We start from the raw sequence: 144,179 nt of genomic DNA on the forward strand, positions 1-144,179 counted from the left end.
AGTCATATTTCATCATATGGGTACCGTAATAAAAAGAAGAGAATGATAGAAATAGCAATATCTAAAGTAATTCTAATTTAATTCAATATTTTAATCCACAAAACAATACACAATAACATTTTGGCATCTCAATATAATTATGCATAAAATGCAATGTAATGCCCCGCATTCCCCCAACCTTGGTCTCTACCGACCCTAACTTGGCCTACACCGGCCCTATACTTGGTTTCTACCCACCCAAAACTCACGTTTTTTGAAACCCGCTAACTGGCTTTACTGAGGTGAGATTGATAACTATCCCCGATTCTAAAATTCGGCAATTGTTACGGGCCTAGTATCAACTTTTTCACGCCCTACACTGGGTTACGCTCCCTCTAGGTCAAGTTAGCCCCGAACTAACGAAATTCGATTCATTTTTATAAATAAAAAAATCATTTTTAAACTCTTTTCTCATTCCCACTTCTCACCATATGAATGCAATGAATGAAATGAGCATTCTCTGCACACAAACCACGACACACACATCCATACCATGCATGTGTGATAAATGAACATGGCATTATAATGTCCAAATTTCAGAATCTAAGTATGATTCTACAAATTTAGCAAGCATACAAGTTTGAATAACAATTGTGAACATAATTTCGTACAATTCACATAATTTTCACAATATTTGTACAGTCCTCACAAAATAATTGATAGATAATTCATTTCAAAACTAAATGGGGCAAACCAAAATTCTTTGGAATCTAAACTCAAAAAACAATATCAAAAATTCACTTTCAATAGCTTAAGAATTTTCAATGAAATCAATTTTTACAAGTAAATCAATAGTCCTCAACTCGAAAAAAATCTGGGTAACTTTGAGAGAAAATTTACAGAAAATTCATCCAACACCGGACTGTGGGAAATTAAATTTATTTTGAATGCCAAATCATGAGAATATTAAACTGAAATTTTTTGTAATCGTTTGATATTGGGATGTCGCCCAAATAATTTCATAAACATTTGTTTTCAAACTATGGTAGAAAACTAAGCAGCGACTACCGCCTGATTTTTACAAAAACATAATACATGGTCTAAAATCATAAAAATTGGCAAAAACTTGCTAGACTGGTGTTAAAACTTGGGATAAAAGTTTGAGAATTTTTATACATTAGGAAGTCATCCAAACAACTTTGTCAAAACCTGTTTTCAAACGGTGACGGGAAACTACACAGCAGCTATTCTCCAATTTTTATAAAATCAAGTACACAATTTAAAATCATCAAAAATTACAAAACTATACTAGACTAATGTGGGAACTTGCTATAAAATATTTAGAATTGTTCTATGTGAGAAAATCAGTTAAACTATTTTCTCAGAACTTCATTTTCCAGTAGTGACATGAAACTGAATAGCAGATACTTCCAAATTTTTAGAAAAATATGTTCATGCTCTAAAATCATAAATTTTTTATGATATATACTAGACTCATAGGAGAATTTCCAGTAAAAATTTCATTTCAATTGGAGTAAGACAACATTTAAATCAAAATTCATTCCAAAAGAGGTTGACATATTCATAAGGTAAGATCACATGTCATCAATAAGTGAATTATAGTAACCAAGTTTCAACAAGAATATAGCCTAAATTCATTAACTAAAATCAAGACAACAATGAATTTGACACAGAGGTGGCTGCCTAAAACAAATAACATAATTATCCTACACTTAAGCATGCTTTGACATGAATAACAACTAATTTACTCACACTAATCAAGAAATTGTGGGTTAGACACCCATACCTCTAATTCTAGCAAAACCCTCAAAATTGGTCGAAATGCAAACACCTTCGAATTGAATTCTGAGACAACCGAAGCATAGCCCTCATTGAGCTCGTCAACCTTTCCTTTTTACTCTCCTCCCGAATCTCACTTTAGGTAGGTCAAATCTTAGCTTAAAATATGTAAAATTTATAAACAAATAAGAAAAAGAAAAAAATAGAGAGAGAGAGAGAAAGCTGATGCACTGCTGGGAAAGAAAAAAGATTGTGGCCAAACAAATAACTAAGTGTCATATATATAGTCAATGCCAAAGTGGAGGGTCCCGCTCTCCACTTAAACTTGAAAATTGTCCACAAAAGCCTTGAACACTCAGAAATAATCCAACAAAGTGTAAAATGAGTTTCTAAAAATAAAATAGAGTCAAATAATAATGTCAAAAAATTTTTTGAACACTAAACCCCAAGTGGGGCCCACACGGGACTTCTTGAGTCCAAAAATCCAAAATGCTAGAAATGATCCGAAACGATCCTAAATGTATTTCCAAGAGTTTGAACTCAAAGAAACGTCCCAACTAACTCCTAGGACCATATGGCACACAAAAAATGCGCAAAATAATAAATACGAAAAAGAACAAAATTTACCTAAAACAAAATAAAGAAAAATCTGGAATATTACATGATAAGAAATATATGCATATTCGAGCCTCTAAATACGTATATGTTAAGGCCTGAAGTGATACTTCTATCTATAATTAGACTAATTTATGTTTAATGTGTGTTTGTAGGTACTTTCCTAGAAAAATGGTTAAAACAGGGACTTTATGATGATATCGAAGCTTATAGAGTCGTTGCCAGTCATTCAAAGCGAGCTAAGAACTTAAATGGTGAAGTTTGAAGAAATTCATGCCTTAGAGCTCGAGCCCAAGTGTTAAGGCTCGAGCATCACAACAAAAAGAAGAAGAAAAGTCAACAAGGCCCAAAAGCTCAAGCTTTGTACCTTGGTGCTCAAGCCTTAACAAAGGGTTCTCGAGCCTTAACCCTCAAGCTTGAGCATGAGGTGTCGGAAATAAAAGAGTTGATTTAATTGAAAGGCTATGCTCCCAGGTCTCATGCCTCACCACTAATGATCGAGCACCATCCATTAAGGATCGAGCACAATCCACTGATGCTCGAGCCTTGAAACCCAAATGCTTAAGCATGATTCCTAGTGCTCGAGCCCATGAAGCTTGGATCGAGTAATGTTAAAAGAGTTCAACCCCAAAAATATTCTAAGTGTTGAAGAAAAAGATGCTTCGAAAAATAGTTGAAAAAAATTGGCTAAGTGTCAGAGAAAGGATCAAGCACCAATTCTTGAAACTCGAGCATCAATCCAGAGAAAATTGAGCATTGTTCCTAATGCTAGAGCCTGAACCTTAAAGCTCAAGCCTTTGTTCCTAAAGCTCGAGCCTTCCATGATATGTCAGATTAATATTACGGGATTGTTCTCTTTCTCAGCCGTATCTCATCCCAGTTAGGCTAGAAGACCTAAAAGCCCACCAAATATTTATTTTCTTCTATAAAAGAAAGTGTAAGCCTTGATAGAAGAGGTCCAAAATTTCAATCTCTTTTGACGGTGTTATTCAGAAGGCTGAAGGTGTGGTGGCTTTTAGGGTTCCTACAACCTTAGAAGTGAAGATCCTGAGAAGAGAAGTGCCGTCCGTAACGATGGAGATGAACTCAACACAGATGATATCCATCCTAGTCATGAGTAACTTTCCTCTCTTAGGGCACTGATGTAACCCAACCTAATATTATGGTTTGATTGTTTTAAGTCTGGGTTTATTTTAATGTATGATTATTTTCTTGACTATATGACTATGAGCACTTGAGACAACTCAAGTGGTTTTCATGCCTTAATAGATTATAAACTGGTATTCCCTTGTCTTAGATGTAATAGTTTATTCTCTATTCCCAACCTATCTTGTTGTGTGGTATCTGGCGGAGCCTTGCCAGACACAAGAATAGAGGTCATATAATGGTACTTTCATGTTTTTTACAAAATAATGTTTTCATAATCTATGCTTAGGAAATGTGGTTCATTCGGAAAGTAGTTAAAGTAGGTAGAGTAGGTAGGCGGATAGTCCATACTTACCGTAGATAGGTTATAGTTAGCTAATCTTGTAAAACATCTTTCTTTAAATCCCGAATTGAACGAATGTTATTGAGTTCAATTCCTTTGAAAAATATCATTGTTAAATTCCCAGAGTTAGTATAATTAACCATAATATGATGATTGTGGTGAAGTCAAAGGCCTAAGATTCTCTCTCTCTGAGATCATTTAAATTAGTTTAATTCGCTTAGTTTGTAATAATATAGTTTATTAAATCGTGACAACCAACAAACTTTTCAACCAAGTTACTACAAACCATAAAACGACATTAAAGACTAATGCAAATCTCATCTCCCTATGGGCTCGACACAGAATCGTTCTATTGTGAGTGGTTAATTTATAATTTTAAGATACAACATTACAATCTCCCCAACTTAAAAGGATTTCATCCCTAAAATCAAGCCACCTCACATGCTACGGCCAACCAAGATACTTCAAACAGTACATCTCCAAGTACCCTATACAAACACGCAACACAACAAACCCCAATACTAAGGAACCTCACGTCTTAATCTCATTTGCAACTACACGAATATGACACAACGTATCCTCCAAGGAATGGTGACCACTCGACCACATGACACCTCACAACAAAAAGCACCAAGCTCGAAACAAAGGTGCACACTGCCCAAAACAATAACTCTTCACTGTCACTCATCACAACTAGTCCCAAGATGATACGGCCCCTCAACTATAATCCTTGAAAACTAAGTCATACCGCTACATGACTACACAACTAATCACCAATGACAAGGTCAATCCATCCATTCACCCCTTAACTCTAAGATAACAAAGAAAAATCAATCATTTCTAGAATCACACTCAAGAAGATTATGTACATTCTCAAGGGCACTAACAAGTACTCAAAGCATAAGTCTAAAAAATAAAGTATGCTAATCTATCAGACCATTCACATGAAATCATTCGAATCACAATCCCATAAATCCAAAAACGACTATCAATCAATACCCTATCCTCCAATGATACCTCTTATCAATCCACATAATTACACATATCTCAAAAGGGAACTTATTCAATTTAGGTCCTTACAATACACGACCTCCTACCCTCACAGTCACTACTAACATAAAAAATAAAATAGACCTCTGACCCGACATTCTGTCTGAGTAACTAATTCAAGGAAAGTGGTTGATCAGGCCATTCCCTTTCGTCAATTCGACACCAACAACCATGTCATTCTTGTCATTAGGTCAGAATTCCAAATGTCGTCCTCATAAAATCATTAACGGAAATCTAAACATCGAGAACTGCAAAGTGACCTCAAAGAATCCATCACCACCTAAGTATCACAATAAGGACTTCAACGGGCATATTGTACCTAATCACCAACCAAGAATATCGATAAAATTTCTACCACAAATCGCTCGATAAAATGTAATCATTCCTCAAATAACACTTGTAAGTCTAACCTCGTATCATATCTAATGTACCAATCAAAAACAAGATACCTCAATGGACACATCAAGCATCACCATCAATTCAAAATCTCAAAGAAAAACCTCAAACACCATTATTCCATTGAGAACCTCTACAACACATTAATCATGACATGATGAGCTGATCGAGTTGGAGGAAGAAAAACTCAAGATACCATCATGCTCAGCTCCAATCCCCCTTCAAATCATTCTGTTAAACAATGGTTTCAATCATAATCCATCAAACCATGCCTAGCCACAAGCTAGAACAAGAAACTATACAAATTAATCAAATCTAAATCCGATCCTTTCCAAACCTCCCATACAAGGACATCTATACATATGACACAATGAACAATAAGGAGCAAGATAATGGCATTGCACCTTATCCCATCTAAAGAAGAATCCTCCCAAAATGGCATTGCACCCTATCATATCTAAAGAAGAATCCTCCCAAAATAGCAACTTCTATCTCGTGAAAACGACGTCACATCGTTATTCAATCCCATCTCTAATTTCTAAGGTGACACAACCACACACACAGTGCATATAGCATCCATGACACCTGTCACAATGACCTCATCAGAAGGGCAACACGCCTATGTGGCAACACTGTACTAACCGACCTCAAGAGAAAACGACAATCTACAAATGCCTTATCAAATGCTTAAACCACTTAACAAAATCAAGCCCAAAGTAATAATCAATCTATATTTTCCAACTAAACACTCGGATCACACCCCAAGTCAATATCTTAGTCAGACCCCAAAGGTCTCATATCCCAAACACTTCCATCACTATCCTTCTCCCTACCACCACTAGGGTAAATCCCACTAAAATAGAATGTCCACTCCGATTTCATTTGATTTGGACACATATAGCTCGCCCAGTGTGGTAGCCTACTGGTGCCATCTGCACACACTCATGCACACTCGCCCACTAGGCCGCAAAACAAATAAATCAAATAGAATAGAACCACTAAGCCCACAAGGTCACCCCTCACCTTGGCCTGCCAAAACCTATAACTAACACTCTGTGATCACCTAAGTCCTCTCATCTAATAACTCACCTCCTTAAAGTCCCAAATAATAGGCACAACTCACTTAGCCACAGGTCCCATGCTTCAATACCTAGCACCCAACCACCCATGACATGTAAAGTCCTATAGCCTAACAAGTACAAAGTAAACACATATGACATGCTTCATTATATAGCAAAACAATTTAGAAGTTGGTATATATTCTATAAGCATGCTTTCACAATAAACATCCTAGCATATAAGAACATAGTATACACCAATTAAGTCCTAACTCATTCTAGGTCAACCCTACTCGTCGTCCCTGGGTTTTTGAACTTACAGCTCTGATACCATTCTGTAACGTCCCAAAAATTAATAACACAATAATTACATTAATAATCTCACATAAAATAAATAAATAAACAAATAAATAAATAAAATTCTCCCAGGACCTAATCAATTATATCAAACATCCTCAATATACATAAATCAATACTAAAAATACACGTCCAGAATAAATCTCCAAATAGGCAAAATAGATCCGCAACACAAGTTCCTCCACATTCTTTCCATTCATGAAAATATTAAGGAAGGGTGAACAAAACTTGCCCAGTATAGAGTGGTTAAAACACTTCTCTTATAACCACATGAGCTACACAACAAAGAAGAGAACTAAAGGGGAAGGGATCTTACTTTGAAAGGGAAAATCATTTTTCATCATATAGGTACAGTAATGAAAAGAAGAGGATGATAGAAATAGCAATATCTAAAATAATTTTAATTTAATTCAATAGTTTAATCCATAAATCAATACACAATAACATTTTGGCATGTCAATACAATTATGCATAAAATGAAATGCAATGCCCCGCATTCCCCCAACCTTGGTCTCTATCGATCCCAACTTGGCCTACATCGACCCTAGACTTGGTCTCTACCGATCCAAAACTCATATTTTTCGAAACCCGTTAACTGACTTTACCAAGACGAGATTGATAACTATCCTCGATTCTGTAATGACCAGGTCATTTCCTTCCTTTTCTTTTTCCTCAGAATTTTATGGATGAATTTTTTTCGTTGAAATTTCTTGTCTGAGTTCAGTTTCTCGTCGCTTAGTGTCGTCTCGAGTGCTCGGAAATGGTTTCTGAGATTCTTTCCTTTGGATTGACAACTTCCTTTGAGGACCGAGTCAATTCCATATTTTTTATTTTTCGACACTATTCACTTTTCGTCCTTTTCCATGTTTTGTCATTTTCCCTATTATGTCTTTTCCCCGTTTGTCACTTTGTTGGCGTAACCTCACTCCTTGTGTTTGGAGTTGGTTTTGACTTCACGTGTCTTCATTCTAAGTGGTTTCCACGAAATACGTATCTTTACTTTTGTAAGAAAGTACTCTAGTTGCTCCCGGTGTCCATAGGGGCATGGATGCAAAGTTCTTTGGAATTATTTTATTTTCTTGGGGTGTTTTTCATAAATATCTTTTGAAGATATTTTATATCAGGGGTTTTTAAGAAAATATTTTTGGAAGATATTTTCATTCTGGGGCATTAGTGCAATTAACCCTTTTTGGAGGGGCCATTTTGCAATTAATGAAAGTTATTGTAAAATACTTCGTCTGGAGCCTGGATCCTCTTACGGGATTCATTTTCACTTTTCGTTGACTCGTAAATTCTTGGAATTTCCTTCTGGTCGTTTTTCTTCAATTTTAGGGTTTCTGGCCCCGGTTGTCGCCGAACTTGTTCGAGGCATATCTCTCTGCTCGAAACTCGGTTTTTGGCGCCATTTCTTCCGTTATTCATATTTTCTCATTTTGAATCTTTTTTGTTCACGGAGTTTTGCCGTTTGAGCGCGTTTGCTCAAATTTTACTTTTCCGGACCCGGCAGGACCCGTTCGGGGCACTTTTTAAGACTTTCTATAAATAAGGGGACTTAAAATAAATAAAAAAAGTCATCTTTTCCCCTCTCCCTGCACGACCAGAACCTACTATGACAGCCCAAGGGGGCTGCCACCCTTCTTCTTTCATTTGAACCTTCTTCCCTTTGTTAAAAAGTCGAAGTGCCTTCGCGTTTTGTGTTTGTCTTGACCACGCGCATCTTTCCCCCTTATTAGAACTCCTTTTTGGCCAAATTTTGAGTTCAGGTTTGAAGTCAAGTTGTGATTTTGATGGACCTTTTTAGAGGTTCATGTAAATCGTGTTGTCCCCGACAAAACCTCGCGGTATCGTCAGATTCGGAGCACTTTTTTTTCGGTGGGCTTTTGAGATTTTCATCTCAAATCGAGGTAGGGGATGTTTTAGGGTTATATTAATGTTGTATTGATTGTTATATGAGTATATACAACTTGTGAGCATGCCTTGTTCAAGTTATAGAATTTAATTTAATTATTTTCTTTGTTTAAGATTTAATTCTCATGATGCTAGGCAACTTAGAATTAAATTGTGGCATGCTAGAAATTTAGGCCTTGGTATGGTGGTTGATATATATTAAATTGGGGTTATTTGAATAAGAATTGCAAATTTTATTTAATATTTTTCTTTTGTAAAAGTTTAATTCACCTAGTTATATCAAGTATGGAATCAACTTGTAATGTGATATTAAAGTAGGCCTTGGTGAGTTCTTTAACATAATTTAAATTGAGGACATTTGGTTATGTTTGAAAATCTAGAGAAAAATTAATTAAGGAGCTTAATTAATTTTATTTTAAGTGTGTTGGTCACTTAAATTGATATCGGAGGTAATAGTTTATTAATCCCTTGAAACGTAGTCCGTTTAATCACCTTGTGAGCATATTACAAATTTGATGTAGAATTAGTACTTGAGGCATCTTGAAATGGTAATTGGACTTAACATGATATAGAATATCATTGACTTGCATTGCTTATTTAGATATATCTTGTGTGGGTGTATAACTTGTTAGAATATTACAATTGTTTACCTTGGAAGCTAGTTACTAAATTGAGACTTATTTAGTACTTGTGGCTTAGTGTGGTAATGTGGTTCAATTATTGTAAAATATTCTTTTTTTGGTGTATAAATTGCATATTGGAGGCTTGACATGTCATATGCTATCTAGACTTGAATTCTAGGACATGGTTTGTATGGATTCAACCTTATTTCTGCTTGGAAGATGGCTTTATGCATTAGTGGATTTGGTATAAGTTTAGTCTAACTTATTGATTTTTGTATAAGTTTTGGACTTATTGATTTTGGAAAACTTGTAAGGACATATTTCACGTAATGTCTAGGGTTTGGCTCTAGTACGGAGACAAGAGTCTTCTACGTCATAAGTGCGCACTAGGTAGTACCTTGTGGGTCGTAATTGCCTGGAATAACTTATGCATGTGCGCACTAGGTAGTGCCTTGTGGGTCGTAATTACCTGGAAACACTTGTTTGGTCTAGTGACCACATGTCCTAGTCTTTCTATTTTGATTTCGCATTCAATTTCAAGTTATTAATCATGGATTACTTGTAACTTGAGAATTAATGCTTGCTTTGGATATTTGAATCTTACTTAGCATACTTGAAACTGTATACTTGTTTTGTGCATTTAGATCTCATGTAGTGTACTTAAACTTGTATGCTTGCTCTGTGAGTTTAGATTTCATTTAGTATACTTGTGCCATGTATACTTGTTTTAGGCGTACCTCTTTTAGCTTAGTATACTTGTGTTCGTATACTTGATTTACGAGATTTTCATATAAAATGCATACTTGTGTAAATATGCTTAGACATTGCATGACTTGTCTTAATGTGGTTTAGTATACTTGGAAATGTATGCTTGTATGTTGTATAACGTGTTTAACATTGTTTAGTATACTTGAGCATGTACACTTGTATGCCGTTGTTCACTTTAAATTGCATGAGTAGCTTAGGATGCTCCCTGAGTCTCATTTTGATATAGACGTTAGGTGGCATGAGCCCCTTTGACATGTTTCACCTTAAGGTGATATAATTGTAAAATGCTAAGTCGATGCATGCCCATCTCCTACGAGTAGCTTTATGTTACTCATCCACGTAGTGGGGACATTTTTCAGGTACCGGGATTAAGATTTGGGATTCACATCATGCTTGGATGATTTGTAAACTTGAAGTTCTCATTCCATGTAAATGTTGGCTTGAAATGCCATTTATAGCTTTATATGTCAAAATGTGTAAATTTGATTCTATTTTTGTAATGTGTACATAAGTACACTCTTTACAATGTATTTGACATGTATGAGATGAAGCCATAGGCCAATGACATCTAATTTGTATCCTATGTAACTTTTAACTTCATGAAATATTATGAAAATATTGAAAAACGCCAAGTCATTGTCTCACCATGGTTGCATCGGGTGTGGGAATTCCGTTTTCATTCTTTCATAAGGTCTTATAAATCATGTTTGAAGTGTGGCCAAGGGCCAAACGGTCATTTGACCCCGTTTTGTATTTTTGGATTCCGAGTTTTCATTCCAAGTTCCATTTTTGCCTTTCTGCCCATTGGGGGGGTCGGATTTTGTAGCGGTGGTATTTTTAAGCCATGGACCATTGTAGCACGTCCAAATAGGTAAGTTACGTTTGCGTGCATGGTCGTTTCCGGGCAAACCTTCTTCTTTGGTGAAATGAGCCTCCTATGAACTCATTTTGAAATTTTGTTGCATAATCTGATCTAGGGGCATTCTAGACCTTTCACATCAGTTTTAATTTATTTTTTCAACATGATCGAATAGAAAATGTGATTTTAGGGGGGGTTTCTTCTTTGTGTTTTTCCATAAAATGTCGTCTTGGTACTGGAAATCCCTCGTGAAGTTTCAGTTTCCAGTTTGCATTTTAGCAGCTTTTTGACCTTCATGACCAGATTTCATGGAGTGGTATTTTGGGCATTTTACAGTGAGGTTTTTTTATATTTTCTCACGTGTCACGTAGGAAACTTGATTTTAAGGGGGGTTTCTTCTTCGTGTTTTTCCAGAAAAACTTGTCTTAACCTCCGTTTCAAGCCTCAATTCTGGAAAACCTACTTTGGACCCTTGCTGTCAGCATGGGTGCCAGGCACGCATGGGGCATGTCATGGCCTTCGTCGGGCCGCCGCAACGTCAAAACTTCAAACACTCGTTTCTCCCTCGTCTGGACTCCAAATCGAGTGAACTTTTTTTTTAACTTGATTAATTTTACGCTATCTTTCAAACGATGTGCTCGATTGTACCCGGATCTTCCTAGATAATTACCAGTTTACCCTTTTAGCCTTAAGTGCTCGTTTTTCTTCGTCATACCGTTTCTCTTTCGTTCGGACTCCGAATCATGCGAATCTTGAGTCCATCTTGATTAGTTTTTCATTGTCCTTCCAGCGGTGTGCTCGGTGACACCCGAGTCCATAGTTTTCAGAAATGACTATTTTGCCCCTGAGAGCTTATTTGTCATATTTTTGATCTTTTACTTCCGCATCAGTTCTCATTGAGTTCCACGACCTCATGGAAGGTCACTTTGATTTCTTAGAGTCTTGTTTTCTGTTTTCGCTTCCGCAATTCAGATCTATTATCGGGTCAATCTTCGGTTCATCACAGGATGCACTGGCTTGAAAAATCAGGGACGTCACAGATTCCAAAATTTGGCAACCGTTACATGGCCTAGTATCAACTTTTTCACGCCCTATACCGGAACCGCGCACCCTTTAATTTAACTTAACCCCGGATTCGCGAAATCCGGTTCATTTAAAAAAAAAAATCATTTTAAACCCCTTTTCTCATTCCCACTTCTTACCATGTCACGCATGTGAATGCAATGAATGAAATGAGCATTCTCTGCACACAAACCACGACGCACACAACCATACCATGCATGTGTGATAAATGAACATGGCATTATAATGTCCAAATTTTAGAATTTAAGTATGATTCTACAAATTTAGCAAGCATACCGACATGAACAACAATTGTGAACATAATTTCATGTAATTCACATAATTTCCACAATATCTGTACAGTCCTCACAAAACAATTCATAGATAATTCATTTCAAAATGAAATGGGGCAAACCAAAATTATTTGGAATCTAAATTCAGAAAATAACATGAAAAATTCACTCCCAATAGCTTAAGAATTTTCAATAAAATCAGTTTTTACAAGTAAAGCAATAGTCCTCAACTCGAAGAAAATCTGGGCAACTTTGAGAGAAAATTTATAGAAAATTCATCCAACACCGGAATGTGCAAAATTAAATTTATTTTAAATGCTAAATCATGAGATTATAAAACTAAAATTTTTGGTAATCGTTCGATATCGGGATGTCGCCCAAATAATTTCATAAACATTTATTTTCAAATTGTGGTAAAAAACTGAGTAGCGACTACCGCCTAATTTTTACAAAAACATAATACATGGTCTAAAATCACAAAAATTGGTCGAAACTCACTAGACTAGTGTTAGAACTTGGGATAAATTTTGAGAATTTTTATACATTGGGAAGTCAGCTAAACAACATTATCAAAACCTGTTTTCAAACGGTAACGGGAAACTACACAGTAGCTACTCTCCAATTTTTATAAAACTAAGTACATGGTTTAAAATCATCAAAAATTACAGAACCATACTAGACTGATATAGGAACTTGCTATACAATATTTAGAACTGTTCTATTCGAGAAAATCAGTTAAACTATTTTCTCAAAACTTCATTTTCCAGCAGTGATATGAAACTAGACAACAGATACTTTCGGATTTTTAGAAAAATTTGTACATGCTCTAAAATCATAAATTTTTTATGATATATACTAGACTCATAGGAGAAGTTCTAGTAAAACTTTCATTTCAATTGGAGTAACAAAACATTTAAATCAAAATTCATTCCAAAAAATGTTGACAGATTCACAAGGTAAGACATGTCATCAACAAGAAAATCATAGTAAGCAAGATTCTGTTGGAAATATTTTAATAAAAATATAAATTATATTAAATTATATATTAAGTTACATTATATTAAATACTAGTTAATAGAATGGTTTATTATATTTATTGATGAAATAATTATATTTAAACCCTCTATTTATGTTGCTATAACCGTTACATTCTTTTACACTATAAATATGTTATATGTTTATGAGTGAAGTATGGATACGTATATCTAGTGTGAGTGAGACTCTAAAAGAATAGGTTTCCATCTATCTATTATACTCTTCCATATATGTATATGTGTATGCTGTACTTGAGAGTATTTTACATATTGAGTTTATGAGCAACTAAACTTATATAGACTTGGACCTAGTCTTCATGTGGTCGTGCACATGGAGGAGACGCCGCTGCGAGCTGATTGGGTTGTATCTTGGGGCTAACTAGTTTCACCAATACCCGCATGAAGGAGAAGACTATCAGTTTTAGGTCAATGTATTTATACATGCCTCAACAATCAGGCCAACACTTTCTTACCTATTTTATTATTATCGTTGTATTTCTTAATTTATATTTTTGAACTAATATTAATATTATATTACTGAATTATTTATCTTGTTAATTTCATGTGCATATCTTGTTAATTTCATTGTTTTAATTCACTGTGTTATGAATAAAGTTGATGTAATGATATGTATATTATTTATAAATTATGTGGAATTTCCACAACAGTCTAAAGCTGATACAATGCTATCCTGACTTGAATTGATGTTTCGTATTTTACCTTTGAAATTTTCTAAAATATTAGTCCTATATGTTATTTGTGAATGTTCTTATGGGACTAAGAGGACTAAGAATATGATATTAAAATAATATGATCATCTAAGTATTGGTTATGTAGTTACCTGATTTATTTCAATATATGTGTTGCGTAATTTATTTGTTCTGGTATGTTACCTGATTTAAAATTAATTTAGTTACTTTATTTGAAAATAGTTAGGAAAAATAATTAAGGAAATTATTTTGTGTAAGCTTTCTGTAGCAATTTAAGCTTGCATATATATATACACACACACACATATCCGTGGATTATATAGTAGTATTAAATGTAGACGTTTTGAATGGAATATGTGTAATTGTGTATATTAATCATTCTTTGACTAGCTATTACACAAAGATTTTTGCACAACGGCTAATATGATTTGTGCATATGAAATGTTACTATGGCCATTATGAATATGTTATTAATTTTATTTATTGTATATGTTAATTATAAATTTGTATATTTGGAAAAGGTTACTTGTTTATATTTGGAATGATTCAAATATAAACCGTGAGATAAATATGGAAATTCATTTGCTAGTAATTATTTATTTTAATTTATTTGTGGGAATAATGTAAATTTGTTTATAGAAACTATTTTTTAGAAATTCTTTTTAACTTAAAGGAATTTATTATGTAACGATTTGTTGAATTAAAAATTTTATTAGTGGGTATTTTAACAGAAGGCCATTATTTAACTAACTGTTACTATTTTTCATGATGTTACTTGTTCCTTTAGAATATTGTTTATCCATTACTACAATTGAAAAGGGTCAGTTTTCCAATTAAATTGTCTTTGCCTTATTATTTAAATAATAATAAGTTATATAGCAGTATTAAATAAAAATTTAGTGTGGAAGTTATAAAGAGAAATTAATTGCATCTTTAAAAAAAGAAATTATTGCAACCTTATTTTGAATATATATATATATATATATATATATATTTAACATATATTTTGATTTATATGATTAAATATATTTGTGATGTTACTGTGATGTAATTATTTCTAATAAAGAGAGGTATTATTGCGCCCATATGTTATGTTGTGAATAATGTATGATGTTATATGAAAATTCTAAACGTGGGTCTCCTTAAATGATTAGAAACTGACAAGTGAGTTAATATAAAATCAAAATTACAATGCTGACTCTTTAAAGTTCTGAACAGTTACATTCATTAAGTACTATGACGGTCCATTTCTAAAGTGTATAATGTTTATTAATTTACACTTAAATGCTACTGTATATATATATTATTGAGGCAAATTGTTGTAACGGTTAAACTTACAAAAAGTATGTTTACGTTTTGCATGAGACTATGAAAAAGCGGAGAACGAGGGTGATTTACCAACAAAGGAGAAAGCATGGAAATGAGTCAAAAGATTCAAAGCAAAGCACGACTGATATGACATCTTTTGTGCAAAACCTTCTTCAACAATACAATCATCAATTACATTGAAGAACAAAAGAAGATGCAATCCACTGCAGATGATGCAACAGACCAGCATTGGCATGATCGCAAACTCAAAGGAAATTGTTAATTACATTGAAGAAGACTTGGAGACTATCACTTGATTTTCACCGAAGTGAAGTATTGTAAGGTCGAAGAAGATGACAAGTGGTGGGGTCTCACTTCAATACAATTAAAGTAGAAGGAAGGCAGCATTCCTTATTTCTGAATCAGAGAACAAGCGGACAAGGAGAAAGAATTTTTATTATTTGCGATTTAATAGCTATATATTTAAAGGAAAAATATGTAACCATTACTAGACCTTTGCCATAGCAGGAGTGCTCGAATCGGTAATACTTCATAAAATTAAGGTTTTGTGTGGTGGAGGGGGATCGCACGGGCTTGCCCGGGTTCTCTCTTCCAATATGTGTGAGTGTGTGTGCGCACATGTGCTTATGATGTTTTTCCATTTTGTATTCTCATACCACTTCTAATTGTCATGTTGCAAACAAAACATTTACGTTAATCATTTTCATCCCGATGAAGCAAGAAGCAAACAATGAGGTATTATCAGTTTGTGGAGGAAAAAAGATAATGAAAAAAAAAATGAAAGAGAAAAAGAAGGAAGTCGTGAGGAGAAGAAGAATTGAGTTGTGAAGAGAAGATAAAAAAAAAAAAAAAAAAGACCAAGAGTCTTCTTAGGACATAGTCCTATATATGTCGAGGGGGATGGGCCTAAGCCCCAAGGGAGTCACCTACGGAAGTAACCCAACCTTCTGATTGGTGATTTAATCATATGACGAAAGGTTCAATGAGTAGAAACAATATGCATTGCATGACTCATTGACAACACTCTTTTTAGGAGGTTTCTCGAGGAGATTCTTTCCTACTCATCCCTATGACATCAGTGTTATGATGTGACGTTAAGGAAGGGCTTTGCCCTTAACGAATTCAAGGTGAGCATACTCTCGCATAGTATAGGTTATATATATCATTGGAGGATTCACCTAAATGAAAGTCGTCATGAGGCTGCGACCGTGGGAATTGGGCTATTCCCTAGAGCTTTCATGAGAATCAAGAGGCCAGCGCATGGCCATTAATTACGCTAACCCGCCAAACCAAGTCTATCGTCAATACTATGTGTGTGGTATGTTGAAGTTTGGCTTAAGGGGCCGAATTCAAGACTTAGTTCATTCAGGTTCCTCAAACGGAGACTATCATACTAAGTGTAGGTTCAAGCCCAAAAAGCACCTACGCCGATTGCATAGTATAAAGTTGTTCAATGGTATTTTACTTATTTATTTTTATTAAAATAGGTGGGGATTGTTGGGAATATTTTAATAAAAATATAAATTATTAAGTTACATTATATTAAATACTATTTAATAGAATGGTTTATTATATTTATTGATGAAATAATTATATTTAAACCCTCTATTTATGTTGCTATAACCGTTACATTCTTTTACACTATAAATATGTTATATGTTTATCATTCTAAAGGAGCAAAGTATGGATACGTATATCTAGTGTAAGCGAGACTCTAAAATAATAGGTTTCCATCTATCTATTATACTCTTCCATATATGTATATGTGTATACTGTACTTGAGAATATTTTACATATTGAGTTTATGAGCAACTAGACTTATATAGACGTGGACCTAGTCTTCCTGTGGTCGTACACATGGAGGAGACGCCGTTGCGAGCTAATTAGGTTGTATCTTGGAGCTAACTAGTTTCACCAATACCCGCACAAAGGGGAGGACTATCAGCTTTAGGTTAATGTGTTTACACATGCCTCGATAATCAGACCAACACTTTCTTACCTATTTTATTATTATCGTTGTACTTCTTAATTTATATTTTTGAGCTAATATTAATATTATATTACTGAATTATTTATCTTGTCAATTTCATGTGTACTGTTATATCCATATTGTTCCTTGTTTTAATTCATTGTGTTATGAATAAAGTTGATGTATTGTTATTTATATTATTTATAAATTATGTGAAATTTTCACAACAGATTCAACAAGAATAGAGCATGAATTTATTAACTAAAATCAAGTCAACAATGAATTTGACCATATAGGTGGCTATCCAAAACAAATAACATAATTATCCTACACTTAAGCATGCTTTGACATGAATAATAACTAATTTACTCACAATAATTAAGAAATTGTGGGTTAGACACCCCTACCTCTAATTCTAGCAAAACCCTCAAAATGGATCCAAATGAAAACACGTCTGAATTGAATTCTAAGACAACCAGAGCATAGCCCTCGTCGAGCTTGTTAACCTTTCCTTTTTGCCCTCTATCCGAATCTCACTTTAGGTAGATCAAATCTTAGCCTAAAACATGTAAAATCTATAAACAAAGAAGAAAAATAAAAAAAATAAAGAGAGACAGAAAGCTGATGTATGTGACGACCCTGGTTTTTAGGCCAGTGCGTCCTGTGATGAACCGAACATAGACCTGTTGACGAATATGGAATGAGGAAACAAAAGATAAAACCATGGTCTCTAGAGATGCAATATGTCTCTAGGACACCAATGTGATCCTCAATGAGGTCACAAAACCCAAAGATAACAAATGCAAAAACGACGTTTCAAAAACGGATAAGAATAAACCTGCGGCAAAATGGTCATTTCATAGAGAAATGGATGTTACCAAGCATACCACTGGAAAGAAAATGAAAAATTAATAAAGTTAGACTCAAGAATCACCTGATTAGGAATCCGGACGGAAAAGATATCAAGTCCTGAAGTTAAAGGAAAAGAAACCCTATCCCGGTTCAAACCAAATTCTGACACTACCCTACTAAAACATGAATAACTTGAGTTAGAAATGGAATATGAATCTCTAATTGGTACCATTGGAAAGCTTATTTCAACGCGGTTAGTTTAGACTTAAGAATGGACCAATTCGGAGTTAAAACGAGTGAGATATAGCCCGTTGAAGAAAGGTGTCTGAAGCAGGAACAAGTCCTCGCGGGCGCCCGCCCAAAAGCTACGGGGGCCAGCCAAATGTGGCAAAATCTCGCGGGTGCCCTCCCAAATACTACGGGGGCCACCAAATGCAGTAGTAGCGTAGACTGGAACCTCCAAAATGCAGAAACAGTAGAAAATGCAGAAAAGTATATAACAGTACAGGCGGTTAACGGATGGAATGAGCTTAATTGCTTAAGTAAACTTTAGCAATTTAACGAAATATTATTATAATTATAAATCTTAATTTTTGGTGGCATGTTAGGACCATTTAATTAACAAGTTTGGTCTATGTATAGTTTGGACATTATTGGTTAAGATATTAAATTCTTTTCTGCAATACATGGATGTAAGATTTGAATTACAATTGCTGTAATATTAAGCATTACACTGCAATTATTTGGGTTAAGATTTGGATTTAAATTGCTGAACCAGTACTTAGGCTTTATAAATCTAATTCAATGCTTGGCCTGGAATTAATTGAGGAATTATATTTATATTTTCTGTCAATTAATGGGATAGATGCTAGATTTTAACTTAATAAGTTACTAAACTTTGTCTCGTTTAATTACATGGATGGATTTGTTTTTGGATATTAATTGCTAAACTATTATTAATAGTCTGTAATTGTTACATGATCATGGATTTAATTGCTGAATTATTATATGTTCTGTCAATTACATGGATGTGGAGGATTGTATGAACCGGTATGGGACGGTGTCATACTAGGTTTGGACAGCACCAGTTGCTAAAGTCCTACCTATACTGGAATAAGGGTTTGAATGATTAAAACAGAATCCACCCTAAATACTTAAGTCTGTGCAGTTGAATAATCTGAACAACTTACTGAATTTCTTATGGATGAATGTGAATGGATTTTAAATATATCATTATGTTACCGTGACAAGAGCATTAGTCTTAAAGTCAACGGTTAGGGTGCATGTATCACCTAGAATGGATAGGGGTTTAATTAAAACAATAAATCCTAATTTATGTCGTGTCATGGCAGCGAATCAGTTGAGTGGCACTACATTGGTTTGGATGGAAATTTATATATATAAATTATGGTACCGCGATTTGAGCTTGAGTCTCATAGTCGACGGTTAGGGTGCGTATATGCAGTAGGATGCGTAGCTAGCTATATTGGTTAAGGTATACCCTGTTAGGCTTAGGTAGTCATGCCCACTCAGGTGCATATTGCATGTTACCTTCTATTCAGGTTGAGACCCTCAGCATAGTTGGTGAGAGTCCTGTAGTGTGGATATATATTTATCTATTACGGACTATATAGATATGTTTGAGACGTCTAGGATGTATCTGCGTATCGGGTCTCTGTTTGGATTGTAGTTAGGATAGAACTTGTTCGTGGGCCTGACCCACTATTATTTTTCAGGTAACGGACGGTTCCAGGTCTTAGAGCTTGTTCGTGCCGAGCAGAGATGACTACTCATTCTACCGATGATGTAGGGGGTTCTTCATGGTTTAGCAGTGGACTTCTTTTTAGTTGTTCGCTTTCCAGTATTGGCTTTTGATTAGGGATCCACCAGATGGATTCCCGAGTTGTATTATAATTGGAGAAGTTGGATGTAACAGACTAGTTCTTATTTATAAGATTTATTTTGAAGTTTTCAATAAAGGATTTGCATTTAGTTTCTTTCTAGCGAATTTTATTTACTCATGTTTATCTTAATTATATTCTATGTTCGATTATTGCTAATTGGTTTGATATCCTCGGGTAGTCGGGCATGGGCCTGGCCAACCCGCATCCGGAAATTCGGGGGTATCACAGTTGGTATCAGAGCACTCCAGGTTCTAGTGTCCTTAGGAGTATTTTCGTTATAAGACTTCCGCGTTGCGTCTCTTAAAAACTTAGAGCCATATTAGGATTCATTGTACTTTTGTTACGGTTCGGTAGGAGGAGCTGATGTTAATTATATTCTATGGTTATGGAAGGGTTGACACTAGGAGGAGGATTGGGTTCAGGGCGAAAGCGATACGGACCCAACGGAGTAAAGGAGGATGTTGTCAAGTTCTTTGTCAAAAGTAGAACTTGGGGATTGAAGATGTAGTCCTAAGGTTGGTATTACTTAAGAAGGTATACGCCAATGATGGAATTAAGATGTAGGTGTTAGGTCACCGTATATCGGGACCAATACAACGTCAGATGATCTCAAAAAGGAGACAAGCGAAGAGTAGGATTTTGAAGAGGATCCTAAGGGAGGAGATATGTCAGTGTCTCTAAGAAAGGGGATATTGAAGCTTAAAGATGAAGGATCACACAAGGGTGCTCTCATTCACCCGCTGTATAGTGAAAGAATGTTGCTTTTATGCTATGGTTGCCGATACGTTTCAAGGTTGGATGGTTACCAACGAAACTATGAAATAAACTTTTGTGACATAATTTGGGAACTTGAGTTCAAAGGAGATTTTTCTTCTCTGGAATGGAGGATGTTTTAATTAGGAATTGTATTTTGGTTGTTTTGTTACATTGTGTGTGTCTATATGGTTGATTTTGTTATTTTGTGTTGCATCTTGTTGTTACCTGGTTCATCTTTGATTGCTATGTGTCTTATTTTTTTTAATTTACACCGAGGCAGAGTCCACAATGGAACGGAAATGAATTTTAAAATATAATTCAAATTTTTGTGAATTCCGAGGACGGAATTCCGTTTGTTAGGGGGGTAGAATGTAATACCCCTGATTTTGTAAGGGTTATAATTGGAATTTTAATATTTATTTTATTGTTTTCATTATTTATTTTAATTATTTTTGGTATTTATATGGCTAGGTGCTTAATTGTTTTATTTTTTTGTTTCCATTTGATTTAAATTTAAATTTTGTATTTAATTGTAATGTTAATTAGGGTTTGAGTTTGGTACATCTCACGCCGACTAGAATTAAGTTTTCCATCGTGGATTAGGATTTGGGTTTAGGGTTTCTTGGGGCTTATATATATATATACTGCTATGGTCTTCAAAGGGTGGAAACCTTATACACGTACAATATAATGGAGAGAGAACAGAGAGGGAACAGAGAGAGAAGGTGAGGAAAACAGAGGAGGAGACGAGGGTTTTGGCCAATAATTAAGGCTGAACCAAGGAGAGGAGGAAGGGATGCTGCTCATGAGTTGAACCTAGGGCAACAATGGAGTGGATGATAGTCAAGAGGTCACCGGAAAGTCTGGACAGAGGACGGCAAACTAAAGTTACAGAGGCAAGTTCTATTCTGTCTCTCTCCCTTTGGCTTGTGTTCTGTGCATTCATAGCTGTTCTCTAGGATATTAAACGGATCATGCATGCTTAGTATATGATAAATTAATTATCTATAGGGGTTGAAATTAAACTGAAATCATTTTATTTTTAAGTTTGGTTTCACTATTAAATCTGTACGCATGCTAAATCGGTAGCAAGTTTAATCTCTGTATTTGTTTGCAACCATTGAATATAAAATAGGGGAGTGCTACTGGGGTTATATAAAACTCATGGGGTCAGTTTTATCCTATTTAATTATGTGTTGCAATTTAATCTGTTTCAGTTTGTGCTTATTGAGTTTCAGTGTTAGTCTTTAAGCATATTCTATTTGGTAAATGTTCTAAGATTTTTCAATGATGCCCACTAGTGTAACTAATGTTTAAGATGTTACTGGATACTCCTAGAACCCTTAGAATCAGTTTTATAAATCAACTGAATGGTAGAAATATGCCAGAGATGAAGCAGAAGGTCGGTGCCGGAGCAAAAAGGGGAACGGAGCTCTCAAATGAGGTGAGAGCCGGCTCCAGGAAGTTGGGAGCCGGCTCCCCCTTCATTGAGCCAGCTCCAAGAGTATAGGAGCCGGCTCCAAAGTGTTTTGGAGCCTGCTCAACTTGTCTAGAGCCGGCTCCACTTTTCTTTTACGTTCTGTGGTTAGTTTTAAGGCACTGTTTGATATTGTTGGCACTGTTTGAGTTCAAATTAGACTCTCTGAACTGTGTTGAGTTAGGGAAAGGTTTTTAAAAAATTAATTCATGAAGTTTTTAAGCCTTAGGGTGCATTAATTTAACTATATGCTAATGTTTTAAACCGTAGGAAAATCTAAGGCAAGTCGCAGGCAGTTTACGGATTTAGCGGATCGAAAGGATTTAACTGTGCAAACTGTGTCTAAAAATTAAAAAGAGTTGGAACATGGATTCCAAACATTATACCATGCTATCTTTAATAAATTAAGGTCTTAGTACTCATGAATTTAACCGTAGAAAAGTATATAACAGTACAGGCGGTTAACGGATGGAATGAGCTTAATTGCTTAAGTAAACTTTAGCAATTTAACGAAATATTATTATAATTATAAATCTTAATTTTTGGTGGCATGTTAGGACCATTTAATTAACAAGTTTGGTCTATGTATAGTTTGGACATTATTGGTTAAGATATTAAATTCTTTTCTGCAATACATGGATGTAAGATTTGAATTACAATTGCTGTAATATTAAGCATTACACTGCAATTATTTGGGTTAGGATTTGGATTTAAATTGCTGAACCAGTACTTAGGCTTTATAAATCTAATTCAATGCTTGGCCTAGAATTAATTGAGGAATTATATTTATATTTTCTGTCAACTAACGGGATGGATGCTGGATTTTAACTTAATGAGTTACTAAATTTTGTCTCGTTTAATTACATGGATGGATTTGTTTTTGGATATTAATTGCTGAACTATTATTAATAGTCTGTAATTGTTACATGATCGTGGATTTAATTGCTGAATTATTATATGTTCTGTCAATTACATGGATGTGGAGGATTGTATGAACCGGTATGAGACGGTGTCATACTAGGTTTGGACAGCACCAGTTGCTAAAGTCCTACCTATACTGGAATAAGGGTTCGGATGATTAAAATAGAATCCACCCTAAATACTTAAGTCTGTGCAGTTGAATAATCTGAACAACTTACTGAATTTCTTATGGATGAATGTGAATGGATTTTAAATATATCATTATGTTACCGTGACAAGAGCATTAGTCTTAAAGTCAACGGTTAGGGTGCATGTATCACCTAGAATGGATAGGGGTTTAAGTAAAACAATAAATCCTAATTTATGTCGTGTCATGGCAGCGAATCAGTTGAGCGGCACTACATTGGTTTGGATGGGAATTTATATATATAAATTATGATACCGCGATTTGAGCTTGAGTCTCATAGTCGACGGTTAGGGTGCGTATATGCAGTAGGATGCGTAGCTAGCTATGTTGGTTGAGGTATACCCTATTAGGCTTAGGTAGTCATGCCCACTCAGGTGCATTTTGCATGTTACCTTCTATTCAGGTTGAGACCCTCAGCATAGTTGGTGAGAGTCATGTAGTGTGGATCTATATTTATCTATTAAGGACTATATAGATATGTTTGAGATGTCTAGGATGTATCTGCGTATCGGGTCTCTGTTTGGATTGTAGTTAGGATAGAACTTGTTCGTAGGCCTGACCAACTATTATTTTTCAGGTAACGGACGGTTCCAGGTCTTAGAGCTTGTTCGTGCCGAGCAGAGATGACTACTCATTCTACTGATGATGTAGGGGGTTCTTCATGGTTCAGCAGTGGACTTCTTTTTAGTTGTTCACTTTCCAGTATTGGCTTTTGATTAAGGGTCCACCAGATGGATTCCCAAGTTGTATTATAATTGGAGAAGTTGGATGTAACAGACTAGTTCTTATTTATAAGATTTATTCTGAAGTTTTCAATAAAGGATTTGCATTTAGTTTCTTTCCAGCGAATTTTATTTACTCATGTTTATCGTAATAATAGTCTGTGTTCGATTATTGCTAATTGGTTTGATATCCTCGGGTAATCGGGCGTGGGCCTGGCCAACCCGTATCCGGAAATTCGGGGGTATCACACCCCAACGGCCAAAAAGGCGAAAATGAACTTAAAATGGAAATTTTGAAATCCAAAGTTAACGAATGACATCAAATGACCGTTTGGCCATTGGCCATACCTCATACATGACTAATAAGATCCTATGGAAGAATCAAAATAGAATTACCACACCCGATGTAATCATAGGGAGACAATAACTTAACATTTTTCAACAATTTCATAATATTTCATGAAGTCAAAAATTACATAGGATACAAAATACATGTCATTGGCCTCCGGCCTCATCTCATACATGTCAAGTACATTGTAAAGAGTGTACTCATGTACACACTACATATATGGAATCAAATATACACATTTTGACATATAAGGTTACGAGTGGCATTTCAAGCCAACCTTTACAAGAACTAAAGTCTTCAAGTCTACAATCATCTAAGCAATGATGAACATCACGCACCAAGTCTTCGTACCTGAACAAAACCCCAAGTAACTTCGGGGTGAGTAAACAAATTTACTCGTAGAGAATGAGCATTCATCGACTCGATTTCTTAAAGATTTTTAGACTATCATGAAACAATTCAAAAGGATCATGCCACCTAACGTCTATATCAAGGTTAGACTCAGGGAGCATCCTAAGCTACCTTAGCTCATTTCTAACATAAATCACATCCTTCACGCAATCCAAACAACAGAAAAACATGCTATACAAGCAATAAAATATAGATTCTCAAGGCCATCAACTTGAAATCTAAAATACGAAGACGACAAGAGTAGGTCATGCCACCTAACGTCTATATCCCAAATGAATCTATAGGATCATTCCTAAGTTTCATTTGAACAATATAGCATAGATGTACTTAACAACATCAAAATTTACAATGATTCATTAAATCATAAAGCTTGAATGTACTTAACATCATCAAAATTTACAGTGATTCATTAAAATCATAACGCATAGATATACTTAACAACATCAAAATCGTCAATAACCAAAACCACAAGTCACAATGAAACATGATTGTCAACTTGGAATTGAATACGAAATCAAATAGTGGAAAACTTGGACATCACGTCTCGGATTAAACCAAGATCAAAATAGTTATTCCGGGCATTAACCCGCTGGGAAAACCACTCTAGTGCGCACTATCTCAATTGGGGAGAACTCATACCTCCCGCACTAGAGCCAAACTCTAGCCATATCACTTGTAACAATGTCCTAAGATTCCAAAATAAACTAAATAAGTTCACAACTTATACATAATTTATATAATGCATGAAACCACCTTTCATGCACAAGTAGGTTGAAACCACACAATCCATGCCTTTGAGTTTAAAGTCTAAAATGGCATATATAATGTCAAATAGAAGGTGTGCAATTCATTACACAAGTCAACACATTCTTATGAATATAATTATAACAACAATGTTATCCAATGCTCAAAACACAACCAAGTGAATATACAACAAGTCCAAATCTATGATTTATACATAAAATCAACTTCTACAACATAATTAAATCCATGGAACAATTAGATAGAATTTAATTAAATAAAATAATTAAATTCTCTAGATTTAAAATCAATTCCAATTAGCCTCAAATTAATATATATTAAATAATATATCATGGTCATTACATATATCAAATCAAAAGTGCAAAGTGAGCAAAATACCATCATGTAGAATTTAATTAATTTAAATCAATTAAATATCTAGATTTCAAAAGTTATTCAAATGACCCCAAATTAATATATAGCAAACACTAAGTCATAGTCATACCATATATCAAGTGTAAAATGGAATACAAGCAAAACATAATTAACTATAATTTAAATCAAGTTAAATTTATTAAATCTATAGGTTTGAAAATTTATTTAAATCTTTCAATTTAATATATAACAAAAATCAACTCATGACCATGCCATTTACCAAGTCTAAAATGAGTTATATGCAAGCTCTGATAAATCTCTAATTTCTCAAATTAACAAAAGTCATGCATACAACTTATATTTCATACAAGAGAAAGTAAAATAGTTTGGAAAATAAATTATAACACCCCTTACTTCACTAGAGAAGTGTCTCTCTAGTATCCAAGGCAAATCAACACAAAATGGCTAACGCTTCAAGGTTTATGTAGAGAAGGATGAGGGGAACAAAAAGTATTCCCAAGATTAAGCTTGGAAATCAATGGAAGGCTTTCAAAAATCAAGGTCAAAGCTTAAGACTTTAAGCTTCATCCATGGAGGTTAGGGTTTGTGGTGAGGAAGCTAATGACAAAATGTGAAAAAGTGTGAGTGGAAGAATTAGAAATCCTCCACTCACTAGGTGATCTTACACCACGGTCAACACACGCATCTATGGTCAATTGCACAAAAACCCTCCTTTAAAACCATAATCTCAAAGTGGCCCAAAAATTAATTGCAAGACTTAATTTGGAGCATACACTTGTCACTCATCCAAACATCCATTATAGGCTTAATCCTAGGCCTACATTTCTCAACCGTCCAAGCCAACAAGTGCACTTATCCTAGGTCAACAAGTGGTTAAATCTCCACCCTCCACATGTCCTCATCCAAGGCCTCAAATTGCTTCCACACAATTGTCAACAAGTGGACCAATGAAAGTGTGACACTTGTCACACTTTTTTAGAAATTGCAAAAAGGTCCCTTTTGAAAATATCTTCCAAATTAAATTGCAAAATAGTCCCTAAGACGAAAAATAATTACTTTACATAATTACAATAAAATCTCAAAATCAAGTATATTTACAAGAAAGTATGCATCCATGTCCTTTACAAAAAAGTAAGCAATTCGAATGTATTTTTCTATAATAGTAAAAATACAATATCATGGAATTTAAATATTATGGATGCATGCAAAACTGGAATCAAATCCGAACACGAAAAGTGAGGTTATGCAAACAAAGTGACACACGGGAAAAAGACGAAAAGTGAATAGTGTCACAAAAGTGAAAATGTGAAAATGACTCGGTCCTCAAAGGAAGTCGTCAAACCAAGGAAAAGAGTCTCTGAAACCATCCCCGAGCACTCAAGATGATACCAAGAGATGAAAAAATCGAATTCAGAAAAGAAAAGATCAACGAAAAAAAAAATATCAGTGAAAATCTGAGAAAAAAAAAAAAAGAAGGAAAATGACCGAGTCATTACAACCTTCCCACCTAAAAAGGATTTCGTCCCCAAAATCCAGCCCTAACAAAACAAAAAGCGAAACTAGGATAACTACGGAGTACATCTCCGAGTATCCCACGCAACATGCTACAAAAGCAATCCCCAAAACTGAATGACAACGTAGAAGCCACTGTTATTCGCACCCACGTGCTCACGACATGACAACTCGTAAAAGAAAAGTGACCACACGGCCACACAACAAGTCCAAACTCACATACAGAACCCAAAGTCAGACAAAGGATTGGAAAACAGCAATTGAAAACATCCCTCTTGACGAACCATCATAAGGAACCAAAAACAACCACCAAAAGAACTCCAAAATCACCACATATCGAATCAAGGTACCGAATAAGGACGACGTGGCAGTACGAATAGCCACCAGAACTCACCCACGACGTACTCAAATGTGTGATAGCAAAGACAGAGCACAGCGCCCGCCCACACTTACTCATCAGTAAGGTAGCATTGACGACAACTATCACTCGCCCACAACACACAACTTTGTATGGTAACATGACAGTATAAGGCACTAATTCATAACATGCCCCCCACTAGGTCTACCCATGAAACCTCTCGATACCAATGACATCAATGTCGCAAAACGATCATGGCCAAAAGCAATGTGGGAACTAGACATCTATGAGAGTTGGGATATGGTCCAAAGACGTTCTGGACCATCCCGGCTGATCCCAAACTCTGACAACAATGTCATAGGCACCATTATACTTAAGACCCTAAATCCTCAATACAGCAAAACTAACATCTCGAACGTCTTAAAATATTACTATCAACAATATCAATCATGAATTCAAAGCCTGAAAAGCAAATCGAAACCTCCAAAAATCAAAACGAACCTTACTACAAGATATTTCATCGAATGTCCTTCATATCTTCCTAAAAACATATTAACTACAAGACTACACCGTAATCAAACATCAGATCCAAATCCCTATCGTGGATAACTAAATCCTCAAAATAAAAGTCCACCAAGTGGCGCACACATCGAAATCCTGACAACCAAGGTCACAAAATGAATCTCTCGAAACCGTGCTTGGTATCACCAAGCTGAATCAAAATTCCTCAATTTCCATCAATCCATAAACAACCACTAGAACTAAGATTCCTCAAAACTATGCCTAGTCATAACTAGGACGAGAAAACTCCACAAACAAGCCATATCCAACAGCGATTCTTTAAAACTTATCCTAAGAGTCAACCACATCTAAGTCTCCAAAATTAAAACAAGTCTCCGAAGGACATTCTCAAAAAAGCATCGAGCTCACCTCACAAACCAAACAAATCCTCAATGAAATGGACACAAGTCCCCGTAAAATGATCTTGTACTAATCCACTCACTCTGAGCACCACAACTCTGTCAACAACCACCGCAAAACTCTCCAAAGGAAGACACGAAGGAAATGAACCACCAGTCCTAAGAAGGACAACACCACAACTCTGTCTCTGAAACGAAAGACAATAAGGTCATAGACTTCACCCCTTATATAGAAGTAGTCAACCAAAATCAACCAAATCCTCACCAAGGACTCAAGACAACAATGGTGATCCCCACGGACCAACCAACCCCAAGGTTGTGCACAACGCAACGAAGAGAAGAGACTCACTCCTTGTGAAGTCCCTTACTCAAACCAAGAAAAGATGAGAAACCCTATTCTCCCACAAATGTCAACACGACAAATATGAAAAGGGAGCAAAAAAGGAGAAACTAAACATGAAGGTCGTGCAAATAACAAAGAAATGCAACTACCAAGAAGTTAAATTTACTCACATAGATAAAATCAAGGGTACATGCAGCACGTCTCCATGTAAGCACAAAATTATGTCACTATAGTACAGTAACAACATGGCATCTCTAAGCATATAAAAAAGGCATGCTAATGCCACTCAACAAGAAAGTAATGTGGACACACTTCCACCTACTCATGCATTGCAATATCATGAATCATACTACTAACATGGTAGTAAATGAAACTGCAAAGGATAAAAATGATGCAACAATGAACCCTATGGACATCGTGTCCTGGAGTGTCTAGGTAGAAGGAAAGACCAGTCCTAGCCATAAACTGACTCCAAAAACCAAGGCGACAACAACCTGTCTCAAAACAAACGTGAGCCCTTACCACAATGGTAAAACTCTAACAATCCATTTCTGAACCTAAAGGTGACACTACAAGTGACACTAACAGTGCAATGTTCTTTCTACCCAAAACATCAATCAATTGACTTGATCCCAAAAGCGTCATCACGCAAGGAGAACTCAAAGAAAATGGCAACTATAGTCATACCAACAACAACCAAATCAATCACCACGACTGATCTCCAAAATAACCATCATCATCATCGATCAAAAGGATAATGCCTATCGAAACAAAACCAACATTAATTCCATCCAAACTGCACTTGTAGCTAGCCAGTATGGTAGCATGACAGTACCATGCACTTGCCCACAAACGTACCCGCCCACAAAAATTGCAATCCCAGAGGAATCATCCCAAACAACCAAGGATCCTAAGAGGTCCATAACCTCATCATGGCCCAAAACCAACAAATCCAGCACTACGGCAATGCCAGATGACTCACCTCACGAGGGCCCAAACAAAAGGTGTCTTACCACTTACCCAAAACCAATGCTAGGTCGACAACAACCTACACTACCACAAAACTGTGACTACAATCTCCATCAACCCCAACTCGTGCCTCAATGACCAATCCGGTGTCGTGCCAAATATGCAACACATTTATGCATATACAAATCTAATCTAGCATACATTATATATCATGCTCTTTAAAAAATGATTTAAATCATGCTAAATAAACGGCATACCACATGTAGCACGTAAGCACATAAACATGTTATCAAACCAAAACATATTATCATGGAGAATATAAACACATAGAGCATGGCAACACAACCATGATATGCACCCAAAACCCATCATCCAAGGTATTCAAACCTAGGAGCTCTGATACCACCTGTGACGACCCTAGTTTTTTGGCCAGTACGTCCTGTGATAAACCGAACATAGACCTGTTGACGAATATGGAATACGGAAACAAAAGATAAAACCATGGTCTCTAGAGATGCAACACGTCTCTAGGACACCAATGTGATCCTCAATGAGGTCACGAAACCTAAAGATATTAAATGCGGAAGCGACGTTTCAAAAATGGATAAGAATGAACCTGGGGTAAAATGGTTATTTCATAGAGAAATGGATATTACCAAGCATACCACTGGAAAGACAACAAAAAATTAATGAAGTTAGACTCAAGAATCACCTGATTAGGAGTCCGGAAAGAAAATATATCAAGTCCTGAAGTCGAAGGAAGGGAAACCCTATCCTGGTTCGAACCAAATTCTGACACTACCTTACTAAAATATGAATAACATGAGTTACAAATGGAATCTGAAGCTCTACTTGGTACCATTGGAAATCTTATTTTGACGCGGTTAGTTTAGACTCAAGAATGGACCACTTCAGAGTTAAAATGAGTGAGATATGACCCGTTGAAGAAAGGTGTTTGAAGTAGGAACAAGTCCTGGCGGGCGCCGGCCCAAAAGTTGCGGGGGCCCGCCAAATGTGGCAGAATCTCGCGGGTACCCACCCAAATACTGTAAGGGCCCGCTAAATGCAGCAGTGGCGTGGACTGGAACCTTCAAAATGCAGAAACAGTAGAAAATGCAGAAAAATGAATTTGCAACGCGGTTTTCGAGATCAAGATGACATTTTTCGAAAAAATGTCGTGAAGAAACTCCCCCTAAAATAACATTTTCTATGTGATATAATCGAGAACGGAATTTATTTCGCAAAGGAAATCCCCAAAATTCCCTTGAACAAGAGTTTTCAAGAAAAATGTGAAGTGAGTCCGTAGGAGGCTCATTTCCCCAACAAAAGAGTTTTTCATGAAAATGATCATGCACGCAAACGTAAATAGTGATTTTGAGCGTGCGGGAATGGTCCGCGGCTTCCGGAAATGGGCGAGTCAAAATCCGACCCCCCAAAGGCCAAAAAGGCGAAAATAAACTTGAAATGGAAATTTTGAAATCCAAAATTAACGAATGACATCAAATGACCGTTTGGCCCTTGGTCACACCTCATACATGACTAATGAAATCCTACGGAAGAATCAAAATGGAATTCCCACAACCGATGTAATCATAGGGAGACAATAACTTAACATTTTTCAACAATTTCATAATATTTCATGAAGTCAAAAATTACATAGGATACAAAATACGTGTTATTGGCCTCCGGCCTTATCTCATACATATCAAATACATTGTAAAGAGTGTACTCATGTACACACTACATATATGGAATCAAATATACACATTTTGACATATAAGGCTACGAGTGGCATTTCAAGCCAACCTTTACAAGAACTAAAGTCTTCAAGTCTAGGATCATCCAAGCAATGATGAACATCATGGACCAAGTTTTCGTACCTGAACAAAACCCCCAATAACTTCGAGGTGAGTAAACAAGTTTACTCGTAGAGAATGAGCATGCATCGACTCGATTTCTTAAAGATTTTTAGACTATCATGAAACAATTCAAAAGGATCATGTCATCTAACGTCTATATCAAGGTTAGACTCATGGAGCATCCTAAGCTACCTTAACTCATTTCTAGCATAAATCACATCCTTCATGCAATTCCAAACAACATAAAAACATGCTATACAAGCAACAAGATATAAATTCTCAAGGCCATCAACTTGAAATCTAAAATACGAAGACGACAAGAGTGGGTCATGCCACCTAATGTCTATGTCCCAAATAAATCTATGGGATCATTCCTACGTTGCATTTGAACAATATAGCATAGATGTACTTAACAACATCAAAATTTACAATGATTCATTAAATCATAAAGCTCGAATGTACTTAACAACATCAAAATTTACAACGACTCATTAAAATCATAACGCATAGATGTACTTAATAACATCAAAATCGCTAATAACCAAAACCACAAGTCACAATTAAACTTGATTGTCAACTTGGAATTGAATGCGAAATCAAATAGTGGAAAACTTGGACATCACGTCTCGGACTAAACCAAGATCAAAATAGTTATTCCGGGCATTAACCAGCTGGGAAGACTACCCTAGTGCACACTATCTCAATTAGGGAGAACTCATACCTCCCGCACTAGAGCCAAACTCTAGCCATATCACTTGTAACAATGTCCCAAGACTCCAAAATAAACCAAATAAGTTCACAACTTATACATAATTTATATAATGCACGAAATCACTTTCCATACACAAGTAGGTTGAAACCACACAATCCATGCCTTAGAGTTTAAATTCTAAAATGGCATATATAATGTCAAATAGAAGGTGTGCAATTCATTACACAAGTCAACAATATATTCCATAAAGAAAATACATTCTCATGAATATAATTATAACAACAATATTATCCAATGCTCAAAACACAACCAAGTGAATATACAACAAGTCCAAATCCATGATTTATACATAAAATCACTTCTACAACATAATTAAATCCATGGAACAATTAGATAGAATTTAATTAAATAAAATAATTAAATTCTCTAGATTTAAAATCAATTCCAATTAGCTTCAAATTAATATATGTTAAACAACATATCATGGTCATTACATATATCAAATCAAAAGTGCAAAGTGAGCAAGATACCATCATGTAGAATTTAATTAATTTAAATCAATTAAATCTCTAGATTTCAAAAGTTATTCAAATGACCCCAAATTAATATATAGCAAACACTAAGTCATAGTCATACCATATATCAAGTCTAAAATGGAATACAAATAAAACAAAATTAACTAGAATTTAAATCAAATTAAATTCATTAAATCTCTAAATTTGAAAACTCATTTAAATCTTTCCAATTTAATATATAACAAAGATCAACTCATGGCCATACCATTTATCAAGTCTAAAATGAGTTATATGCAAGCTATGATAAATCTCTAATTTTTCAAATTAACAAAAGTCATGCATACAACTTATATTTCATACAAGAACAAGTAAAACAACTTGGAAAATAAATTATAACACCCCCTACTTCACTAGAGAAGTGTCTCTCTAGTATCCAAGGCAAATCAACACAAAATGGTTAACCCTTCAAGGTTTATGTAGAGAAGGATGAGGGGAACAAAAAGTATTCCTAAGATCAAGCTTGGAAATCAATGGAAGGCTTTCAAAAATCAAGGTCAAAGCTTAAGGCTTTAAGCTTCATCCATGGAGGCTAGGGTTTGTGGTGAGGAAGCTAATGACATAATGTGAAAAAGTGTGAGTGGAGGAATTAGAAATCCTCCACTTACTAGGTGATCCTACACCATGGTCAACACACACATCTATGATCAATTGCACAAAAACCCTTCTTTAAAACCATAATCCCAAAGTGGCCCAAAAATTAATTACAAGACTTAATTTGGAGCATACACTTGTCACTCATCCAAACATCCATTGTAGGCTTAATCCTAAGCCTACACTTCTCAACCGTCCAAGCCAACAAGTGCACTTATCCTAGGTCAACAAGTGGTTAAATCTCCACCCTCCACATGTCCTCATCCAAGGCCTCAAAGTGCTTCCACACAATTGTCAACAAGTGGACCAATGAGAGTGTGACACTTGTCACACTTTTTCAGAAATTGCAAAAAGGTCCCTTTTGAAAATATCTTCCAAATTAAATTACAAAATGGTCCCTAAGACGAAAAATAATTACTTTACATAATTATACTAAAATCTCAAAATCAAGTATATTTACAAGAAAGTATGCATCCATGCCCTTTACAAAAAAGTAAGCAATTAGAATGTATTTTTCTATAATAGTAAAAATACAATATCATGGAATTTAAATATTATGGATGCATGCAAAACTGGAATCAAATCCGAACACGAAAAGTGAGGTTATGCAAACAAAGTGACACACGGGAAAAAGACGAAAAGTGAATAGTGTCACAAAAGTGAAAAGTGAAAATGACTCGGTCCTCAAAGGAAGTCGTCAAACCAAGGAAAAGAGTCTCTGAAACCATCCCCGAGCACTCAAGATGATACCAAGAGACGAAAAAATCGAACTCAGAAAAGAAAAGATCAACGGGAAAAAAATATCCGTGAAAATTTGAGAAAAGAAAAGGAAGAAAAATGACCAGGTCATTACAATGTAGGATTGGGAAAGAAAAGAAATTGTGGCCAAACAAATGACTAAGTGTCATATATAGTGTCAAAGCCAAAGTGGTGGGTCCTGCTTTCTGTTTAAACTTGAAAATGGTCCACAAAAGCCCCGAACACCGTGAAATAATGCAACGAAGTGTAAAATGAGTGTCTAAAAATAAAATAAAGGCAAATAATAATGTCTGAAAAAATTTCGAACACCTAAGTGGGGCCCACACGAGACCTATCGAGTCCAAAAATTCAAAATGCTAAAAATGATTCGAAACGATCCTAAATATATTTCCAAGAGTTTGAACTCAAAGAAACGTCCCAACTAACTCCTAGGACCATGTGGTACGTAAAACAATGCATAAAATAATAAATACGAAAAAGAACAAAATTTACCAAAAAAATAAAAAAAAGAAAAAGAAAAATCCGAAATATTACACAATAACTTGATATGACTGGCACATTCAATATATACTCTTTCATCACGTACAAAGTACTAGTTGTTCGATCACAAACGGGTGTAAAATTAATAATTGAATACAATTCGGTCTGTGTCCAATTTCACCGTAATTAATGAAGAAAATATTAAAGTATATTCACTCACTCTCTTATAATAAATCCGGCCCTTAAGGAGTTGTACCGTGTTGTGTCCGTATCGTTCGACTCTTCAAATATACATGTTCATAACTAAAAATTAAATTTTGTTATTTTGGACGCTTTATTGACTAATATTTCTAAACACTTCGCTAATACTTCTCAAACATTTCGACTTAACACTTATAATACAATTCTACGCAGTGTCTTAAAATATTATGAATACATTCTAAAGTGTTTTAACTTTTTCTTTAAAAAAATATTAACACTATATACATCATTACAAGTAGTGAAATATATAATGACACTTGTTAATTTAAACAAAAACAATATTATAATAAAATAATAAAATAATGGTAAACAAAAACAATATTATGATAAAATAATGAAATAATTGTAAACAAAAATAATATTATGATAAAATATTGAAAGGACTGTATATATGATATAAAAATTATTACAATAATGATATAATTTTATTTTTTAAAAATAATTATTTTAGAGGGACTCTTAATATAAAAATTAGATATAAATTAAAGTTTTATAATATTACTCAACAAATTAATATTATAAAAAATTATATATATATATATATATATATATATATATATATATAAATATTATTTTTCTAATTATTAATTATACACACTTATCTCTTTTGAAATTTGAACTCCATGCAAATATCAATAAAAATTTATATTTATATATATACTCAAGTCCAAGCTTTCCTATTGTAGTATTTTATTTTATTTTTTTAGAATTTGACCATTCTACGTATCCATGGTACTTTACATGTCGTGCTAGATTTATTTATTTGTTATCAACTTCCTCCACAAATGTTTGTGGGTACCAATTCTGATACACTCAGTTGAATTGATTTGGAGTCTTTCTTTCAAGCTCTCTGTGCTTGCTCCTCTTCTTAACTCTCATCAAATTCCTTCACAAATATTTGTGGGTGCCAATTCGCATCCAAGGCATGATACGGTCACAGGGAATCAATGGTCCTTCTTACAGATTCATCCATAGAAACACCAAAGAGATCTTCAGCACGAGGAAGGAAACAATGAGTAGACCCATGAATTTATCACATCACATATCTCCTAGAATCCATCCTCACATTTACACTTGGGTCAACAACACATACGTAAGTACTACTGTGATGATTAATGCATTATTACCTAGCTTATTGAATCTGTATTAAGCACAATATAACCCCACCGTGCGTAGCATTGAAGTAGTCAAGTAGACAGAGAGATTGGAGTTCAAGGTAGTATAGCCGTTCTCCAGAAGAAGTAAGAGGAAGAAGAAAGGGGCCAAATTAACCAATATTCGGTATTAATTTCCATATTTCAATTTTTTTTGTCAATTACTACTTATATATATAAAATACACACATACTTGCAGAGAAGTTGATAAAGTTGGGGAGAATAAATCATAGCCCTTGATAATGATTAATTAATGTGTGACTGTGTGTAATGTGTGTTTGCTGCAATATATATGATGAACTGTGAAAGAAACAGTAAAAAATGGCTAGAGGTCCATTAGGGCAAGAAGGATTTTAAAGGGCCACAATTCAAACCCAATAGACCGACGAGCAGCATTAGGTCCATGGAAAGACTTTTCAAGCCCATGTTCAGACAAGCAAGTTTCCTGCTATATGTTAATTGTGTGTTTGCTACTGCTAAATGTATGTTTATTTTATTTTTGGTTTCTTTAATTTAAGATCTGTTAAATCAGTTTACTTCTGTATAATTTTTTTTTGGCAATTTTTTGGGTTCGGTGTAACACACCATTTGTGATCTTCAGACCTATTTAACCCCCTGTGGGTTTAAAGATAGATTAATATGTCAAATTTACTCATGTTGAATTTCAACCAAATATTATGTGATATTTTATGTAAAAATTGCATATATTTCTTACACAAAATCATCTAAATAACCATAATCAATAAAGTTAAAATAAATTAAAGATAATACCTTGCTTCAAAATAAGAACAATTAATTGGGGATCTATTACACTGGATAATGCCCTTTAAGCACAATATAAAGTGTTCATGAATAATAATGTGCAGTAATGTTATTATGGGGTTTGCTATATAATCTGCCGATAAGCCTCCCACTTGTTGGTTCTACAAGGTTGAGAACTCGGATCCTCTCTTGTGCGGTTTGATTCTGTGCCTTTATATCGCTTATGCAACAATTCACATCGCTTATTATTATTTCATGTTGCTGCACTTTATCATGATGTTGTTGCATTACGATGTAGTGCGTTGCACTAATGATACAAGACGCAGGTACAGGATACCCTCCACAGGAAAGAATCCGGATTCCAAGATTAAAGTTCTTGATCTCTTGGACAATATTGCCAAAAGATGCATGTATGCTCAAGCTACAAGAAAGGTTAAAAAATTTGTTTATTTTATTTATGATTTATTCTTTTCATTTTTATTTAAAGATGCCTGCCTTTGGTTCATGGAATTAATTTGATTTTAATGTGTTTGAAAACTGGAAAGAGTCGGGTTATGAAAACTCATGTGCACATATTGAACAAGTTTCAAACCCATGAGCTCATAATCTATAAATATTGTAAGAAAAGGAAAAGGCCATTATGCTATGTCAGTCTCATCTTTCCGTCGATGACTTGGTGTGGATGAATTGCTGTAAGGGAAAATATCATAGACAAATCTAATTTTTTTCTGTTCTACTTATTTATTATTATTGTTATTATTTTTCATATTCAAATTTTTGTTGCGACTGTTCTAGTTTTTTATTTTTTGGCCAGTGAGTGTAGATGATCATTGATTAGTGCCTTAGTTTTAGAAGTACTTTTGCATTCATGTTCATCTTTTCGTACCTTCTTCACTTCTCCATGCAAGAACCTCTTGTGCAGATAATTCATCTTACATTCCTCCATGGAATTATACAACAGCCAACAAAGTCCTTAATTGCATTTTATCTTCCTCTTCCAATATTCCATGTAAGACAAGCATGTAAGACATTCATACATATAAATTGACTACTTCTACATATTTCTTAGTGACATCCACATCGTTAGTACCTACAATTGTCCCCTTTTAGGACAAGGAATCAATTGTACACCAAACGGTTAAAGTCCAAGAGCTAATGAAATTATTAATGAACACAAGAATACAAATTTTAGACAAAATAAATTAATTACTAATGACATTATCAATATGTACAACAACAATAATTTGCCTTAATCTATTAGAAGCAGGAAAAACTTTGTTTCCAGTTTGTCTTGCTTCCAATTAAATGATTCCTATTGCCTTCCTCACTGACAAAGCAAGAAATACTTAAAGCAGTAATCAATGCCACAGTTCAGTTGATTTGGAGTCTACAGCAATATGGCTGAATTGGGAACCTTAGTATTCTTTTTTTTCAAGCTCTCTGTGCTTGTTCATTTTATTTACTTTCATCAAGTTCTTGCACAAATTTTTGTGGGTGCCACTTCGCATCCAAGGCATAATGCGGTCAAAGGGAATCAATGGTCCTTCTTACAGATTCATCCATGGGAACACCAAAAGAGATCTTCAGTATGAGGAAGGACACAATGAGTAGACCTATGAATTTATCACATCACATATTTCCTAGAATTTATCCCGAAGTTTACTCTTGGGTCAACACATATGGTAACACTATTTAGTTTTATATCTTTTTGAATCCTAAGTAGTTCATCCATACAAATGAACTAATTTAACTAGTTAGTTTGTTTTATTTTACTTTTGGATCAGGTAAGCCCTATCTCAGTTGGTATGGTACCAAAGCTCAGTTAGTTGTCACTGAGTCAGAATTTATTAAAGATATACTGAACAATAGAGACGGAGCTTATAAGAGAATAGACATTGAAGGCTATTTGAAGAAGCTAGTAGGACATGGTATTCTGGTATCAGAAGGTGAAAAATGGACAAAATTACGGAAACTGGCCAATCATGCTTTCCATGCAGATCGGCTCAAGGTAAGTTGTGTGGTTATTATTGTTTTTGTTGTTGTTAAGTCACTGAAACCAACACTACTGAAGCGTTACTATTGATCAAATTCTCTAATGATCTGAGTATATACCAAGTAATATGAAATTCTAGATCTAAGTGTTAAGGGGTAACTACTAATTATATGAAGATTGTTGTGTGTATAGAATATGATTCCGGAAATGACTGCAAGTACAGAGATGATGCTAGAAAGGTGGAAACAGTATGAAGGAAAAGTGGTTGATATGTATGAAGAGTTCAAGGTATTAACATCAGAAGTGATTTCCAGAACAGCTTTTGGGAGCAGTTATTTAGAAGGGAAGGATATATTCGAAATGTTGATGAAGTTGTCGATCATAAATGCCAGAAATGCTTTCAAGATTCGGCTTCCTGGCATCTGGTAAGTTCATCCTTAGTTAAAATCAAGTCTGGTTTCAGATTAATTTGATTTCTGAATAGGAAAGAAGACATTGCATGAGGAAACTTTACATGGGTCCAAATTCTTTTTTTTTTTTTTTTGGTTTTTGACTAAATTGTCTCAAGACTCTCAACTTCAGTCTTATATAGAACTGATATTGATCACATATTTTCCTTCAACTTTAAGAGCTCTACTGTATAAACTGGAATTAGTAATTTTTCTCCCTTGGCTTTGACCATCATAAGTACCATAGGGGATTGAAATGAGGAACTTCCTCTTGGGATATGAATTTTCAATTAAACCAATTCATGCCATGACATGTAGCAGTATCCCTTAGGAACTTATTACGAGGTTATCCTCATTCCTTACTCTTCACATGTTCAAATATTAAAGGACCTTGGAAGAATTGGGAAATAGAACTATGTCCAAACATTATGCAAGCGAAATATGAACTCATATGGCAAGAAACAGTTTTTTTAGTTGGTACTCACACACACACATGCCTCCACCGAGGATCGAACCCTTGACCTCCCTTTGAGAAGTAGGGGTTTGGTACCGCTAAGCCACTGGCCTGTTGGTGGCAAGAATAGATTTGACAGGATGGTCAAATACAAGATTGGAAAGCCCTCAACTTCTTGGCTCAATTCTTACCATATTTATAGGAGCATAGATAAAGGTCACTCCATTATGCTGTATTTTAGCATTAAGTTGTAAAAAGATACAATAACAAGATGGTTTTGTCTTCAAAATCAACATATTTATGAATGACTAAATGATCTATTTTAGCTCTAGTTTTGAGTATTAAAAGAATTCAAGCTTTGAACGATTCCTCCACAAGAAGCCAGATTGGTCAGCATACTCATTTTAATTTTTATTCATCCACCGTTGCATTAAATTCTTAAGAACTGCTGATGATTTAGAATCAGATGAACTTGAACAAGGAATTCGCGATTCCATTATATGGATTATAAATCAAAGAGAGAAGACAATGACTGGAGAAGTAAATAACTTCGGGACTGATTTACTTGGATTACTTGTGAACGCTAATCATCATGCTGACGAGAAATATAGGATAACAGTAGAAGATGTGGTTGAAGAATGCAAGACCTTTTACCTTGCTGGACACGGAACTACTGCGACCTTACTTGCATGGACTGTTCTTCTTCTAGCAATCCATACAGATTGGCAAGAGAAAGCAAGACAGGAGGTGCTCGAGTTATTTGGCCAAGATCACCCAAATTCAGAAGGCATTGGAAGGCTAAAAACGGTAACCAAATTGTTGAAAATTAAATTGAATATTCTTGTTTGCATTACAAAATTAACATTATTTGATTCGGCCTTTAATTCTAATATGTCCTTTTTTTCTCTATGCAGATGAACATGATCATCAATGAATCTCTAAGACTATATCCTCTGGGGGCTCAATTGAGTAGAAAAACTAAACATGAAAGTCAAGTTGGGGAAGTTCATTATTCCAGCCAATGTAGAGCTTTATATGGTAACACTGGCACTTCATCATGACCCTCAAGTATGGGGAGAAGATGCACTGCTTTTCAAACCACAGAGATTTTCTGAAGGGGTTCCTAAAGCTACCAACGACAACCAAGCAGTGTTTCTTCCCTTTGGTCTGGGACCTCGAATTTGTGTAGGAATGAATTTTGCAGCGCCACAGCTTCACCCTCTCCCCAACCTATATTCATTCACCAGTTGCACTTACGACAGTTCCGTCCACAGCATGGGGTTCAGGTAATACTCCATGCTCTGTAGTATGCACCAGAGTTGTTAGTAGAATGTGAAGTGAATGAAATAACCAACAGAGAATGATATCCTGTACTTTGATGTACAATGGGATTTCAGTTAAGAAATTCTGAGTGGTGTAGAGTGTGATATCTTGTATTTTTATGTACAATGAGATTGCAATTAAGAAATTCTGAGTTATGGTTTTACTCTCACATCACATGGTTCCCAATAATTTCTTGGACTAATAATTTTATTGGATTCGGTAAGAAATAGTCAAGGGAGGGTGTACTAAGTCAACATATGCAACTATCATACAACTATGCAAGTTGGCTTTTTTGCTTGCCATTGTTGTAAAAGTTGATGTGGATCCATATATTAAATATTTGGTTTGCAATTATAGGATTTGTGATTTTCACTGTCGACCCTACAGATCGAAGAGAGATGACTTTCATACCCATAACAAAGAAATGAACTATTATCCTTAATTTCTATGAAAGAAGATAAATTATTGTATGGTCAGGGAAGAAGGTAAAAAGTTGATATAAAATTAATGCATTTATTTATGTGTCAATGGGTGATTGATTTGAAATCAATGATTATAGACTGTGTAATAATTTATGAAGAAAGAGAAAATATAAAAGGTCTTGGGTCAACTTTGTGGTTTGCACCACACAATGTCATATTAGAAAATAAATTTAACACTACTGCAATATAAGTGTAGTATTATTAGCAAACATATTAAAAAATATTTTATATAATTGATCACTAAATACCTAATAAGTTTTTTACTCACAACAGATTTTTTTATTATTATTATTTTTTTGACAAAAAAGGCTTTTTCTATTTTAACGGCAATGCCAAACAGGCAGTAAGGGGACCAGGCCCAAAGCTAATTAATGCACACTGGGCTATTAAGAAGGCCCAAGAAGCAGGACCACTGGAGCCCAACTCATCTGTAACAGAGGACCGTTGTAATCAACGGCTCTTTGATTACTCGGTACCATTACACAATTTTCGAATAGGTGACCACCAAGTGGTGTTCAGCTTTGCTCCAATGGAGGAGCAACTGAGAGGGGGAGGTCAGGAGGCCAAGGAGGGGACTGATAAATGAGGCTGGTAGGTCCCAAATGTGCCTAATTCTCCTAGCCGAAGCTGAATCTTTTATTGATGTAGAGAGTAAACACTTGTTCTATTTTAGACTAAAACAATACATCTGGAAACACAACCGGTAGGCCTAAGCCTTTGACAGATGAAGAATGTTATTTATACCTAATAGTCTAATCGAGAAAGCTAGCCAAGGGTTTTCTAAACCGTAAGATATATTGAATAAGATCAAAGTTTTCGTCTTACCCAATGTATCTAGAATAGAAATTCCTTGATTATATTATGTCTAAGAATCATTATCCTAGTTAGATTGATAAGACCATATTTTGAGACGATCTGACTCCTTTTAAGATTATTTTGTTCCTCTCTTCCCATATGTGGTAAACAGATGCTGCAATTCTTGGCCTTACAGTGCTGTCACATCTATAACCAACAAGTTCAGTCCAACTTAATGGGGCAATATGATGCCCACATAGTGTTTGAAAAAATCTCCAAATGAGTTGAACAAAAGAGCAATTAAAGAAAATATGTGATGGAGACTCTGCAGTGGAGATACAAAGGCTACAAAGATTTGAGATTCGAAAATAGGTCAGGGAGTACTAGATAGTTGGTAGCCTAGATTCGTATTTTTTCGCTCTAAAGGATCACAAGCATGTGACCCTCAGGCCATCTTTGAGCCAATTTTGACATATTAATTGTCATCAAATGGGGACACTGGATCAGATTGTACACTTACATTTATGGGAATTAAAGATTCACCCAGAAATAGAAACAAAACAGGTGATAAGACTTGGAGGTGGCACGACAACAGCAAGACGGTGCCAATGCTGAAAAATTAATTATGGAGGACCTGTAGGAACCAGTTGATGAACTGCAAGGTGAGGTCTCTGTGATGATTAATATATTATTACGTAGCTAATTGAATCTGTATTAAGCACAATATAAGTTATGAAGTGGTCAATCCACAAGAAATTTTAAAACCTGCGGACCTATTACACTAGATAATGCCCTTTAAGCACAATATAAAGTGTGCATGAATAATAATGCGCACTACTGTTGTTATGGGGTTTGCTATCTAATCAGCAAATAAGCCTCCCACTTGTTGGTACAACGTTGAGAACTTGGATCTTCTCTTGTGCGGTTTCATTCTGTGCCTTTACATTGCTTACTATTGTTTCATGGTGTTGCACTTCGTCATGATGTTGTTGCATTACGATGTAATGTGTTGCACTAATGATACAGGAAACTGACACAGGATCCCCTCCACAGGAAAGGATCCGGATTCCAAGATTAAAGTTCTTGATCTCTTGGACAATATTGCCAAAAGATGCATGTATGCTCAAGCTACAAGAAAGGTTAAAAAATTTGTTTATTTTATTTATGATTTATTCTTTTCATTTTTATTTAAAGATGCCTGCCTTTGGTTCATGGAATTAATTTGATTTTAATGTGTTTGAAAACTGGAAAGAGTCGGGTTATGAAAACTAATGTGCACATATTGAACAAGTTTTAAACCCATGAGCTCATAATCTATAAATATTGTAAGAAAAGGAAAAGGCCATTATGCTATGTCAGTCTCATCTTTCTGTCGAGGACTTGGTGTGGATGAAGTGCTGTAAGGGAAATATCATAGACAAATCTAATTTTTTTGCTCCACTTATTTATTGTTATTATTATTATTTTTCATATTCGAATTTATGTTGTGACTGTTCTAGTTTTTTATTTTTTGGCCAGTGAGTGTAGATGATCATTGATTAGTGCCTTAGTTTTAGAAGTACTTTTGCTTTCATGTTCATCTTTTCTTAGTGACATCCTATCAACTATATTTGTCTTCTTGTAGAGCAAGGAAGCAATTGTCCACCATACAATTAAATTATTAAATTAACACAAGAAAACAACATTAGACAAAATGAATTAATTGCTAATGACATCATCACTACAACAACAATAATTTGCCTTGATCTATTAGGAGCTGATCCTCTTAAGTTTGTCTTACTTCCAATTAATAAATACGTAAAGCAGTAATGAGTGTCACAGTTCAGTTGATTTGGAGTCTGCAGCAATATGGCTGATTTGGGAACCTTAGTAGTCTATCTTTCAAGCTCTTTGTGCTTGTTCCTTTTCTTAACTCTCATCAAGTTCTTTCACAAATATTTGTGGGTGCCAATTCGCATCCAAGGCTTGATGCGGTCACAGGGAATCAACGGTCCTTCTTACAGATTCATCCATGGGAACACCAAAGAGATCTTCAGCATGAGGAAGGAAACAATGAGTAGACCTATGAAGAATTTATCACATCAAATATTTCCTAGAATTCAGCCTCATATTTACTCGTGGGTCAACGCATATGGTAACACGATTTAGTTTTTTTTTTTTTTTTTACTTCCTGAATCCTAAGTGGTTCATTTATACAAATGAACTAATTTAACTAGTTATTTTGTTTTACTTTACTTTTGGATCAGGTAAGCTCTACCTCAGTTGGTATGGTACCAAAGCTCAGTTAATTGTTACTGAGTCAGAATATGTCAAAGATATACTGAACAATAAGCATCGAGCTTACAGGAAAATAGACATCGAAGGCTATTCAAAGAAGCTATTAGGAGATGGTCTTGTATTTTCAGAAGGTGAAAAATGGACAAAATTACGGAAACTGGCCAATCATGCTTTCCATGCAGATCAGTTGAAGGTAAGCTCTGTAGTTATTATTGTTATTGTATTTTGAGTGTACTAATATTAATTTCTAAATAACTTCCGGGAATAAAATATAATAATAAATTCTAGATGAAAAAGCTAAGGGGTAACTACTAATTATATGAATTTTGTTATCTGTATAGAATATGATTCCGGAAATGATTTCAAGTGCGGAGATGATGCTAGAAAGGTGGAAACAGTATGAAGGAAAAGAGGTGGATATGTATGAAGAGTTCAGGGTATTGACATCAGAAGTGATTTCCAGAACAGCTTTTGGGAGCAGTTATTCAGAAGGGAAAGACATATTCGAAATGTTGATAAAGTTGTCTATCATAAATGTTAGAAACACTTTCAAGATTAGGCTTCCTGGTATCAGGTAAAATCAATTTTTTATTTTTTTTTTGGTTGTTGTTGTTCCGGAGAGTTTAAGCAAATGCGCACACACCCACAATATTTTCCCTTAGCAGAGGGCTCGAACAATCAACCTCCCCTTTGTGGAGAGGAGATCATATCATCTGGGCTAATGCCCATTGGATTCAATTTAAGAAAAAAGCAGGGCATGAGGAAACTTTATTATGTTTTATTTTAGCATTACAAAGATACACTAAGAAGGTGGATTCTTCTTAAAAGTCCACACAGGAGTGTCACTTATGAATTATGAATGAATTAATGATCGACTTCAGCTATTATCTTGAGTATCCGAAGAATTCAAGCTCTGAAAAATTCCTCCACAAGAAGCCGTATTGGTTAATTGTCTTTCTCATCCTTAATTTAATTTGTATTTATCCACTTTTGCAGTAAATTCTTAAGAACTGCTGATGATATAGAATCGGATAAACTTGAACAAGGAATACGAGATTCCATTATAAGGATTATAAAGCAAAGAGAGAAGACAATGACTGGAGAAGTAAATAACTTTGGAACTGATTTGCTTGGATTACTAGTGAAGGCTAATCATGATGTTGATCAGAATTATAGAATATCAGTAGAAGACGTGGTTGATGAATGCAAGACCTTTTACTTTGCTGGACATGAAACTACTACGACCTTACTTGCATGGACTGTTCTTCTTCTAGCAATCCATACAGATTGGCAAGAGAAAGCGAGGCAGGAAGTGGTAGAGTTATTCGGCCAAGAACACCCAAATTCAGAAGGCATTGGAAGGCTAAAAACGGTACCCAAATTGTTGCACATCAAATTGAATATTCTTGTGTGCACAACAAAATTAACACTATTTGATTCAGCATTAAATTTTAATATGCCCTTTTTCTCTACGCAGATGAACATGATCATCAATGAATCTCTAAGACTATATCCTCCAGTGTCTCAATTTAGAAGAAAAACTGAACATGAAGTCAAATTGGGGAAGTTCATTATTCCAGCAAATATAGAGCTGCATATGCCAACACTGACACTTCATCATGACCCTCAAGTTTGGGGAGAAGATGCCCTGCTTTTCAAACCAGAGAGATTTTCTGAAGGGGTTGCTAAAGCTACCAACAACAACCAAGCACTGTTTATTCCCTTCGGTTTGGGACCTCGAAATTGTGTAGGAATGAACTTTGCAATCAACGAAACGAAGATTGCTCTGTCAATGATTCTGCAGCGCTACAGCTTCATCCTCTCCCCAACTTATATTCATTCACCAGCTGTAGTTGCGACAATTCGCCCACAACATGGGGTTACTGTAATTCTCCATGCGCTGTAGTATGCACTAGAGCTGTTAGTAGAATGTGAAAGTGAATGAAATAACCAACACTACTGAAGCATTACTATGAGATTGTATTTTGATGTGATATCTTGTATTTTGATGTACTATGAGATTGCAGTTAAGAAATTCTGAGTGGTGTAGAGTGATATTAAAAAATGTTATTATGCTATGTCATGTCAGTCTCATCTTTCTTTAGGTGCCGGTGTGGGTGTGGTGTTGCTAGGGAACGATCAGAGAAAATCGATTTTTATAGTGCTACTTATTTATTTTTCATATAATGGATGTTCTCATATTCGAATTTATGTTGTGACACTTGTCAACTTATATATAAGTTGGTAACTGAACCTTTTGTTTTTTGGGTAGGGGACAGGACCACAGATTGTGGGTACACCAGAAGCAAGTACACATTCATTTCATTTGTGATTAACCAAGACAAGATTGGAGATTAATCTCAACAGGTACTTTGGATTTTCCTGCAATATTTCCTCCACAATTTGCTGCAGGTGATTAATCTCAACAGGTACATTTATATTTACTGTGATTTGGTAAATGATGAACCAGTTTGCTCAAGTGTATCATCATTCATCGACATCCTCATGAATAAGCATAGTTTGCTCAAGTGTATCATCAACATCCTCATGAATACGCATAGTTTGCTCAAGTGTATCATTAGTTAATCTAAATTCAACTACTTTTACATTTTTCTAGTGACATCCTTAACGACTCCAATTTGTCTTCTTGTAGAACAAGGAATCAATTGTATATGCACCATCCTTAACTACTTCAATTTGTCTTCTTGTAGAGCTAATGAAATTATTAGTAACACAAGAATACAACTTTAGACAAAATAAATTAATTACAACAACAATATCTTGCCTTAATCTACTAGAAGCTTTTACCTTTTAGTTTGTCTTACTTCCAACTAAAAGATTCCTATAGCCTTCATCATGGGCAAAGCAAGAAATACTTAAAGCAGTAATGAATGTCACAGTTCAGTTGACTTGGAGTCTACAGCCATATGGCTGATTTGGGAACCTTAGTAATCTTTCTTTCAAGCTCTCTGTGCTTGTTCCTTATATTTACTCTAATCAAGTTCTTTCACAAATTTGTTACTAACTCAGAATTTGTTAAAAAGATACTGAACGACAGAGATGGAGCTTATAAGAAAATGGACATTGAAGGCTATTTGAAGAAGCTACTAGGAGCTGGTGTTCTGGTAGCAGAAGGTGAAAAATGGACAATAGTACGGAAACTGGCCAATCATGCTTTCCATGCAGATCAACTGAAGGTAGGCTCTGTAGTTATTAACTTATTATTGTCCTTGAATCCCTGAAACCAAGACTACTGAGGCATTTCTGTTGATCAATTTTTCCAATGTTTCGAGTATATATTAAGTAATATTAAATTCTAGATGGAAATATTAAGGGGTAAATACTAATTATATGAAGATTGTTATGTGTATAGAATATGATTCTGGAAATGATTTCAAGTACGGAGATGATGCTAGAAAGGTGGAAACAATATGAAGGAAAAGAGGTGGATGTGTATGAAGAGTTCAAGGTATTAACATCAAGTGATTTCCAGAACAGCTTTTGGGAGCAGTTATTTAGAAGGGAAAGACATATTTGAAATGTTGAGGAAGTTGTATATCATAAATGGCAGAAATGCTTTCAAGATTCGGCTTCCTGGCTTCAGGTAATCAAGTTTGGGTTCAGATTAATTTGATTTCTGAATTGGAAAAAAAAACGGGGCATGAGGAAATTTTACATGGGTCCAAATTCTTGTTTTTTTGTTTTTGACTCTCAACTTCAATCTTTACACTTACTATGAGTTTATCCTCATTCCTTATTCTTCATATGTTCAAATTATTAAAGGACCATGGAAGAATTGGGAAATAGAACTAATTCCAAACATTATGCACGCGAAATACGAACTCATATGGTAAGAAAGGGGCAAGAACAGGCTAGACAGTATAGTTAAATACAAGATTGGAAAGGCCTTAACTTCTTGAGACTCCATTATGCTTTATTTTAGCATTAATTTATAGAAAGATAAACTAACAAGATGGTTTTGTCTTCAAAATCCATATAGCAGTGTTACTTATGAATTATGAATGACTAAATGATCTATTTCAGCTCTAGTTAAAAGAATATTAGCTTTAAACAATTCCTCCACAAGAAGCCAGATTCGTTAATTGCCTTTTTTATCCTCATTTTAATTTTTATTCATCCACCTTTGCAGTAAATTCTTAAGAATTGCTGATGATTTAGAGTCAGATAAACTAGAACAAGGAATAAGAGATTCCATTATAAGGATTATAAAGCAAAGAGAGAAGACAACAACTGGAGAAGTAAATAATTTCGGGACTGATTTACTTGGATTACTTGTGAAGGCAAATCATCATGCTGACGAGAACTATAGGATAACAGTAGAAGATGTGGTCGAGAAATGCAATGAGAATGCAGTTGAGAAATTCTGAGTGCTATAAAAATATGAATTTTTTTCTATTAGTACATAAAATTGTTATAGGTTGTGCAGGTGTTTACAATGACTGCAAGTACCATGATGTGGATAAAAGGCACTATGTATATCCTATAATATCAATGAAAGCTATATTCAGTTTCCAATTCAATCTGACCTCTCTTGATGTTTCCAAAAGTTGAGAGCATTTCAGGTCTAGAAGTTATGGGTACCCAATAATTTCTTTGACTAATAAGTTTTCTGCAAGTTATCCTTTTGCTTATCAACTAAATATAAGTATACTTTAGGTAGATTATAAAATATGTGATGTTCACTGTATCAATTATGAGTGTGCATATGGTGAAAAAGTCACCATGCCTCATGACCAATCTAAAGAACAGTTATTATAACGACCCTAAACTGAATACCGAAAATAATAAAAATTTTCAAAAAAAATTTGGCACGATCTCTGCTAAAAATGGTCCTACAACAACCTGTTCAAATGAAAAAAAACAACGGTCTTTCAAGACCTATCCAACCTACCCCAACACACAATACAAAAGAAATATAATGCATTCCCCAATACCACAACATCAACAACCTTCCCAAATTAGAACATCATCGTCATCCCTTTCAACTTAAACATTTACATGGTCTCAGTTTACAAAAAAAATAATCAAGTATCTTAGTTATGTTACAGGGCCATGATTTGCAAAAATAAATACTCTTTTACATAATTTAAGACAATACAAAAAAAATGGGCTAAGATATAAAAGATAACAAAATACAACTCCTAATCTTCTTTAAGCTTGCGGGGAATTGTTATCCGCCACTTCTTTTCCGAGCCCTGAAAAATGTTAAATAATAGGAGTGAGCAAAATTGCTCAGTAGCTAGTGCCTAAGGCACACCTCTTGAGACCCCGTGAATCCACACAATGAATAGGAATAAGGAAATTGGGATCATACCATGCCGGGAGTAAAAGTATAACTACGATACCACATCATTAATCCAACACCACAAATAAATATGCCATGCACTGAAATGTCGTGCCATGCAATGTCACTCCCCCTTTTTCCCAAAACCATTTCCATTATCATTTCCAAACCGTTAGTAAACCCGTCCCATGGCAACTCCATGGCGGCACGAGAGGAGGATTGGCCACTGTCCCTGACCCATGGCAACTCCATGGCGTCATTTGAGACCCAGGTAACTCAACCACACTAGGGCGGTCTCCCTAATCTCCTCTAGGCCTCACTAACGCCGCGGTCCCTAGGCAACTCCTAGGCGGCCGGGTTTTTCACAAAAACCCTTTTCAAAATTCTTTCCCGAAATCCATTTCCTTTCTTTCAAATCAATTTTTCCCATTCTATCCCAATGAATGCATATATGTCTTATGCATTTCAATGATGTACCAATAAAGAAATTTTTATTTCTTACAAGTCAAATATTTACAATATACATGCCTCATAGGAATATTCTAGGAATTCATATCATGCTTCAAAATCATAAAATTCAACATTTTAAAGCACAATAGGCATGAAATTTAACATCAATTTTACATGGTTCTTTATCTCATAACAACTAACATGTATATCTACACATCTCATATACAATACATAACAAATATGAAAAATAACACAATTTAGAACACAAATTAAAGACAAATTATGAAAAATAATTCACCAAAATCTAAGAGATTGTGAATTAAACACCCCTACCTCAATTTTAGCCAAAAGCCCCAATGTTCACCTTAAACCCTCAAAATGGGTCAAGATTTTCGAACTCCCTAGGTTGCTCAAATCTGAAATTGCTGGTACACATGTGTAGAGCTCGTTGTGCTCTCCGTTTTGCCGCAAACGGCACTTAAAAACACTAAGAAATGAGGGAGAAATTAACAATGGAAGCTTGAAGTGAAAAAAAATAAAAAGAAACACGAGAGGAAGATAGAGATGGGAGAGAGAAAGGATGGGAAAAAAGAGACCAAATGTGGTCTCATAATACTTAAACAAGTTATGGGTCCCACCCACTTTTGAATTTTTTTTTTTTCTCTTTTTCTTTTGCTTTTAAATTCACACCACACACAATTACACATATATATGTATATATACATAACACAAACATTACATTTTTCCCAACTTTAAAAGATTTCGTCCCCGAAATTAAGACATACGTGAGGAAAAAAAACAACGCTGGGTACTTAGAGCGAACCTCCTGTTCGAGCTCCCAAGTAGCCTCCTCGACTCCGTGGTGTCTCCAAAGAACTTTCACCATGGGTATCGTCTTGTTCCTCAACACCTTCTGTTGTGTGTCAAGGATCTGAATTGGTCCCTCCTCGTAGGAAACATCCTCATCAATGTCCACATCAACCCAACTCAAAATGTGAGATGGATCCGGCTCGTACTTCCGTAACATCGACACATGGAAAACATTGTGAACTTTGTCCATCTGTGGTGGTAAAGCAAGTCTGTAGGCAACCTATCCTACATGGTCCAAAATCTCAAACGATCCAATGAATCGTAGCGACAACTTGCCACTTTTCCCGAATCTCATCAAACCATGTCCCAACTTTAAAAGATTTCGTCCCCGAAATCAAGACATACCTGAGGAAAAAAACAACGCTAGGTACTTGGAGCGAACCTCCTGTTCGAGCTCCTAAGTAGCCTCCTCGACTCCGTGGTGTCTCCAAAGAACTTTCACCATAGGTATCGTCTTATTCCTCAACCCCTTCTGTTGTGTGTCAAGAATCTGAATTGGTCCCTCCTCGTAGGAAACATCCTCATCAATGTCCACATCAACCCAACTCAAAATGGGAGATGGATCCGGCTCGTACTTCCGTAACATCGACACATGGAAAACGTTATGAACTCTGTCCATCTGTGGTGGTAAAACAAGTCTGTAGGCAACCTCACCTACACGGTCCAAAATCTCAAACGGTCCAATGAATCGTGGCGACAACTTGCCACTCTTCCCGAATCTCATCAAACCCTTCCGTGGAGAAACCCGAAGAAAAACGTGGTCTCCCACCTCAAAGGATAACGGCCGTCTCCGCTTATCCGCATAACTTTTCTGTCGGCTCTGAGCTGTAAGTAACCTCTGTCTGATCAACTTAATCTTCTCAGTAGTCTCGAGTACTATGTCGGGTCCTAAGGCGGCGGTCTCACCCACCTCAGTCTAACAAACAGGAGACCTACAAGGTCTACTATACAACCCCTTAAATAGAGCCATCTGGATACTCGCTTGATAACTGTTGTTGTAAGCAAACTCAATAAGCGGAAGGTAATCTTCCCAACTACCACCCAAGTCAAATACACATACCCGAAACATATCCTCCAAAATCTGGATAGTACGCTCCGACTGGCCATCTGTCTGTGGATGGAATGCCGTACTAAGATGCAACGCTGAACCAAACGCTGCTTGAAGTCCTTCCCAGAACTTCGAAGTGAACTTGACATCCCTATCTGAAACAATAGTTACTGGAACTCCATGCAACCTTACAATCTCCTTCACATAAAGTACACCAAGCTTCTCTACATCATCTGTTACCTTAATAGGCAAAAAGTGAGCCGTCTTGGTCAACCTGTCAATGATGACCCATACGGCTTCATTACCCCTCCGTGACCTTAGAAGACCTGTCACAAAATCCATAGTAATATGTTCCCATTTCCACTGCGCTACAGGCAATGGTTGCAACAAACCAGCTGGTCTTTGATGCTCGGCCTTCACCTGCTGACAGATAAGGCACTTAGCCACAAACTGAGTAACATCTTTCTTCATCCCGTTCCACCAATACTAATGTCTCAAATTGTGATACATCTTGGTACCACCTGGATGAACTGCAAAGCGGGAAGTGTGAAACTCCCGTAAGACGTCCTCACGACAAACTATGGGAACCACCAACAAACCCCTAAACGGTAGACCCCCATCTGCATGCAATGTCCAATCTTTCACCGTCTCACCACCAGAGATCAAGATGTAAAGGGCATCCAAATCTGGATCCTGTCTCTGCGACTCAATCACTCGTCTGACAAGAGTAGGCTGAGCAACAAGACTAAACAAGAATGCCGACTCACAGCAAGCATCATCATTAAAACACTGCAATCCCATTTCTGCCAGATCTTCAAGCATCTTCCATTTTCGGATGGCCAAACTAGCCAAAGTTCCACGAGATTTCCGGCTTAAGGCATCTACTACCACATTTGCCTTGCCCAGATGATACTGCAAGTCAAAGTTGTAGTCCTCCAAGAATTCAACCCATCTTTTCTGTCTGTTGTTTAAGTCTTTTTGGGAGAAAAGGTACTTGAGACTTTTATGATCCGAGTACACCTCGAATCTCTCACCATACAAGTAATGTCTCCAACACTTCAAGGCAAATACAACTGCCGCTAACTCCAAATCATGAGTAGGGTAGTTAAGCTCGTGAGTCTTCAACTGTCGAGACCCATAAGCTACTACTCTATCATCCTGCATCAGCACACATCCCAAACCATCACGTGAAACGTCACAATAAATCACATAACCCAAGCCACGCTCAGGTATCACCAACACTGGAGCTGCAGTCAATCTTGTCTTCAACTCCTGAAAAGATGACTCACAGGCTTCAGTCCAAACAAACTTGATCCCTTTCCGGGTCAAACGGGTCATAGACACTGCCAAACGGAAGAAATCCTTCACAAATCTCCGATAGTAACCCGTTAGGCTAAGGAAACTCCGAATCTCAAAAACATTCTTGGGTTGCTCCCAATTCAAAACTGCTTTAACCTTTGATGGATCTACTGATACTCCACCTTCTGAAACAACATGCCCCAAAAATTTCACCTCCTGTAGCCAAAACTCACATTTCTCATATTTGGCATACAATCGGTGCTTCCGTAAAATCTGTAAAACAATACTTAAATGGACCTCGTGCTCCTCCCGAGATAATGAATACACGAGAATGTCATCCACGAAAACTACCACAAACTGATCCAAGTAATCGTGAAAGACGCGGTTCATTAAGTCCATGAACGCCGCTAGCACATTAGTCAAGCCAAAAGGCATAACAAGGAACTCATAGTGTCCATACCGTGTACGGAACGCTGTCTTTAGGATATCCTCATCCCTAACACGTAACTGATAGTAACCTGACCTCAAGTCAATCTTCGAAAAACAACTGGCTCCTCTTAACTGATCAAACAAATCATCTATCCTTGGCAAAGGATACTTATTCTTGATGGTAGCACGATTCAACTTCCGGTAATCAATGCACAACCTCAAAGAACCATCTTTTTTCTTAGCAAACAAGACCGGTGCGCCCCACGGTGACACACTCGGTCGGATGAAACCTTTCATCCTCAAATTATCAAGCTGCCTCTTTAATTCTTCCACTTCAACTGGTGCCATAGAAATTAGCTTGGTACCTGGCATCAAATCAATAGAGAACTCCACTTCTTGGTGTGGAGGCAACTCTGTCAAATCCTTCGGAAACACATCCAGAAAATCACGAACAATCGCAGGATAATCCTCTTTCACAACATCATCTTCTTCGGCTAGGAGGCTAGCCAAGAAGTAATCACCACGACTCTGTCCATAAACTCCATAAAACGATGAAATGTGGAAATCACTCCGATCTCCCACGAAAAATAAACAGTCTCCCTCGGGAGTGCAAACTATAACCCTTCCTTTGTAACAGTCGATCGTAGCATGAAATAAAACTAACCAATCCATTCCGAGAATGACATCAAAGCTAGTCATCTCCAGGAGAATAAGATCAAACACAAAAGTCCGCCCAGCTATCACAATGGAACAATCCCGCATAACTCGGCTCATTGACACTAAAACCCCAACTGGCGTATCAACACACAACGCCCGATCCATGAAACTAACCTTTAACCCCGATGCAAGTGTAAATGATGATGAAATGAAAGAATGAGATGCACCAGAATCAAACAAAACACGGGCCCAAGAACCAAACACTGGAAATATACCTCGGAGAACTGACGATCTAGGAGATGCATCAGTCGGTGCAAGTGCAAAGACACGTCCCTACGATGTCTGTGCCTGTGAACTACTAATCTGAACACCTGACTGCTGAACTGACATAGTAGGAGTATCCCTCCTAACTGGCCGTGAACCCTGAGAGGACATGGTAGGCTGTAATGGTGGTGGTCTGAAACCTGACTGAACCGTAGCCGACTGTGACGACCTCTACTGTGACCCTCTGCCACTACCGGTGCCTACTCCCTAATTACGACAATTCTTAACCTTATGGCCCTGTTGGCCACAACCAAAACAAGCCCCAGAATTAACCAATGTCTGTGGACACTCTGACTTGTAGTGACCCGGCTGATTACAACGATAACAAATGACACCACTCCTGGCAGACCCTGCTGGCATAGGAGTGGTAGGAGCGGATCGTGCTGACTGTTGCCCCTGAAACTGAAATGAACCACCCCTGTTCCTTTTCCCTGAAGGTCCCTCTGCAGATGGTCCTACATTCCTCTTTTGTCTCCATTGTTCCCTTCTTGCATCTTTATCTTTGGCCTCCGCCTCTAGCATCAATGCTCTTTCCACTGCCTCAGAATAAACCTTGATGCCTTGTGCTATTAACAACGGCCTCATTTTGTAGTCAAGTCCGGAGATAAACTTCCGAACCTTATCAACTTCATTACTCACCATCTCTAGAGCAAAGCGGAAAAGAGACGTGAACTTGTTCTCGTATTCTGTCACTGACATATTGCTTTGGATAAGGCTAATAAACTGATTCTTTAACTCCCACTTATTGGAGGCAGGGAAGTACTTCTCATAGAACAGCTCCTTGAATCTATCCCAATTCATCTCTTCAATCTTATATTGATTTGTGATCGATTTCCACCAAAACTTGGCATCCTTTGTGAACTTGTAAGTGGCTAGGATGATTTTCAAGTGATCCTCCGTTACATCAATAGAAGTCAATTGAGTTTCAACTTGCTCCATATAGTCATCCGCTACCATGGGATCTACACCACCTTCAAACATTACCGGCATCAACTGAGAAAACCCTTTAATAATCTTGAGACGCTTCTGTGCTGGCGTCTCCTCCACTTGCACTACCGGTTATGGTATCGGCTGCGGCTGAGTAGCAATGGTGGCCCTCAAGGCCCTTTGCAACAAACGATTCAATAACGATAACACTAAGGTCTAACTGTGAACAACTCAACACAAAAGGACACTATACTAACACGTAGCATGCAAGACTATGCAATGAACACATTAATATAAGCATATAAGCACATAAGCACTTAAACAAATAAACAGTTAAGCATGCCTCTTCTTTTTTTTTTTTTCCTTTTTCTTTTTTCTTTTTTTTTTTTTTCTTTTTTTTTTTAGCAAAACACTTTTGTAAATAAGGAAATAAAAATGCCAATGACTTCCCAGACAACCCTAGGTAGGCCTCTACCCGTCGTCCTAATGGTTTTCGAACCTTCGCTCTGATACCAAATTTGTAACGACCCTAAACTAAATACCGAAAATAATAAAAAATTTTAAAAAAAATTCGGCATGACCTCCGCTAAAAATGGTCCTATAACAACCTGTTCAAATGAAAAAAACAATGGCCTTTCAAGACCTATCCAACCTACCCCAACACACAATACAAAAGAAATATAATGCATTCCCCAATACCACAACATCAACAACCTTCATAAATTAGCCCATCATCGTCATCCTCTTCAACTTAAGCATTTACATGGTCTTAGTTTACAACAAAAATAATCAAGTATCTTAGTTATGTTACAGGACCATGATTTGCAAAAATAAATACTCTTTTACATAGTTTGAGACAATACCAAAAAAATGGGCTAAGATACAAAAGATAACAAAATACAACTCCTAATCTTCTTCAAGCTTGCGGGGGATTGTCATCCGCCACTTCTTTTCCGAGCCCTGAAAAATGTTAAATAATAGGGGTGAGCAAAATTGCTCAGTAGGTAGTGCCTAAGGCACACCTCTTGAGACCCCGTGAATCCACACAATGAATAGGAATAAGGAAATTGGGATCATACCATGCTGGGAGTAAAAGTATAACTACGATACCACATCATTAATTCAACACCACAAATAAATATGCCATGCACTAAAATGTCGTGCCATGCAATGTCACTCCCCCTTTTTCCCAAAACCATTTCCATTATCATTTCTAAACCGTTAGTGAACCTGTCCCATGGCAACTCCATAGCAGCACGAGAGGAGGATTGGCCACTATCCTTGACCCACAGCAACTCCATGGCGTCATTTGAGGCCCAAGTAACTCGACCACACTAGGACGGTCTCCCTAGTCCCCTCTAGGTCTCACTAACGCCGCGGTCCCTAGGCAACTCCTAGGCAGCCGGGTTTTCACAAAAACCCTTTTCAAAATTCTTTCCCAAAATCCATTTCCTTTCTTTCAAATCAATTTTTCCCATTCTATCCCAATGAATGCATATATGTCTTATGCATTTCAATGACGTACCAATAAAGAAATTTTTATTTCTTACAAGTCAAATATTTACAATATACATGCCTCATAGGAATATTCTAGGAATTCATATCATGCTTCAAAATCATAAAATTCAACATTTTAAAGCACAATAGGCATGAAATTTAACATCAATTTTACATGGTTCTTTATCACATAACAACTAACATGTATATATACACATCTCATATACAAGACATAACAAATATGAAAAATAACACAATTTAGAACCCAAATTAAAGACATTATGAAAAATAATTCACCAAAATCTAAAAGATTGTGGATTAAACACCCCTACCTCAATTTTAGCCAAAAGCCCCAATTTTCACCTCAAACCCTCAAAATGGGTCAAGATTTTCGGACTCCCTAGGTTGCTCAAATCTGAAATTGCTGGTACACACGTGTAGAGCTCGCTGTGCTCTCCGTTTTGACGCAAACGGCACTTAAAAACACTAAGAAATGAGGGAGAAATCAACAATGGAAGCTTGAAGTGAAAAAAAAAAAGAAAAAGAAACCCGAGAGGAAGACAGAGACGGGAGAGAGAAAGGATGGGAAAACAGAGACCAAATGTGATCTCATAATACTTAAACAAGTTATGGGTCCCACCCACTTTTGAATTTTTTTTTTTCTCTTTTTCTTTTGCCTTTAAATTCACACCACACACACACACACACACAATTACATATATATATATATATACACATAACACAAACATTACAATTATTCCCTACAGTCAGAAGATAGTTCACTGTCACGCCCATAAGTAGAAGTGGGCTATTATTGAGGGTAAATTACTGACCTTCAGGTTTGGACAAATAACACACTGGTAGACCATTCAACATTTATTACTTTGACATCTTCTAAACTCATTCACCGGTGGGTGGCGGCCAAAAAATGACTTTGAGTATGAAACGTCAATTTTGCCCTTATATTATAATAATATATTGTATTGCATTTTATGCAAGGGAAGGGCAAATTTGTCATTTTATAAAATTTGGTCTAAAAACGCTACGGTTGTCATTGAGCACACCCCAATTCTCAAGGGAGGTCAAAGTAATAAATATTGAATGGTTCATCCGTGTATAATTTGTCCAAACCTCAGGGGAGGTCAGTGTAATCTAACCATATTATAAAAGTAGAATAGAAGCCATAATTCCCATGAAAGGGAGAATATAAAGGAGCTTTTGTGTTTCTACCAGCAAGGTGTCATATTAGAAAATAAATTAAATGAGTGCTGCAAATATCAAAATTTCCAGATTCAGATGATATTTGTTTAATTTTTCTAGTTCCAAAAAACAATCAAATTCCTTCTCTCTTAAAATGTTTGATCCAGTACATCACTTGTCTACTAAGACAGAAGAAATTAAAAGATCAATCTCTCAACGTTAATGTCAGGGGCTAATCGCTGTCTAAAACAATACATACACCTCTAGTAACAATGTCCCAATAGAGAACTAATTATGTACCTAACTAATTTTCTTTTTCAAAAAATACTCTCAACTCATTCGTGCACATAGAAGTGTGTCACTCTGAATCAGATTGTACACTTGCGTTTATGGGGAATTAGAGATTGATCCTGAAATAGAAACAAACATTAAGTGTTTGCTGGCTGATAGGGGAAGTGAACATTCCCCAGTTGCAAGACAGCGCCAATGCTGAAAAATTAGACATGGAGGACTTGCAGGAACTAGTAGATGAACTGTGATGATTAATGTATTACTACCAAATTGAATGTATCAAGCACAATATAATTAATGAAGCGGTCAATGCAAAAACAATTGTAATTTATTTTTTATTTTTTTGGGGGAGGTGAAGTCATAATATATATATGAAAGAGCGTCCAAACAGCTCCAGAATAGGGGATCAACCAGAGGCTTGTGGCCAAAACAGTTGAAAACTACAACAAACAATAACCAGCAGCTAGCAAAGACAGAAACACTGAGCAAAGGGATTGAACCATTCTGAGAGATCTGGAGGCTTCCTTGGTAGTCTAATGGTGAAGCTCGGAAGACGCCACGTTGCTGCAAGTTGTCTAGCTGCTCTGTTATCTTTGAAGGAACGAGTATGAAATCTAAGCTTGATTGTATCTGTAATGCAACTGATTATGTTCCAAGTGGTGGAAGATTTACCCTTGAAGATCCTATTGTTTCTTTCAGTCCAGATAAAGCCGACACAGGCTGCCAATATTAGTCTGTTGTAGAGGTGAGAAATGGAATGAATCCAGGCATCGGAGGCTCAAGTGAGAAGGTATTGGCAGCTCAAAGGGTTGAAATTAAAGTTGCATACCCTTAGAAAGTGGTTCCAAAAGGTTGTCTGTCAAATGAACCATGGAAGATCGGTCAAAGAAGTAACAACCCAACATGCTGCTGCAAAAATGTCAAAGAAGTATAACCCAACATGCTGCATAGATGCCCTGTAAGCACAATATAAAAGTATTATTAATTATACATGGGGTTTGATATCTAATCAACAAATAAGCCTATAAGTTTCAAATCCACTAGCCCTATAATCTATAAATATTGTACATAAAGAGGAAAAAAAAATTCATTATGCTATGTCTAGTCAGTCTCATCTTTCTTTGTCTTCTTGTAGAACAAGGAAGCAATTGTATGTGCACCATACAATTAAAGTTGAATCAAGTGGAACTAATGAAATTAATTATTAACACAAGTATACAACGTTATACAAAATAAACTAATTACAAATGTCATTATCAATACAACAACAATATTTTGCCTTACTCTATTAGAAGCAGATTCTTTATAGTTTGTCTTACTTCCAATTGAAAGATTCCTATGGTCTTCATCATGGACCAAGCAAGAAATACTTAAAGCAGTAATGAAAGTCACAGTTCAGTTCTTGATTTGGAGTATACAGCAATATGGCTGATTTGGGAACCTTAGTAGTCTTTCTTTCAAACTCTCTGTGCTTGCTTCTCTTCTTAACTCTCATCAAGTTCCTTCACAAATATTTGTGGGTGCCAATTCGTATCCAACAAACGATGCGGTCACAGGGAATCAATGGTCCTTCTTTCAAACTCATCCATGGGAACACCAAGGAGATCTTCAGCATGACGAAGGAAACAATGAGTAGACCTATGAATTTATCACATCACATATTTCCTAGAATTCATCCTCACGTATACTCTTGGGTCAACACCTATGGTAATTAACAATATTTAGTTTTATAACGATGGGATTAATCCTAAGTAGTTCATCCATACAAATGAACTAATTTAACTAGTTATTTTGTTTTATTTTACTTTGGGATCTGCAGGTAAGCTCTATCTCAGTTGGTATGGTACCGAAGCTCAGTTATTTGTTACTGACTCAGAATTTGTTAAAGATATACTGAACAATAGAGATAGAGCTTATGGGAAACTGGACATTGAAGGCTATTTGAAGAAGCTATTAGGAAATGGTATCGTAGTGGCAGAAGGTGAAAAATGGACAAGGTTACGGAAACTGGCCAATCATGCTTTCCATGCAGATCGGCTCAAGGTAAGCTCTGTGGTTATTATTGTTATTGTTGTTGTTAAGTCATTGGAATCAATACTACTGAAGCATTGTAACTACTAATCATCACATTTTTCAAATGTTTTGAGTATATATTGTGATATTAAATTCTAGATCGAGTGTTAAGGGGTAGCTACTAATTATATGAAGATTGTTATGTGTACAGAATATGATTCCGGAAATGATTGCAAGTACGGAGATGATGCTAGACAGTTGGAAACAGTATGAAGGAAGAGAGGTGGATGTGTATGAAGAGTTCAGGGTACTAACATCAGATGTGATTTCTAGAACAGCCTTTGGGAGCAGGAAAGACATATTTGAAAAGTTGATGAAGTTGTATATCTTAAAAGCTAGAAATGCCTTCAAGATCAGGCTTCCTGGCTTCACGTAAGTTCATCCTTGGGTTAAATCAAGTTTGGGTCCAAATTCATTTTGGTTTTGACTAACTAATCTCAACTTCAATCATGTCTACAACTGATATTGACCAAATGTTTTCCTTCAACTTTAAAAACTCTGCTAATGTAAACTGGAATCACTAAAATTTCACCCTTGGCTTTGACAATCTTTAAGCGACATAGAAAACAAAAATTTCTTGATTGAGGGGGCTGAAACGAGGAACTGATTCCGGGGATATGAACTTTCAATTAAACCAATTCATGCCATGACACAGCAGTATCCCTTAGGCACTTGTATTTTATTCGAACTAGACTATGCTTATTAAAGGACCTTGGAATAACTGGGAAATGGAACTAAACCCAAACATTACGCGTACAAAATACGAACTCATATGGCAAGAAAGGGGCAAGAACACACTTGACAGTATAGTCAAATACAACATTGGAAAGGCCTCAATTTCTTGGCTTAATTCTTGCCATTTTATTGGAGCAGAAGTAAAGGTCACTTCATTATGCTTTATTTTAGAATTAAGTTTTAGAAAGATACACTAACGAGATGGGTTTGTCTTCAAAATCCACATGGCAGTGTCACTTATGAATAATGAATGACTAAATGATCTATTTCAGCTCTAGTCTTGATTATCAAAAGAACTCAATCTTTGAACAATTTCTCTGCAAGAAGCCAGATTGGTTAATATATTGTCTTTTGTCATCGTCATTGTAATTTTTATTCATCCACCTTTGCAGTAAATTCTTAAGAAATGCTGATGAGCTAGAATCAGATAAACTTGAACATGGAATACAAGATTCCATTATAAGGATTATATAGCAAAGACAAAAGACAATGACTGGAGAAGAAAATAACTTTGGAAGTGATTTGTGAAGGCTAATCATGAAGTAGATCAGAACTATAGGATAACAGTAGAAGATGTAGTTGACGAATGCAAGTCCTTTTACATTGCTGGACACGAAACTGAGACAGGAGGTGCTTGAGTTATTTGGCCAAGAACACCCAAATTCAGAAGGCATTGGAAGGCTAAAAACGGTACCCAAAATGTTGCAAATTAAATTCAGCATTCTTTTTGCATTACAAAATTAACATTATTTGATTCACCCTTTAATTTTAATGTCCTTTTTCTCTATGCAGATGAACATGATCATCAATGAATCTTTAAGACTATATCCTCCAGTGTCTCTATTTATGAGAAAAACTAAACATGAAGTCAAATTGGGGAAATTCATCATTCCAGCAAATATAAACCTGTATATTCCAATACTGGCAGTTCATCATCAACCTCAACTATGGGGAGAAGATATGCTGCATTTCAAACCTGAGAGATTTTCTGAAGGGGTTGCTAAAGCTACCAACAACAACCAGGCAGTGTTTCTTCCCTTCGGTTTGGGACCTCTAAGTTGTGTAGGAATGAACTTTGCAATCAACGAAACGAAAATTGCTCTGTCAATGATTCTGCAGCACTACAGCTTCACCCTCTCCCCAACTTATATTCACTCACCAGTTTGTAGTTATGACAGTTTGCCCACAACATGGGGTTCAGATAGTACTCCATGCTCTTTAGTCTGCCACTAGAGTTATTAGTAGAATGTGAAGTGAATGTGATTTCAGTTAAGAAATTTTGAGCTGTGTAGAAATAAGAAAAAAAATGGCCATTAGTACATAAAATTGCTCCAGGGTGTGCAGGTCTTTACAGGACTGCAAGAACCATCATGTGGATAAAAGGCAGTATATATCCTATAATATCAATTCGATCTGATCTTTCTTGATGTCTTCAAGGGTTAGAGCAATTTCAGGTCTAGAAATTATGCTCTTACACTAGCATAATGTATCCAATAATTTCTTGGACTAATAAGTTTACTGGACTTTGTTAGAAACAGTCAAGGGAGAGTCCTAGGTCACATATGCAACTACCATGCAAGTTATCATTTTGTTTACCAACTAAATAAAGGTGATTTTGTGTTTGTACCACCAGGGTGTCATATTAAAAAATAAATTTAATACTATTGCAAATATCAAAATTTTCCAGATTCTGATGGGATTTTATTTTATTTTATTTTATTTTTCTAATTCCAAACGACAATCAAAATTTCTTTCACTCTTAAATATTGATCAACCACACCACTGGTCTATAAAGACAGGTGATATTAGCCGATCAGAATCTCAACCTTAATGTCAAGGGCCAAGTGTTATTGTTGTCTAAAACAAGGTTGCTTCAATATAGAACACCTTTAGTCACAACATCCCAACAGTTCTGTACCTACACCTTTAATCAGTGCATCGTCTACTGACCTTTAAACACCTTTAATCAGTGCATCGTCTACTGACCTTTTAACTAGCTAATTATAATTTTTTGTTTTCCCTGAAAAGTACGCTGCAACTCTTTTAAGATTGAGTTCTAAATATTTTCCAACCGTCATTGATGTACATAGAAGTGTGTGATCAAACTGCATAGCACGCAACACACACCCATGCTCATGCCAAACTAATTGACATCTCTCCAAGGATCACGAGCAGACCTCAGCCATGTCTGCTAATTGTGATAAAATAGGAACACTGAATGTTTCAAAGGCAGAGATAGAAAAGGAGTTGTAGGCTGAATTATGGAATTAAGGAAGAGATAGAAAATAAGTTAAACACGAAGTCAAATTGAAGAAGTTCTTACTTCCAGGCAATATAAACCTGCATATTCCAACGCTGACACTTCATGATGACCCCTAAATATGGAGAGAAAATGTGCATCATATCAAACCAGAGAGATTTCAAAAAGGGTTGCTAAAGCCACCAACAACCACCTCATGAACCATTTACAAGAAAATTGGCTATTGTACTGTAGATTTATCTTTACTGTGATTTGGTAATTGGTGAACCATTTACAAGAGTCCTACCAAGCACTACAGGGAGTTTGATAGACCAAAGGTTGCATAATTCGCTCAAGTGTAACGTTAACATCCTCATGATAAATAAGCTAAATATTATATATGTACGAGTTAATATAAATTTACTACTTTTACAATTTCCTTAATGACATCCTTAACAACTACAATTGTCTTCTTGTAGAACAAGGAAGCAATTGTACACCATGGAGTAAAAGTTAAATCAAGTGGAGCTAATGAAATTATTAATTAACACATGCAAGAATACAACTTTAAACAAAATGAATTAAGTTCTAGTGGCATTATCAATGCGACAACAATAATTTGCCTTAATCTATTAGAAGCTGACCCATAAAGTTAACATCACAGAACAAGAAAATGTTTTCTTTTGTTTGTCTTACTTCCAATTCAAAGATTCCTACGATCATCATCACAGACAAAGCAAGAAATACTTAGAGTAGTAATGAAAGTCACAGTTCAGTACTTGATTTGGAGTCCAAAGCAATATGGGTGCTTTGGAAACCATAATAATCTTTCTTTCAAGCCCTCTTTGCTTGTTCCTTTTCTCAACTTTCATCAAGTTCCTTCACAAATTTTTGTGGGTGCCAATTCGCATCCAACACACAATGCGGTCGCAAGGAATCAATGGTCCTTCTTACAGATTCATCCATGGGAACACCAAAGAGGTCTTAATCATGAAAAAGGAAACAATGATTAGACCTATGAATTTATCACATCACATATTTCCTAGGATTCAACCTCACCTTTACCCTTGGATCAACACATATGGTAACATTATTTAGTTTTACACCTTTCTGAATCTTAATTAGTTCATTGATACAAATGATCTCATTTAACTAGTTTTTTTTATTATTATTTTTTTTTTTACTTTGGGAACAGGTAAGCTCTATCTCAGTTGATATGGCACCAAAGCTCAGTTAATTGTTACCGAGTCAGGATTTGTTAAAGACACACTGAACAATAGAGATAAAGCTTATAGGAAACTGGACATTGATGGCTATTTGAAGAAGCTATTAGGAAATGGTATTCTTGTATCAGAAGGTAAAAAATGGACAAAATTACGAAAATTAGCCAATCATGCTTTCCATGCAGATCGGCTGAAGGTAAGCTCTGTAGTTATTATTGTTATTGTTGTTTAGTCACTGGAACCAGGACTACTGAAGTGTTAATATTGATCATTTTTTTTTTTTTTTTTTTTTTTTTTTTTTTAATGTTTCGAGTATATACCAAGTAATATTAAATTCTATATGGAAATGTTAAGGGGTAACTACTAATTATATGAATATTGTTATGTGTATAGATGCCAGAAATGTTTTCGAGATTAGGCTTCCTGGCATCAGGTAACTTCATCCTTAGGTTAAATCAAGTTTGGGCTCAGATTAAGTTGATTTCCGTATAAGAAAAAAGCAGGGGATGAGGAAACTTTACATGGGTTCAAATTCTTTTTTGTTTTTGACTGACTAGTAAACTTCGATCTTATCTACAGCTGATATTGATCACATGTTTTCTTTCAACTTTAATGACTCTGCTAATGTAAACTGGAATCACTAAATTTTCACCCTTGCTTTTAGCCATCTTGAAGCATTATAGAACAAGAGTTCCTTGATTGAGGAGATTGAAACAAGGAACTGCCTCTTGAGATGTTAAACTTTCAATTATTCTAAGTAGATTATGCTTCTGAAGAGGTTTCCCACATTCCTTATTCTTCAAATATAAAGAACCTCAGAAGAATTGGGAAAGACCACCAAGTCCAAACATTATGCATACGAAATGCGAACTCATATGGCTAGAAAGGGGCAAGAACAGATTAAACAGTACATTCATAAACAAGATTGGAAAGGCCTCAACCTCTTGGCTGAATTCTTACCATTTTACAGGAGTAGATATAAATATCACTCCATTATGCTTCATTTTAGAATTATGTTGTAGAAATATACACTAACAAGTAGGTTTTGTCTTCAAAGTCCACATGGCATTGCCACTTATGAACTATGAATGACTAAATAATCTATTTCAGCTCGTCTTGAGTATTAAAGAATTCAAGCTTTGTACAATTTCTCCACAGAAGCCAGATTGGTCAATTTCCTTTCACATCGTCAGTTTACTTTTATTTATCCACTTTTGCAGTAAATTCTTAAGAACTACTGATGATTTAGAATCAGATAAACTGGTGCAAGGAATACGAGATTCCATTATTGGGATTATAAAGCAAAGAGAGAAGGCAATGTCTGGAGAAGTAAATAACTTCGGGACTGATTTACTTGGATTACTAGTGAAGGTTAATCATGAAGTTGATCAGAACTATAGGATAACAGTAGTAAGAGGTGGTTGATGAATGCAAGACCTTTTATATTGGTGGACACGAAACTACTGCAAACTTACTTGCATGGATTGTTCTTCTTCTAGCAATCCATTCAGATTGGCAAGAGAAAGTGAGGCAGGAGGTACTTATCAAAAAAAAAAAAAGTGAGGAAGGAGGTACTACAGTTATTTGGCCAGCAACATCCAAGTTCAGAAGGCATTGGAAGGCTGAAAACAGTACCCAAATTGTTGTGAATCAAATTGACTATTCTTGTTTGCATTACAAAATTAATACTATTTGATTAAGCATTAAATTTGAATATGTCCTTTTCCTCTATGCAGATGAACATGATCATCAATGAATCTCTAAGACTATATCCTCCGGTGTCTCAGATTACGAGAAAAACTAAACAAGAAGTCAAATTGGGGAATTTCATTATTCCAGCCAATATAGAACTGCATATGCCAACAGCACTTCATCATGATCCTCAAGTATGGGGAGAAGATGCACTGCTATTCAAACTAGAGAGATTTTCCGAAGGGTTGCTAAAGCTGCTAACAACAACCAAGCAGTGTTTCTTCCCTTTGGTTTGGGACCTCGAATATGTGTAGGAATGAACTTTGCAATCAACAAAACGCAGATTGCTCTATCAATGATTTTGCAGCGCTACAGCTTCACCCTCTCCCCAACTTATGTTCACTCACCAGTTGTAGTTGTGACAGTTCGCCCCCAACATGGGGTTCCGGTAATTCTCCATGCTCTGCAGTATGCACTAGAGTTGTTTGTAGAATGTGAAGTGAATGAAACAACCAACAGTGTGATATCTTATATTACAATGAGATTGCAGTTAAGAAATTCTGAATGGTGTAAAAATAAGAAAAATTGGCTATTAGTGCAGCAAATTGTTACAGGTTGTGCAGGTGTTTGCAATGACTGCAAGAACCATCATCTGTATAGAAGGCAGTATATATATCCTATAATATAAATGAAAGCCAAATTCAGATACAATTCAAGCTTATCTTTCTTGATGTTTCCAAAGGTTAGAGTATTTTAGGTCTAGAACTTATGTCTTACATTCACATCATGTATATCATATGGGTACCTAATAATTTATTGGACTAATAAATTTACTGGATTTGGTAAGAAACAGTCAAGAGAGAGTACTAAGTCAACATATGTAACTTGCAGGAGAGTACTAAATCAACATCTGTAAGTTATCCTTTTGTTTACCAACTAAATAAATGTATACTTTAGGATAAGTGATGTTCACTATATCCATTATGAGTGTTCATATGGTAAAGAAGCCACATTGCCTCATAACCAATCTAAAGAACAGTTCTTCCCTACAGATAGCAGATTGGACTCTTATAACAGTAGAATGGAAGCTTTAATTCCACGAAAAAGAGAGAATATAAAGGGGCTTGGGTCAACATTGTGTTTGTACCACCAGGGTCTCAAACTAGAAAATATCAAAAATTTCCAGATTCAGATTATATTTGGTTAATTTTTTAATTCCAAATTACAAACAAAATTCCTTTCTCTTAAAGAATCGATCCACTAAACCACTAGTCTATAAGACAGTTGATATTAGCTGGTCAGTATCTCAACATATTTTCAAATCGTCACTCGTGCACTTATAAGTGTGTCATCACAAACTGCATAGTGGGCAGTACACACCCATGCTCGTGCCAAGGATCACGAGCACTGACCCGCTGCCATGTCTCTGTTAATTGTAACACATTGTGATTAAATAGGAACCCTGAATGTTTCTAAGGCAAAGATAGAAGTAGTGGTGGTTTGGAAAGTCCTGCTGTTGAGACTACACCAAATCTTTTGGGGGTTGTTAACTCTGACTCTAAGACTCCAAGTAGTAGTGGTTTTACTGGCAGTGCTGGTATTGTCAAAGGTGGTCTCAAGAGTGATTTTACTGTCAATGCAGTCAAAGGTGGCCTAAAGGGTGATTCTGATGTCAAAGCTGTCAAAGGGGGTCTCAAACATGATCTCGCTGTTAATGCTGTCAATTCTGATATCAAGGATTTAGCTAACACTGCAAAGCCTGTAGTTCATCAAGAGGATAATCAGAAACCTAATGTTCAGAAGAAATCTTTTTCAGCCACTCCCAGAGTGACTAGGAGTAAAGGGGGTGCATCCCATCCTCCTCCTTCTCAATGATATCATCTTGGAACGTGAGGGGCTTGAATAAGCCCAGAAGACAAAAGGAGGTTAGGCAGTGGATTAAGTCCAATGGTGCTCATTTTGTCTGTTTGCAAGAAACAAGGGTGGGAAGGCCTAAATTTGATTCAATTTCCAAAAGAATTAACAGAAATTGGTGTTGGCTTCATAATTATGATTCTCATTCTTTGGGTAAGCTCTGGATAGGATGGGATCCTCTTCTGTTTACAGTAACAAAGTTATTAGAAATGGACCAATGTATTCTTTTGAAAGTTACTATACTTCAAACTGGGGAAGAGGTTTTCTGTTCTCCTGTGTATGCCTCTAACACAGTGGCAGGTAGAAGAAGGTTATGGGATCAATTGATTACACACCATACTATGGTTACAGGGCCTTGGTTGGTTGTAGGAGATTGAATGCAACTAGATTTCATTCAGATAAGCAAGGGGGTCGAATGGTTCCTCAAAAAATTTTAGATGAATTTAATAATTGCCTTCAACAAGTTGGTTTGATGGAATTACATGCTACAAATGGAGAGTGGTCATGGTGTAATCGACAATGCAACAGCAGAAGAATTTTGGCCAAACTAGATAGAGTTTTCATTAATGATGCATGGCTTCAGCAATTTACAGGTACAAAAATTGCTTATTCTGCTTCATCTTCCTCAGATCACTATGGAGTCATCATTAACATATTCAGACAATTTGCTAGTGGTCCAAAGCCATTCAAAATGTTAAAGGTCTGGTGTTTGCAAGAGGGTATTGCAGAGGTGATTAAGAAGGCCTGGGACGCTGAAGTTGTTGGGAATCCAATTCATACATTACTTAAGAAGTTAAGAAATGTTAAAGCTGCTGTTAGGGATTGGAATAAAAATTCATTTGGGGATATTCATCAGAGGGTTGATAACTCAAGCCAAAACTTGGAAGATATGCAGGGGGAACTGTTAGCTAATCCTTCAGACGATTTGTTTGTCAAGGAACAACAAGCTAGAGACATATATCAAGACGCTATGTCTGCTCAAGAAATTCTATATTCTCAAAAATCTAGAATCTTGTGGTTGAAGGATAATGATAGATGTTCTGCTTTTTTCTATCATAAGATGAAAAAACATCATCAATTCAATGCCATTACTACTATTACAACACCAACTGGCCATTCCACTTCTGAACCAGCTGAGGTTAGAAAGATCTTTGAGGACTATTATCAGGGATTATTTCAAAGTTCTGGAAGTGATCATCCCTTTGATATTCGGGCTAGATATCAGTTGTCAATGGATGACAAGTTCATATTGGATACTCCTATAACTAATGAAGAAATCAAAACAGTGGTGATGAATTTTAATCCAGATAAAGCCCCAGGTCCAGATGGCTTCCCAGCTCGATTCTTCCAAACCTTTTGGTCTACTGTCCATTCAGAAGTTTGCGCTGCTGTCCATCATTTCTTTCTCACAGGCAAGCTTCCTTTAGGGGTTAGTAGCTCATTCATTACTTTGATTCCAAAAACTGGAAATGCATCTAGTCCCAAAGATTACAGGCCCATAGCTTTATGCAATTTAATTTACAAAATCATTTCAAAAATCTTAGCTGCTAGACTTGCTCTGGTTCTTCCTAAATTGGTTGGATTAGAACAAAATGCTTTTATAAAAGGGAGGAAGATTCAAGATGCTATTATTATGTGGCATGAAATGATTAGTGAATTTACAAACAAGCATCCTACAATGGCTTTGAAGGCTGATATTTCCAAAGCTTTTGACTCAGTCTCTTGGAGTTTTCTATTGAAGATTATGGTTGCAGCTGGTTTCAGTAATACTTGGATCACATGGATCTCTACAATTCTGGCTTCTACTAGATACTCTATCTTGCTGAATGGATCTCCAACAGGCTTCATCCAACCTACAAAGGGGCTTAGACAAGGCTGTCCTCTCTCCCCCCTTCTTTTTACATTGGTCACTGATCAATTTACACAGTTATTGAATTCTGAAGTTGCTCAGGGAAGGATTACTTTGTCACATACAGCATTGAAAGCACATTCTACTATCTGTCATACTTTCTTTGCAGATGATCTTCTTATAACTTGTAAGGCTTCTATTCCAAATGCTAGAACTCTTCAAGAAATTTTTCAGATATTCGGAGCTGCTTCTGGGTTACAAATTAACTACCACAAAAGTAGTTTAATTTTCTCTAAAACGGTGAGAAGAAGAAGATCTATTTTGAATCTGCTTCAATGTAAGGAAGAATGCTTACCTCTGAAATATTTGGGGATACCTCTATGTTCCACAGGTCTAAAGAAGCCACATTGTTCAGTTTTATTGGATAAAATTTCAAATAAAATCAATGATTGGTGCAATGGTATGCTTTCAGTAGCAGGGAAAACTGAATTGATCAAGACAGTTATCACTCCGACTTGTTTGTACTGGTGCAGTGTTTTTACATTGCCTATATCAGTCCTCATTCAGATTCAAAAGCTGTGCAGGGACTTTATTTGGGGAAGCAGAGACACATTGAAGAAAATGCACCTCTTAAGTTGGGATGTTACGTGCAGACCTAAAGCTGAGGGAGGTTTGGGTATCCAAAAATTGATAGATGTGCAACAAGCAGCTCAATGTACATTAGCTTGGGATTTTATTCTTAGCAAAGATAGGATTTGGGTTCCATGGTTCAAAAACAGATATTCTTCTCTATCTACTTACTGGAATGCAGTCCCCAAGATCTCTCATTCTATCTTATGGAAAAATTTGATAAATGTAAGGGATCTTATGCATCTTAATATTAAATTTTCAATTGGAAATGGGCAAATTTTCAAGCTACTGTCTGATCCATGGTGTGAAGGTCATTCTTTACTACAGAAATTTGGTCACCGTATTGTTAGAAGACTGGGTTTTGCTTGGGATTCCTCTTTGTCCAGCCTTATGGATAATGGAGGCTGGAATTTACATATTTTGCAGGACACCATTTTTCATCCTATCAGAGATTATATTCAAACACTGGTTATTCATGACAGAGAAGATAAATATACTTGGGATGGAGGTTCATTTTCTTTTAAAAATGCTTGGAAGGGTTGTAGGGTAATGCATCCAGAGGTGTTATGGTACAAGATGTGTTGGGGTAAAGCTCGGCTAGGTGGTCTGTTCATTGTGTTTTTCTCTTCCATAATAAGTTGCCAACAATGGTTAATCTCCAAAGGCGGAAAGTGCAGCTTGCTCCAAGGTGCTCTATTTGTTTACAGGAGAGTGATACAAGGAATCGTTTATTTGTTGAATGCTCCTATGCTAGGAATTTTTGGAAGTGGATAGCAGATATCATGGGATGGAATGTTGATTTTTCTGAAATTTTTACTTTTGAAGAACTTTGGAATTGGTTCTTTCAGCAATCAAGCAAAATGATACATACTGTAATGGTGGCTGGGCTATGGAGCATTTGGCAGGAGAGAAATAGAAGGCTTCATGGTCATCTATATAGTGTTTTAGATCTCTATAGTGTTTCAATTTCCGATCTTACTTAATTTGCAGATCATTGTTTGATCAGTTTCATTGCGTGTTTTTTATGATCTTAATTGATCATTTTATTCTTTTCTGAGGGTATGCCCTCTGTGCGCCTGTAATTATTTTTTCCTTTTTTATACATCAACATTTATGAAAAAAAAAAAGAAGTGGTTGGCTAATTGATGGAATTGGGGAATAGATAGAAAAATAAGTTAATCTTCATATTCCAACACTGGCACTTTATCATGATCCTCAAATATGGGGAGAAAATGTTCTTCAAATCAAACCAGAGAGATCTGTGAAGGGTTGCTAAACCAGAGGATGTCATTAAGTTCATTTTTAATGACATCCTGAACAACTACAATTGTCTTCTTCTAGAACAAGCAAGAAATTGTACACCATACAGTTAAAGTCAAATCAAGTGGAGCTAATGAAACTATTAATTAACACATGCAAGAATACTACTTAAAACAAAATAAAATAATTGATAGTGACATTATCAAGACAAAAACACCAACTGGCCTCAATCTATTATAAGCTGACCCATATAGTTAACATCACAGAACAAGAAAAACTTTCTTTTTTGTTTGTCTGAGTTCCAATAAAAAGATTCCTATGGTCTTCATGACAAATAAAACAAGCAACACTTAAAGCAGTAACAAATGAAGCAGTTCAGTTGATTTGAACTCTAAAGCAAATATGGGTGCTTTGGAAACCTTAGTAGTCTTTCTTTCAAGCTCTCTGTGCCTGTTCCTTTTCTTAACTCTCATCACGTTCCTTCACAAATTTTTGTGGGTGCCAATTCGAATCCAACACAGGATGCGGTCACAGGGAATCAACGGTCCTTCTTACAAATTCATCCGTGGGAACACCAAAGAGGCCTTAATCATGAGGAAGGAAAAAATGATTAGACCTATGAATTTATCACATCACATATTTCCAAGAATTCAGCCTCACATTTGCTCTTGGATCAACACATATGGTAACACTATTTAGTTTTATGACTTTCTGAATCCAAGGTAGTCCATCCATCCAAATGAACTAATTAATTAACTAGTTATTTTGTTTTATTTTACTTTGGTTTCAGGTAAGATCTATCTCAGTTGGTATGGTGCCAAAGCTCAGTTATTTGTTACGGAATCAGAATTTGTTAAAGAGCTACTGAACAATAGAGATAGAGCTTATGTGAAAACAGACACTGAAGGCTTTTTGAAGAAGCTACTAGGAAATGGTATTCTGGTATCAGAAGGAAAAAAATGGACAAAATTACGGAAACTAGCCAATCATGCTTTCCATGCAGATCGGTTGAAGGTAAGCTCTGTAGTTATTATTGTTATTGTTGTTGAGTCACTGAAACATAGATTACTGAAGCATTACTTCTAATCAATTTTTTTCCAATGTTTTGAGTGTACTAATATTAAATTCTAGAAGGAAAAATTAAGGGGTAACTAATAATTATATGAAGATTGGTGTGTGCATAGAATATGATTCCGGAAATGATTTCAAGTGCGGATATGATGCTAGAAAGGTTGAAACAGTATGAAGGAAAAGAGGTGGATATGTATGAAGAGTTCAGGCTATTAACATCAGAAGTGATTTCCAGAACAGCTTTTGGGAGCAGTTATTTAGAAGGGAAAGACATATTTGAAATGTTGATAAAGTTGTCTATGATAAATATCCGAAACGCTTTCAAGATTAGGCTTCCTGGCATCAGGTAAGTTTATCCATACGTAAAATCAATTTTGGGTTCAGATTAAGTTGATTTCTGTACAAGAAAGAGGCATTGCATGAGGATACTTTACATGGGTCCAAATACTTTTTTGTTTTTGACTAATGGTCTCAACTTTGATCTACAACTGATATTGATCACAAGTTTTCCTTCAACTTTAAGAACTCTGCTCTTGTAAACTGGAATCACTAAATTTTCAACCTTTTTTTTACCATCTTTAAGTCCACACATTGTGCATATGCTATACAAACTCATATGGCAAGAGATAGTCAATGAAAAATGGGATAGTATAGTCAAATACAAGATTGGAAAGGCCTCAACATCTTGGCTCAACCTGTTTTATAGGAGCAGAGCAAAAGGTCACTCCATTGTGCTTTATTTTAGCATTATGTTGTAGAAAGATACCCTAAGAAGGTGGTTTCTCTTAAAAGTCCACATACGAGTGTCACTTGTGAATTATGAATGACTAAATGATCTGTTTCAGCTCTAGTCTTGAGTATCAATAGAATTCAAGCTTTGAACAAATTCTCCACAAGAAGCCAGATTGGTTAATTGCCCTTCTCATCCTCATTTTAATTTTTATTTGTCCACTTGTGCAGTAAATTCTTCAGAACTGCTGATGATATAGAATCAGATAAACTTGAACAAGGAATCCATGATTCCATTATAAGGATTATAAAGCAAAGAGAGAAGACAATGACTGGAGAAGTAGATAACTTCGGGACTGATTTACTTGGATTACTAGTGAAGGCCAATCATGATGCTGATGAGAACTATAGGATAACAGTAGAAGATGTGGTTGACGAATGCAAGACCTTTTACATTGCTGGACACGAAACTACTACGACCTTACTTGCATGGACTGCTCTTCTTCTAGCAATCCACACAGATTGGCAAGAGAAAGCGAGGCAAGAGGTGATAGAGTTATTTGGCAAACAACAACCAAATTCGGAAGGCATTGGAAGGCTAAAAACAGTATTTGAATATTCTTGCTTGCATTGCAAAATTCATACTATATGATTCAGCATTAAATTTTAATGTGTCCTTCTTCTCTATGCAGACAAACATGATCATCAATGAATCGCTAAGACTATATCCTCCAGTGTCTCAATTTGTAAGAAAAACTAAACATGAAGTCAAATTGGGGAAGTTCATTATTCCAGCCAATATAGAGCTGAATATGCCAACACTGGCACTTCATCATGACCCTCAAGTATGGGGAGAAGACGCACTGCTTTTCAAACCAGAGAGATTTTCTGAAGGGGTTGCTAAAGCTACCAACAACAACCAAGCACTGTTTATTCCCTTCGGTTTGGGACCTCGAAATTGTGTAGGAATGAACTTTGCAATCAACGAAACGAAGATTGCTCTGTCAATGATTCTGCAGCACTACAGCTTCACCCTCTCCCCAACTTATATTCACTCACCAGTCATAGTTGTGACAATTCGCCCGCAACATGGGGTTCCAGTAATACTCCATGCTCTGTAGTATGCACTAGAGTTGTTAGTAGAATGTGAAGTGAAAGAAATAACCAACAGAGACGGCCGATTGTACTGCATCACAATGTCTCTGTTGTGTGCAAGGCAAATCATATGGAATGTGGCAGATACTTAGGAATTAATCTGCACTCTGATGGAAATATTTAGTTTTTAATTTCTTGATCTATGTGGTTAGGAAGGGAGATCTTCCTCTGCGTGTTTGGGCTAGTTTTCCTTTTGTGGGCTTTTTCATGTTAATTGCCCTCCCTGCCAACTTTTGGAAGTGGGTGTTCTCATTATTAATATTGGACGTGGGTGTTCTCATTATTATTATTATTATTTTTTTTTGTAATTGGGAGGGTTTCCCCTCTGTTGTTTTATTTGGTTTTAATAAAAGCTTGCTTATAAAATAAATAAATAAATAACCAACACAGAGTGATATCTTGTATTTTGTTGTTCCCTATATCAATTATGAGTATGCATATGGTGAAGAAGCCACCATGCCTCATGACCAAGCTAAAGAACGGTTCTTTTCTGTAGATAGAAGAGAGTTCACTTTTATAGCCACTAGTAGAAAAGGACTAATAAAAGTGGAATGGAATCCTTATTGCCCTTGTAAGAGAGAGAATATAAAGGCGCTTGAGTCAACTTTGTGCTTGTACCACTAGGGTGTCATATTAGAAAATAAAATAAAAAGTGCGGCAAATATCAAAATTTTCCAGATTCAGATTAATTTTGTTTTATTTTTCTAATTCTAAATGACAATCAAAATTCCTCTCTTAAATATTTGATCCACCGCTGGTCCATTAAGACACGTGATTTAGCTAATCAGCATCTCAACCTTAATGTCAGGGGCTAAGTGTTATTGTTGTCCAAAACAACACTGCCTCAATATAGAACACTTTAGTCACAATATCCCAACAGATAATTTGTTCTGTACCTACAGCTTTAACTAGCTAATTATCAATTTTTTTCCTATAAAATACTCTTTGAACTCTTTAAATATTGAGTTCAACATATTTTCCAAACGTCATTAGTGCACATAGAAGTGTGTCACCAAACTGCATAATGGGCAGCACACACCATGATCGTGCCAAACTCATTGAAAGTTGTCCAAGGATCACTAGCACAGACCCCCTCCCATGTCTGTGCTAATTGTGATACACTGTGGGTAAACAGGAACCCCGAATGTTTCTATTGCGGAGATACTTGGGTGATTGATAGAAAAGAAGTTAAACATGAAATCGAATTGAGGAAGTTCATTCTTCCAGACAATATAAATCTGCATATTCCAACACTGGCACTTCTTCATGACCCTCAAATATGGGGAGAAAATGTGCATCGAAGGGATTGCTAAAGCTACCAATAACAACCCAGCAGTATGTTATTCCCTTCAGCTTGGGACCTCGAAGTTGTGTAGGAATGAACTTTGCACTCAATGAACAAACCATTTTTTAACTCATAAATCTTTCCTTTGGCGATAAGCTTTCCTTTTTTCCCGGTGCTGATACATCCTCTGTCAACTCTCTTAGAAATGCCCTCACCCAATTCCAGTCTCTTTCTCAGGCCCCTCAATGAACCTTTCTAAAAGCTCCATTTTTTTTTTTTCTACGGCACATACCGTACTACTGAACAACCCATTCTTGCTATGCTCAGGTTCGAAAGAGGGAACTTACCTACCTATAAGGCATCTTGGAATGCCTCTCATTTCCTCAAGAATAAGACCGGTGGACTCCAATTAATCAAATCAGTTTTAGTGAGCATTCAAGTTTTCTGGTCTACCATTTTTTATTCTTCCTAAGGGTGTCATCAATGATCTAAACAGTGTTTTTAGAAGATTTTTGTGGGACAGGGACTGAACTCAAGAAAAATGGAGCTAAAATAACTTGGATTTGCAATTTGTAAACCAAAATCTGAAAAGGAACTTGGACTCCCCAATATTGAGACATCCAACAAAACAAGTATGATTAGACATTTATGGGCTGCTATACTGGAAGATAACAAGCAAAAAGCATATGAGTAAAGTGGGTCAAGACCCTCAAGTATGGGGAGAAGATGCACTCACTGCTATTCAAACCAGAGAGATTTTCCGAAGGGGTTGCTAAAGCTACTAACAACAACCAAGCAGTGTTTCTTCCCTTTGGTTTGGGACCTCGAAACTGTTTAGGAATGAACTTTGCAATCAACAAAACGAAGATTGCTCTATTAATGATTTCGCAGCGCTACAGCTTCACCCTCTCCCCTACTTATGTTCACTCACCAGTTGTAGTTGTGACAGTTCGCCCCCAACACGGGGTTCTGGTAATACTCCATGCTCTGTAGTATGCACTAGATTTGTTAGTAGAATGTGAAGTGAATGAAACAACCAACAGAGTGTGATATCTTATATTACAATGAGATTGCAGTTAAGAAATTTTGAATGGTGTAAAAGTAAGAAAAATTGGCTATTAGTGCAGCAAATTGTTACAGGTTGTGTGGGTGTTTACAATGACTGCAAGAACCATCATCTGTATAGAAGGCAGTATATATCCTATAATATAAATGAAAGCCAAATTCAGATACAATTCAATCTTATCTTTCTTGATGTTTCCAAAGGTTAGAGTATTTTAGGTCTAGAACTTATGGTCTTACATTCACATCATGTATTTCATATGGGTACCTAATAATTTATTGGACTAATAAATTTACTGGATTTGGTAAGAAACAGTCAAGGGAGAGTACTAAGTCAACATATGTAACTTGCAGGAGAGTACTAAGTCAACATCTGTCAGGGTTGCTAAACCAGAGGATGTCATTAAGTTCATTTTTAATGACATCCTGAACAACTACAATTGTCTTCTTCTAGAACAAGCAATCAATTGTACACCATACAGTTAAAGTCAAATCAAGTGGAGCTAATAAAACTATTAATTAACACATTCAAGAATACAACTTAAAACAAAATAAATTAATTGCTAGTGACATCAACAATTGGCCTCAATCTATTAGATGCTGGCCCATATAGATAAGATCACAGAACAAGAAAAACAAGCAACACTCAAAGCAGTAACAAATGTCGCAGTTCAGTTGATTTGAAATCTAAAGCGATATGGGTGCTGTGGAAACCTTAGTAATCTTTCTTTCAAGCTCTCTGTGCTTGTTCCTTTTCTTAACTCTCATCGCGTTCCTTCACAAATTTTTGTGGGTGCCAATTCGCATCCAACAAAGGATGCGGTCACACGGAATCAATGGTCTTTCTTACAAATTCATCCATGGGAACACCAAAGAGGCCTTAATCATGAGGAAGGAAAAAATGATTAGAGCTATGAATTTATCACATCACATATTTCCAAGAATTCAGCCACACACTTACTCTTGGATCAACACATATGGTAACACTATTTAGTTTTATGACTTTCTGAATCCTAGGTTGTCCATCCATCCAAATGAACTAATTAATTAACTAGTTATTTTGTTTTATTTTACTTTGGTTTCAGGTAAGATCTATCTCAGTTGGTATGGTGCCAAAGCTCAGTTATTTGTTAAAGAGATACGGACAATAGAGATAGAGCTTATGTGAAAAGGGACAATGAAGGCTTTTTGAAGAAGCTACTAGGAAATGGTATTCTGGTATCCGAAGGACAAAAATGAACAAAATTACGGAAACTAGCCAATCATGCTTTTCATGCAGATCGGTTGAAGGTAAGCTCTGTAGTAATTATTGTTATTTTTGTTTAGTCACTGAAACATAGATTACTGAAGCATTACTTCTAATCAATTTTTTTCCAATGTTTTGAGTGTACTAATATTAAATTATAGATGGAAAAATTAAGGGGTAACTAATAATTATATGAAGATTGGTATGTGCATAGAATATGATTCTGGAAATGATTTCAAGTGTGGAGATGATGCTAGAAAGGTTGAAACAGTATGAAGGAAAAGAGGTGGATATGTATGAAGAGTTCAGGGTATTAACATCAGAAGTGATTTCCAGAACAGCCTTTGGAAGCAGTTATTTAGAAGGGAAAGACATATTCGAAATGTTGATAAAGTTGTCTATGATAAATATTCGAAACGCTTTCAAGATTAGGCTTCCTGGCATCAGGTAAGTTTATCCATACGTAAAATCAATTTTGGGTTCAGATTAAGTTGATTACTGTACAAGAAAGAGGCATTGCATGAGGATACTTTGCATGGGTCCAAATACTTTTTCAAGTTTTTTGTTTTTGACTAATGGTCTCAACTTCAGTCTACAACTGATATTGATCACAAGTTTTCCTTCAACTTTAAGAACTCTGCTCTTGTAAACTGGAATCACTAAATTTTCAACCTTGTTTTTTACTATCTTTAATTCCACACAATGTACACATGCTATACAAACTCATATGGCAAGAGATAGTCAATGAAAAATGGGATAGTATAGTCAAATACAAGATTGGAAAGGCCTCAACATCTTGGCTCAACCCGTTTTATAGGAGCAGAGCAAAAGGTCACTCCATTGTGCTTTATTTTAGCAATATGTTGTAGAAAGATACCCTAAGAAGGTGGTTTCTCTTAAAAGTCCACATACGAGTGTCACTTGTGAATTATGAATGACTAAGTGATCTATTTCAGCTCTAGTCTTGAGTATCAATAGAATTCAAGCTTTAAACAAATTCTCCACAACAAGCCAGTTTAGTTAATTGCCCTTCTCATCCTCATTTTAATTTTTATTTGTCCACTTGTGCAGTAAATTCTTCAGAACTGCTGATGATATAGAATCAGATAAACTTGAACAAGGAATCCAAGATTCCATTATAAGGATTATAAAGCAAAGAGAGAAGACAATGACTGGAGAAGTAGAAAACTTCGGGACTGATTTACTTGGATTACCAGGGAAGGCCAATCATGATGCTGATGAGAACTATAGGATAACAGTAGAAGATGTGGTTGACGAATGCAAGAACTTTTACATTGCTGGACACGAAACTACTACGACCTTACTTGCATGGACTGCTCTTCTTCTAGCAATCCATACAGATTGGCAAGAGAAAGCGAGGGAGGAGGTGCTAGAGTTATTTGCAAACAACAGCCAAATTCGGAAGGCTAAAAACGGTATTTGAATATTCTTGCTTGAATTGCAAAATTCATATACATGATTCAGCATTAAATTTTAATGTGTCCTTCTCTCTATGCAGATGAACATGATCATCAATGAATCTCTAAGAATATATCCTCCAGTTTCTCAATTAACGAGAAAAATTAAACATGAAGTCAAATTGGGGAAGTCCATCATTCCAGCCAATATAGAGCTGCATGTGCCAACACTGGCACTTTATCATGACCCTCAAGTATGGGGAGAAGATTCACTCCTTTTCAAGCCAGAGAGATTTTCTGAAGGGGTTGCTAAAGCTACCAACAACAACCAAGCACTGTTTATTCCCTTCGGTTTGGGACCTCGAAGTTGTGTAGGAATGAACTTTGCAATCAACGAAACGAAGATTGCTCTGTCAATGATTCTGCAGCGCTACAGCTTCACCCTCTCCCCAACTTATATTCACTCACCAGTTGTAGTTGTGACAATTCGCCCGCAACATGGGGTTCCGGTAATACTCCATGCTCTGTAGTATACACTAGAGTTGTTATTAGAATGTGAAGTGACTGAAATAACCAACAGAGACGGCCGATTGTACTGCATGACAATGTCTCCGTTGTATGCAAGGCAAATCATATGGAATGTGGCAGATACTTTGGGCATTGATCTGCAATCTAATGGAAATATTTAGTTTTTAATTTCTTGATCAATGTGGTTAGGAAGGGAGATCTTCATCTGCATGTTTGGGCTTGTTTTCCTTTTGTGGGCTTTTTCATGTTAATTGCCCTGCCTGCCAACTTTTGGAAGTGGGTGTTCTTATTATTATTATTATTATTATTATATTTGTAATTGGGAGGGTTTCCTCTCTGTTGTTGTTTTATTTGGTTTTAATAAAAGCTTGCTTATGAAATAAATAAATAAATAACCAACAGAGAGTGATATATTGTATTTTGTTGTTCCCTATATCCATTATGAGTATGCACATGGTGAAGAAGCCACAATGCGTTATGACCAAGGCTCCAAGCTAAAGAACGGTACTTTTCTATAGATAGAAGAGAGTTCACTTTTATAGCCACTAGTAGAAAAGGACTAATAAAAGTGGAATGGAAGCCTTATTGCCCTTGTAAGAGAGAGAATATAAAGGAGCTTGAGTCAACTTTGTGCTTGTACCACCAGGGTGTCTTATTAGAAAATAAAATAAAAAGTGCGGCAAATATCAAAATTTTTAAGATTCAGATTAATTTTGTTTAATTTTTCTAATTCTAAATGACAATCAAAATTCCTCTCTTAAATAATTGATCCACCGCTGGTCTATTAAGACAGGTTATTTAGCTAATCAGCATCTCAACCTTAATGTCAGGGGCTAAGTGTTATTGTTGTCCAAAACGACATTGCGTCAATATAGAACACTTTAGTCACAATATCCCAACAGATAATTTGTTCCGTACTTATACCTTTAACTAGCTAATTATCAATTTTTTTCCTGAAAAATACTCTTTGAACTCTTTCAGGATTGAGTTCAACATATTTTCCAAACGTCATTAGTGCACATGGAATTGTGTCACCAAACTGCATAATGGGCAGCACACGCCGTGATCGTGCCAAACTCATTGACAGTTGTCCAAGGATCACGAGCACAGACCCCCTGTCATGTCTGTGCTAATTGTGACACATTGTGAGTAAACAGGAACCCTGAATGTTTCTATAGTGGAGATACTTGGGTGATTGATAGAAAAGAAGTTAAACATGAAATCAAATTGAGGAAGTTCATTCTTCCAGACAATATAAATCTACATATTCCAACACTGGCACTTCCTCATGACCCTCAAATATGGGGAGAAAATGTGCATCATATCCAACCAGAGAGATTTCTGAAGGGGTTGCTAAAGCAACCAAGAACAACCCAGCAGTATATTTTTCCCTTCAGCTTGGGACCTCGAAGTTGGGTAGGAATGAACAAGCCATTTTTTAACCCATAAATCTTTCCTTTGGTGACAAGCTTTTCCTTTTTTTCCCGTGATGATACACCCTCGGGTTTGAAAGAGGGAACTTACCTACCTATAAGGCATCTTGGAATGCCTCTCATTTCCTCAAGACTAAGGGCAGTGGACTCCAATTAATCAAATCAGTTTTAGTGAGCATTCACATTTTCTGGTCTACCATTTTTATTCTTCCTAAGGGTCTCATCAATGATCTAAACAGTGTTTTTAGAAGATTTTTGTGGGACAGGGACCGAACTCAAGAAAAATGGAGCTAAAATAACTTGGGTTTGCAATCTGTAAACCAAAATCTGAAGGGGAACTTGGACTCCCCAATATTGAGACATCCAACAAAACAAGTATTATTAGACATTTATGGGCTTCTATACTGGAAGATAACAAGCAACGCACATGGGTAAACTGGGTCAAGACTTAATTACCTTAAAAGTTCAATAGACTTGCTCATGGTGATGGAGGATTTGGCCAAGCATTTCATCAAACGGAAAATTGGCAAATGGTTCATCAGCTTTTCTTTGGCATTTTATCAAATGGAAAATCGGCAATAGGCAATGGTTCATCGGCTCATGGTGCTGGAGGAGCTTACAAATCCCTTTTCTTTCATCAAATCTCCAAACACTTTCCCTCTGTGCCGTAACCAACCAGAAAGCCATTCCCACCTGTGTTTTTCTTCTGTGAATATGTGGCTTTTCATCCAAAGCAAATATGGATTTCATGTGTGCCCTGATAACTGGAGAAGTCTCATTCAATGGTAAGGCTCCCATCATTGGAAAGCCAAATCAAAATCAAACGGCATCCGTCCATCGCCACGGCTGCCGGATCACCGTGTCGCAGACCCCTAAACCCTTGTTTATGTGCTCTGCAACTCTGTTTGGTCGACTTCAGTCCTCACCTGACCACCAAAGGCAAAAAAACTCTCCGTATGATGTATCCTCGTATCGAAGGTCAATAATACTCAGTCGGTGGAGCACTGAGAGCTGCCAAAATCACTACGCAGTGCCCCAAACATGAACGACGTGGTGGATGCATTGGAGCTGCTTCAGGCCAGACACGAATGAATATACTGACATATATTATGGCTCAGAAATATCACTCTTCTTCCAAAACGAACGTGGAATTCCCTCTAAGAGTGTTGTGACCGAGGGCTTTATGGTCTTAATCAAACCAACATACCACGTGGATGTGAAAATTATTTGTAAAGTTAGAAGAATGCAAAAGGATAGATGCAGGAAAAATAAGAGCCTTAGTTTAGTTGTAGGTTAGCCTACAGAAAAGATTGAAAAAATAAGAAAAGAAAAGAAAAATAAAATAAAATTTGGTCGAACCTCACCATTCTTTTTGAGAGGTTGGACGAGCCGAGTATGACATGTCTTGGTATACCTATTCAATGATCATGTAATTTCTTGGTGGATGTAATTTATGACATAGCATGTCCATCTCATCTAATATCTACTCCTGCTTTCTATGATAAAAGGAAGAATAGAGGAGAGTGCAATTCGAATTCATGGCACCGGTGTTTAATTGATCCAGAAATTCAATCCGATTTAATTCAATTCATGCGGATTGAATTAATTTTTTTAACTCATCAATTCGGTAATGAATTCATAAATTAAAAATTCATAGAGATTGGATGATTTTAAAAATTCATAGAGATTGAATGATTTCTGTTCACAATTTAGAGTCTCAAAAATCAGATATACTCTAGATTCGAAAAAGTCCGATCCATTAATAATATAATATATACAAATATTATGTATATATATATACACACACACATATATATATAATCCTAAACTAGACACTCGTTTACTCTTCACCTAGGAAGTACAAACACTTTTACGAAGGAGCCGTACTCTATTGGATACGGACACTCCTTGAATACTAGGAAACATGGATACTTTTACGAAGGAGCCGCACCCGTTTCGGATATGGACACTCCTCGAATACGTGTCTGACACTTCATATACGTATCCGACATTTCATATACGTATTCATAAATAAAAATTAATTTCATATAAAGTGTATTAAATATTTAGATTTCTAACAATTTATTACTTAAATATTTGAAGTCATGTTTGATAAATTGATAATTAGTCTATTCGGTCGTGATAAATAAAAAAAAAAATTATTGAGGTGTTTAGAAAAGCTCAATTTGTAAGAATTAATTCGATCCAATCATATATTTTGCTAATTGGATATGTTCAGATGAAAGCTTTCCACAATTCGAGTTGATTTCTATTTTCAATCTATACAGATCGTATTGGCTTAGGTTTAACTGAATTGAGAACAAAAAAATTGTCAAGTACGAATAAACATTATTTAACCATTCAACAAATATATATATATATATATATATATATATATATCAACTAGTATAAATAATAATAATAATAATAATAATAATAATAATAATAATAATAGTTATGTCAATTATACAATTTGAAACTTAAAAAAAAAAAAAAAAAAAAAATATGTTAATATGATCATATGCCTCAATTATGCCAATAAATAAGGGATATTTCAAGAAATTCATAATAATAATTATTATTATTTTAAAAAAGTTATTCATATTTTTTCTAAAAATTAAAAATTTAATTGAGCTAAACTCTTCAACTTTAGAATTTGTAGAATTGGAGAAAAGTAACTCACAAAATTGAACCAAATTTTCTTCAATTCCACCAATTTCAATTCTAAGGCTATAATTCCACACATCCGAACGCAACCCTAGGTTAAAATTGAGAAATTTGATGTTTAATTAGAGTTTGGTTGGTTTGTTTGGCACATTTAACTCGTTAAGCTCCAATTTTGATTAAAGAATGAGTTACAAAAACCGATAAATATCTTCATACTTCTTAATGAAACTGTTGTTTACGAACAAGTTTAATAAGCAAAATTATTGAGATTATTTATACCTAGACTCTTTAATGAACAAAAAATGTGATGTCATTTAAGTCTAATTTGTTTACTGAAAAAGCGAACATATTCCGTTAATCCAAGTTGCGAATAGGTTAATTTATTCATTTAAGTAATGTTATCAAGAAAGCTCCCTCTTCTCTTATGTCACGAAATCTATATATTTAATAGTTGGATTGAAACAACTTTTCGAAATGTATGAAAAGATGAAATGAATCATTTTACTCTATTCATTTACAAATCTAACACAATAAGTCCAAAGAGAGATGGGTTTCCCACCCTTTTTAATTCTTTAAAACTTGTTATTTCAGTTGCAAGAAATTTGAAAAAGTTACAAGAATATTTATTCACATATGATCCATGAATTTAAGTTGTCAAAACTATTTTAATTAGAATGAAAATAGTCGACCACTGTTAAATTCTAAAATTGTTCCATATGCTGAAATCTAAATTGAAAACTGTGAATTTAGGACTGAAATTATTATACTTTCACTTATTATTTGTTACTAAAATTTTGAGTACATTTGTTGGGGAATTTATGGAAGGTTTATCCGAGTTGAAAGAATTGAGATTTGAATGATGATGCATTGATAATGTGGTGTAACAAATAATTACAAATACTTCACCAAAGCAAAGTAGACCTACAATATAACAACCAATTATGGTTACACAGTTGCAACCATAAACTATTTCTCTGTACAACAATTTTTCTCTCACACCACTTCGTGTTTAGAAATTCATTGAAAATCAATTTTTTCATTTTATTGCTAAAATAAAATTCAGGAGAAACATTTATATGTCTATTTTTATTTCTCAAATTCTCATCTTCAAAATCTAACTGTAGATATAGAATAAAATTATCCAAAGATATTGATGTCCAAAACTTATATAATTTCTCAGCAAAAACATGTTTTCTTTAAAAATTCACAAAAAATAGTATACTAACCCAAATTGCATGAAACAAAAACCAATTGAAAACTAATTACTTTTTAAAATAACTTAACAAATTGGGTTAGTTTTAGAAGAAAACAGTAGGGGATTTCAGTTTTAAAAATGAATTTACAACATATTATATCCAATTTCAAAAATTAATAATAAATTCAAATCGAGAAATTATTCATTACAACCGTTGCAGTGATGATGTGGTATAACGGACGGCTATGAATAATCCACCAAAGCAAAGTGAACCTACAATACAACAAAAAACTGATATATATATTTTGATAAAGTGTTTGTAACAGTTTATTGCACCACATTATCATTGCAACTATTGCAATGAATACATTCGCCTGTGGTAGCTTGAAATTTTGGTATTTTATGATTTTTTTCAACGGCAGACCTTTTAAGTGGAGCCAAAACTTTGATTTCAGTTTGTCCTTACTTCCACTCAAAGATTCTTATCTTATCTTCTTCCTCACAATCACAGCAAGAAAGGTTGAAACCAGTGGCTGAGTGTGGAAGTTGAGTTGATTTGGAGTTTAAAGCAATATGAGTTATGTGGGAACTTTGTTAGTCTTTCTTTCAAGCTGTGTGTGTCTGGTCATCCTCTTGATTCTCCTCAAGTTCCTTCACAAGGTATGGTGGACTCCAATTCGCATACAACGCGCGTTGCGGTCACAGGGAATCAATGGCCCTTCTTACAGATTCATCCATGGAAACACAAAAGAAATCTTCAAAATGAGGAAGGAATCCACCAGCAAACCCATGGAATTATCATCCCATAACTTATTTCCTAGAATTCTGCCCGAAATATACTTATGGATCAACATTTATGGTAACATTATTTTGATTTATGACTATATCTGAATCTTCTAAATCCTTTTAAAAAAAAAAAAAAAATTAAACTTAAATGATTTTGTTTGTTTTAATTAATTACCAGGGAGGAATTATCTTAATTGGTATGGTCCAAAAGCCCGAATAGTTGTTACAGAATCAGAATTGGCTAAAGATATACTGAACAATAAAGATAAAGCTTATGCAAAGACGGATGCTGATGGCTTTGTGAAGAAGCTATTAGGAGACGGTCTTGTGTTTTCAGAAGGCGAAAAATGGGCAAAAGTACGAAAACTGGCCAATCATGCTTTCCATGCAGATAGGTTGAAGGTAAGCTTCGTTTTTTTTTTCTTTTTTTTATCATCTGTTGATCAATACTTTAGCAATTTGAATGCGAAATAATCATGAACAGGAAAAATTAGAAGAAAATGTTGATGGGTTTTTCTAATAACTATACGAAATTTCTAGAATATGATTCCAGATATGATTTCAAGTGCGGAGATGATGTTAGAAAGGTGGAAACAGTATGAAGGAAAAGAGTTGGAAGTGTATGAAGAGTTGAGGATCTTAACGTCGGAAGTGATTTCTAGAACAGCTTTTGGGAGCAGCTATTCAGAAGGGAAGGACATTTTCGAGATGGTGTTGAAGTTGGCCATCTTAACTACCAGAAATGCTTTCAAAATTAGGCTTCCTGGCCTCAGGTAAAGTCATCCTCCAGATACATTCATGTTTTGGGCTATGCTTAATTCAATTTATGAACAAACTTTACAGGAAGATAAATTAGTTTAAGCTTTTCTTTTCATCAATTGAAGGTGCATGACTGTCAAAAACAACTGCATATTTTTGTTCAAATCTGTAGTTGGCCATACAAGACTTCTCCGATGTCTCTTAATCACCATTTTTTCGAAGTACTCCACACTCGAGATTAACCAAATATATTTTCCTCAACTACAAGGGACTAGCTACTACATAGTTTACTTCAAAAACTCTGCTATTTAAACTTGACTAACTAAATTTTATTCCTTCATTATGATTGAACATATAGAAGCAAAATATATGACCAAAAAAAAAAATCCTTGATTGAGGGAATAGAAAGAAGAATGGGATGGTAAACAGTTAACACAATCAGTACTGCCCATGAAATGTAGCATAATCAGTACAGCTCATGAAATGTAGCACTACACGTTCCTTCAGCACTAAAATTTTCTTCTAGTTTGAATGATGCTTATTAAGTTGTTATCCTCATTCCTTATTCTTAATTCGTTCAACGGACCTTAGAAGAATGGCTAGAAATGAGCATCCATTACACACAATGCTTTGTTTAAGGATTGCGTTATAGAAAGATAAACTACGAAGGTCGTTTATGCTTCAAATATAACATGGGAGTATCACCTATGATTCTATAAATGACTCATACATCTATTTCAGCACTACTCAGAAAAGACTCCTAGCTTTGAACATTTTCCCTCCACCAAAAACTAGATTGCGATTTCTTTCTCATCCCTAGTTTGATTTCTCATTCAACCAATTTTGCAGTAAAATTTTAAAAACAGCTGACGATACAGAATCAGATGAACTTGAACAAGGAATACGATATTCCATTATAAGAATCATAAAGAAACGAGAGGAGGAGATGACTGGAGAAGTAGACAGCTTTGGGACTGATTATCTTGGATTACTTGTGAAGGCTTATCATGATGCTGATGAGAAGCACAGGATTACAATAGAAGATGTAGTTGATGAATGCAAGACATTTTACCTTGCTGGACAGGAAACTACAGCGACGTTGCTTACATGGACGGTTCTTCTCCTAGCAATTCATACAGACTGGCAAGAGAAAGCGAGGCAGGAGGTGCTAGAGTTATTTGGCCAAGAACATCCAAATTCAGAAGGCATTGGAAGGCTGAAAATGGTACGTACCCGAGTTGTTGCAACTCTTGTTTGCAGTGAAGAACATTACCCAATTCAAGAATTATTTGCTAATGTGTCCTCTTCATCTTTATGTAGATGAACATGATCATCAACGAGTCTCTAAGACTATATCCTCCAGTGGTTTCATCTGTGAGAAAAGCTAAACACGAAGTCAAATTGGGGAAGTTCATTGTTCCAGCCAATACAGTTCTGCAAATTCCTCCATTGGCTTTTCATCATGACCCTCAAATATGGGGAGAAGATGTGCTTCTTTTCAAACCAGAGAGATTTTCTGAAGGGGTTGCTAAGGCAACCAATAACAACCCAGCCGCGTTTCTTCCCTTCAGTTTTGGACCTCGAATTTGTGTAGGAATGAACTTTGCAATGAATGAAGCGAAGATTGCTCTGTCAATGATTCTGCAGCGCTATAGCTTCACTCTCTCCCCTACTTATATTCACTCACCAGTTTCAGCTGTGACAATATCTCCACAACACGGAGTTCAGGTAATAATTCACACTCTGTAGTGTGCACCAAAATGTTAGTAAAATGTGGAATGAATGAATAAACCAGCAGACATTGATTGCAACTGAAGGTTGTTGACGGGTGGAGAAATCATTCTCAAATATGTAACGAAAAAATGGTTATTTATGCATACAATGTTACAGGTTAATCATGTAAGCGAAGGTTGTTTAGGGTGATTGCAAGATTCATCATGTGGATAAATGGCAGTCAGAATGTGATATCATATAATATTTGATGAAAATATATATATATATATACATATATTCCCATTACAATCTGATATTTCTTGATGTTTTTAAAGACTAAAATGTTTTGTTAAATAGATTCCAATTATAAGCATGCAGTAATCTCTCCAGTTCTTAAATGGAATTAAACGTTTGTCACTAGGGATTCTTAGACATTAACTAGATTCTGGTCCCCTATAAGATTCAAAGCTAGATAGACCTTGAATGTTTCAAAAGTGGAGATAGCAAAGAAGTGTTTGGCTGATGAGGGAAGTAAATGTTCTCCAATGGATAATGTGCTATGGAACTTGGAGGTGGCATGGCAGCAGCAAGAAGGTGTTGATGCAGAAGAGAGGAAATGAGGTGGTGGAACCAGTGGATAAACTGCAAGAGTTAAAAGGTATTCAATTATTTTAAGATGTGTATCACTGCTCGGTAAAAATTTTTAAAAGTAATTCTACTTAATTTTACTTTTACTTTTACTTTTACTTTTCTTGGGTCGGTCATTGAATATGGCAAGCGCCTTGGCTTTAGATTCTAAGCTCGGTTGTGATGTCTGTATATATTAGTGTGTGTGGTGTAATTTAAATGAAAAAGAAAAAGAGAAAAGAAAAGTTAATGAGTAAGACCCACAAGCATTTAAATGGTCATGAGACCATCTTTGCTTTCATTTTTTTTTTCTCATTCCCGTAAGGTTATCTCTCTCGTCCAGAAACTCCTTTTTTTTTCTTTTTTGGTTCCAATCTTCAAGCTTTGATTCCATCTTCATTACTTGCCGGATTTAGGTGCCGTTTGAGGCAAAACGACGAGTGTGACGAGCTCTACGTTCTAGTACCAGCAATTCCAGTTTTGCTACCTTCCTTGGAGCTCAAAAATTTAAACCCATTTCTAGGGTTTTGCCTCTTTTGAGGTAGGGGCATCTTAATCCACTCTAGTCTTGTTCTATTGTGAATTTTACCTCCATGTTGTATTAAATATGCTTAATTTAGAGTTAATTATATCTATGATGGTATTAATGATGTCTAAAGGGTTTTCACGATCTTGAATATGGTTGGTTCATGTGCAAATTATATTTAGTTGTTGATTTCCTATGTTTACTATGTGCTAGCATGCTGAAATTGATGTATGAGAGTATGCTTATTTAAATTGCGCCAAATTTCTCAATTCATGATGTTGAGCTCATATATATATATACATGCACATGCTTAAATGCATTTTGTTGTATCTTAATGTGTTAATAATTACTTGGGAGATGTTGAACATGTTGAATGTTTAATTTTATGATGGAAAATTTTAAATGCCATGACATTGAATGTATGGAACATATATACATGCACATACCATTGGGTTTGCATGAAATAGGAGAAATTGTTCTTGAAATAAATATGGGGAATTTCAGGGAAGTGTTTTTGATAAAATGGTTTTATGCGAAACCCGGTCGCTGCGGGGTTACCAACGGGCCGGAGATTAATATAGCCTAGAGGGGACTAGGGAGTCGCCCTAGCGTGGTTGAGCTAGCTGGGCCCCACAATGACGCCGCGGGGTTACCAAGGGTCAGGGACACTAGCCAATCCTCCTTTCGTGTCGCGGCGGGGTTACCAAAGGGCGGGCTGTATTAACGTTTGAAAGTGATGATTTTGAGAATGAAAATGGGGAGTGTCATTGACATGCATTGCATGTCATTTCATTGCATTGTATTGTTTATACTTGGAATTGACTTGTATGTTGTATTTGATCCCCTACGTTGTATGATCCCTATCTCCCATTGGCCTATGCTTTGCTTGAATTCACAAGGACACAAGATTTGTGTCTTAAGTGTCACCTACTATTTATACATTTTTTTCAGGTCTTGGAAAAGAATCGGTGGACGACAACCCACCTCAAGCTTAAGCGATACTAGAAGCTCACTTTTGTGTCTTTTGTATATTTCCCATTATTTTTGCAAAGCACTAAAAGTATAAAGGTATATATGTATATTTTGCAAAACTTTGTCATGTAACCTTGTTGATGAATGGGAAGGATAATTTTAGTTAAAGTAATTATCGGTGTTATTTGATTGTGTATGATCATATACTGTTGCCGTGAATTCGGAATTTAAGCCATGATAGGTTAAAAATGAATTTAAACAGGGTATGGTAGGCCTATTTTTAGGGGAGGTTATGCCGAATTTTTTTGTAAAATTCATGGCATCAGCTAGGGTCGTTACATCGGTAACGAGTCAATATTTGGTATTCCTTGCAACAATCCAAAAAGATACTGGTCGACGGTAACCAAAAAAAATAATAATAATAATAATTAATTAATTAAATAAATAAATCGTCATGACCTCTGTAGAAAAAGTCCTAATACAATTTGTTAAAATACATAAAAAATGCAATGGCCTCACTTGGCCTTAAAACTAATTTATCATGTCCCAACGCACAATGCAAATAATATATAACATTCTCAAAATCAACACATATATATAAAAGAGTCTCGTTCCTCCATTTCATCCAAATATGGAAACACCAGTCCACTATCTAGTCCCATAATCCTTTACAAGGAACGCACTTTAATTACATCAAATTACAGTCTATGAAATATAGCTAAAATTAAAAGTCCAAAACTTATAACATTATACAAATTATAATAAAGTTTTACAAAATATTCAAGATTACAATTACAAAAAATTAAAGTTCTAATACAAAAAATAGCAAAATATAGAACTCCAATCACGTCTAAACTTATGGTGGATCGTCATCCGCCACCTCTTTCCCGTGTCCTGAAAATATTAAAGTAATGGGGTGAGCCAACCGCTCAATAGGAAGTGTCTAAGACACACCTTTTACGATCCTATGAACCCACATAAGGAATAGAATACAAATGAACGGGATTACGCCTCGGGAAACAAGTAAAACAGTAATAATATCAACAAATACATACACAAGTCATCCGACTACCAAGTGTGCAATATATGCCATGCCATGAAATGTCGTTCCCCATTTCCGAAATAATACCATTTCACCTTTCTAACCGTTAGTGCAATCCGACCCAAGGCGATTCCAAGGCGTCACAAAAGGAGGATTGGTTAACTATCCACGACAATAAGGCAACTCCAAGGCGTCGTATCCTGCCTAGGTAGCTCAACCATGCTATGGTCTCTCCCTAGTCCCCTCTAGACCACACTAACACTGCAGACCATTAGGCACCTCCTAAGCGTCCGGATTTTCGCAAACATTTTTCAAAACATTTTCCCCAAAGTAATTTCCATTTACTTTTCAAAACATTTTCCCATTTTCTTTCCCAATGGAATGCATGAATGCATCATGCTTAATACAATCATGCCAATATATATAATTTCCATCATTTGAAATTAATCATAACATGCCCTGATATACAAATCTAATTCATTGAACATAGTAGAAACATTTCATACTTTGAGAAACATAAAATTTCAGCAATTTATACACATAAAATGCAACAATAAATTTCCAATTTAGCATGCTTCTTCATATCGTTCCAAGAAACAAGTAATTTCAGTCATTTAGTCATATAGAACATAATTAAACACAAAACCCTCAAAGAGGCAAAACAATTAAGTTAAGCATGCTTATACTCAAATAAAAGGGGAGAAATTCACCAAAATGAAAGAAGTCATGGATTAGAACACCCCTCCCCCAATAAAGATGAAAAGTCCTAATTTGAACCCAAAATTTGAAATCCCAAATGGTGGCCGAACAGCACCTTGCTCCGATCAAAACGAAGAGATCTCGACGCGCTCATCAACTTTGCCTTAAGTGGCAAGATCAAATTCCCAAAGAAAAATGAAGTATCTAAGCTTATAATGGAGAAAGAAAAAAGAAAAAGAAACTGATACAGAGAGGAAGAAAGAAATTGCACAAGAAAAGGAAGAAGTAATATGGTCTGGTAATGACCATGTCGTCATTACAATGACCAAAAGCATATGTGGGTCCCATGGCAAAAATAAAAAAATAAAAAAAAACCTTCTTTGTCATTATATATATATATATATATATATATATATATATATATAAATGTACATACACTAAACCCACTACAACACATGTTTAAACACAGTCGCATAAAATACATCAAATAATAATATATGATATGCAATGGACTCGAAAAAAAAAATTCTCGTACTCAACAACTCCTGTAGTGGGTCTTACCTAGGACCTCCCGACCCGAAAAATGGAAAAATGCTGAAATGGCAACTAGTGCATTTTTCAAGAGCCCTGAATTCAAGAAAATGCCTTAACCAACTTTCAAACACACCTGGCACACCTTACGGTGTCCGGCATGCAAAACGAGAAAAGATGAAAAAAAAAATTAGAAAATAAAAAATAGCAAAAATTGAAAATATTACAATCTACCCTCTATAAAGAAATTTCGTTCTCGAAATCTACCCTCCTTAAGGGAGGAAGCCCACAACCACACACCTTCCCGAACAACACCTCACTAAACCGCAGGACTACGAGTTCACCAAGCTTATTGCCTTGACACCGGATGTCAACATGCAATCACACACCACTGCCACTAAAACACAATGTTCACCACCCTATGAGGGTACTTATCACTCACTGCATTTTAACACAAAACCAACTGGATTCTACACCCAACTCAAAACGGACATCGGTCCACTCTATACTGCCACGTAAGACTTCAAAGCCCAAAGAAGTACTGTCAGAAGACCACTAACACGACAACATCCAATCTAGACTCCATCACACAATCGAGCTCAAACTCAAATCTATACATCCCTGTCGGACCAAACACTTGCTACCTACCGCATAGCTACACCATCGCATAACTGCACTAGCGACTACTAACCGCACTATTAACAAACATTAAACTTAACAACCTCAAGATGACTAAACTACAATTCTCCCAACAACTACATAAACATGAGTTACCAATCAATAAAGTGTACTATCCTGTACCCACGACACAAATCCTCAAAACAAGATCATCGATAATCAAGTGGTCACACCACAAACCTTTATCGAACACTTGGTCCTACCTATCACACCTCGTCACCCAAGACAAATCACTCGAATTCACACTGTCATACTGATACACGCACAATACCTTGCTCTCACTGTCCCTGACAAATCGAAACAATCGTTGACCTTTGACCTGACATCGTGCTGCATAGGGACTGATTCAGGAGAAATAGTTGGCCAAACCATTCTCATCATCGATCCGGTCTCAACATAGACGTCGTTCCTGTCCTCAGGTCCAAACCTCAAACACATTATCACACAATCCACAAAACAACTATGAGATCTACTCACTATCCATCCACTGCTCTACGTAACCTCAAGAACCATACAGTTACATACCTGCTCTAAAAATCACAATCATGCCTTAATTACACAACCCATAACAAGTTAAAAGCAACACGACATTAAACACCATAATCATCGACCAGCCTACAAGCTCTCTAATCTCCTCATAACACCCATACTAGGTAAACAACTCCATAATATCACTCGATTCAATTCCTACCTTGTCAAAACAAACAATGCGACTATCTCATGCCTGAGATCTCAAAACCAAAGTCAATTTTTCCCATTATTCCTTAACGAAATTCCACATTCAATTTCTCTAATCACGTAGTTCTAAGGCAACATCGACACTTGTCCTCAAGACACCGCTCAAATCAGACATCTATTAAAACATCCGAGTACATGACTCATATCACATCACCTAACCATCCTCGAACTTATAGTTCACGACACATCCCCTAACCATCACCGCTAGTACCAGACACCGGAAACACACAATCCCTATTCGGTAACTTGTGCCTCACACGCCACAGGTCAAGACCACTATCATAACAAGCACTATTAAAACCCAGGACTTCACCTCCCTCCATGGGAGTGAGTCGACCAATATAACCAAACCTTTACCGGTGAACTCTAACCGCATAACAAACCATACATAGGTCTGTCCATCCGCGAGTGTGCACAACTTCTAAATAGAGAACAAAATTTACGACAAACGACGTCCTTGTCAGGACTAGAACAAATGGAAAGGGTAATGAACCCCGCTTTCACAAGAGATTAACGACTTGCACCTGACACCCTGTCACACGCTACTCACCAATCGTCCAACCGTGGACACCCAATCTCACCTGAGATGAACTGAACTATTTACACACAAAGAGAAGAATCAACTGGATACTCGTACGGAACGACCAACTCAAATTTAGGCGATCTCACCACTAATGGACCGTCATACACTATTAACACCGGAACCTCGCATATGCTACACTGTGATACCTATGCTAGTCAAAACTAATCAGATCCATACCACCCATTCGTCAAGTACGAGGATACAGCTCACAACACGACCATTAGATAAAAACACCAATGCTCACAGCATACTAACACTAGGGACGATCACAATACGTTGGACACCGCATCCCGTTCTACCTAGAATCAGTTACTCCCAATGACAACCTCAAAGCCATAAAACGACACTATACCACCCATTCCATCTCTACCTTCCTAAACGATACTGCCTCGATCACCGTGCACATAAGACCCATGACTTAAGTTACCACAACCCACTGACTTGCCAAAAGAAAAAGGTGTCTATCTGGCAATATCGTTCTCACTGGCTATAAAAGGTTAAACAGTCCACAATCGCCTCGACTAGCGCACAACCCCACCACCTATCTGACAACACACAACAAACAAGTCACAATCTCTAATCCATCCTCAGATCATACCTGAAACCATTCTGCTCATTAGTACTAAACATCACACCATAACGTTTCTACTACCATCATCCTCGAATGACAACTCAAACTCACGTCTTACCGACGCAACAGGCTACCGCCAAGCGATCTCCCTTCAAGCATCCTTAGGATAACACCATCACAACAAGATAGTATGCCTCACTTTCGATATTCCCCACAGCAACCACTACATACCACTATGATAAAACCCTTACATGGCAATGCCATGCCGACAGATCCCAAAGAAAAGGAATGAGCACAAAAACTAGAGTGCTCAACACCCAACTGTCTCATCAAACCATCTACAACACAATCAGTCACCAACATTTAATCGGCTACTCCGACCATTCGTCCTAAGACAATCTACATACTCAACCAAAGAAACCTTATGCCCTAGTGTCAACATCATTACCTCTCCTCTTCACTGTTCCTCAGAACACCCTTGGCCCTAAAAAAAGTCAAATAGGGCCACCAGCTACACCTACAGGATCACCCTCATCCCAGTCATTCTTATCATCAGTCTACCTCTTCATATACTCAAACAACCAGCATTATCTCCTGATACCCCAAACACAAATGAAATACAACCCCAATCCACAACTTCCAAATTCTAAACCACAGTCCATTTGGTAACACAATACCCATCATCTATCACTTCATTCGTAAATGACCAAGCACTTCAATGACCCTATATTACCTGCCTTATTGTGCAACCCTGCAAACGGACTCTTATAAGACTACAAAATGATCCACATCCCTCAACCGGTCCAACATTACCCTATACCTACAAAGTCCAACAAGTCCCCACGACAATCAGAATCAACACGCTTCCTTATACCGTACCAGAATACCCGGAATACACCTCTACAACCCATAGACTATACTCGTGACTCAAGCAACCTTTGTCATACCTACCACAACCGGTTCAAAAAAAAACCTCCGTACCAAACCGTGACCCAAGTCACAATCACTAACCCCCTAAGGTCTTACCTTTCTCCCACGAAACTCTTACTCAAACATCTGGCCTCCACGGTCATAAGAACCCATACGCCGATGCATGAAATTCACATACAATATAGACACCGTACCATGAAATACAAACCCATTTTAGAGTCGTGTTCTAAGCACCACACAAGAAGATCAAAATGACTACATATCGAATAACTCAATCCACGAGCTAGAAGTCCAAGCCACTTGTTCAAAAAGAACCTGTAATATTTCTGGTTTTGACCATTTTCTATTTTTTGGAATTTTCCATTTTTTCGAGGGCACTTTTATCTTTTCTCGTTTTGCGTACCTGTCACCGTGAGGTGTACCGGGTATGTCTGAGAGTTATTTGTGTAACGACCCAAATTCGTAAGTCCGAACCGCTACCCGGGTCCTTACTCGAACCCAAAGTTACCTAAGTCAATATCATCAAATCCAGTGATATACATCATTACACATCATATATGTGATCCTCTAAGACCCTAAACGACCTTCCAAGACTCGTGGTTAACTGTACCGGAAAGAGGAAGCAAAAAGTGCAAACAGCAGCAAACCGATCGACCGAAATGGCTCCTGTACCAGTCGACCGAAGTAGCTATTTTGGTCAGCCGGTTGTGGTCCAAACAGTAGATAAGGCCACTGGAAGTTTCGGTTGACCGAAATGCCCATTTCGGTCTGCCGAAATGGCCCTACGAGCAGAGGACATCCTGTTGAACTGCTAAGATCATGAAGATACACATATGGTTTACTATGGCACCTTAAAACTGATTAATTCATTTCCATACATATTCAAATTCATAGAATACAACTTAGCAACACCCAACAACATTGTAATACATGATTCTTCATAGTTTCTTACAAAAGAACAAAAGTTTATAAAGTTTATAATCCATGAGTTACATTTGATTCAACAATAACTTCTACTACAACATTATACAAGCTACACATGGTCTTTACAAAGGATTATGGTTCTTGATTTTATACAAAAGATAGTAAAACGATAGTCCCAGTCCAAACTAGATTTGTGGTGGATTATAGTCCACCACTTCTTTTCCATGCTCTGAAAATGTTAAAATAAGGGGTGACCATAGAGCTCAGTAAAAGTCGCCTAAGGCGTTAGTTTTGAACTCATTTGAGCCAAATAATATATAAAGGGATTGGAAAGATGTCTTGGTCATGTAATGGGAATTCATACACCATAAACAACTTAGTAAGAAACAATCTCAACACTTGACACAATTCCACCAAATGATATGCTTGAAATGAAATGTGGTGCATCTGTCCAAAATTTGGTCTACACTGACCCAACCAACACTTTTAGAACTCCGCTAATTGACTTTACCGATGCGAGATTGATAACTATCCCCGATTCCAATTCTGGCAAGGCTTGACAACTGATACTGGGCATAGTACCAATTTTTTTACGCCCTATACCGGGTCGCGCTCCCTCTAGGTCAAGTTAGCCCCAGACTCGCGAAACCCGGTTCATTTAAAAAGAAACTTCCCAATTCCCTTTCAAAACTTCCCTTCCCTTACCATGATATGCAATGCACAACAATTATAATCAATAAATTTTCAATATGAAAATTTTCATACAATTAACATTGCAAGGCATTGCATAATGACATTTAATAGTAATCTGGACATATCTACAATATTTATTACACCACTTACACATAAAAGATAATCATGATAACAAGTCGCAAGTTATAAACGAAAACTTTACATATAAAAGAAAATAAATTTTTGCAAATAATGACTCTTGAGTCTAGGTTTATTAATTTTTGCTTGTCTATCCAATAGTATGCATGGTTGTATCCAATTCTATCTTAAAAGACCATTTTACCCTTGTCAAGTACCCTTGCCACACTGATTTGAAACCCAAAAGTTGGTTTTTTTTTTAAACTTTAACGTTTCATATTTTCTTCATCCGGATACCGATTCAAGTGATTCTTGAGTCTGGATTTATTAATTTTTCCTTGTCTATCTAACAGTATGCTCAGTTGCATCCAGTTTTTTTTTAAAAGACCATTTTACCCCTAATCAAGTACCCTTCCCATTTTATAATCTTAGCTTCCATATTTGATTCTTTTGAGTTCTGTGACTTCATGGAATGTCACATTGGCGTCTTAGGGATGTCGTGTATCCCTAGAGACCTTATTTCTGTTTTTGTTTCCACATTTTGGATCTGTTTCGGGTTATCTTACGGGTCATCACAGGACGCACTAGCTAGAAAAATCAGGACCGTCATACATTGGAAGTTTCGGTTGACCGAAACAGCCATTTCGGTCGGCCGAAATGACCCTGCGAACTGGGGTTCAACTACTGGAATGTTGTGAACTTGAATATGAGTAATGGCCTATGAAGAAACTTTGCAATCAGCACTAAATCTACTTTAATACACTATAAAATGATAAAACTACATGCCATGGTTATAAAAATCAACAATTTGGTACCATACAACATCATTCTCCCCATTCTTTACAAAAATGCCAACATAGTTTCAAGTACATCAAAATATTGTCAAAAGAGTACAATTACATTACAAAGCCATGCTTTACAAAGGAAGTTACATGTTTAAGATGAGGCTTTACAAAAATGGGATTAAAATACAAAAGTTAGCAAAAATGAAATTCTATCTCGGCCCCCTTCAAGCTTGTGGTGGGTTGTCATCTACCACTTCTTTCCCGAGCCCTGAAAATGTTAATAATAAAGGGGTAAGCAAATTGCTCAATAGGTGGTGCCTAAGACACACCTCTTGTGACCCCGCGAATCCAAACAATGAAAAGAAATAATGAGAACAGGATCATACGGTGCCGAGAAAAATACAACATAGTATCAAGACCATAATTAAACAATGTCGTGTCATGGAATGCAATGCCATGCTATGTCACTCCCCATTTTCAAAATCCATTCCATTCATCACTTTTCAAACCGTTAACATAACCCGTCCCATGGCAACTCCATGGAGGCACAAGAGAAGGATTGACTACTGTCCCTGACCCATGGCAACTCCATGGCATCATTTGGGCCCAGGTAATTCAACCACGCTAGGGTGGTCTCCCTAATTCCCTCTAGGTCATATTAACGCCACGGTCCCTAGGCAACTCCTAGGTGACTGGGTATTCGCAAAACCCTTTTATCAAAACTTTTCCCCAAAGATCCTTTTTTTCCATTTCAAATTAGATTTTCCTTTTTCATACCCAATGCCATGCATGAATGCCCATATATTACAATGCCGTTAGATGAGGAAAATCATGCTTTCAATTCAACATCCAAAAGTATACATGTTTTTCAAGTAAATTTCTATACAAATACATATTCCATGCTTCCATTCAATAACAATTCTAGCACAATAAGCATGTAAAACATGGATTCTATTTCATACAAGCATGCTTGATTACAACATAACAATTAACACATAATCACATATTCCATATACAACATTTAAGCAATTTTGAAAGAATTTCTACAAATTAAGCATGCTAGATGACAATTTATACAAGAATGACTCACAAAAGTACAAGAATGTGTGAATTAGAGACTCTTACCTCAAAGAAGAAGAAAACCCCTAATTTATTGCCCTAATTTCAAAAATTCAAGGTTGGCCAAAAGTGTGATTTGCTCAAATCAAAATGTAGATCTCAACGAGCTCTCTGATTTGCCGTAAATGGCACCAACAAATTCCCAACGGTTGAAGAATAATTGAAGTTTGAAATTTGTGAAGAAAATAAAAAGAGAAAGAGAAAGGAAAGAGAGAAGCCAGGAGAAGAGAGAAAAATTGAGGCTATACAGTTGCCTCTTGGCCACAAAAGTGTTAGTGGTGGGTTCCTCCACTAACACAAAAAATATCCCACCTTAATTTAATATACTTATATATATAATCCATTTAAATCATAACTATACGCAAACATTCAAATAACATAATTATGTACAAAATAATTATGCATGGTATGCAATAAACCCAAAATAAAATCCCCGCACACAACAATTCAAGTAGCAGGTCCCACTTGAGACTTTTCTGTCCGGAAAACAGAAAAATGCCAAAATGGCAACCATCGCATTTCTAAGAGTCCTGAACTCAAAGAAATGCCCCAACTAGTTCTCAGACACACCCGGCATACCCCATGGTGTCCGGTACACAAAACGAGAAAAGATGAAAATGCCCTTGCAAAAACAGAAAATTCTGAAAAAAAAGAAAATGGTTAAAGACAGAAACTTTACAACCTCTCTTTTTCTTCACCGAACAAAGGCTGGTTGTGTTTATCTTCTTATTTATGTTGATGATATTATTATAACCGGGAGTGACATGTAATACCCCGATATTTTTAAAGGATTTATTAATTAGGATTAATTATTTTATTTTATTTTTCAATGATTTTTTTTTTTTTTTTTTTGAGTGCTAGATTAATTATCTTATTTTAATTAAGTTATATTTCGTGATTATGTATGATGATTGATTGTTTGTGTGGTTGATTATTGATTGAATTATTGGTGTGTTGATTTTATTGGTATTGTGTGACTTAGTTGTAAATTCTTGTTTGTTTATGTGCTTCATGTAATTAGTTATTTTAATTTTAGTATTTAATTAATTATCTTATTTATTTAAATTAATTGGATTGGGTTTAAGGAAAGTTGGACCAAAAGGTGTGGTCTTGGGCTTGTATGAAACCTTATTGGATTAATTAATGAAGGCCGGTGGTTATTTAATTATTTAAATGATCACTTTTGTATTAATTATAAATATATATGTATATATATATATATATAATTATATATAAATATAATTAATTAATAATTGTTATGGAAAGATATATGTATAGATATATATATATTTATTGATATATATATGTATATATGATTTAATTAACTAATGGGTTAGTTATGGAAGGAATATATATTTATATATATATATATATATATATATATATATATATGTAATATAATATATGTTTATAGATATAAATTATTTAAAGGTTATTATTTTAATTCATAATACTAGTTGGAAAAGGATTTGGAATTTAAGGTGTATAAAAATACACATAAGGCTTTAGGGTAAAAGGTTTTACACGTTAGAAAAATAAAACAGACAGAGAGAGAGTAAGAAGAAGGGCTGACAAGGAGGAGGTCGGATCTTAAAAGGAGGACGTCGGAATTGGAAGAGATAATTAAAGCTTAAAGCGTCGGTTTCGTTTCGAAACCTTCAGGCAAGTTTTCTCTAACTTTCCTCTTAGAACTCATAAGGATTTCACCTTGAGTATCAAGGCTTTAATTAAATTTATTTGTTTAAAAATTATGGTTAGATCGGAATAATTAAAAAGTATAAACTATTATATTTGATTTTTAGATTATTGGATTTTAATTGATATATATAGGTGTTATATGTATATTTTAAAATCAATCTATAGGTGGATTTGTGACCCAAGAGAGTTAATTATGGTTTCTTTATTTTCTAGAATTGTTCTGTAATTTTCTGGAATTTTTCTGATATTTTTAGGAATTTATTAGGATTTATTTTCCTATTATTTGTTAGGAAAATAATTTTATATATATATATATATATATATATATATATATATATATACACTAGGTAACTGGCGCATGTGGAGCGGCGGAACAATAAAGAATTGATCCAGTGCGGCGCGGTGTAGGATAATAGGGTGTATACGCCAATTAGGGCCATTTGATTAATTAAACTTATGTGAATTGATATGGTGCATCGCGGCGCATAAAACTTTGGTGCGCATGTGTATCTGGACCATAAAAATGGTCTGGTCAACTATGGGATTATTTGGTGTATTGCAGACCATGAGAAGATGGTGCACTCGCTGATCTGGACCTTAGATCTATTATAGTTAATAGAAAATAATCTAGTGTGAGCGTGTTCATTTGCGCACTCATTTGTGACCATTGGATGCGGCATAAAGGAAGTGATGGATTCAGTGTGGTGAGCTCACGGTAGCTGAAAGAGCTTAGCCAATACCAGCACACAAGGAGGCTTGAATCCAGCGCGTGCAAGTGCATAGTAAGCACGTGGGCGCGCGTGGGAAACTATGTTGGCCTAATTCGACACTAGAAATTAAAACGGTCATAACTTAGTCATTTTAAATCGAAATTGGGTCATTCTTGAGCTCAAATTCAAGGATTTTTCGTCTCCTTTCCAATGGTACCAATTTCATTATCAGATTCCCATCCTACTAGGAGGTATTTATGTTTTAGTGAGACAGTGTCGGAAAACTATTTAAACCAATATGGAGTATTTAAAGGAAACTATTTCTGACATATTTAGTTGCACTAATTTGTGTAAATATAATAAATTAATAATTTGTTATGGAAGGAAGTGTATATATATATAATTATTTATATATATATATAGATATGTATGTATGTATATTGATTTTAAATAATCAAGGATTATTAAAGAATGTGTTAAACACATATATATATTAAATAACATATGTGTAGGTATATATATATATAAATCATTTAAGATGATTAATACTATCATTCTTATTTGGCATATCTTAATAGGCTGGTTGTTAAATTAATGATATGCGTATAATATGCATATGATGGCTATGTATGATTTAGGGTATTGTTAATTTTAAAGTTAATTCATGGTTAAAGTGTAGGCATGGATGAATTGTAAATTGATTAAATATATTACTTAAATATTTGTATGAATAGAATACATATATGGAAAGCATGGATGAATTGCTAATTAAATGTATGAATAAATATACCTGTGGAGGCATGGTTGAATTGCCAATGTATAAATATATATACACGGAGGCATGGTTGAATTGCCAATATATAAATATATATACTTGTGGAGGCATGGTTGAATTGCCAATATATAAATAAAAATATTTGTAACGGCATGGTTGATTTGCCAAAGCATAATTACGTTATTATGTGTTAGATGATTAAAATATCATTTATGGTTGTTGTATGTATGGATTGGATTAGGGTTAGATATTCTTAAATGAGAATAGGTTAGGATTTACTGGTTAGTGTATTATTTTACATTAATAAAATAATATTGGGGAAGACGTGGATGATTTGTCAAAACTTGGATTTTGGATATGTGATTTAAACAATTAAAATCATTATCGGGTTGGGATTAAATAGAGTATTTCTTTTATTATAATTTGTTGTTTAAATGATTAAACAACTGACTAGGATGGGATTAAGGTCAAAGGAGTTTTTATAAAATGAAATGGTAGATTGGTCTAGGTATGAATATTATTTTAATAATTATTTAATAGGTATGGAAATTTAATAAACCTATTAATGGATGTGATTAGTATAGTATATATAATTATATATCGTGCTTTATTAAAGTTAAAACTTTATTAGGTTTGGTTTTGATCAGAGATGATCTGCTTATTGGTTTTCAGAGGCCTGGTAGAGTGAACTTGCTCGTAGGGTTTAACCCACGATTTATTTTTCAGATTATTAGAGGTTCCAGTCTCGAGGTTGAGGATCCGCAGCTGGGAGACTGTCATTTGTCTATTCATCTTGTGTACTTTTAAATAGTATTGGATTATTGGATAATGTTTTAAGGGGTCCTTGAGTTATGGGATTTCTGAATTGTAATTATTGGAGAATCATTAAGTAATATTTATTTATTAGTTTTCTTCAGCGGTTTATTTATTCTTTACTATTCATCTTTGTATTCTGTGCTTGTTAAATACTTTAATTGTTTTGATATCCTCTGGTTTTGTGCGCGGACTTGATCAACCCGTGTTTCGAAATCAGGGGGTATCACATGACATAATTGGCATTCAAAATTTGATCACTTATCTTGGTCGCCATTTCGATTTGAAAGATCTTGGTTCTTTTACTTATTTTCTTGGTATGGAAGTTCATCGTTCTTCTCAGTCTATCAGTGTCACTCAGTCTAAATACGCTCTTTCTATCTCTCCTTGACCGTGCTGGCTTAACGGGCGCCAAACCTCTTGCTAATCCAGTTATCTCAGGTACTAAGCACTCTAATTATGATGGCACTCCTCGTGTTGATCCTACTCCTTTTTGACAATTAGTAGGAGGGCTCCAAAATCTCACTATCACATGACCGGATCTTTCTTATGCCGTGAATCAAGTATCTCTCTTTATGCATGCTCTGACTTCAGCTCATTTTGATGCCGTCAAACGAATTCTTTGATATGTGAAAGGTACATGTAATGTTTGTGATATATATATATATATATATATATATATATATATATATATATATATATATTGTGGTGGAGAAATTAAAAAGGTGGGATTTTGTGAGTGGAAGGACCCACCACTTGATTTTTAATAGCCAAGAGGCCATTCTAGTCTCATTTTCAATCTTTCTCCCGTAAGCTCTCTTCTCTCTCTCATTCTTGGTTTCTTTTTCTTTCTTTTTACATCATAACTTCAATCTTTAATTACTCCTTCGTATCTTGGAATTTTGGATAGCGGCAAAACGGAGACCACGGCGAGATCAACACATTGATATAAGCAATTCTTTGTTTGGTGCACTCTAGGTGTAATGTTTCTGAATTTTGTCATTTTTCATTTTTGGGTTTTTCTGTTTTTGAAAGGGCATTTTCGTCTTTTCTCGTTTTGCGTGTCACATTGGCACTGAAGGGCGTTTTAGTCATTTTTTTTAGCCGAGGGCTCTAGCGATTTTTTTTTAATCATGTTAAGTCATTTAGAAGTGGTGGCGTCATTCTATAATTTTTTCGAGGTCGGAACGATTTTTCGGGTTCAGGAACTTCTCCCGATTTTCTCATTTTTGTGGGAGGGCATTATAGACATTTCACTCATATGTTTATATTCATATATCTATAATTGGGAAGATATTTTGGAGGATAAAGGAGGCATTAATTGGAATGAGCATGGGCAAGATTGTAACTTCACCAAAATTATAGACCATTTCTTGCTTGAGAAGTGGCACCCTAAGGGCTAAGACTTCAATTGTAAGACCAAACCCCTTTTTCTTTCCCCTCATTTTCGTGCATCTCTCTAGTCTCCTTCCCCCTTTCTCTCATTACATCTATATATCACATTTATGCCTATACAAATTCAAGCTTTGATTTGAGGTGTTTGGAGTGAGCTTTAAGGAAAATTGAGAGGAGATCATTAAGGAGCTTGAGAAGGGTTTCCATTTGGCACCCATATTGCTGGGGTTTGGGAGAGATCAAAATTTAGCTTAGCCTTAGGCCTTGTTTGGCTAATCACTTTGAGGTAGGGGTGTTCTAATCCACTTAATCTTTGATTTTTGTGACCTATCTTCTTATATTTAATGTATAACTTACTAAATTGAGTAATTCCTTGAGTAATTGCTATAGTGTTATGTGTAAACCTTGTGTATCCATGTGGGTATTCATGTAACAGTGATTCATGAGTTGTGGCTGTTGGATTTGATTAAGAATCATGCTTAAATGGTTGTATTTTCAATTCCATTTGCCTAGTTGTTGAAGTTGAGTGTTAGGAAGCATGTTTTATTCTATTAGAAATTTTCTTGTTAAGCATACTATATTGTGAGGTTGAATTGTATGGAATTTCTATAATGTCATTGCATTGAAGGATTTGCATAATTCATACATTATCATTGGGAAGGAAAAAGGGGAAAAGTGTTTTGAAAACAAATGAAATCGATTTGGGAAAATGTTTTGATAGATTTTGCGAAAACCAGGACGCCTAGGAGGCGCCTAGTGGTCCGGGGTGTTAATGTGATCTAGAGGGAGCTAGGGAGAGACCCTAGTGTGGTTGAGCTACCTAGGCCTAGACGACGCCATGGAGGTACCATGTGGTCGGGGATAGCGGGCCAACCCCTCCCTCTTAACGCCATAGAGACGCTATAGGTCGGGTTGCATTAATAGTTGGAAACAATGACGGATAATGGTTTTTGAAACGGGGAGTGACATTGCATACCATTACATCGCATAGCATGGCATGGCTTGAGGAGGATATTGATGTGTTGTTGGAATTGTTGTTATGTTTTCCCTTCTGAATGAGCATAACCCCTCTCTCTTATTTTTCTATGTTTTGTATGGGTTCGCGGGGTCATAAGAATAATCTCTTAGACATTTCCTACTGGGCATTTAGCTCACCCCATTCTTTAACATTTTTCAGGTTCGAGAAAAGAATTGGCAGACGATAATCTTCCACAACTCTAGACAGTTTTGGAACCACCGTTTTGTTGCCTTTGTATAGAATTATGATCTAGGCTCTTTTGTAAAGATCAAGTATTGTGGTGTAATGTTGTAGTGACAAATGCAAACTTTGGACTGTAATTATATGGAATTTTTGCTCTTTTGTAAAAGACTATGGAGAACTATGTATGATTATGTTGCTATCGTTCTTAAATGGAGATCAAAACTTGTATTTCAATGGTTTTGCATGATTTGGGACAGGTTTAGACTTGATTAAGGTCACCAAGGGACCAAAGGGGGTTCCCATGTTCAAGTACACAGTTTTTAGACCTTCCGGACAAAAATTTTAGGTTCTGGGCATGTTGAACCGGTTCAACATCTTGGAACCGGTTCAAGGGAGCATTTTGGTTCATTTATGGGCTTACTGCCCATCTTGAACCAATTTAAGATTCTTGAACCGGTTCAAATCCTCCAGTAGGCACAAATTTGCCTTGGCAGCTCAGCTCTTGATCACTCAACTTCGGATGGTCATAACTTCTTCGTTCCAAACCCAAATGGGGTCATTCTTGAGTCATTTTCAAGGATTTTGAGTTTGCTTTCCAATGATACCAACCTCATCTCCAAATTCCACTCATGTTGAGAGTTGTGGTCGGTTTAGTGGGACAATGTCTGAATTCTCTTCGAATAGGGAAATGGTACTTTTGGGAATTCTTATCCGATGACCGTAGAACCTCACTGTGCATCATGAAATGACCTAAATAATTGTTTTAGGCCTCATTAGGCTAGTTTGAGGTCTCATTACCCACTCATAAGGTAAAATGACCATTTTACCCCTGGTGCGTCCTCGGGTTTGGTTAAGGACCCGGTTAACGATCTGAACCCCCGGTTTGGGTCGTTACACTAGGGATTTCGAATTTTGGGACCCATTTGGGGGTTTTTGCATCTAAGTGAGGTAGGTGTGTTTAATCCATAACTTCTTGGATTTTAGTGAATTATTCTCCATGTGTTGTTGCCTAGCATGCTATAATTATGATGAATTTTCTTTAATATGATTTAATTTTTGTATATGAAAATTATAATTATGTGTATTGTTGTTGTTGTGTGAGAAAAACAGGCCTAATGTGTTAAATTCCATGCCTTTGGTGCTTATTAATTTGTTAGAAATTGTTATGTGAAAGTATGTTGAATTGTGTAATATGAAATCTCTGAATATGTGTATTAATTGATTTGTATGAAAAGCATGCCTAATGTGTTAAATTTCATACCTTTGGTGCTTATTAATTTGCTAGAAATTGCTATGTGTAAGTATGTTGAATTTTGTACTATAAAATCTTTTATTGCCATTACATTGAAAAAGTATGTGATGTTCATGCATGACATTGGGCATGAAAAAGGAAAAAATGTTTTGAAAGCAAATGAAACTATTTTGGAGAAATTGTTTTGAAAAGTGTTTGCGAAAACCCGGACGCCTAGGAGGCGCTTAGTGGTCCGTGGTGTTAATGTGATCTAGAGGGGGTTAGAGAGAGATGCTAGTGTGGTTGAACTACATAGACGACGCCATGGAGGTGCCATGTGGTCGGGGAAGACTAGCCAACCCCTCCCTCGTGATGCCTTGGAGGTGCCTTGGGTCGGATTACACTAACGGTTTAAAAGTTGAAATGGCAATGTTTCGTAAATGGGGAGCGACATGAGCATGGCATTGCACTTCATTGGCATACATGGTGTATGTGGGACTTGGATGACATTTGTGTTTTTATTGGATGTTGTGGTTATGGTTTACATCCACGATATAGTATGATCCCGTTTGCATGCTTTTTATTCTCTATATAGATTCACGGGGTCATAAGAGGTATGTCTTAGGCACCTCCTACTGAGTAATTTGTTCACCCCTTATATTTAACATTTTTTAGGATACGGACGGGAAGTGGCGGACGACGCTCCTCCACAAGGTTCGAAGGGTTAGTAGACCGTTTTGACATACTTTGTAACTATGATCTCATTTTATTATTATCTATTTATTTATTTATTAATTATTATTATTATTTTTTTTTTTATAAACCCTGGAATGACACGTATATTATGTATTGACATAGGACATGATGGTAATGTCCTTAGTTGACTTCAGGTTCGGGTAAGGATCAGGTTAGCGATTTGGACCCTTGGGTTCGGGTCGTTATAGTACAATTCAGTTTGGCTTACATTTTGTTCCTATCAAAGGCATGCATCTCTTTGCCTATTAGGATGCTGATTGGGCCGGCTATCGGGATGATCGTCGTTTTACTTCTGGTAGTTGTATTTTTGTTGGTTCTAATCTTATCATGTGGAGCTCTAAAAAGCAACCAATAGTCTCTCGGTCTTCCACTGAGGCCGAATATCGTGCTCTGGCAACTAGTATTGTGGACCTATGTTAGCTCCAATCACTATTTCGTGAACTTGGTTTTTTTCTTCACAAACCTCCTACTCTATTTTTTGATAATATCAGTGCCACATATCTTGTTTCCAATCCGTCGTACCAAACACATAGAAATTGATTACCATTTTATCTGGGAACGTGCTGCTCGTGGTGCCTTACAAATGCTTTTTGTTCCTAGTCATGCTCTGTTGGTTGACTCTCTAACTAAGGGTCTTCCTGTCGCTCGATTTACTCAAGCACGTGCCAATCTCAGAGTGGCTAGCGCCGCTGTGATTGCGGGAGGGTGTAAAGATATCAATCAACCACCTTAATTTCTTGATTCTATGTTGATTTATGGAGCTTGTTTATTGGATTATTATACTTTCCTTAATGAATAGTTGACTTCATAAATTATACTAGGGTGTAAAGATATCAATCAATCACCTTAATTCCTTAATTCTAGGTTGATTTATGGAACTTGATTATAGGAATTATTATTATTTCCTAATGAATAGTTGACTATAAAGATTATACTATAGGGATTATTATTTTTCATAATGTATAATTGAATATAGAGATTATATTATTCTTTGTTATTGTATAACGTGATTACAGGGATTATTATACTTTCCTTTGTAATTTAATATTCTGTATAACTCCTCTGTAAATATAAAGGAGGACCTTAATTGCAAGTCTTCATTGCCATCGGATGCGTTGGTCCCATCTAGCTGATTCTTTTGTCATTTGTTCTACTGATTCGTTGGTCCCATCAAACGAGGGTATGACTATTAATCGATGGCTCACGTGTTTAGACAACGCCGCCAACAAAGAACACGAAGTTTAATCAAGACCGACAGAAAAGTGCTGAACACACACGAAGAAAATAACATTTGACTTTTCTGTTAAATCCGTCGTTTACCATATAATTTTGGCATGTAAGTGGAGCCAAAACAAAGATTCTTATCTCAATCTTCTTCCTCACAAACACAGCAAGAAAGATTGAAACCATTGGCTGATTGTGAAAGTTGAGTTGATTTGGAGTTTAAAGCAATATGAGTTCTGTGGGAACCTTGGGAGTCTTTCTTTCAAGCTCTCTGTGTCTCTTCATCCTCTGGAGTCTCCTCAAATTCCTTCACAAGGTATGGTGGACTCCAATTCGCATACAACGCGCGTTGCGGTCACAGGGAATCAATGGCCCTCCTTACAGATTCCTCCATGGAAACACAAAAGAAATCTTCAGAATGAGGAAGGAATCCAACAGCAAACCCATGGAAATATCATCCCACAACATATTTCCTAGAATTCTACCTGAAATGTACTCATGGATCAGCATATATGGTAAACACTAGTATTTTTTATTTATGACCATTTGAATCTTCTTAATCCTAAAAAAAAAAAATTAAAAAAATCTAACATTTAGTTTTATATTATTTTGTTTGTTTTAATTAATTAACAGGGAAGAATTGTGTTAATTGGTATGGTCCAAAACCTCGATTAATCGTTACAGAATCAGAATTGGTTAAAGAAGTACTGAACAATAGAGAAAAAGCTTATGGAAAGATGGATGCTGAAGGGTTTGTGAAGAAGCTATTCGGAGATGGTCTTGTGTTTTCGGAAGGCGAAAAATGGGTGAAAGTGCGAAAACTGGCTAATCATGCTTTCAATGCAGAGAGGTTGAAAGTAAGCTTTTATTTTTAGCAATTTGAATACAAAATAATCATTAAAAAAAAAAATTACAAGAAAATTAATGTTTGTGTGTTTCTACTATGTAACTAGAATATGATTCCGGATATGATTGCAAGTACGGAAATGATGGTAGGAAGGTGGAAACAGTATGAAGGAAAAGAGGTGGATGTGTCTGAAGAGTTCAGGATGTTAACATCGGAAGTGATTTCTAGAACAGCTTTTGGGAGCAGCTATTTAGAAGGGAAGGACATTTTCGAGATGGTGTTGAGGTTGTCCGTCTTGAGTAACGGAAAAGTTTTGAAAATCAGGCTTCCTGGTCTCAGGTAAATTCATCCTCAGATTCATTCGAGTAAGACATGAACAAATACAGGAATTTAACGTTCTTTTCTTTTCGATAAATTAGTTTTTAGCTTTTTAGAGGTGACTGTCATTAAGTGAAGGGATATTTGGTACAATCTGTAGTAGGCAATACAAGACTTCTACGACATTTAATCACCATTTTTTCTAAATATAAGGGACTAATATACAGTATACTTCAAAAATTCTGCTATATAAACTCAAATAACTAAATTTTCATCCTTCATTATGATTGACTATATGTATGCAAAATGTATGACCAAAAAAAAAAATGTTGTTTAGTCTTCAAAATCAACATGGATTATCAACTATGATTCTCTGAATGACTAATTGATTCTGTCAACGACTCCTAGCTTTTGAACATTTCCCTCCAGTAAAAGCCATATTGGTTTTGTTTCTCATACGGATTTTGATTTTTCATTCAATTGTGCAGTAAAATTTTTAAAACAGCTGCTGATATAGAATCAGATAAACTTGTACAAGGAATACGAGATTCCATTATAAGGATTATAAAGAAACGAGAGGAGGTGATGACCGGAGAAGTAGACAGATTCGGGACTGATTATCTTGGATTACTTGTGAAGGCTTATCATGATTCTGATGAGAAGAACAGGATTACAGTAGATGATGTAGTTGATGAATGCAAGACATTTTACATTGCTGGACAGGAAACTACAGCGACGTTGCTTGGATGGACAGTTTTTCTTCTAGCAATTCACACAGATTGGCAAGAGAAAGCGAGGCAGGAGGTGGTAGAGTTATTTGGCCAACAAAATCCGAATTCAGAAGGCATTGGAAGGCTGAAAATAGTACGTACCCGAGTTGTTGCAATTCTTGTTTGGAGTGAAGAACATTATGCATTTCCAACACTACCGTATTTGTTAATGTGTCCTTTCTCCTCTTATGCAGATGAACATGATCATCAACGAATCTCTAAGACTATATCCTCCAGCCCCTGCAACTGTGAGAAAAGCTGAACACGAAGTCAGATTGGGGAAGTACATTGTTCCGGCCAATACAATTATTCAAATCCCGCCATTGGCTTTTCATCACGACCCTCAAATATGGGGAGAAGATGTGCTGCTTTTCAAACCGGAGAGATTCTCTGAAGGGGTTGCTAAAGCTGCCAATAACAACCCGACAGCGTTTATTCCCTTTGGCTTGGGACCTCGGATTTGTGTAGGAATGAACTTTGCAATCAATGAAGCGAAGATTGTTCTGTCAATGATTCTGCAGCGCTATAGCTTCACCCTCTCCCCTACTTACATTCACTCCCCATATACAATGGTGACAGTACGCCCAAAACACGGAGTTCAGGTAATAATCCACCCTCTGTAGTGTGCTGCACCAGAAATGTTAGTGAAATGTGGAACATGGATGAATTAGCCAACAGACATTGATACAAGAATTTCGATGCATTATGAGAAGCTAAAGGTTGTTGACACACGGAGAAATCATTCATTCACAAGTATGTAATGAAAAATGTGTTATTTATACATATAATGTTACAGGGTAATAATGTAAGGTTGCTTAGGGTGACTGCAAGAACGATAAATGGCCTGAAGATATCATTTTATGAAAATAAAATTTTGTTTCCGTAATAATCTGACCTTTCTTCATGTTTCTAAAGACAAGAATGTCATGTTTTATACTCCTCTCATTAGGCATTGTTATATGGGATTCTCTTGGATTTCCTTCGAAACAGTGGAGGGAAGGCACCAAGTCTAACACATATATGCAATAGCTAACACCTAAGGTGTACATTTTTCCGGTGGTGAATTATAAGGTGTTCTAAGAGAAGAGAGGCCTAGGTGGAGATCCGAGATCGCAGAGAATCAATAGGAGAATAGAGGGGCAGGTTCTTCCAACTCCCCCAGAAGTCTCTCAAATTCTCTCAATTTCTCTGTAGTGGTTCAATCTTAATGTGCATCCTCTCTTGCTTTTATTTTATTTTGCACTTGTTAAATATGTCATGTTCCATTTGACACCCCACTTGGGAGGCTGATATGCCATTTGATATGGATTTCATCAAGGCGCACACACTTCACCTAAGAGTGACGTGACGGTGTTTGGACACTCAAAAGCTAAAAGAGTTCTAAAATATAAATATTTTATGTTTTTTTTTTTTTTGGACACTGATATTGGACACTTTGAAAACACGCCAGGATGACAAGACTAGGTGGGTTAATTTAAATGGAAGCAGGAACATGGAAACGAGGTCAATGAAGAGGCTTTCTCCTAGCCTGAAATATTCAATCAAGGTTGTCTCAAAAAATTGTTTTACAATGTTATTTGGGTAACAATTACACAATCGTGCATTTTTTTATAACTAAAATTGTATAAAAGCACCCAAAAAGAGAGCACATCCCAACAGAACCACACTGAGGCCTAATAGAACCTCTAGACATTCAAAAGCCCAAAAAAATCGATAATAGAAAACTTAAGTATAGAAATAAGATTCTCCTTAACTACAAATCACTCTTCACTTAATTTGTTTAGAAATGAGACTATTTATTGTGAAATAGACAAAAAAAAAAAAAAAAAAAAAAACATATTCCTCGAACTTACAGAAACATTTTCATCCCCAAAAGCCCATATCAAAGTAAATTCTAGTCCAAAACAATTGGGACAGTCACCAAACTCAACAAGATCCAAAGAATGCTAGGTCATGATCAACCCTTCACTCTTCAGTCATGGGTTGAAAGGTTGCATATTCTATTTTCTAATAATTACATAGAATTCAGCAGTTTTCATATGCCAAAACTACTAAATGAATTGGTAAAAATGATAATTCCCCAAGAATCATGGTCACCCACACAAAGTGAATCAACTTTGGATGAAAAAAACAATGCTTTAGCTAGAAGATACAGAAGGCTACAACTGCTTCACAAAATAATGATTCGTCTACCCGGTAGGACAAGACCAGGTAATAGCTTGAAGGCCGCTCCATGGAAAACCATAAAGGATACAAGGCAGATTCACAACATTCACCCATACCAGTGAGAGGATTAATCAAATCTAATCAATATGCAAACCTTGTATTCATAATCAAGAATCATCATAACAAAAACTTCTCCTTCATGCGAGAAATAAGCTTAAATTTTTCCTCAGCTTCAACCAGCTGACGAACGTCAGATTTCAAAGCTCGATCTGGGTGAAAGCTTAGCAAGGCTCGCTTATAAGCTACACGCACCTGAAATGGGCATCAACCTCCATTAAAATACAATGAAAATGATATTTAACCCAAACCTTTCATCTAATTATGTTGTGAGCATGCAAGCTAGAAGACCAAATTCAAAGACAAAGCCTCTTATCAATTAAAAAAATTCATCGTAAAAAAAAAAACATAAATCAACCATGGTTAAACAAAACTTGATGACGAAGTTCTTCAACCAAATTCATATGCATTTGTAATCTATTAATCGCTACTCTCCTATACCTGCATATTTAAAGCCAGCAAGAAATAAATTCATTTCAGAACTCAAATTCAAGCATCACATTTAAAATCTTGCCTTGTGGCAACACAAACTAGATTTATTTCTAAAACAAAGAAACTATGGATTGGCATTGATAGGAGGTAATGCCATCCATAAGGATCCCCTTTGATACCTAAGGTCAAGGAAAAGACTGGATTTGGAAATCAATTCTGAGTACCTAGAACAATTTTTAACACAATCAGAGTGCATATTGTCAGTTCGTCACTCAGAGACTGATGTTCAAATTTCTTTCATTGTTTTCTAGATAACTAATTAACCCAAACTGCTAGCAGTTCTGTCTGCAGGGAAAACGGATGCATTATTGCAAAAGGCAAGAAAACTAAAGAACTCGTCAAATAGAGGAGCAACTCTTTCAGTAATATTCAACATAATATAAAGTTTAAAATGTGGTCAATTGTACTACACCTTAGACAAGCCTTGCTTAGGAGAAACATCTGCAACAAAATCTGAACCTGAGCTATTATTGCAAGATAAAGTACTGTAGAAGCAGAAATCAGTGCTCCTTTGAATCTGAATTCAGACAAGGATGACCATCGTCTCCTTTGCTGTTTTCCTTTGTTACTGGATTCTTCTCCAGTCTAGTTCAAGAGAAGATTAATGCTGGTGATTTAAATGTGTCTAATGCTGTGGCAAAGACTGGTTTGAAGTTATCCAAATGCCTTTTACGCAGAATATTTGTTTATTGTGGTGAAAGCTGGCCTAGTCCTCCAGGGGTTTGATTGAGGCTTGGAGAGGATGTACAGTGGATGCCCAAGCCCGCGACTTTTGGAGGGCAACGCCTTTGTGTGTTTGGTGTTGCTTGTGGACAGGAAGGAATAGAATATCTTGATGGCAAGGAGACTCCTATTGGAGCGCTAAAGTTCTATATTGTTTGTTCTCTTTTTTGTTGGATTTTGGGGAGAGCACGTAAATCCATGGGGGACATAGTTGATTTTTTGAACTCTTTTGAGAGTTTAGTAGCTATTTTGACCTTGTGTATTTTTTGGGGATGTGTTCCCCGTTTGAGCGCTTTCTAATACACTACTCCCTCTGTCCCAAAAAATAAAAGTCCCTTTTGAGGAACTGTGACAATTTTTTTTTTTTTTTTTTTTTTGACAGAGGGAGTGTTACTTATCAATAAAAAAAATAAAACATAAAAAATAAAAATAAAATTTTGAAAATTTAGTAGAGATACATATCAAATTAAAGTTCAACTACTGCCCATCAAATTAAAGTTGAACTACTGCCCATAACTACACCAACAATGTGAAATATCTAACACTATACACAGGACTCCCACATTGGAGTATTTGTATCAAACTCAAGAGTGTCACTACTCTCCAATAAACCACTTACAAAGGACTTCAAGTTCATAGTACTCTACAATGATGCAAGATCATAAGATCACATCCAATGCTCAATATATACCTTTCGTATTTTCATTATTTAAAGGTTCAAGGGCAGAAGGTATAGATAATCATATTAAGGAATACGTGCACAACTCAACTCATCTAAACTAAACAAAGTATTTTCCCAATTATTTGGGATAGGTTAGATGAATCTTGTCATTCTGCTCTATAAGGCCATTCCTCAATCAAATTCACATGCTATCTATCTCTCCATAGTTTCTCAACCTATGTTAAAATTTGTCTTCTCCTAAAGCCATCATCAATGTGGATCACATCACTCTCTTTGACAGGTGTAGTTACTGCACTTTGTTGCATATAATCAAACTATCTTAATCGATTCTTTCTATTTTATCTCCAATAATATTAGAGATATTTGTATATCATATAGTAAAGCATACTAATCCAATATTCTCTGATACCTATGTAATCTATCCCACTCAGTCAGCAATGACATTTACAACAGGATAATGAATTGACTTCCATATTTTTCAAGCCAAAAAATATATCTGCCCCAATGAAATCATCACTTTACAATGGTGCTAATAATAGATCGTGAAAAAGACCTACTGGAAACTATTAAAAAGAACAACAACCCAACTGCCATTTTATTTAAACAAGCAAGAGAAGCAACAGAATGGATTTTTAAAAGCAACCACTAACACTAGTTAAAAACAGAACTGCCAGGCATACTAAGTCACATAATGAACGAAGTCCCCTATTCAATTGAAAGGAAAGAAACACAATGCAAAACGTTACTGATTTGATCCATTAAAGTGTTGAATTTATTTGCACTATATGAGAATTGAAGCATTGTAAAGAAACTGTGTAACTCACCTCATTTGGCAAGGGATGAAATCCCCCACTCACATCGATTCCTAAGCCACGCAAAAGTGAAGCCATATCATGACACGCCATTTCCAGCTTATTAAGCTCCTTCCGAACTTCAGCACGAAGTTGCTCTTTTACATTCATATTTTCCTCATCCTAAAGAACATAAAAAACATAATCAATGTTAATCTTGAAAAATATAATACAGTATTCGCTGCTACGCTGAAGGCAAAACATATCAATAGCCAAGGATGCAAGGAAACATAAAACAAAGGAAGCGAGAGTATCAGGAGAGAAGAAGAAGAAGAAGAAGAAATGGTAATCTGCAGAGAAGAAAATGACAGAATTGTGCAAACCTTCTTTTGAGTCTCTCGTATTTCCTCCACACGTCGTTTTTGTCTTCTCTCCATGTCTAACAGACGCATGCTTTCTGCTTTTTCCCTCTTCCGCAGCCGCCGCAACTGTTGTGCTTCTTCTGCCTGCCAAAACAAGCATATTATATATCTCATTCAATTGGAAGAATAGACACAATAATTTCATATTTAAACTAAGCCTGGCAATATCTCTCAATCAATTTGTATCATTAATTCAGGAATTTATCAGCAAAAGATATTTTATACATAAATATATATATACAGGGACGGACCCATGTAGTAGTCAGTAGGGGCGGCCGCCCCACCTAACACTCTCTTGACTCATATTATGCACCTAAAATTTTGTTCAAATTCTAATAATGCTCGTAATAAACTTTTGATAAAACATTCTATACATACTGGTCACCCCCACTTGAGTGTTCTTTCTTTATATAACATGCCTAAAATTTTCCTAATATGTTGGCTAGATAATAATCGAAATGAAAGTATTTACCTAAAAAACTACTTGAATTAGAGGTATGAGCAAATTTTAATTATAATATTAATTAATGTTTAAAAAAAAAAAAATTGTTTATTATGGTAGTTTGAAAAAAAAAATTATTTTACAGTTCAAGGCCCCCTCTTAAATTTTTTTCTGGGTCCGTCACTATATATATATATATATATGGTCGGCTAAATTGAATCAGATTTTTCCATTTTCCTCTCTCTAAGGCCATAGTATCTGTCGAACCACATATGTATCATTCTCTTCCTTACTCCTAGGGTAGTAAATGAACCGAGCTATTCACGAGTAACTCAGGCTCCACTCACTAAGAGCTCAATTCGTGCTCACTTGTTTAATAAATGAACCGAGCTCAAACAGAATTTTGAGCTCGATTAATAAAAAAGTTTAACTCAAACAATCCCTTGCTCAGCTCGTTTGTTTGTGGACAGGCTTGTCAAACGACTCATTATAAGCTTGTAATAAATATAAAAACACTTTTATACGTTCATAAAAACACTTTTTTAACCCATAAAAATGTCCGAGCCAAATCCAATTCAACCCAACTTAACTCGTATTAATTCATCCATATAAGAGCCCAATCCCCACTATCCATTTGTAAACCCTTATTCCCTTTTTCCTCATTCCTCATACACATCCTAGAAGCCATAGAACTCAAAGAAAACAAGGATTCCAGTAGCAGCAATGATTCATCACAACTGCAGACGAAGGACCTTAACAAGTGCAACCTTAGTCACATAGTTCGTGAAAGGAGGGACTTGCTATCAAGCTTCGCACCCGGATTTGCGGTTTGAGAGCAAATTTGTCCAAAATCTGAGAATTCAATTTTTGCAATTCATGGATTGGTTTTGTAAGTTCGCCGCTTCCACACAAATTCAGCTGTATGAGCCACTTACACTACCATATACCAACACTCCGCATGTGTCCTAGCTGTATATCACAGCTAACATACCATATACTCGGGGGCGGGACATAGGGGTAGGCAAAGGTAGGCTGTAGCCCACCCCTAAAAAAAAATTTTTTTTTTTACTATACTAATATATTAGCCCAAACCAAAAAATAAAATAAAAAATTAATAGTATTAGCCCACCCCAAAAACCCAATGAAGCCCAAGTAAACTCAGCCACCATACTTAAAATAAAGGCCCAAACCAATTCCTTAGTATTCATGTTTAATGTTAGCCCAGCCCACCTAGAAATCCTGGATCCGCCCTTGCATATACTAATTACATATGTTTGGAAAAGAGACCCTAAGAATCTGAAGGTGCAAAGGATTGAAACGGAAACCAATTGAAGAACACAGCAAATAACCCACAACTAAGCCACATATTCCTTTGTGAAAAAATTTAGCTTATTTATTTCATATGCCATTAATGGAACAAATAATAAATATATTTGCATATAGATTTAAATAAATAATTAAAAAAAATCACAAAAATTATGTCATGACGTGATATAATCCTATTTAATATAAAATAGTTAAATATAAACCTAACATATAGACTTAAGACACTCCGGCTCTCAAAAATTTTAGACTTCGACGCTCCCACTCTATGTGACTTAAAGACCGTTTGGGATTGCGGTTAGAATGATGAAAGCGGTTTTAGCAGAAGAGCTGGTCACAAAACCATTTTACGTAAAAAAAAAACATGCTATGTGTGATGAATTGTATAAAGTAGTTTTTTATACTTAGAGCACTTTTAAATTTGTTTGATAATGATGTCAATTAAAGCACTTTTATTACTAATTTACCATATTACACATACACTACTAAAAATGTTGCATGATATTAATGTTAGTATGATCCATTCATATGACATGATAGCTGGTTAACATGAATTATGCTTTCATAGATGGTATACATCTTATGGTAGGTAATCTTTAAAAAGAGCATATTTTCACTCAACGTGGCCTATAGTGGCTGTGCGGCGTACCAGATACGATGAGAACAGCGGCAGTGATACAGATCAGCAAGGGATAAAATTGTATTTATAAATAAATAAATAAATAAGTAATAGATAGTCTAAAAAAAGTAGTTACGTACCTCTACCTAGAACGCAATTCTAAAAGCTACAATTTCTAGATTCAAGTAAACGCGCTTTTTTTAAGAAATCTCTACCACCTAAAAGTACTTTTTTTGTCCCCAAACACATCTAACCACAGTTTTTTGAAATGAACGCGCATTTTAGTGGTAGAGAAGCAATCCCAAACTGGCTGTTAGAATGCAACTTCTTATGCCAAGTAGATTATCTCCCTCCCTCACCTTCTACGCGGCTGTGCGGCTTACCAGATACGATGAGAACAGTGGCAGTTATGCAGAACAGCAAGGGATAAAATTGTATTTATAAAAATAAAAAATAAAAAAGGAATAGATTGTCTAAAAATAGCAGTTACCTACCTCTACCAAGAACGCAATTCTAAAAGCTACGATTTCTAAATTCAAGTAAACGCACTTTTTTTTAAGAAATCTCTACCACCTAAAAGTACTTTTTTTGTCACCAAACACATCTAACCACAGTTTTTTGAAATGAAGGCGCATTTTAGTGGTAGAGAAGCAATCCCAAACTGGCTCTTAGAATGCAACTTCTTATGCCAAACTCCCTCCCTCCCTCCCTCCCTCCCTCTCACACACAAATCTATATTCTTTCTCCTATATTTGCATGAATTTTGAAATCTGAAGTTTGCGATAAACAAAGGAGACCAAATACTGGTCTGAAGATCACTAATCAATCGAGATTGACAACGATTATATATATAAATACACACACACAAACACATGTATACACAGGCATTAACACAAAAATGAGCTTAACTGGGCCAAGCTTGAGCTCATTCAAACACGGCCAAGCCGAGGTCAATCTTGGCTAGTGAAAGCTCAATCGAGCTCGAGACAAGCTAAAGTACCCCTCTGAAGTTGTCGAGCCGGGCCCAAACACTCCAAAGCTCAACTCATTTACAGCCCTATTAACTCTACCCACATTAACTTTGGTCTTTCCCCTTTCCCTTACCCTTTCCCTTTCCCTAGCATTACCGTCAATGCATACCATGTCACTCTTCGTAACTGGCACACTTAGTTGTCTTCTTTGTGTTTGACCAAACCATCTCAATCGATTTTCTCTTATTTTATCGCAAATTAGTATGCATGTAAAAACAAGTATAAATATAATACATATATATATATATATAGGGAGAGAGAGAGAGAGAAGTATACATACACCAAGGAATAGGAAATCTGCAAGGAATAATAAACAAGATTACAATTCCTGTCTTTGAAAGACAGGACCTGTGAAGAATTTCTTCAGGTAGACAATTATTTCCATGATCCAATACGTTTCCATATACCACATAATATGCATTTATAACTAGGTTAAATTCTTAATGCATGCAATAATTAAGCAATCACACAAAGGAATCAGCATAGAAAAGCCTGTTTCACTCGTGGATGAGAAATAAGGAATCTGCGTATATTGCCAAACCTGAATTTGTAATTCTCGCTGCCTAGATGCCCATTCTTCCTCTATTGCTCGTTTATATTCATCAGTTTCCTTCAGCTTTTCTCGTTTACTAATCAAACAACTATGAACAGTGTCTGTAACATCACCGTTTTGTGTATTCATTGAGTTATCCGTCTCATCAAGCTGTTGACTATCAGACATAGGTACAACAGATGTTTGTGCTTCATTATGATGAAAGTTGCAGAAAGATGGTTCCTCAGGAAGAGACTTCCCTACTTCTTGAGAAAAACCCTTTTCATTACTGATTCCTGACTTGACCAATGATGGACCTCTACAGAAAGTTCCTCCAGAAACAGCCGCAACTTCATCGTCAAAAACAACACCATGATTAACCCCAGTTCCATCAGATGATTGAGTATGCCGAAATGAAGGTTCTCCAGACACTGATTTCTCCTTATCAGCAAAACTACTGCTATTTTGTTTTAATTCATTAGAACTGGAAGCTGTCTGATGAAACTTTTTACGTTTGTTTCTATTGACAAATCTGCCATGATCACCCAGAGATTCAGCCAGCCATTGGCTATGGCTAGAAAAAACCTCGTCAACCATCAAACTAGCTTTGCTATGACCACAATTTATGTCAACCCTTGGCTCGGAATTAGACAAACAAGTTTCTGCCCATGGGTTTTTCTCCTTAATATGAGAAAATTCTTTTGCAGGATTAACTTGCTCATTATCCTGTTCTAGAGTAGAAGAAAAAGGTCCTCGAGAACTTTGTTTTTCTTCGCTGCAGAAACAGGAGACACCATGCTTGCAGTGTCTGCAGGGTTGCCACTCAGCATAGTTGGAGGGAGGATCTGCTGTGAAAGACTCTCCTTTGTCCCGAACATCAGCCTTACTCCAAGAAAATCGTGTTTCTTCTGTTGACTTCAAATCAAAATCAGCATTAGAATTCATCATTGGATTAGGAGAAGTGCTCCCCAATTTGCCATCACCTGCTGCAGTAAAAGGAGAACTTGGACTAGAATAACCTGGGGCATTTGTCTGCGAATCAGTCATGTTTTCCACTTCAACATTTTGTTGAGAATCTAAATTAAACCTAAGAACACTAGCTTGATTCCCTGCACCAGATTGACCATTGCAGAAATTCTTTTTCCAGTGTTCTGGAAGATTCCCAAAAGAACCTTGATTACTGAACTTGTGGGCTTCTTTTTCATAGCTGGCATTGCTTGAACTGGAACAAACCGGGGCTTTTGGACGTTGCTCAGTCATGTTTTCTACCTCGACATTTTGGCAACCATCAGTATGGGACCTAGAAGCTTCAGACTGACCACTGCAGACACCTTTCTTTCTTTTAAAGAAAGCTTTTTCCCACTGTTCTTGAAGCTTTCCAGAAGAACCTTCCATAAACTCACTATCAGGACAATCATTATCAGATGAACAACTCTCCGGCTCAGGATTCAAACCATAACGATTTCTGGTTGAAGCTTTCCCAGAATAGGTTCTTTTGCACTTCGATATCTTTATTGGAGATATATTTTCCTGAACAAACTGACACTCATCACCATCTGCATCTAGGGAATGGTTGGAAACGGGACAAGGTCTTGTGCTAGAGGAGCCATCACTATGAAAGTTATCGGCACCGTCGACACCAATTCCAAGATGGTTGCTATCAGCACTTTCATCATCATCAATGCAAATTACATTCTGCAATGGACAATTTTTGTCTTCTCTTGGTACACTTGAACCTTGTTGTTTCTGTGGTAAAGAGTCGGGAACGTCTATGATAATAACATTATCAATATTATCACCATCAACATCGATGAGGACAACATTATCAGCTTTCCCAATATTCTTGCACCTTTTCAGTGCCTTCCTCCCAGAACAAGTTCTAGGTCGAGAATGACCTATTGGTTTTCCTTTTCCTCTCATTTGTCTCCAAAAAAGTGCACTATAAGCAAGTAAAACGACAGTTCATAGAGGAGATCCGAATTGCTTCAACACTACAGCAAAAATATTGCAGATTTTAGATAAAAATCAGAACTACAATAGCAATTTGCATGGGGAGCAAACAAATGGCAGCCTATCTCCTATTAAATTCAACAATAACAACATAACAATAATATTCACCTCAAGAGAGAATTTCAATTAGTTTCCATCACTTTAGCAAAACCATTGGAGACAAAAGCCACAGCATTTACTTCTAAAGAGGGGAAAATGGCATCTACACTATTCTAATCCACACACTAATTTCGTAGTAATAATATAAAATTCAGTATAAGAGAACCCATTGCTGAGGAAGTGCTAGAAAAGATAAGAAAATAAATTTGCAACCATTCAATATTTGGTTCCGACAAAATATATACATATATATATATATACACACACACACACACACCCCTATATAATTAACTGACCTAACGCAATTATTTAGCTCCATTAAAGTGAGTGCCCCATTTATTTTATCCAAAACAAAAACAATATAAACATGAAGCTACATATTTAATGCAGTTTTCTCAGTGACAGAATAGAGGGTAAAACAAGTACATACAAAGATTAATGGAGTTGCAATTGTGAGCCAATGATGGGGTGAAAGTAACACCCAGAAAGATGGCTCAACTTACAAACCAATATAAAAAATTTAAATACAAGCATTAGGCAGAGTCAAATAACTAGTTTATTTTTTCTTCAGAACCTAAAGGGTTCAAAATCTTACTCTCTCATTTATATTTTCTTCCCTTCGATCTTCTTCTACGCAACCAAACAAAAGGGTAAAAAACACACACATAATCCTATAAGGACGCAACAACAACAACTGAATTTAAGGAAACCCTAAGGACCCATAAAACCCTGAATGCAAATTTCCACAACCCAACAGAACAGAATCGTATAAAATTCTAAACCCTATGAAAAGAAACAAGAAATTTATAAACCCAATTCATTACACAAGAAGAAGATTTGTGAATGGAAAAGAACAATCGATTAAACCCTAATTAGAATAACGAACACCAAAGACGAAACCAAATAAACATCAAGAGACAACGAAATTTCAATTAATTAAACCTAGAGTATGCAAACGAAGTTACCTGCTAAGAGAAAAGCCCTTTTCTGTACAGGAATGGATAAACTGTATAAATTAAATAGGGAAAGTTGAGAAGAAGATTACATGCGAAGAGGAGAGAGAAAGAGAGAGAGAGCGATACGCTGTGTAGTGTGCACACACGAGTATAACGACAACGCCAATGGGGTTAATCGTGCGTGGTTCGCTTATACAGCTCGGCTTGTTCGGCTAGGGTATCTTAACGGCTTACGCAGATTTATCAACTCGGCTCCACTAAACGCTAAATATCTTAAAGTGAAAGTGAGCCGAAGGTTTACGCAAGCGAAAAGGAAGTCAAACAAGAAAATTCAAAGCAATTTCTCTAAAATATCTTTAATGAATTAGTAATTGTTCGGAATTTTCTCCATCTGATTCCATACCTCGGGTTTGTAATATATAAGGGCGTTTGGCATGGGAAGTATACCAGGAGTTATACTTTTGGTTAATATTAAAATTACCGTTTTGTTATAGGAAGATTTTGGGTATAAATCGAACCTATTTTGGATAATAAAAATTTATTTTGAAAATTTGAAAATTTTGTTTTAATTCATCTGTTATAATATCAAAACATACAATATCACTAATTTGGTAAATTAGGTTTTGCCAAAAAAATTTAATATGTTATGATTTTTATGAATTATTACAAATCAATATCAGTACTCTCAAGTTGGGTTCAAATTTAAATATCAATATTAAAAAAATAAAACGACAAGGAATGACAGACAAAAATTTTATAGGAATATAATTTGAAAAGTGATTTAAGATGTATGGAAGAATAGAATTTTAAACGGGATGGGATTTCACGAATTTTAGGCAAAAAAAAAAAAAATTAATGTCTTTTGGGAAACTAATCATTAGAATTTTGAATTCTTCAAACTCACCGTTTACATGTCTCTATCACTCTATAGACCTCTATCACTCATATCTCTCAGTCTAAAATGGTACTGTACAAATAATATATTTTCTTACAAATTTCAGTTTATTCTAAACATGCTATTAAAATTCTATTTTAATTACAATCCAATTTATTTTTTAATTTCAATTTTAAATCTCGAAAAAATTTATTCCAAAACAAGAACCCAACACCACTATTGTCGGAAAAAAAAAAACTTAATGAATTATAAAATGTCATCACTACTTTGCTTGAATTTTTTGTTGGGAAACATGCAAGTTTTTAAAACTTTTTGAGGGATTTGCAATCATTGATCTTGATTCATTACATAGAGACAAGTTTTATACAAAAATAAATAAAAGATGATGCATAATTCAATAAACAGATTGAATACTTACATCAAAGGTCTGAGTAAACCTTTTGAACTTTCCTCTAAAGTGAATGTTCTTACTTATAGTAGATCCCTTTAGCAAGATCATTTCTCCTTCTTTTGATTATTATCTTCCTTTTAGGAATCACCAATATGCCTTGATGAATGACCTTGGAATCTAGGCTGGTGGTAGCCTCCTTTAGAAGAGAAAATAAAACCCTAAAATCTAGAGAGAGAAAGTGTATTCCTTTTTCTTGTTTCCCAAGTTACTCCAAAAATATACATGAACTCATGTATATATAGGTAAAATAAAAATAAGAATAAGGAAACAATAAATCATTCTCCATCTCTAATTCAACTTTCTCAATTCTAACATGACTCCAATATCAACTTGGGCTATTGGTGAGAATCCTTTTGGGCTTACTATTTTCTTGGCTCCTATAAATTAATAATTGGTCCGGTCCATTAAACCATGGGCCCAATTCAATTAATTCATAAATTAATTTCTACTCTACTAAAAGAAATTAATTGCACTCCAATTAAATAGTAAATAACCTCTAAGTCAATGTTGCATTTTGACCCCTCTATACTTAATTATTTATCGGATAATTAAAGCCATCAATCTGACAACATAATTAATACAATTATTTTGTTACCTTTGATTATTTCCGGCTCGATCACAATAAAATATTTATTTGACAAAAAATAATAATAATTTATTAAATAAATATATATATATAAAACATTTGTCTAAAACATACGAATGCCTTCGAATTTAATTTGTGATCAATCATAATCAAAACAAAAGAAATACAAATAGCACTAATGCAAATATTGAGAATATAGACCTCTAATTATTAATTACATAACTACCCAAAGTGTCGATCTAAGGATCCCGAGGTATCCGCCGAACAAATCAAAGTAATTATTAATTAATAAAAGAGTCTATACTTCTTTCATACTTGAGAGTCAAAAGCCATGACTGTGATAGAGAGCAATTGCATACGACAGCTCTCGCAATATATCTCAATCTATCGTGGACTCGGTTTAAGTCTGAACTAATTAAATGTCTATCTATAATTACCGACTTTAAACCATTTATGATTACTAATTTATATCATAATATTAATTGCCATTACATACATATATAAATATATTTTGTAATCAAGCAGACACCATCAATTCCATAAAGAATCGAAAAATAATACATTCCATTCACCAATTGTATAATACTTTAATAATAATATCCAGATAAGAAATCATGACTTTTACAATCCAAAATAAGAATTTGCTATGCTAGGGCACACATATCCTAACAGTTCCCACTTGCACTTATAGCCAATTCAAATCACATCTAACTCCCATGTTCTCCATATGACGATCAAACATCTTGATCGGTAAAGCCTTTGTGAATGGATCAGCAAGGTTATGTTCCGATACAATCTTGGCCACAAGTATATCTCCTCGCTTTACTATATCACGAACCACATGATGTTTCCTCTGAATGTGTCTTGTTCCTTTATGAAATTTTGGGTCCTTGGTTTGGGCTATAGCTGCACTATTGTCGCAATGAAGCGTCATAGGCCGATCTATCTGCTCCACAACCTCCAATTCAATTAGAAAGTTTCTCAACCAAACAGTTTCTTTTGCTGCCTCAGAGGCTGCAATGTATCTGCTTCCATGGTTGAGTCAGCAGTATAACCCTGCTTGACACTCTTCCAACTAACTGCCCCTCCATTGAACTTGAACACATATCCAGATGTAGATCTCCTGGCATCAGGATCTGATTGAAAATCAGAATCCGTATATCCGACTGGAACCAGATCATCACCTCCATAAATGAGCATTAGATTCTTAGTTCTTCTAAGGTATTTTAAGATATTCTTCACAGCTGACCAATGATCAAGTCCAGGATTGGATTGATATCTACTGACAATCCCTACAGAGTAGCAGATGTCTAGTCTGGTATAGACCATGGCATACATGAGACTACCAACTGCCGAAGCATATGGTACCCGCCTCATTTGCTCAATTTCCTTATCAGTCTTGGGAGTCTGATCATTAGAAAGAGCCAACCCATGTCTAAATGGCAAAAACCCTTTCTTAGAGTTTTCCATTCCAAACCTGATCAGAACTTTGTCAATGTAAGACTCTCGAGACAAGCCTATTTTCTTTTTAACCCGATCTGGCATAAGCTTGATCCCAAGAATATAGCTTGCTTCTCCAAGATCTTTCATCTCAAATTTATTGAACAACCATCTTTTAACTGATGACAAAGCCTCTACATCATTACCAATGAGTAAGATGTCATCAACATATAAAACGAGAATAATGATGACATTACCCTGTTTTTTCTTGTAAACGCAAGGTTCAAACACGTTTTGTTCAAAGCCAAATAATTTGACTGCCTGATCAAAACAAATGTTCCATGTGCGTGAAGCTTGCTTAAGTCCATAAATAGACCTATTCAACTTACATACACAATCCTCACGACCTTTAACCACGAAACCGTCTGGTTGCCTCATGTAGATGTCTTGTTCAAGATGGCCATTTAAAAATGCCGTCTTAACATCTATCTGCCATATCTCATAGTCATAATAAGCACTAATGGCCAAAAGAATACGAATAGATTTAAGCATTGCAATTGGTGAGAATGTATCCTCATAATCAATACCTTCACGTTGAGTGAAGCCTTTGGCAACCAGTCTAGCTTTGAATGTCTCAACATTCCCATCCATTCCTCTCTTTCGTTTGTAGATCCACTTACAACCAATGGGCTGAACCCCACTAGGAAGTTCTACAATATCCCAGACTTTGTTAGAATACATCGATTCCAACTCTGATTTCATGGCATCTTTCCAACGATTCGCATCTATATCGATCAACGCTTCCGCATAGCTTACTGGGTCCGACTCATGCTTATCGGGGACGGCCTCATAGACCTCACCCAAAAGTGTGAGTTTTTCGGGTTAGATGATAGTCCTCCCACTACGCCGAAGGACCGGTGCAGGAATCGATGTACTAGATGATGGTAATTCAACAGGGACTTCTTGTGTCTCATCATTCTCAGTATTTATATTAGGTGTGTCCACAGGGGGTATATCTGATGTGCCAACCATCTCCTCTAACACTATCTGGCTACTAGGTCTGTGGTTCATAATATAATCCTCCTCCAGGTAAACAGCATGAGTGCTGACAATAACCTTATTGTCCCTGGGATCATAAAATAATCCACCTCTAGTGCCCTTAGGATAGCCAACAAACAAGCATGCATCTGATCTTGCTTCCAACTTGTCTGTCTGTTTCTTTCGCACGTGTGCTGGATACCCCCATATATGCATGTGATTTAAACTAGGTTTATGTTCAAACCACAGCTCATATGGCGTTCCTGAAACAGACTTGGATGGAACACAGTTCAAAATATACATCGCTGATTCTAAGGCTAATCCCCAAAATGATAGAGGTAATGTAGCAAAACTCATCATAGATCTAACCATGTTAAGTAAAGTTCTGTTTCTCCTTTCTGCCACTCCATTCTATTGAGGGCAGTCAGGTGCGGATAACAGGCGCACAATACCCTCATTGACCATATGATCCTTGAACTCCCCCAAGAGGTATTCACCTCCTTGATCAGATCGAAGTGTTTTGATAAGTTTACCTAATCTGCGCTCCACTTCCGCCTGAAACTCATGGAATTTTCCATAAGCTTCTGACTTATGTCGCATTAGGTAAATATATTCAAAACGTGAATAATCATCAATGAAAGTGATGAAGTACTCAAACCCTCCTCTCGCTTGGGTGTTCATGGGACCACACACGTCTGTGTGCACTAACTCTAATTGTTCTTTGGCTCTATATCCTTTGGCTGAGTAAGCCCTTCGAGTCATCTTTCCTTCAATACAGGATTCACAAGTTGGCATAGGCTCCTCTGCCTCACAAGGTAATAAACCTTCTTTAACCAACCTTTGAATCCTACTTTGATTGATGTGACCCAATCGTAGATGCCAATGATACAATGAATTTGGAGAAACTGCTTTTCTTTTAACATTCAATCTAGATGAAGTTGCATTTAATTCATAATTTTGCATTTGATATGAGCTAGGAGTTAAAACATATAGATTATCTTTCAATGCACCAGAAGTTATAACACAACCATTTAATTTAATTAAAGCATATTTTCCAAAAGTAAAAATATAATTTTTGTAAACCAACGAAGAAACTGAAATTAAATTGTGCCTAACATTTGGCGCATAAAGACAATCTTCTAAAATAAGACTCCTCCCACTATCAAACTGCATATGAACCACTCCCACTGCTTTAGCTTCCACCTTGGCATTAGATCCCATATGCAAGTATATCTCTCCTTCATTGAGGCTTCTGGACTCCTGGAATCCCTGCAATGAATTACAAACATGATTAGTGGCTCCAGAATCTATGCACCAGGAATCTATAGATTCAACCACATTACATGCTTCAACAATGAATATACCTTTTCCTTTGCCTTGTGTGCGAAGTATTGGGCAGTTAGGTTTCCAGTGACCCGGTTGACCGCAATGGAAACAGTTTCCTTCGCCTTCAACCCGCACTTTCTTCTTTCCCTTATCCTTTTGGATTACTTTGTTTGGCACAACCACAGTTTTGGCACCATCCTTCTTCTTTTTCTTGCCCCTCCTCTTGGGCCTAGAAGTGGATGGTCCAGCAGACTGAGTGTAGTTGATAGATGCACCCTTACTTTTGTTTATCCCTTCAAAGGTTACCAACTCATTCAATAGTTCAGCGAGTATGTACTCAAGCTTATTCATATAATAATTAACCCTAAAAGAGTTAAATGAGTCTGGCAACGAAGCGATAATCATGTCAACTTGAAGTTCACCATCCAAGTTGCATCCAAGGATCTCCAGTTCATTTAAAAAACTAATCATTTTTAAAGCATGTTCCCGAACTGAAGTACCTTGGACCATCTTAATGGTCATCAAATTTGTCATAGCATTTTGGCATGCACTCTTACCAATTTGCCCAAACATTTCCTTAAGGTTAAGCATGATGTCTGTAGAAGTGAGATATTAAAGATGTTGACTTTGGAGTACATTCGAGAGTGAAGCAAGAATGTAGCACCTAGTCATCTCATCTGCTTTATTCCATTTCTTAAAAACTTCATACTCCTCAGGAGGATCCTCAGGCAAAGGTGGAGAAGGTCTGGGAGTAGTAAGCACATAATTCAACCCCTCATATGTGAGTACAATATCTAGTTGCCTTTTCCAATCGATATAATTAGGTCCAGTTAATCGATTTTCTTTTAGTATGTTTGCAAGTGGACTGAATGGACTAGTCATGATAAATCTGAAAATAAAAGCATTCATACAATAAATAAAGTGAATAATAATAATCATGCAAGTATAAAATAATTAATTAATTGTGGGTCCCTTAACCACATTGCATGAAAAATCGGACAATCAATATGCCAATAACTTATCCGGTTGGCGGAATTCATTATTGCTTATTGACGAGAGCAACTCATTATTTCCATATCTCTTTAGACAATGCCTTATCTATATATAAAATAATTCCCGATTAGATTTAGCCTTTCTAAAATCACCTAGTATAAACCACTCCGTTGGAGAGCTAATACTATTGATTTTAGATTGAGTGTATAACATAATTAATGCTCCAACGAAAAAACAAATATTAAATATATTGCCATTAATAGCTTAGACTCTTTAAATCATGCGTAGGGCCTTATTTTTAAAGATCTAACTATAATGGTTATTTAATAAATATATTTTCGTAGACAACCATTCTTGTAATCCAGACTTTTTAAATCATGCGTGGAGCCTTATTTTTAAAGATCTAATCATAATGGTTATAATTACGAAGGCCATGGGGTAATGTATAAAAAATTCCCGCTCCCACTCAATTTTTAATAATATAAAATTAGGGTTTTCAATTCATGATTTAATGCATGCAAAACGCCTTGATTTTAATTCAATTAAATTTAGAAAATATATGGATTTTAAATGATTCACTAATCTTTAATTTGAGGCAAAAAATAATTTACAAAAAATAATTTTTCTGTTTCCCAATAAATGCCCTCAAATTAATTAGCAATCTAATCCAATTTATCTTCATAATATAATTAATATAAATCAAGCCATTAAAAAAAAAATCATGGATCCAATGCATGAACAATTATAATAAGCATTAAATTATTCCATGCATCAAATAATAGACAGAAGCAATATAAATGGCCAATGGATTCAGCTTTTAACATTTAAAAACTATTCTTGCTGTACGGGCGTCCTTCAACTGTCTGTAAACACCCATAGGAAGCTTATACGCGTCAGGAGAAGCAAAACACCGCTTGGAACGAGCCCAGAGGACCCCACACGCGCTGGCACGCGCCTAGGGCAGGCTGCAAGACTCGGCACGCGCTCCCACGTGCCCCCACGCGCCGGCACGCGCTTGGGGGGCGTGGGACGCGCCCTCACGTGCTCCCATGCGCCTGGGGCGGGTGGGACGCGCCTCCACACGCGTGGAGGACAAAACCTCCATGGCTGGCGCGTGAGATCCACGCGCCAGCTTGCCCATTAACTAGTCCACTCCTGGCGCGTGTGGAACACGCGCTAGGCTCACCTAACCGCTGCCACACCTGATCCGGGCCACCTCCGACGCCTCTTCTCCCCGCCGGCGAAGCTCCGGCCACCGGAAAAACGCCGAAAAAATTTCAAAAAATCCGGAAAAATCCCAGAAAATTAAATTAAGCCTCAAAAAATTCCCGAAAAGTTCGAAAAAATTCCAGAAAATTACTGAAGCATAATTTAACCCTTTCGGACCCTCTTGAAGCTTCATAGCATCCTTTGATGAATATTACATGGCTTTAATAAATACTTACAATTTGAAATACAATGGAAAAAATTAAATTACATCATTGAATTTTCAAACGGCTAAAACAAAGCCTTAATTACATTCATCCAAAAATAAAATTACATTCTATATACCTATAAGCTTCATCCATGACCCAAACATACATCATCATCCATTCACAATTATACATACATCATCATGTATTAATATATATCAACATAATAAATCATACATTAACATATATCAATAATTTTATATATGTATATATAATTTGGATCCATGAATATGATTTTTATAAACACATGTTCTCTAGTAATGAATCAAACCATGTGCTCTGATACCATTGTTGGGAAACATGCAAGTTTTTAAAACTTTTTGAGGGATTTGCAATCATTGATCTTAATTCATTACATAGAGACAAGTTTTATGCAAAAATAAATAAAAGATGATGCATAATTCAATAAACAGATTGAATACTTACATCAAAGGTCTGAGTAAACCTTTTGAACTTTCCTTTAAAGTGAATGTTCTCACTTATAGTAGATCCCTTTAGCAAGATCCTTTCTCCTTCTTTTGATTATTATCTTCCCTTTAGGAATCACTAATATGCCTTGATGAATGACCTTGGAATCTAGGCTGGTGGTAATCTCCTTTAGAAGAGAAAATAAAACCCTAAAATCTAGAGAGAGAAAGTGTATTCCTTTTTCTTGTTCTCCAAGTCACTCCAAAAATATACATGAACTCATGTATATATAGGTAAAATAAAAATAAGAATAAGGAAACAATAAATCATTCTCCATCTCTAATTCAACTTTCTCAATTCTAACATGACTCCAATATCAACTTGGGCTATTGGTGAGAATCCTTTTGGGCTTACTATTTTCTTGGCTCCTATAAATTAATAATTGGTCCGGTCCATTAAACCATGGACCCAATTCAATTAATTCATAAATTAATTTCTACTCCACTAAAAGAAATTAATTGCACTCCAATTAAATAGTAAATAACCTCTAAGTCAATGTTGCATTTTGACCCCTCTATGCTTAATTATTTATCGGATAATTAAAGCCATCAATCTGACAACATAATTAATATAATTATTTTGTTACCTTTGATTATTTCCGGCTCGATCACAATAAAATATTTGTTTGACAAAAAATAATAATAATTTATTAAATAAATATATATATAAAACATTTGTCTAAAACATACGAAGGCCTTCGAATTTAATTTGTGATCAACCATAATCAAAACAAAAGAAATACAAATAGCACTGATGAAAATATTGAGAATATAGACCTCTAATTATTAATTACATAACTACCCAAAGTGTCGATCTAAGGATCCCGAGGTATCCGCCGAACAAATCAAAGTAATTATTAATTAATAAAAGAGTCTATACTTCTCTCATACTTGAGAGTCAAAAGCCATGACTGTGATAGAGAGCAATTGCATACGACAGCTCTCGCAATATATCTCAATCTATCGTGGACTCGGTTTAAGTCTTAACTAATTAAATGTCTATCCATAATTACCGACTTTAAACCATTTATGATTACTAATTTATATCATAGTATTAATTGCCATTACATACATATATAAATATATTTTGTAATCAAGCAGACACCATCAATTCCATAAAGAATCGAAAAATAATACATTCCATTCACCAATTGTATAATGCTTTAATAATAATATCCAGATAAGAAATCATGACTTTTACAATCCAAAATTAAAATTTGCTATGCTAGGGCACACATATCCTAACATTTTCGAGGGTCAAAAATAAAAAATAAATAAATAAAATCAATAGGAGCACCCATGTGTTAATATTTGAATATTGTAATTCTAGTGTTAATGGTTATTAATTAAAGGTTTTAATATAGGATTTAAAATGAGTTTAATATAACCAGGGGTGGAGCTAGGATGGACTGGGGGAGATTCTTTTAAAACACTGTTTTTTTTTTTTTTTTGCCCTAATAATTATAAATTTAGAAATAAATGTAATTTGTGTTATCTCAAAACTCATCTAAAATTTTAATTTGGAAATTTTAAGCCTATTTTCGAAAGCTTGAATCTTGTCAAATAAAAATAGAAAGTCATTGTTGGTAGTTTTTACTTCAGTATTTCATTATTTACATTTACATTTACATTTATATATATATATATATATATATATATATATATATATATATATATATATATAGAGTATACTTTTACATTTACGCATAAATAAGTAACATATCCGCCATATGAATGCAAATGAGATAAGAAAAAATCACAGTAATCTCTTCTCATATTTAATAAAAATACATGAACATTAATTATTAGTCTTTTCATGGAAAGTACGTAGTAAAAACTAAAATATGAATAAAATCCCAATAACAATAATATAATCCTACATGCTAGTATTTTTAGTTCTAGCTTGTTAAAGCAACCACAACGGGTTAGCTAAAGCCCGCTTTTGGCGATATGGGACCTCAAAGCCATAGCAGTGGGCAACGACCTAGTTGAAAAGGGTGGGGTTCACTTTACCTTGCAGACCGGCTCGCGGAATACTGCAAGTCAGCCCGCGATCGTTATTTATTTATTTATTTATTTTTTGCAAAACGGCGCCGTTTTCGATTGCCTTTTTTGTTTTATTCTCAAACGCTCCTGGAACAGTGACTGAAAGGCACTGTTTGGCACATTTTTTTTTTTTTTTTTTTGAAAAAACCTAAAAATAAGTTATTTTGAGCTCTTTTTAAAAAAATAAAATAAAATAAAATTCATTAAATAAAAAATATATTGTTTAGGCAATGTTTGTCCAAAAAAAAAAATTATTTGGGCCAAAAATAAATTAAAAAACCTTTTTTTTGTGGTTTTTTCCCTTAAAATTTGCTTCTTTATTTATTATTATTATTTTTTTTTGCTTTAAATTTTAAATGTGTTCCACAAACAATGCATTTGGTAGTTAAGGCACTGTTTAGCTGACACAAATAATGTCTTAATGACTATAATTTTTTTAAAAAACTTTTTTTTTAAAAAAAATAATTAAAATTACAAATTCATCTACTTATTCCCATAAGATTTTGTAATCCTTATTTTCTTATTCTAATTCATTATTTTTAATCTTAAAAAACCATTACATACTAAAAATTCTAGTACACGAAATGTCATAACATCTTAAAAGCAAACAAAATACAACATAAATTAAATATCTTCATCACCATAACGGTTCCACAAAATTTTCATCAAATCATTCCTCAACTATGTATTGGTTTCTCTGTTGCGAATCTGAAGTTGGCAAGAGAATATATGTGCCGCTAAAACCGATGGGCATCGACTTAAAGTGGGAATCGGGATTACATCCTCCAGTGGCGGAGTCCATCTTCCAACATTCGCGTAACGCTCATCTTCAATGATGATATTGTGAAGGATGATGCACGTTTTCATTATAAGGCGCAAGTCATCTTTCTCCCAGTAACGCACTGGTCTTTGCGTTGTTGCCCACTTGATCTACAATACCCCAAAAGCCCGTTCCACATCTTTTCTGCATGCCTCTTGTCGCTAAACAAACAATTTTTCTTTTCCAGTGGTTGGGTGCGGGATGGTCTGCATAAAAGTTGCCCACTTAGGGTATATACCGTCAGACAGGTAATACCATATTCTATAGTAATGTCCATTCACTACATAATTAACCGGAGGTAATTGGCCATTGACGATACCATTGAATACCAGGGAATGATCCAACACATTTATATCATTGTGTGAACCCGGCATTCCAAAGAATGCATGTCAAATCCACAAATCTTGTGAGGCATCTATTTCCAATATGAGAGTATTCTTGCCAGAGTGTCCCCTATGTGTGCCGTGCCACTCAACTGGCAATTCTTCCACTCCCAATGCATACAGTCAATAGAACTAAGCATACCCAGAAATCCTCTCTACTCCCCTTCTTCAAGCAGCCGTGCTATGTCGGCTTCGTTGGGTAGGCTCATATACTCTTCTGCATACACAACAACAACAGCATTACAAAATGCCTTCAAACATTTAATGGCAATGCTCTCGCTGATTTTAATATACTCATCATAGTGATCAACTGCACAACCATATGCGAGTATACGAACAACAGTTGTCATCTTCTATATAGAAGACAACCCCAGACAACCAGTCGCATCCTTTTTTTGGACAAAATAGTCATCATAAGCTTTGACATCATTAAAGATACAAAGAAAAAGTTCTCATCGCATCCCGAATTGCCTATGAAAGTACTCCGATGGATATGTGCAATTCTCGTTAAAGTAGTCTTTCATTAACTGATAGTGGCTTGCTTGCCTCTCGGTCACAATGAATGTATCGCTTCTTATTACGGACTTGAAATACTTGCTCAACTATCTCTAGCCTCACTGAATTCATAATCTCATAAAATTTGTCTTGATCCTGTTCAATCAACGAGCCAATAGGGTCATCTTCCAAAGAAGATGACGAGAAAGATGAAGAATTAGAGTCTGCTAAAGGAAAAGCTTGTGATAACGAAGCCATTGGAATTTCAAAATTGAAAAAGACGGATAATGATATTTTGCTACAATAGAGAGAAGTGAATGTAATGATGATTTTCAGATGAGTAAATGAGGATTCATTATATAAGATGAAAAATATAGCCGTTACGAATATAACCGTTAGAAATATAGCCGTTTAGGAAAAGTATATATATATATATATATATATGTATATTTATATTTAATTTTTTTTTTTTTTTTTGGAGAGCGAAAATTCGGAGAGCCTGATGGAGTGCATATTTCTGGAAAATGAAAACTGCTAACGTGGCTCTTGGAATCCCTGATGTGGCTTTTGGAAAAGCTGATGTGACATTTTTAGAGAGTCAAAATCCGGAGAGACTGGTGCAGATGGCCTTAGACCACGAATTCTATATACGAATTTTATACTTTTTTCAAATCCGTCCCTAACTATTATAGTAATCCCAAAGCCGTACCGAAAGGGGCACAAGAAGGATTAATAATATCCCTTTTCTAAGATGATTTTATTTCAATGTCTTTCATCATAATTTTTTTTTTTTTTCCCTCATCCTTTCTGATATCCCATAATCTACACCACATACATGCTGCCTAGTTCCACATTAACTAAAGGAACTTAACAAGTCAGAGAAGCTCAAGTCAATGTTCAAGGGAAACTCGAACACTTGTTTGAGATCTCATTGACCCAAATTTTAACAAAGCCACATGCTCGGTGCTATTATAGTCTTAATTAATTATCAAGATCTCATTGACCCAAAGCTCGAATACCACCACCGTGTGTGGCCTAGTGGCAAGTGATATCTCCGTTTCTTTTAAGTGAAAAGTAAAAGATATTATGGACGCTCTTTGTCAGAACCCCAAAAAAAACACTCGAATTACTAAAAGTTTATTGTTGATTAGATGAAAATCAAGCTAATAAACATTGAAACCTAATTAAGCCACTCTTGCTTTCATAAAAAAAAAAGCATAGATTCAATATGGCCCAAATTATTTTAAGTTTTATTTCGCTGTATGGAATCGGAGTTTTGGAATTGAAATTGGTGGAATTGGAGAAAATTTTAATTTAATCTTCTGAGATGTTTTTCTCCAAGTACACCGATTCCAATTTTAAAACTTCAATTCTATGCAGTCGAACATAACCTTAATATACTCATAGTAACGGGAATGGATTTGCCGATGTCCTAATTATCCCGGCAGTATTTACTGTGTGTTCTACATGTAGTCTCCATTTTCTTGTATCTCCAACTTTTAACTTATGGTTGCTATATCAGTAACTACTGATAGTGTTAGAAAAACCAATAAAAAAAAAAAAAAAAAACATGTAACTACTCCTAGATTATGTCATGTCCTTGTTATTGTTTCCCTTTAATCAGAAAACTAATGCACTTAAAAATAAACTCACAAAAAGGCTAATTGCAGGCTTGACACCATATTTCAGAAAAAATTAATAAAATAATAAAATGAAACACTGAGTAGTGAATGACACATTAGATCTGTATAATGTGTAAAATAGATCTGTATAATGTGTAAAAATTTAACAACAATGGAAGTAGAAAATATGATGAATGTACAGTGCAAATGGATACTAAAACAGTGGCTTGTGAAAGAAAATTCAATTAGTTCTTGCAGTGTTGTCATTCACATAGGCAGATTCAATCAGAGATGGCAACACAAGTGGAGAGAGAAGGGGAATGGGATCTTTACTGTGATAGTAGGAAGCAATTGATGAAGAAGAAGATGATAACGACAATGAAGTCAATGACAAATCTAAATTGCGCGGGATTGCTTTCTGTGCACCCTTGTATTCCATAATGCCGGTGGGCTTTAGCTGAAGAGGGCGTGGAGCTCGCCTCTGCAGCCGGCTCAAATTCCTTCTCGGAACTGATTCATCTTTCTTACCTGGTGTTTGGAAGCCAGGAAAATCATCAGAGCCCTCCATATACCTTAGCTACTCTTTGATGCTCTTGCAATCTAACAACCTCTTCAACTACTTTCTCTGAGTACTAACACCTGAGGGAAGAGGGGCTAAGCTTCTCCCATAGGAACATGGACATGAGACAACTATAAAACAGTTAAGGATGTGTTTGCAAAGCATTGTTGTGGCCATGTATTGATTATTTGATGGTCACATGATCCAGCATGTATGGGGCCACAATTTTCCTTTTTTCTTTTTTGTAACTAACAGTATCCTCGTAAAACCTGATACTTCATGAGGACACAATCTTCCTGTGCAATATGGCAAAAAACACAAATTTATCTCCAAATTATTATAAATATACTTGAGTTTGAAATTTAAAATTTGTTGATAGCGGTGTGATTAGGTATTTGGTGCGCCCAGTGTACCGGCGATACACTGGGCTAATCAGAGTCGTACGTATATAATACGTGCCGACATATATAAGTCACGAATAGCTCAAATACGTCTGGTGTATCGGGCACACTGAATATCTATTCCTATGTGGGGAGGTTGGTGTCATGCAGCAAGAAACTGGCGCACACACACACATATCGTTCATGTGAGTGAGGAATCAGTGCATATATTTATATGATAAAAAAGTTTTAAGTGATAGGGACTCAGAGAAGCACATGACTCTTCTTTTTTAAAATGATTTCTAGGCCATTTTTTTTCTAATTAACTCTCCTAAAAATGGATACCCTGACACTTCAGTTTCCAAGAGATAAGCAAAGCATCATGTCCATTGCATTGTGACTAATTAAAATAATAATTAATCACAATTAGAGTTACTGAAGGTCATTATTCTGCGAGGACTGTCATGCCAGCTTAGCCCTTGGATTTTACTTACTGAAAAAATAATTTTTTTTAAAAAAAATCCCTCGGAATAAGTTCCGTATATCAACCTAAGATGCTAGCTCATCTATCAGTAATCTTTCTTTTAAGTCTAGTTTGGTGTAAGGGAATGAAGATGGAATGGAATGACCATTCCACTTTCTCATTCATTTCTCTTATTTGGTGTGCCACTTTAAAAGTGGAATAGTCATTCTCTTAGAATGCTCATTTCAGCTTTTAGATGAAATGATCATTCCTCTTTTCGATTTGTGGAATGGTCATTACATTCCCACTAAATTAAAATAATAAAATACAAAGACTAAAAAAACCCATACGCATTTTTTTCTACAGATCTGGCAGACTCTCTCTCCATCTCTCCTCTCTCATTACGCGATTGTACACCCTCTCTCTCTCCTCTTTCTCTCTTCACACTTCACTGTATACCATGGAATATATATATATATATATATATATATATATGTATATATATATCTCCCTCTCTGATTCAAAGGATGCAATTGTTGAAGATTTTGTTATTAAAACTTTCAAAGAACGTCGCCCGAGAAGATGATCAGAAAATTCGTCGAGCGAGTGAGATCTAAGGCTGTTATCCGGCGGCGACTCCTCCCCTCTATTCGATCACCTTCCAATTCGTCTTTATATGGGGAATCTAGTTAAGAAATTCCGTAATATGGAGCACTTTCCAGACGACGATAATGCTGGCAATGTTGAGATTGATGGTGATGTTGGATAGAGTTTGGGGCTAGAGATCAATTGAACAAGAGGGAGACAATCCATAACCACTCTTTCCTAGTTTCATGTTTGGTAAGACGCCTCTGACCATTGGGCAAAGAAGCAAGACGAACTGGAGCCCTAATTTGCCAAGTCTTCAACCTCATCCTTCCTTTTCAATTCTTTTTTCTCATCTATTTTCTCTCTCTTCTCATCTATTTTCTCTTTTTATTTTTAGAGATGTTAATTTTTTTAGTTAATTTTTTTTTGCTAATAATAAAATATAATTTAAAAAATTAATATAAATTCATTATATTCCAACTTTCTTACCAAATAGTGGAATAAGAATGAGCATTCCATTTTTACACATTCTATGTTTGTAACCAAACACTAGAATAAGAATCATCATTCTTATTTCATTCCATTCCCACCCCCATTCTTATTCCATTCTAATTCATTCCACCACACTAAACTAGCCTTTAGTGGATGAGATGATTCTGACTTTAAAATCCATATAATTCAATAAATCAGAAATCGGTCAAAATCACAACCGTGTCTAACAGTGCTAATCAAAATAATGGAACACCTTCCAAAACAATTTTTTTTTTGCTTATTAAGAACATTGACTGTGGAGTAATCCAAGTTAAGCATTTATTGTTTACGATTTGTCTTATGCACGTCTACTTAGTTTCTCACTTTTTTTATTTTTCTTCTTGGAAGATGTAGACCTGGTTTATGATTTTTTTATTATTTATTATCAAGAACATTGTTGTAGCTTTCTTTCATGTCTAGGCAATGTCAGCTATTGGGGTTTTTTACGGTATGTAAATATCTAATGTCTACAATAGATCCAAAGAAACCTTAATATCACATTATATTTTGCTTCTTTAAACTCTACTTTGTAGGAAGGCATTTGTAACTGAGCGGTTGAATTTATGTTGTTCTTGGACCCGGCTTTGAGTCTTCGCACCTTTAACTTCAAATCTAACATTTTTGCTCTAAAGAAAAAAATATATATATCTATATATTCTTTGTTATTAACCAGAATGTTTCCAAATTTTATACCTAAAACATGACATTTTTTTTGTACCATGTAAGTGTTAGGATATTAACTTCCCCCAACCCACTTACCTTAAATTTCTTACATATTTCTTCCAACTCATATGCTCGAGATAGGTTCTTATTCTGTTTCGGAAGCCATGAAGAGTTAAGAAGTAAGGCAATATACAATCATGGACGTCAAAATCCTTAAAATCTAGGCATGTTGGACCAGTCTGAATTATTTTAGAAAACTCCATTTTTGCAGAATTTGAGGCACACTAACAATCTCCACATTCGCTCAAATCCTGTCAATCGATGCGCTCTCACTGGTCCAACTCTTCCGGAACCCAATTTTGACCGAATTTGAGACGCCCTCTTAACATTAACTTGGGTGGAAGTGGTATTGTTCTAGGTTCATGAATAAAAAGGTATTTCATCAATATTGTTTCACAAGCACCAATAAACACAAGTGATTACATGAAGAGGTTGGTTAGACTTTAAAACACTGGTTTAAGATCTCAAATTCAAAGTTTGGGTCAAAACAATTCTATTCAAGTCTACATGTTCTAGGTTTCAATATTTGAATTTGATGGCATGTTTTCCTCAATATTTTCAGCTGTGCCATTGTTATTCAAAATTATGGAAATTAACAATCTTTATTCAAATAAAATATATTTCCAAGTCTATCCACTAACAACAAAGATCAACACTAGTTTCCAATTAGGTTCTAGAATGTATTTGACTGTTTCCCATGTGAAGCATTATTCTCCAACATGGTGGGAAAAAAATTGTAAGATTCAAGTCAAACTTGCATTGTTTGATTATCTAATTCAATTAGGTGCTTAATTCTAAATGGATTCAGTGCTTATCCATTTAAGTATTTTTGATAACAATATTTGAATATCACTAAAAATGACAAGCGCCACTTAAAATGGAGTAAAATTTTAAGTGATAGAGACATCACTTATTACTGAATGCCGAAAATTGAAAATTCAAAAAAATATTAAAAAATATTTATTTTTTAATTACCACTTAAAAACTTCAACACATAAAATTTATGTCCTTAAAATTTTCAGTACTTAATTTTCAGTTTTAGCTTCATGCCACTAACACATACGGGAGAGACAGCTCATTCAAACAATGTAAAAATAAAGAAACAGATTTGACTAAAGGTGAGACATAACATTTGAAGATTGGAAATTCCTATGTACAAATGTTCCACTCTTGACAGTGTGTTTTGCGTTGCTACATGAGTCAAAAAAAAATCTGGAATTG

The 144,179-nt window shown here is 35.7% G+C and overlaps 7 protein-coding genes and 3 pseudogenes across 12 annotated transcripts; 7 read left to right on the plus strand and 3 right to left on the minus strand.

The window, feature by feature from the left end:
• The first annotated feature begins 22,192 nt into the window (after positions 1–22,192).
• LOC132304722 (cytochrome P450 CYP749A22-like) lies at positions 22,193–41,473 on the plus strand (annotated as a pseudogene).
• Positions 41,474–42,464: 991 nt separating this feature from the next.
• Positions 42,465–47,139, plus strand: LOC132302732 (cytochrome P450 CYP749A22-like). Its single transcript, XM_059799652.1, has 6 exons — positions 42,465–43,428; positions 43,793–44,900; positions 45,013–45,236; positions 45,385–45,617; positions 46,040–46,415; positions 46,521–47,139. Exons 2-6 carry the CDS (start codon positions 44,615–44,617, stop codon positions 46,947–46,949), a joined length of 1,548 nt encoding a protein of 515 aa, XP_059655635.1. The 5' UTR covers positions 42,465–43,428; positions 43,793–44,614; the 3' UTR covers positions 46,950–47,139.
• An 831-nt stretch (positions 47,140–47,970) lies between these two features.
• On the plus strand, positions 47,971–49,431 carry LOC132304723 (cytochrome P450 CYP749A22-like). The gene is made up of 4 exons (XM_059802450.1): positions 47,971–48,240; positions 48,417–48,512; positions 48,595–48,647; positions 49,194–49,431. Exons 1-4 carry the CDS (start codon positions 47,971–47,973, stop codon positions 49,429–49,431), a joined length of 657 nt encoding a protein of 218 aa, XP_059658433.1.
• Positions 49,432–54,865: 5,434 nt separating this feature from the next.
• On the minus strand, positions 54,866–84,241 carry LOC132302733 (uncharacterized). Of its 2 annotated transcripts, none has more exons than XM_059799655.1 (3): positions 83,339–84,241; positions 59,841–60,296; positions 54,866–57,312 (listed from the first exon to the last, which is right to left on the minus strand). In XM_059799655.1, the coding sequence occupies exon 3, from the start codon at positions 56,413–56,415 to the stop codon at positions 55,633–55,635; it is 783 nt and encodes a 260-aa protein (XP_059655638.1). In that variant the 5' UTR covers positions 56,416–57,312; positions 59,841–60,296; positions 83,339–84,241; the 3' UTR covers positions 54,866–55,632. The 2 variants fall into 2 exon arrangements, with proteins under 2 accessions (XP_059655638.1, XP_059655636.1); XM_059799653.1 differs by having other exon boundaries at positions 58,182–60,296.
• On the plus strand, positions 73,358–75,927 carry LOC132304725 (cytochrome P450 CYP749A22-like). The gene is made up of 5 exons (XM_059802451.1): positions 73,358–73,640; positions 73,746–73,969; positions 74,140–74,372; positions 74,987–75,362; positions 75,448–75,927. The coding sequence occupies exons 1-5, from the start codon at positions 73,358–73,360 to the stop codon at positions 75,874–75,876; spliced, it is 1,545 nt and encodes a 514-aa protein (XP_059658434.1). The 3' UTR covers positions 75,877–75,927.
• Positions 77,922–81,451, plus strand: LOC132304726 (cytochrome P450 CYP749A22-like; annotated as a pseudogene).
• Positions 84,242–87,196: 2,955 nt separating the features above from the next.
• LOC132302734 (cytochrome P450 CYP749A22-like) lies at positions 87,197–92,309 on the plus strand. Of its 5 annotated transcripts, none has more exons than XR_009480910.1 (7): positions 87,198–87,603; positions 87,709–87,932; positions 88,071–88,303; positions 89,139–89,514; positions 89,610–90,017; positions 90,424–90,660; positions 92,107–92,309. XR_009480910.1 is itself a non-coding variant. In XM_059799656.1 (6 exons), the coding sequence occupies exons 1-6, from the start codon at positions 87,318–87,320 to the stop codon at positions 92,158–92,160; spliced, it is 1,581 nt and encodes a 526-aa protein (XP_059655639.1). In that variant the 5' UTR covers positions 87,197–87,317; the 3' UTR covers positions 92,161–92,309. The 5 variants fall into 5 exon arrangements, 2 of the variants coding, with proteins under 2 accessions (XP_059655639.1, XP_059655640.1); XR_009480908.1 differs by lacking the exon at positions 90,424–90,660 and adding an exon at positions 91,046–91,170; XR_009480909.1 differs by lacking the exon at positions 92,107–92,309 and adding an exon at positions 91,046–91,170.
• A 19,074-nt stretch (positions 92,310–111,383) lies between these two features.
• On the plus strand, positions 111,384–114,164 carry LOC132302736 (cytochrome P450 CYP749A22-like). The gene is made up of 5 exons (XM_059799659.1): positions 111,384–111,855; positions 111,974–112,197; positions 112,294–112,526; positions 112,994–113,369; positions 113,470–114,164. The coding sequence occupies exons 1-5, from the start codon at positions 111,570–111,572 to the stop codon at positions 113,896–113,898; spliced, it is 1,548 nt and encodes a 515-aa protein (XP_059655642.1). The 5' UTR covers positions 111,384–111,569; the 3' UTR covers positions 113,899–114,164.
• Positions 114,165–115,087: 923 nt separating this feature from the next.
• LOC132302735 (uncharacterized) lies at positions 115,088–125,829 on the minus strand. The gene is made up of 5 exons (XM_059799658.1): positions 125,690–125,829; positions 122,625–124,606; positions 118,630–118,752; positions 118,280–118,429; positions 115,088–115,753 (listed from the first exon to the last, which is right to left on the minus strand). Exons 2-5 carry the CDS (start codon positions 124,533–124,535, stop codon positions 115,619–115,621), a joined length of 2,319 nt encoding a protein of 772 aa, XP_059655641.1. The 5' UTR covers positions 124,536–124,606; positions 125,690–125,829; the 3' UTR covers positions 115,088–115,618.
• On the minus strand, positions 124,578–128,989 carry LOC132304727 (secreted RxLR effector protein 161-like; annotated as a pseudogene).
• Between the last annotated feature and the right edge of the window lie 15,190 nt (positions 128,990–144,179).

This window comes from Cornus florida, unplaced genomic scaffold (assembly GCF_030987335.1).
Source record: "Cornus florida cultivar Cherokee Brave unplaced genomic scaffold, ASM3098733v1 CherokeeBrave_3.0.0_Hap2_Chr04, whole genome shotgun sequence".
Taxonomy (NCBI): domain Eukaryota; kingdom Viridiplantae; phylum Streptophyta; class Magnoliopsida; order Cornales; family Cornaceae; genus Cornus; species Cornus florida.

Coding starts and splice junctions, on each gene's coding strand:
- LOC132302732 (XM_059799652.1), top strand. CDS start 44,615: ATGGCTGATTTGGGAACCTTAGTAGTCTATCTTTCAAGCTCTTTGTGC. Junction 45,237..45,384: donor TCCATGCAGATCAGTTGAAG/GTAAGCTCTGTA, acceptor TTATCTGTATAG/AATATGATTCCGGAAATGAT. Junction 46,416..46,520: donor GCATTGGAAGGCTAAAAACG/GTACCCAAATTG, acceptor TTCTCTACGCAG/ATGAACATGATCATCAATGA.
- LOC132304723 (XM_059802450.1), top strand. CDS start 47,971: ATGGCTGATTTGGGAACCTTAGTAATCTTTCTTTCAAGCTCTCTGTGC. Junction 48,513..48,594: donor ATGTGTATGAAGAGTTCAAG/GTATTAACATCA, acceptor ATGTTGAGGAAG/TTGTATATCATAAATGGCAG. Junction 48,648..49,193: donor ATTCGGCTTCCTGGCTTCAG/GTAATCAAGTTT, acceptor CCACCTTTGCAG/TAAATTCTTAAGAATTGCTG.
- LOC132302733 (XM_059799655.1), bottom strand. CDS start 56,415: ATGCCGGTAATGTTTGAAGGTGGTGTAGATCCCATGGTAGCGGATGAC.
- LOC132304725 (XM_059802451.1), top strand. CDS start 73,358: ATGGGTGCTTTGGAAACCTTAGTAGTCTTTCTTTCAAGCTCTCTGTGC. Junction 73,641..73,745: donor CTCTTGGATCAACACATATG/GTAACACTATTT, acceptor CTTTGGTTTCAG/GTAAGATCTATCTCAGTTGG. Junction 73,970..74,139: donor TCCATGCAGATCGGTTGAAG/GTAAGCTCTGTA, acceptor GTGTGTGCATAG/AATATGATTCCGGAAATGAT.
- LOC132302734 (XM_059799656.1), top strand. CDS start 87,318: ATGAGTTATGTGGGAACTTTGTTAGTCTTTCTTTCAAGCTGTGTGTGT. Junction 87,604..87,708: donor CTTATGGATCAACATTTATG/GTAACATTATTT, acceptor ATTAATTACCAG/GGAGGAATTATCTTAATTGG. Junction 88,304..89,138: donor ATTAGGCTTCCTGGCCTCAG/GTAAAGTCATCC, acceptor CCAATTTTGCAG/TAAAATTTTAAAAACAGCTG.
- LOC132302736 (XM_059799659.1), top strand. CDS start 111,570: ATGAGTTCTGTGGGAACCTTGGGAGTCTTTCTTTCAAGCTCTCTGTGT. Junction 111,856..111,973: donor CTCATGGATCAGCATATATG/GTAAACACTAGT, acceptor ATTAATTAACAG/GGAAGAATTGTGTTAATTGG. Junction 112,198..112,293: donor TCAATGCAGAGAGGTTGAAA/GTAAGCTTTTAT, acceptor CTATGTAACTAG/AATATGATTCCGGATATGAT.
- LOC132302735 (XM_059799658.1), bottom strand. CDS start 124,535: ATGAGAGGAAAAGGAAAACCAATAGGTCATTCTCGACCTAGAACTTGT. Junction 118,753..122,624: donor AGCGAGAATTACAAATTCAG/GTTTGGCAATAT, acceptor TTGTTTTGGCAG/GCAGAAGAAGCACAACAGTT. Junction 118,430..118,629: donor TACGAGAGACTCAAAAGAAG/GTTTGCACAATT, acceptor TATGTTCTTTAG/GATGAGGAAAATATGAATGT.